This window comes from Oncorhynchus gorbuscha, linkage group LG05, assembly GCF_021184085.1.
Source record: "Oncorhynchus gorbuscha isolate QuinsamMale2020 ecotype Even-year linkage group LG05, OgorEven_v1.0, whole genome shotgun sequence".
NCBI lineage: Eukaryota > Metazoa > Chordata > Actinopteri > Salmoniformes > Salmonidae > Oncorhynchus > Oncorhynchus gorbuscha.
This window is the reverse complement of record NC_060177.1, coordinates 64,425,171-64,534,101: the sequence shown is the minus strand read 5'-3', so window position 1 is coordinate 64,534,101 and position 108,931 is coordinate 64,425,171. Positions and strand designations below refer to the sequence as shown.

The 108,931-nt window shown below is 44.4% G+C and overlaps 3 protein-coding genes across 7 annotated transcripts; 2 read left to right on the top strand and 1 right to left on the bottom strand.

Annotated features, from left to right (window-relative positions):
* The first annotated feature begins 3,136 nt into the window (after positions 1–3,136).
* On the top strand, positions 3,137–60,882 carry adgra2 (adhesion G protein-coupled receptor A2). Of its 4 annotated transcripts, none has more exons than XM_046350693.1 (20): positions 3,137–3,270; positions 3,954–4,260; positions 30,137–30,208; positions 41,955–42,026; positions 44,533–44,604; positions 44,711–44,782; positions 45,051–45,214; positions 47,262–47,475; positions 47,754–47,918; positions 48,025–48,223; positions 48,407–48,556; positions 48,788–48,949; positions 49,043–49,243; positions 49,685–49,874; positions 50,023–50,234; positions 55,439–55,566; positions 55,690–55,813; positions 56,072–56,220; positions 57,124–57,213; positions 57,378–60,882. In XM_046350693.1, the coding sequence occupies exons 2-20, from the start codon at positions 4,016–4,018 to the stop codon at positions 58,795–58,797; spliced, it is 4,101 nt and encodes a 1,366-aa protein (XP_046206649.1). In that variant the 5' UTR covers positions 3,137–3,270; positions 3,954–4,015; the 3' UTR covers positions 58,798–60,882. The 4 variants fall into 4 exon arrangements, with proteins under 4 accessions (XP_046206649.1, XP_046206648.1, XP_046206647.1 ...); XM_046350692.1 differs by lacking the exon at positions 3,137–3,270 and adding an exon at positions 3,279–3,609; XM_046350691.1 differs by lacking the exon at positions 3,137–3,270 and adding an exon at positions 3,279–3,770.
* A 549-nt stretch (positions 60,883–61,431) lies between these two features.
* On the top strand, positions 61,432–79,066 carry rab11fip1a (RAB11 family interacting protein 1 (class I) a). 2 transcript variants are annotated; one of them, XM_046350690.1, is made up of 5 exons: positions 61,432–62,355; positions 67,098–67,537; positions 67,659–68,589; positions 77,021–77,126; positions 77,244–79,066. In XM_046350690.1, exons 1-5 carry the CDS (start codon positions 62,000–62,002, stop codon positions 77,448–77,450), a joined length of 2,040 nt encoding a protein of 679 aa, XP_046206646.1. In that variant the 5' UTR covers positions 61,432–61,999; the 3' UTR covers positions 77,451–79,066. The 2 variants fall into 2 exon arrangements, with proteins under 2 accessions (XP_046206646.1, XP_046206644.1); XM_046350688.1 differs by lacking the exons at positions 61,432–62,355; positions 67,098–67,537; positions 67,659–68,589 and adding exons at positions 68,623–69,845; positions 74,335–76,320.
* Positions 79,067–92,988: 13,922 nt separating this feature from the next.
* LOC124035214 (prolactin-releasing peptide receptor-like) lies at positions 92,989–94,647 on the bottom strand. The gene is made up of 2 exons (XM_046348648.1): positions 94,170–94,647; positions 92,989–93,719 (listed from the first exon to the last, which is right to left on the bottom strand). Exons 1-2 carry the CDS (start codon positions 94,634–94,636, stop codon positions 93,032–93,034), a joined length of 1,155 nt encoding a protein of 384 aa, XP_046204604.1. The 5' UTR covers positions 94,637–94,647; the 3' UTR covers positions 92,989–93,031.
* Positions 94,648–108,931: the final 14,284 nt, after the last annotated feature.

Sequence of the window (108,931 nt, the reverse complement as noted above, 5' to 3'; positions counted from 1 at the left end):
AATGCACTTGTTTCATTACGTCTTTACAAACCTGTGATTGTATTCACCTCTTTGAAGACGGCGGCGCTCATTGTATTGTTGTAATGTGAGGTTGGGAAGTGCCAGTGGAAATGCCCAAGAGGGATCATCACATTCCTCCTCCAACCTGACCTCACTTCCACCCAATCTCTTTCAAAACTGAATCTCTCTTCTTCTCTCCTCAGATCAATAGCTTCTCAGCCAGTCCCTCCACCTTTCCTTTCCTCCATTCCCCCTCTCACCATATTCAACCTGGAATGGAGTCCAGACGTGGAACAGAGAGAGAGATTGCTTGCACCGCTATACGAGCTGGGGAGAAAATAAAGCGAGGGGAAAGAGTTATGCAGAGAGAATGTTGGAACAACATTAAAGTTAGTCTGGATGCCATTAAATACAATTTGATGTAATGTGCAGTTTGGGACGTGACATTTTAAATGGAAACTGTGCTCTCCAGATGAGAGAGATTTGGGGGCTGGGGAGTGGGAGTTGGAAGGGGGGTGTTGTACTTGAAGCCTTATTTAATGGCTTGGATAAACAGCCCTCTGTTTCATCGCTGAGCAGGCGCCCAACCACTCTTTCTGATTTCCTTAAGCAATCATGCTGGCTCTCTGAGCCTGCTCCAGTGTACAGTATCACATACAGGAATAACAAACCAGGGGTCTGAAGGGTGGGTCAGAGCACACTACACCATTGTACGACGGGACATGCTAGCACGACTTGAGGTGCCTGTGTTTTGGATATGTCTGTGAGTACATGTCACCCCCAATTGCACCAAGACCCATTTCAAATAATCTTCTGGTTCACCTTTTCATATTTCAAAATGCACTCCAGATTTGAAACGCTAAGGTTTCATTCTTCCACTGCCTCATATATCAGAAAGTATTTTTAAACATAAATCTGTGGAGTGCAGCACTATTGGGATTATTTCATAGACAAGGACAGACTGGTTGAAAGTGAGGCCTGTACTGTAGGGATTTTACAGTCAAATGTATTTTTTGGAGTGTTCAAAATTGTTTTCGGATGCAAAAAGTCTTACCAGGCGGTATCTAATTTGATTCTTTCTTTCAGGAAAAAATAACATTTTTGAGGAGGCGGAATTGTAATGACACTGCCATGGAATTTTGATGTCAACACATGAGGATCAATACGCATCACTGCACAGCTTGACAGTCAACCTTGAAAGCAACAGGAAAAAATGTACTATCGGCATTTAGCTGTACTTAACTGTACTTCTTCCACCTGCATCAGAGTGATGCATCTGTCTTTAGATAAGCGATTGCTATAGTTGTGCTTACACTGATTTGGACAATGAGCTAAAGCAGGCACTTTCATTAACAATGGGCACAAGCATTACTTGGGGCTGTAAATGTTATGAAAACCATGCCATGAACTAAATCCCAACTACTCACTGAAAGTAAAAGTGTCCATCTATTGCAATGACCAGTGGTGTAGTAAGTATCACTGCTTGTTCGTTGCCTTTCTTTCTTTTTGGTTGTTTACAGCATACAGTGGCCAATGGATAAGGACCCATAATATTGCTTGCTATAGCATCAGGCAATTGGCGGTAGCAGTACAGTCATTAACATGTAGCTTCCTCGTTAAAACTCTCTAAACACATTTCAAAACGATTCACTTAGAGAATATGTGAACAACAGTTTGACATAAAAGCAATGTTATTTCAGTTGCAAAAATGCAGTCATGTATAGACCTCTGAATCAAATTAGACAGTGACCCTGGCCCCTGCACTAAACAGGCCAGGGTCCGGGTGCAACAGTGACCCTGCTGAGCTGACTTATCTAGACAGGCTGATCTAGCCTCCTCTGGTCCTGACCTCAGCTTCTAACATGATAGCTTCAGCGTGGTTCTCTCATAACATTATGGCCTCACTACATTCTTCCTAAAGCTGGGAGAAGTTGATTTATGTGAATCCGATCTCTCATGATGGGTAAATAGTTCAGTAAATCCTCTTGTGATGTTAGAAACAAATCATCTGTCAACAAGAAACTCTCAAAGGTTCACTGAATTTCTTTGCTCTAACAACTGATGTGCTCATTGAAGCCAACACCTTTTCCAGTCTATAACCTGCTTGCATGCAAGATCTTTGGTGGATTGAAGTCAACAGCAAACTTGCCAATGTTTTGTAGTTCCCAAAGTGTGGTCAGTGGAAGATATGAATGGTCAACTTCTTCTAACTGCTTGTGTTACTGCTCCAACTGCTCCAGCAGCAAGGCAAATCCCTGTATGTTGGCCTATACAGTGTATACACTGAGTGGACAAAACATTAGGAACATCTTCTTAATATATATCTTCTTGATACAAGGTGTCAAAAGCGTTCTACAGGGATACTGGCCCATGTTGACGCCAATGCTTACAACATTTGTGTGGTTGGCTGGATGTCCTTTGGGTGGTGGACATTCTTGATACACACTGGAAACTGTTGAGCGTGAAAAACCCAGCAGTGAAAAACCCAGCAGTACTACCCTGTTCAAAGGCACTTAAATATTTTGTCTCAATTGTCTCAGGGCTTAAAAATCATTTAAGCCCCCCCCCCCTTCATCTACATTGATTGAAGTGGATTTAACAAGTTACATCAATAAAGCATCACAGTTTCACCTGGATTCACCTGGTCAGTCTATGTCAGGTGTTTCTAATGTTTTGTACACACAGTGTAGATATGAGATCTACTGGCAAGAATATGCCAGCAACATGCATAATCAAATTCATTTTCATCAAAATGCTGTGGTCAGTCAAGAGCCACTTCTAAGTTTAGGTAATTTGCAAGTTTCTGTTATCGATTCATCCTCTGATGATCTTGATAAACATAACAATACCATACATTTAAAGACCAAATATTGCATTTAAACTGTACTTTAGAGTAGGAAACACTGCAGTATATTAATTAGCTATTTGATGTAACCTAAAAAGTGATGTGTGAATACTGTATTCATTCAAATGAAAATATAAATTGTAATTGTTAAATACAAAGGCTTGTCTATGACTATTGATATAATATTGATGTTTCAGTTCTCATTTAAATCCTAGGACCTTATTTTTTTTTTTTACAAATGGACAGTTTTGGCACCCGAAAATATCATTCAATTGCAGATCCACTTTCAGACAGTCAGCTGGCTGACTTGACTGCCTGTTATTCTAAAAATTGATAGCAACCCAGTGAAACTGCCAAAGTTAAAGCTGCGCTAGGACCCCGAGGATCATCGCATAGCCGGCGACGGAATGGCCGCACTTGCTGTAGTAAGTACATTTGAGTGTGACAGAGTGGCAAGAAAAACCGCTAGATTTTGGGAATTACCAAGGAGCCGACCAGGACGCGCTTTGTCGTTTTCCAAATGAACTAATTTACTTTCAGATAAAGTTTCATTTAAATTGACACATGGAGAACTTAAATCTTGAAGATCCGGAATGGCAAACTTTGTTGAATGCCTTGAGAACATCGTGCCAAACGAATGTCTAAATCTATGAATTAAACTAAAACTGTGGAGGGCAGCAGATTTTATTCAACTGAGCTAAGGATTTGATCAAAACCACTGGAATAACGGAGTTTGGATATAGCCTAGGGTTGGACATGTAAAGGTAGGCTAATCAAATTCTAATTGTGACAATCCGACCCAGAGTTGGAGGAATGCATCAGGAGGGTACAAATTTACGGACAATTGGACAAATACGTAATTTTTTTTTTTATCGCGAAACATCAACTTTCAAGTAGAGTTTTAGTTCAGGACAACTCGATTACAGTGAGTTTTACCGTGATTTCTCAAGCCACATCTACAGTAGGACTGTGAATATTGGGAGTGCAAAATACTGGGAATGCCTTTTTTACCAGTACGTTTCTAGCATCTTTTAATAGGAACAAACGGATATTAGCAACTTGTTACACATTTGTAAAAATACGTTTGTTCTTCCTGTCATCGCCCCAGGAACATTCGTGGTGGAGAAATGGGATGACAAGGGGACAGCTGAGGTGAGACTGATAAGGACAATGGTTGTGCCCGGCGTTGGCATCCCGCTCCTGGGGCGTCTGTTGCTGATGCTGGTCCTGTTGTCTGCCTCTGAGTCGAGGCTCACTCAAGCTTGTTCTGGGCTCATCATTACGGGCTGCAGCTGTACAGATGAACGTTCCAAAGCCCACGCCACTACGCCGTGCCGGAAAAGAGTCAGCTGCGACAGCGAAGAACTTTCTGAAACTCCAGATCCGGGTCTGCTCCCTAACGGGACCGTTACTTTGTAAGTCTTTTTTTTTTAACCTATTAAAATTGAGTTTAAAATACATTAGGCCAGTGGGCAATACAAATGTAGTTCATCAAAACTGTGACCGAGGAGGTAGGGACTGGGCCTCATGATTGTCCAAACACTGTAGACAGATCATGATGAAAATATCAAACAATGTTGATATTCTGCATGTTCATTGAGAAACTATTTTGGTCTTTATTAGATCCCAGAACTGAGTAAGAGAAAAACATATCAATGGACACTCTTCTCTCAATATGTGGAAATCATTCTCGAGGATGACAGAAGGGCGAAGTGCAAATATTTAAATGGGTTATGGGAAACTCTACCTTAGGCTTGGGGTATAGATTAAATTGTGGCACCCAATACATCTTAACGGTTCTATACACTGACTATAATTGAATATAGGAGGCGGGTAGTCTAGCAGTTATGAGCATTGGGCCAGTAACCAAAAGTTTGCTGGTTCGAATCCCAGAGGCAACTATGTGGGGGAAAACTGCCGATGTGCCTTTGAGCAAGGCACTTACCCCTAATTTCTCCTGTAAGTTGCTCTGGATAGGAATGTCCGCTAAATGACTAACATTTAAATATACACATGAAGAAAATACATTACACCTTTGTGTTGTATGCTGATAAACCCTCCAAAACGGACCTTGTATTCTTAGTTCTACTGGTATTTAATGACTGGTTGAGGTAATGGACATGTTTTTGGCCCATGAACGCCAGAAGTTTATACACTGGCATAGTAACAGATTACAATGTGAGCTGAAAGCTCAAACCCAGAGTCAGTTTTGTCTGAAAAGCACAGAGCAGGGAGTCTGGACCTGTGTCGATCCTGACGGCAGACTTTGTGAAGGAAAGCTGTCATCTGCCCCTTTGACACAACTCTGTCGCTTTAAATCTGATTCTGACCCAAGGAAACACACTGGGTTTCAGTGTCCCTCTCCCTCCCCGCTCCCCACACCCACCCCACAATCCAGCTGACTTTGCCTTGCTAAACTAGGATAAACAGAAACACATTTCTACTCTTTTTATCCTCCCTCTCTGTGCTTTAATGGCAGCTTGGCTCCTACCTTTAATACCATAACATTCCAGCAATCTCAGGCAGCCACCTCACTTCTCTTCAGGAAGGAAGGCTGACCGACCGCTGTCCAGCTAATGGTGAGACCTAGCACTGTTGTCTGACATTTCCAACATCCTGTAGCACTCTTAGTCTGATAGACCATTCATGTATGGCTGACAATCTGAATTCATATGATTGATGTGTTTATTCACCAATAAATCAAGGGAAATGTAATCATGGCATACACTACCTCACTCCATTCCAGAGAAGAATGGCTCTTAATAGGAGGTAAAGAGATTGTAGTTGCTGTAAGATAAGATACACCTACACAGTCTTCTGAGCTGCTGTATATATGCACATGTGAAGCTGCTACCAAAAAGCCCAGCCCTTCACAGAACACTCAAAGGTTCAAGCTGATTCAACCATTTTCCAAGGTACCCTGCTTCTCCACAATCCCACAATGCTCCTCCTCTCTGACCCAGTGGGAGCAGCACTCGCCTGCACATGGGCGTAGTAAAACCCCAAACTGGCCCATCGGCGCAATGCAAAGGAGGCACAACCCGAGGGAGCCCAAGGCGGCCCGCCGTCCATTTATAGGCCTTGTGTTTCTGCTTAATAAAGGCAGCATAAACATCTGGAGAACACATTCCTCAGAACAAGAAGAGAGGAAAGAATAACAAAAATAGCCTGGGTGGCAGCGGTGGAGGTGATTGAAGATAATCTCACAACCCTGTACCTACCGTACTTATTTCACTTTATTTGTTTTCCTACACATGTTTAGCATACTGTGACACTTTTATGAGGCCGTGTACTAGGAGTAAACAATTACGTCCCAATCCCCTGTGAAAAACTGTCATAAGCCATCCTTACCATTTCTGTACTGTAATACGATGTGAGTGGTAAGGTCATTTGCCAGAGAGCTTTCAATGAATTGCTCCATACGCTTTATACTCTCATCGTCGCTCATAACATTAGAGCCAGATGTGGAATGTGAGAAGTTGTGTTGTTATTCCTGGCATTCCGAAGTCTTTACAAACTGTATCCCAGGTACAGTAGGGGGGCTCAACTTCAGCTCAGCTTGCTCTGCATCATCCCCTCCCCAGATCGGGTGCCCTGTCACCCAGTTCTGCTGCCCTTCTTACTTACTTACTTACTTACTGACTGACTTTATTGTCCCCATGGGGAAATGTTGTTGCAGTGTCATGTACACGTTTAAAGTGGCGTTTAAATACAAAACAAAATTGACAATACAGCTTTCATAACAGTTACATACCAATAAAACATTTGGAAAAACATTACTGAGTTGATAGGAACATTAGCCCGAGCTATTTAGGAGGGATATCACACCTGGCACAACTGATTGTCTAGTTCTGTTTTTCCTGCTGAGGGGTGCCCTATACCTGCGCCCAGAGGGAAGTAGTTCAAAGTCCGGGTACAGGAGGTGGCTTGGGGCTAAAATGGTTTTGTGAGCCTTAAAGACCTTAAAGATCTCATCCAGGCCTGTCTGTTTGACTCCAAGTACCTTGCTTGCTGTGGTGATAATCCTTCTCAGCATATTTCTCTGGCAGACAGTGGCATTGCCAAACCAACAAACAATGCAAAAGGTTTAAATACTGTCAATGAAGGATTTGTAAAACAGAGCCAGTATAGTACAGTCAACATTAAAAGATTGCAGCTTTTTGAGAAAGTACAGTCTCTGTTTGCTCTTTTTGTAGATCAGGTCTGTACATTTACTCCACTGAAGCTTATTGTCCAAGAGGACACCCTGGTATTTGTATTCCTCTACGATCTCTATGTTCTGACCTCTGATAGATGTTGCAGAGGGAGGTGTTGTACACTTCCTGAAGTCTATGCACATCTCTATGTTCTGACCTCTGATAGATGTTGCAGAGGGAGGTGTTGTACACTTCCTGAAGTCTATGCACATCTTTCTGGACTTGTTGGTATTGAGGACCAAGTGTGATTCCTCACACCACTCTACAAAGTCATGTAGGACCGGGCCATGATGTTCCTCGTCATCATGCAACAGGCTGATCAAGGCAGTGTCATCAGCGAACTTAACGAGGTGTCTGTCAGGATGGGAACTAGTACAACTATTAGTGCACAGGAGTGGCGACAAAACACATCCCTGAGGAGAGCCTGTGTTGGTATTGCGTATGTCCGACACGTGGGGACCTATTTTGACTCGCTGTGAGCGAAGTCCAACAGCCACAAAACCAGCCCCTCATCTAAGGAGAATTCCCAAATGAGTCTCTGTGCCAGAATGTAGGGCTGGATTGCATTGAAGGCAGAGGAAAAGTCAACAAACAGAACCCTAACATGGGATTTGGCACCCTCTAGATGTCTATAGACCATGTTAAGGAGGGTAAGAATGGCATCATCAACTCCTCTGCTTGGCTGATAGGCAAACAGAAATGGGTCGAGAAGCTTCTGGGTGACGTTGAGAATATGACTTTTCACAAGTTTCTCAAGGCATTTGATTACTAAGGATGTCAAGGCGACATCTGACCCTCTCCTGGGTCAGGTTAGATTCATGTTCTCCTCCATGGCTCCATGCAGCCAGTTGTGGGCAGGGCTATGGGTCTTGGGGACACCAGGCCTGGCTGCTACATGTAATACACAACAGCTGGCCCTCATGAACATTCCAGCTGAGGCCCCTCAGCCCATGGGAAATCCCAACAGGGGTTTGTTTATTAAAGGTATTAGTTGGATGTTTGTTGTTCCTGTGGACCATAAAGGAACAAACAGTGAGCCTAACACTGCCACCTCCTCCTCTGACCATACCTTGTGGGCTTTGGATTGGTTTAATAATGTGTAGGCAATTGAGACCAATTTGATTAAAGTATATCTGTCATGCAGGTGAAAGAGGACCCAAAAGCGACTTAACAGAAACAGAGTTTATTTAAGTCCAAAACGGAATAACAGAAATCCTCTAGACTTGTAGAGGGGAAACAACTGGAGAAGCGGCCACAGACTGCAGGTCGCTTCGGGTAGGCGCAGGCCGTAGTCGCCAGAGACACCTGCTCACACGCAGCATCTGATGAAGGCAAAAAACACGACAGGACAGGGCGATACACAATCACGGCAAAAACACGACAGGACAGGGCGAAACGCAATCACAGCATGGTGAATACAATACAAGGAACCGACGGGACAGGAACGGATCACAAAGGAATAAATAGGGACTCTAATCAGGGGAAAGGATCGGGAACAGGTGTGGGAAGACTAAATGATGATTAGGGGAATAGGAACAGCTGGGAGCAGGAACGGAACGATAGAGAGAAGAGAGAGCGAGAGAGTGAGAGAGGGAGGGGGAGAGAGAGGGATAGAAGGAGGGAAAGAACCAAATAAGACCAGCAGAGGGAAACGAATAGCATGGGGAGCACAGGGACAAGACATGATAATAAATGACAAACATGACAGTACCCCCACTCACCGAGCGCCTCCTGGCGCTCTCGAGGAGGAACACTGGCGGCAACGGAGGAAATCATAGATCAAACGGTCCAGCACGTCCCGAGAAAGAACCCAACTCCTCTCCTCAGGACCGTAACGAAAAACGATAAAAAGGAAACTAGGGTACTACTCTAAAAAAAAATTGAGAACTAGGGACAGACTGAGACACAGCAAGGGCAGGGACAAGAACAGGAGAGATGCGATGGCAGGGAACAGACTGAGACCCAGCAAGACCAGGAGCAGAAGCAGAAAAAAATTACCAGACTTCTTCTGCGCGCAGTCTGAACACGCAGCCACGAAACGGCGCGTGTCACGCTCCTGAGTCGGCCACCAAAAGCGCTGGCGAATAGACGCAAGAGTGCCTCGAACACCGGGATGACCAGCTAACTTGGCAGAGTGAGCCCACTGAAGAACAGCCAGACGAGTGGAAACAGGAACGAAAAGGAGGTTACTAGGACAAGCGCGCGGCGACGCAGTGTGCGTGAGTGCTTGCTTAACCTGTCCTTCAATTCCCCAGACTGTCAACCCGACAACACGCCCATAAGGAAGAATCCCCTCGAGATCAGTAGAAGCCACAGAAGAACTAAACAGACGGGATAAGGCTTCAGGCTTGGTGTTCTTGCTACCCGGACGGTAAGAAATCACAAACTCGAAACGAGCGAAAAACAACGCCCAACGAGCTTGACGGGCATTAAGTCGTTTGGCAGAACGGATGTACTCAAGGTTCTTATGGTCTGTCCAAACGACAAAAGGAACGGTCGCCCCCTCCAACCACTGTCGCCATTCGCCTAGGGCTAAGCGGATGGCGAGCAGTTCACGGTTACCCACATCATAGTTGCGCTCAGATGGCGACAGGCGATGAGAAAAATAAGCGCAAGGATGAACCTTATCGTCAGACTGGAAGCGCTGGGATAGGATGGCTCCCACGCCTACCTCTGAAGCGTCAACCTCGACAATGAATTGTCTAGTGACGTCAGGAGTAACGAGGATAGGAGCGGACGTAAAACGTTCTTTTAGAAGATCAAAAGCTCCCTGGGCGGAACCGGACCACTTAAAACACGTCTTGACAGAAGTAAGAGCTGTGAGAGGGGCAGCAACTTGACCGAAATTACGAATGAAACGCCGATAGAAATTAGCGAAACCTAAAAAGCGCTGCAACTCGACACGTGACCTTGGAACGGGCCAATCACTGACAGCTTGGACCTTAGCGGAATCCATCTGAATGCCTTCAGCGGAAATAACGGAACCGAGAAAAGTAACGGAGGAGACATGAAAAGAGCACTTCTCAGCCTTTACGTAGAGACAATTCTCTAAAAGGCGCTGTAGAACACGTCGAACGTGCTGAACATGAATCTCGAGTGACGGAGAAAAAATCAGGATATCGTCAAGATAGACAAAAACAAAAATGTTCAGCATGTCTCTCAGAACATCATTAACTAATGCCTGAAAAACAGCTGGCGCATTGGCGAGACCGAACGGCAGAACCCGGTACTCAAAATGCCCTAACGGAGTGTTAAACGCCGTTTTCCACTCGCCCCCTCTCTGATGCGCACGAGATGGTAAGCGTTACGAAGGTCCAACTTAGTAAAGCACCTGGCTCCCTGCAGAATCTCGAAGGCTGATGACATAAGGGGAAGCGGATAACGATTCTTAACCGTTATGTCATTCAGCCCTCGATAATCCACGCAGGGGCGCAGAGTACCGTCCTTCTTTTTAACAAAAAGAACCCCGCCCCGGCCGGAGAAGAAGAAGGCACTATGGTACCGGCGTCAAGAGACACAGACAAATAATCCTCGAGAGCCTTACGTTCGGGAGCCGACAGAGAGTATAGTCTACCTCGAGGAGGAGTGGTCCCCGGAAGGAGATCAATACTACAATCATACGACCGGTGAGGAGGAAGGGAGTTGGCTCGGGACCGACTGAAGACCGTGCGCAGATCATGATATTCCTCCGGCACTCCTGTCAAATCGCCAGGCTCCTCCTGAGAAGTAGGGACAGAAGAAACGGGAGGGATGGCAGACATTAAACACTTCACATGACAAGAAACGTTCCAGGATAGGATAGAATTACTAGACCAATTAATAGAAGGATTATGACATACTAGCCAGGGATGACCCAAAACAACAGGTGTAAACGGTGAACGGAAAATCAAAAAAGAAATAGTCTCACTGTGGTTACCAGATACTGTGAGAGTTAAAGGTAGTGTCTCAAATTTGATACTGGGAAGATGACTACCATCTAAGGCAAACATGGGCGTAGGCCTGTCTAACGGTCTGAAAGGAATGTTATGTTTCCGAACCCATGCTTCGTCCATGAAACAACCCTCAGCCCCAGAGTCAATCAAAGCACTGCATGTAGCACCCGAACCGGTCCAGCGTAGATGGACCGACATAGTAGTACAAGATCTAGATGAAGGGACCTGAGTAGTAGCGCTCACCAGTAGCCCTCCGCTTACTGATGGGCTCTGGCCTCTTACTGGACATGAATTAACAAAATGTCCAGCAACTCCGCAATAGAGGCACAGGCGGTTGGTGATCCTCCGTTCCCTCTCCTTATTCGAGATGCGAATCCCTCCCAGCTGCATGGGCTCAGTCTCAAAGCCAGAGGAGGGAGATGGTTGCGATGCGGAGCAGGGAAACACCGTTGATGCGAGCTCTCTTCCACGAGCCCGGTGACGAAGATCTACCCGTCGTTCTATGCGGATGGCGAGAGCAATCAAAGAATCCACATCTGATGGAACCTCCCGGGAGAGAATCTCATCCTTAACCACTGCGTGGAGTCCCTCCAGAAAACGAGCGAGCAGCGCCGGCTCGTTCCACTCACTAGAGGCAGCAAGAGTGCGAAACTCAATAGAATAATCCGTTATGGACCGTTCACCTTGGCATAAGGAAGCCAGGGCCCTAGAAGCCTCCCTACCAAAAACTGAACGGTCAAAAACCCGAATCATCTCCTCTTTAAAGTTCTGGAATTTGTTAGAGCAATCAGCCCTTGCCTCCCAGATAGCTGTGCCCCATTCTCGAGCCCGGCCAGTAAGGAGTGAAATGACGTAAGCAACCCGAGCTCTCTCTCTAGAGTATGTGTTGGGTTGGAGAGAGAACACAATCTCACACTGCGTGAGAAAGGAGCGGCACTCAGTGGGCTGCCCGGAGTAGCAAGGTGGGTTATTAACCCTAGGTTCTGGAGGCTCGGCAGGCCAGGAAGTAACAGGTGGCACGAGACGTAGACTCTGGAACTGTCCAGAGAGGTCGGAAACCTGAGCGGCCAGGTTCTCCACGGCATGGCGAGCAGCAGACAATTCCTGCTCGTGTCTGCCGAGCATGGCTCCTTGGATCTTGACGGCAGTGTAACGAGCGTCTGTAGTCGCTGGGTCCATTCCTTGGTCGGTTCCTTCTGTCATGCAGGTGAAAGAGGACCCAAAAGCGACTTAACAGAAACAGAGTTTATTTAAGTCCAAAACGGAATAACAGAAATCCTCTAGACTTGTAGAGGGGAAACAACTGGAGAAGCGGCCACAGACTGCAGGTCGCCCGGGTAGGCGCAGGCCGTAGTCGCCAGAGACACCTGCTCACACGCAGCATCTGATGAAGGCAAAAAACACGACAGGACAGGGCGATACACAATCACGGCAAAAACACGACAGGACAGGGCGAAACGCAATCACAGCATGGTGAATACAATACAAGGAACCGACGGGACAGGAACGGATCACAAAGGAATAAATAGGGACTCTAATCAGGGGAAAGGATCGGGAACAGGTGTGGGAAGACTAAATGATGATTAGGGGAATAGGAACAGCTGGGAGCAGGAACGGAACGATAGAGAGAAGAGAGAGCGAGAGAGTGAGAGAGGGAGGGGGAGAGAGAGGGATAGAAGGAGGGAAAGAACCAAATAAGACCAGCAGAGGGAAACGAATAGCATGGGGAGCACAGGGACAAGACATGATAATAAATGACAAACATGACAATATCAGACAGCGTTGGATATCCTCCATTATGTTAAAAGATTTTAGAAGGCAGCACTTTGGTAGATGTTTTAGTGATTTTCAACTTGTCAGCAGTGCACAGTTACACAATTGTATTCGAAGGCTTTCTCCATGATTTAGTCATCTTTCCCCCTTTTACCTTATTCTATCTATCTATCCCTCCCTCCACACCCCTCTATCTTGAGTTCATCCACACGCAGTAACTCTCAACATAAATATTTAGCTGTATTGGTAGGACACTGCCATGTCTAAAAGCCTTCCAGATGTGGGCCTGCGCAGGGCTGTGTTTATGGCTAATTACGCATGGCTGATAGCAGGGTGAGAGAGAGGGAAAGGGAAAGGGAGAGAAGAGGTAGGACAAAGGGAGAAAATAGAGAGAGGGAGAATAGAGGGAGAGGCTGAGGCTGAGTCTATAGGCTTGGCAGGCTGTTCAGAGGGATGTGGCCGAGGAGGCTGACTGCTCCCCAGTCTCTTTTTCTCTCTCTGCCTACCAGACCTCAGGCACGGTGGGAAGAGCCAGAGAAGAGACTGAATCTATAGTATAGTTTTGATACAGTAGCATTTCATTAAAGGTACTTTGATGTTAACCATCCTCCCCTACACTGTAATAATGTTTAAATGGTATTTTTATTTTTTTGCTAAATAGTAGGACTAAATGTTGAATACATTTTTTGTGTGTATGTGCGTGTGTATGTGCGTGTGTGTGTGTGTGTATGTGCGTGTGTATGTGCGTGTGTGTGTGTGTGTTAGTATTGCTATCTAGTTTAGTACTTTGTAAAGGATACGGAGAAGCTGAGGTTACACATCCCATTTCCTTTAGCAAGGTCTGGAGAACCATGAAGCCTCTGTCTCTAATGGTTAACAACAATGTAGCACTGAGGTGGGGAAACCACTTCTTCAGTGGGAGGGAGTGTGCTGTCTATAAGTCTGGGTGGTTATAATTTATGCTTTCGTAAAAGTCAAAACCTCTCCCCTCTTTTGCCATTTGTTTTCACTGTTGCCTGTTACTGATGACCTTTGTCCAGCAATTGCCAACCCTATCGAGTGGGCGCAGATGCGAGGGGTGGCAGGCTGGGCGGCACCAGTGCCTGTCCTTGGCCGTCAGCAGGCACTGAGAGGAATGTGCAGCAGCAGGACAACCCCTCAGACAGCTGCAGAGTGGCTGCTCTCTGCCTGCGTGGGCGCAGTAGGGCCTGGGTCCTGTCCATACACCACTGTCTATATAGATTCTTATGGGAGTGTTAGAGTGTCTCCCATCCATTCATCAGACAAAAGCTCTGTGGCCTCATCAGCAAAAAGCCCTAGCACAAACAGACAGGTGACCAGTTGGTATATCTTGGATGGCATACTCAACCAATCGTCTTGATGGATCACTGAGAACTCAGATGTATCAGTGAATACATACTGAATGATAAACTATCTAGACATAAGAGTTTTGTTTAATTCATCTGGCTTCTAAGCGGAGACCTTTAATTGACTTTGTCACAGCAGGCCTATATATAGCAATATGATATGCCTGTCTTTTATAGTTTATAGCCATCTTGTCCTCTCCCACATTGGGATCTTGGGAGTGGGGTGGGCCGTGTGTGGTTATCAAAAGGGCTAACAGATGTGCCATTGGTTTGTGTTGGGTCTGTGAGTCAGTATGTGTTGAGATGGGAGTATGTCGATGAAATGTCCCAACAGCCATCTTATCAGCAGTGAGAATTCCAATAGCTTTGAGTTGTGGAGCGCTCGGAGCACACAGGCATTCCTGCTGGGAGAGGGTTTATTTATGTGGGGAAAGGTGTTGAAAGGAGGGGGAGTGGGCTCTCTTCTGTTCGCAGATGTTAGGTGGGGCACTGGTCAGCAATGAGTAAAAAACAAAAACAAAGGCCTGACACTGGATGCCCAGGGCACTATGAACAGCCTCAGCACCTGTCAATGCCACACATACCCAGGACCCCTTGCTTGCCTGAGAGGTCAAGTTAAAAGTCACAGATGAAACAAATATTATTTGATATCTAATGTGTGTCCATTCAACTTTGGTTTTAGAAGTGTGGGGGACATAACCTGGCAGGGGGGTCCTCCCTCAGAAGTTCTTGGGGCATCTAAAGCTCATTTCCTGCATTTCTGCTAGGACTGTTCCCGACTTAAACAAATCTTGGTCCAACATCTTTTCTTCCCACCAATCAAATTTTAAAATGTGTATTTTTCTATATATAGACCCTATGTGTTTTAATAAAATCAACTATATGTACTGAACTTTTCTGATGCTTTAAGCACCCTGTTTTATTAAATAAATAATGGAGACACACAAAGGACTCAAGATTGGGCCTGAGATCAAGATAGCCTAACCAGAAGAGAAACCTGTTTCCAACCCTCCTTCTCCCGCTGCTGTTGGCTTAATGTTCTGCCATTATGCTCCTGAAGTTGCCGGTAATAGGCTACCCCAGCGGTCGGCCACCTTTTCCATTTGGAGTGCCAATTTATCTTACCATTTCTACCCTTACAAAAATGTAACATGGTACTACAATGGTACTTTCATTCATACCATGGTGCCACTATGGTACTTTCACCATGGTTTTAGCTTTGAAGTATGATGGTACTGCCATGCACCTAAATATTACCATGGTATTGCATTATTTATACCATGGCATACATCTGAATCATGGACATGTACCATGGTTTTAGCTTTGAAATATGATGGTACTGCCATGCACCTAAATAATACCATGGTATTGCATAATTTATACCATGGTAAATGTGGATCATGGAAATACCATGGTTTTAACCTGCACTATACATTACATTGCATCCCACTTCTGACACCAGTGTAGTGACACAGGCAGGGAGCAGGTCTCGATCCCTCAACCTTCTAACTCGAAGTCCAGTGCTATATCGACTGTGCCCCAAAAGCATGCTCGAGCGGCGGAGTTGATATCCACGCTTATAAACCCAGGGTCGTTACACTATGTAAGTGACTGGGCATTCAAACACATCTGTATCCATTCATAATCATCAATATTGTGTTGTGCAGTGACTGTGCACCATGACAGTGTAGTCTGTAGAGCTGCTAATACCATATCAGTGTGACATGTAGGGAATTAGCTAGGGAAACTGACAGATCAATAACATTACATTGCTGTACTGACTCTAATAAAAACTAACATTACACTGCCAAAAAATGTCATAATATCGGTCTTCAATTGTTTGGTCACTGGTTTCATAGTTTGATTCAGGTTTAGTGTGATTGAGGTAAAAAAAAATATACCAAAAGTTAGTGAGCTAGCTATCTAACGTTAGCCAGCTCTAATGGTACATCAACTAGCGAAAACTAGTCAATTTACTTCTGTTGAAATGGGACAAAACATTTCCATACACACAAAAGCTGTTAGATACTGCTATCTAACATATAGTAGCTAAAGGCTAGAACTGGACTGGCTGTGGTAGCTATTGCTAGCTAGTTGATTCTCTTCAGTCAGAACTTCAGCGAGAGGAGATAAAACAGCTAACATTACATGTCAGTTACACTACTAGCTCAGCACTGGGAATATATATATTTTTCTGTTAAGTTAAACAGCAGTTACCTTGCCAGCTACAGCAGTCAAATAAAGCGTAGCCAGTTTCTGCTCTGCTTGCTTTTACAAATCTGAGAAAAAGCGCAACACACATAGAGAGCAGCACCATGCTGGTCAGAAGCTTTGCCTTCACACAGCCTGTCTGCACGCTCTGTGGTGTCCGTGGTCCTAAATCCAGCTGGCTGAAACCGCCAAACAGCCTACCCGACCAATCTGAGGCGTCTGCATTGTCCTAAAGCATACTGATGCTGCTTTTTTGTATCACAGTGCAATGATAAAACTGGTGAATACATAGTCCATTTATCATTTTAGATTGTTGCTCAAAATGCCATGACCTTTAAATTTGGCAAAAGCAGAGAAATATGTTGTCATAGCAACATTATACCCCTGAGTGAATTTTTTCTTATTATAGTTTTTCATTTCAGACAGCTCCTTCTAATCTAACTCCAAAAGAATCATAACTTTCTGGTTATTCTTCTCCAGATATACCCCCCACCCTTCTGTCTCTCTTCCTCTTCCCCTCTCTCTTCCCGGTGCTGAACCACATAAATGGCCCCCAGAGTTTCTGCTTTGGGAGCAGACTGCAGACCCACAGAGGGCGGCGGTGTGTCTGTGGTGAGAATGCTTTTGGTCTTTGTGTGTGTTTGTGTGTGTGTCTAATTCTGTGTTTGTGTGATACCGAGTATTGATATCTGAAGATTGTAAGAGTAAATCTACCGTATGTTTAGTGTTGAACATATTTCAGATCTACTTTATCAAATGTCTATAATGTTGCAAAATGGGAACTTGTCTGTGCTGATATACTGCTTGAAATTAATCATTGAATTACTGAAAAATAAAATTATTCATTTGCTCACTTTGTAACTAAAACATAATTATGTTTGATAAATGGGTCAAATGTGTCAGAAACAGATTTTCGACTATAATTATTCAAATTGAGATGTCATCACTGTAAAAGCTTGTGGTTCTATCTCAGTTTAAATGTGTCACTCTAAATGAGATGTATTTAACAGTAGATAAATCTTTCTGGTGAAGTGTATGAGAACCATTTGCATGGTGTGAAGAAACATTCCCACTGGGCAAAAACTGTTTGAATCAACGTTGTTTCCACATCATTTCAACCCCCCAAAATTAATGTGATGATGTTGAATCAATATGGAAAACTGTTTGGATTCACAAAAAGTAATCAACGTAAGGGCATTTAGTCTTTTTTCCACTCACATTTGAACCTAAATCCAATGACATGGTTACATTTTATGTTGATTTCACATTGAATTCACTTTAGTTGAAAACTCTAAACTAAACGTGGAACTGACCTCTGTGTCCAATGGGATGGCTTTCCATTCGCTAGTTACCCACTAATTGGAGTGGAGTTGTTCATTCTATTCCATTTCACTGAGCATTACAGAGCCACTCAATAACACAACGCACATTTCTACTGTACATACATTTGAAGTCGGACGTTTACATACACCTTAGCCAAATACATTTAAACTCAGTTTTTCACAATTCCTGACATTTAATCGTAGTAAAAATTGTCTTAGGTAATTTAGGATCACCATTTTATTTTAAGAATGTGAAATGTCAGAATAATATTAGAGATATTCATATTTTATTTCTTTCATCACATACCCAGTGGGTAAGACATTTACATACACTCAGTTAGTATCGGGAAGATTTGCTTATAAATTGTTTAGCATTGGGTCAAATGTTTCGGGTAGCCTTCCACAAGCTTCCCACAATAAGTTGCGTGAATTTTGGCCCATTCTTCCTGGCAGAGCTGGTGTAACTGAATCAGGTTTGTAGGCCTCCTTGCTCGCACACGCTTTTTCAGTTCTGCCCACACATTTTCTATAGAATTGAGGTCAGGGATTTGTGATGGCCACTTCAATACCATGACTTTGTTGTCCTTAAGCCATTTTGCCACAACTTTGGAGGTATGCTTGGGGTCATTGTCCATTTTGGAAGACCCATTTGCGACCAAGCCTTAACTTCATGACTGATGTCTTGAGATGTTGCTTCAATATATCCAGATAATTTTCCATCCTCGTGATGCCATCTATTTTATGAAGTGCACCAGTCCCTCCTGCAGCAAAGCACCCCCACCACTTGATGCTGCCACCCCTGTGCCTCATGGTTGGGATGGTGTTCTTCAGCTTGCAAGCCTCCACCTTTTTCCTCCAAACATGACAATGGTCATTATGGCCAAACAGTTCTATTTTTGTTTCATCAGACCAGAGGACATTTCTCCAAAAAGTACGATCTTTGTCCCCATGTGCAGTTGCAAACCATAGTCTGGCTTTTTTATGGTGGTTTTGGAGCAGTGGCTTCTTCCTTGCTGAAGGGACGTTCAGGTTACGTTGATATAGGACTCGTTTTACTGTGAATATAGATACTTTTGTACCTGTTTCCTCCAGCATCTTCACAAGGTCCTTTGCTGTTGTTCTGGGATTGATTTGCACTTTTGCACCAAAGTACGTTAATCTCTAGGAGACAGAACGCATCTTCTTCCTGAGCGTGGTCCCCTGGTGTTTATACTTCTGCACTATTTTTTGTACAGATGAACGTGGTACCTTCAGGCATTTGGAAATTGCTCCTAAGGATGAACCAGACTTGTGGAGGTCTACAATTTATTTTTCTGAGGTCTTGGCTGATTTCTTTTGATTTTCCCATGATTTCAAGGAAAGATGCGCTGAGTTTGAAGGTAGACCTTAAAACATTAGCCAATCATTAGCCGATCATTAGCCGGTCATTTAGCCGATCAGAAGCTTCTAAAGCCATGACATAATTTTCAAGCTGTTTAAAGGCACAGTCAACTTAGTGTATGTAAACTTCTGACCCACTGGAATTGTGATACAGTGAATTATAAGTGAAATAATCTGTGAACAATTGTTGGAAAAAATGACTTGTGTCATGCACAGAGTTGATGTCCTAACCAACTTGCCAAAACTATAGTTCGTTTAGAAGAAATTTGTGGAGTGGTTGAAATTTTTTTTTAATGACTCCAACCTAAGTGTATGTAAACTTCCGACTTCAGCTGTATGTAATGCATTTAACTAACAACATCAAACTTCCTACCTAGTCAAACAGCGTTGTTAGTGGAAACACTGCAACTGTCCACCACACGGCCGCTGTTATTGTTTTTGTTTTGTTGACAAAGCGGAGGTGAGGAGCATCCTGCAACATGGTAAAAAAAAATCTGCTTTTCTATCACGTGTGCAATGATATCTGTGGGAGATAGTAGTGTTTGTTGTTTTAAGTAACTTCTTTGTTGTATTAATATCGCGAATGGACGTGGCAGTTTCACCAATTAACAATTCCAGCTTTAAGTTATTTGGGTCAGAATGATTTTGTCCCTATCCTTTGTAAAAGCAAACCAATTTCCCAGCAGTCTTTGCATTGGAGCAGAAAACAGAGCTTAGTTATGAGACAGAACAATGAGACAATGTTAGTCAGGCATGGACCACATTCCACTTGATTGAAAAGGCTAGATTCACTAAATTGCCTCATTAAAATAACAAACTTTAGACACTGATGGAGTTGCTGACTAGGTTGGACTGCCGTTTTGAACCTTTTCTTGTGTTGGTTGGTAAGGATGTTGACAGTGAACTATGGGAATCTTAGTTGTACTTTTAACATTGACTTGCCGTGTTTTACTTTGGTTGTTAGGATTCTAGGCAGCCACTTGCTTACATCTTTCATCTTTCATTCTTTGTTGTTTGCCCAGGTTTAGGAAATTGTGTTGCACAACTAAAAGGAAACCCGGAATAAAAGAGAAGTAGTAGAATAACCCGCATGTCATGGAAGTTGCTTTCTCATGAATTCAATTGTCCTGAGACTGTTTCCATCTCTGCACACAGGAGCACTGTGTGTGTGTGCACAAGTGTGCATGTGCGTGTGTGTGCACACATGTGGGAAGGGCGTGCACGGCCACTGAGCCTAAAATAGGATTCCATCCTCCCCTCTCTAATTAGAGACTGTTTATAAAACCCAGATTTAAATTTTAGACTAAGGAATCACTGAAGGACTGCTTGCCATTTTACACTCAAACATATGCATGTGCTGGTGCATATGGATAGATCTGAATGTCAAACACACACACACACACACACACACACACACACACACACACACACACACACACACACACACACACACACACACACACACACACACACACACACACACACACACACACACACACACACACACACACACACACACACACACACACACACACACACACACACACACACACACACACACACACACGCAACCACAAACCACATAGACTTACTCACTAGCCCAGCCTGGTTACCCAAGCACAATGCAGTATACTCTATAATAAGCAGTTCTATGTATCAGATGCAAGAACTCCCTCCCACATCCAGCTTCAGCTTCAGGGCAGGACACATTGCACTCAGCTGCCAAATGATAGTTTGAATTTGATATTAATCGTATGTAGTTCTTACTTTGAGTTGACCTTCCTTTAGTTTGGTAAACAAATATTGTCCATAGCATCTTACACCCTTTGGAAGTACACTGTATGACTTTCTGGTTTTCACAGCCTTTAACTGCACAGGAAGAATGACCCCTCACAGCTCTGAGAACAAACAAGCTCATCAAGGAGATTCTGCTCACTTTTCCATAATGCTCAAATAACTCCATCAGTGCTTGTGATATGATTTTACTAAACCATTTGATGTGCAATTACATGGATACTCCTTTACATGACGGGAGATAAATAGGACTTGTAGTTTGGCACGGCTCCCTGTTCCCTGCTGGAAGCACACTGGTGGCTCAGGGACAATGGACACATTCATGTCTCGAGACACATTTACTGCTTAAGTGCTCGTTGTGCTCAAGGGCGTTCAGTGGCCGCTGTATTCACTGTGGTGACCCAAGCCTCAGAGGACAGAGCCGGTGTCCCTGTGCCAAACAGAACTGCTGCCTGTCAGAGGTGGCTAACTACCACTGAGTGGCTGTGGAGGCTCCCTGGCTCCACCTGATTCCACCTGTTATGGGTCTGGGACGTGACCAGGGCACTGAATGGTGAGGAAAGGCCCCTCAACTGGCCTTCAGGACAGAGACACCAGTCCAATGCAGAGGCACTGTAAGACCTTCCCTTTTTTATAAATCAGGTCTACCATAAACACACATTCTCTCCATCTTCTTCCTTCTCTCTTTCTCCCTCTTTTTCTGTCTCTTTCTTACCCTCTCTCACACACGCCCGCACGCACGCACGCACGCACGCACGCACGCACGCACGCACGCACGCACTCAAGCACACACACACACACACACACACACACACACACACACACACACACACACACACACACACACACACACACACACACACACACACACACACACACACACACACACACACACACACACATGCTCCTGCTGAGATGGGGCTCCTGTGGCTTGCAGCAGTAATTGGTCTGGGCCTTCATTAGTAGCAGGACTGAGGGCTGTGACATGTCACAATGAAAGTGTGTGTGTTCAAGTGACTAGACTCCCTCCCTCAGTAGCCAGCTAACAAGTGAACACACCCCTTAACCCTATAATAACCAGCTCCATGTGTCTGTGAAGCAGACCTGCTCCTCGTCCACGACTTGTTTACCAACAGTGATATCACAGGATTGTCAATGAAAACCAGGCGCTAAGCTGTTCAAATGCTCACCAGCTATTCAAAAAGTTACACTCACATCCAAAGGCTTCATCTCTCTACCACCCTGTGATCAAACGTTATGTTGAACAGTCTGTGAGCGGCGCCGTACTACTATGGCTGACCCTGTAAAACGACACATTTCACTGCACCTATCCAGTGTATGTGACAATAAAACATATATTTAAAAAATGTACACACACACCTTGCAGTAGTTTTTGTTGAAGTAGTGGAGAGGGGCGGACAGCCTTGAGCTAACTGGCTAACTTTTTGGCTGGGGCTAGTCTGTTAGAGGCCAACTCTAGGCCATTCCATGTGTATGAGGTGAGTGTGAGGAAGGTGCTATGTAATGTGCTGTAGTTTGGAAATTGCTTTTGATGAATTAGACGTGGCACTTCGAAAGACTAAGAGGCCTTGAGAAGCTTGTTAACAGCCAAGTGAAGTAATGGAGCTTTTAATAAAACTGTGGGTTCACCCGCAATATTCACAGACCCAATCTGTCTGTCCTCTTCAGTCCAATTTCCAACCTCGTCATGCCTTTATTGGAAAAGAGTCTGCCATGTCGCTGCTTTACAGTAACTGCTCTCCTACGCACTGCCAGGACACTTCTAAAGATGTCAATAAAAATTGCTCAAACTCAAGGAGATTGTTTTGAATGACTTTAAGCTATGCATGGGATTCTAGTGGAAGTATCCAGACTGAGAAGGTATACAAAGGTGCATGTTGTCTGCTTTAGCATTAAGAGACATGAAGTCACTTCTTCCACGTTTAAAAGCCTCATTCAAGTTCCTCTATAAATCACTTTCAATGGGTTATTGGATTTAAATGGCTATATTTTGCTGTGAAATAATCCAATGCTTTCAGTATAAAATCACAGTGCAGATTAAACTGGATTGAATTGTGATGCACAAACTCTCCTTGAACAGCTTTCTTATTGACGGCTCCTATTAGTCTTTTAATCTCTGAGCCAGGGCTTTATGTCGTGTGCTGAGTTTGTGGCGCGTTACCAAACTCTTTCAAGGGTTCTTGTCTTTCACCTTGTGTGTGGTCCTTTAGCAAAGAGGTCTTTCCAAAGTTAAATGATGTTTACACGGTGGCACATTAGTTGTTTTGACTCTTTATTACATTGAACCTGCACCTCTCTTTGTTTGCTTTGGGGACAGGGCCCATGGTCAGGGCTCATGTTGTTCCATTTGATTGTGTTTCCAGGGTGTTTAGTAGGACGGGCCACAGCCGTGGCTGATCTTTGAACCCCAATCCCCAATCCCCGTCTCCTGCAGCCTTGGGTGTTTGTTTCTGGACGACTCTGTAGATGATCAGTGTTATGATAGAGAGGTAGATTGTTGATGTTGTTGATGTTGTTGTAATGAGATGCTGGGTTGCCAGGATAAAGATGGTTAATGAGCGCGGAGAGCTTAGCCTGCAGAGGGATTCTTATTAAATAGAAATCCCTCCTTAAGACTGTTATCCTACTTGTGGTCGGCTGTAGAAGCCTGCAGCTAAAGTCCCTTCTGGAGTGGAGGCAGGGATAGAGGGGCTCCAAGAAGCCAGGGCATTTGGGAAAGCAGCAGGAAAATGGTAAAATGGGACTCTTCATTCATACAGTCATCTAACTATCATCTAGTTAGTCTTTATTATGTTTTGTTTGTTTCTTTGTAACAACACTTATTTTATTTACTTTTGATTTGATTTCAAGTCATAATGATAAAATGTAAGATTGTTAGCACAGTTATTTTATTTATTGATGTATTTTATTTAACATTTATTTAACTAGGCAAGTCAGTTAAAAACAAATTCTTATTTACAATGACGGCCAACCAAAAGGCAAATGGATGAGAGAGGAGGGCTAGAAACAAGGACATGATTAGAAAGGGAATGAGACCCGTGCTAGAGACACAGTGGAACAGAATGAAAGTTTATTTTTACAACAATGTTTATTGGGAACAGATATGTGCGATTTGAAAGAGAGGATATCCTGTCTTGTTTGAGAATAATTTTATAAAGTGGAGATTTGTCCTAAACCTGTTTTTTCCCCCTCAGCTGTCATTTGAATAGCTGTACATACTGTAGCATGCCTTCAGATTACCACCAGAGGAACACATATTCACACAAAAAATAATACTAGCAGAGGATGACCTGAAACTCAGTGCGGCTGTAGGAAAGCATGCACAAACACACAGAGGCACACAGAGAGGCACACAGAGAGGCACACAGAGAGGCACACATAGAGGCACACAGAGAGGCACACATAGAGGCACACAGAGAGGCACACAGAGAGGCACACAGAGAGGCACACAGAGAGAGAGGCACACAGAGAGGCACACAGAGAGGCACACAGAGAGGCACACAGAGAGGCACACAGAGGCACACAGAGAGAGAGGCACACAGAGAGAGAGGCACACAGAGAGAGAGGCACATAGAGAGGCACACATAGAGAGGCACACAGAGAGAGACACACTGAAAGAGACATGCAGAAAGAGACACACAGAAAGAGACACACAGAAAGAGACAAGCACGTAGAGAGACACCGAGAGAGAGACACAGAGAGACACAGAGGCAAGCACGTACAAACACACAGAGCGACACACAGAGAGACACAGAGAGAGAGACACACAGAGAGAGACACACTGAAAGAGACACACAGAAAGAGACACACAGAAAGAGACACACAGAAAGAGACAAGCACGTAGAGAGACACCGAGAGAGAGACACAGAGAGACACAGAGAGACACACAGAGAAACACAGATGAACAGAGGCAAGCACGTGCATACACACAGAGACACTCACAGACATAGAGCCAGACATAGACACTCCCTCCCACACACAAACTCCATCTACCTAATCCTTCACACCTGTGTGAGTGTGTGGTAACATGGGGCTGATCAGAACGATGATCCACCCAGCTGAGAAGGTTTAGTCTGAGACAAACAGTAGCTTGGAGTCACCATTTCTCCTCTCCTCTTTACAGAGAGGAAGGAGCTAAAATAAATCAGTGAATGAATACAATATCGGACATGGTGACATGCCCTCATGTCTCCCTCAAAGGCATTGCGGGTTAAGGAAGCAAATTGAGCAAACCAACAAATTGAGTGGCACGGCCTAGGGAGGGGTTGCTGTGGTTTGTACTGCTGGGACAGGGCCCTTTGTTTGGCAGTCAGTGTGCATCTCACTGACTTACTGTCTCAGCCATGCACAAGGAGGGAGGGCTAAGGTATAGCATACCAGCAGTTTCTATAGAAACAGAGCTCAAGGATGGGATGTCTTTCTGTTTTTACTGTATGCTCTCCATCTCTCTGAGGTGACTATTTCTGGTTGAGTAATCATGTCATGGTACCGTATCCCCATTAGGAGAGACATGAGAGGAGTATGTGTGCCTGTCTTCAGTGCTGTGACCTGTACACGCTCAACCTCTAGCAACAACAGCAGACCTACTGCTCCAACAGCTGAATCATCTTGGAAGACATGTCTCTTATCATTGGCCCTGCTGGTGTTTGATCTTCACTGAATGGCCTTAGATGAAGTGTCTTTATATGTCCCCCAAGGCTGACCTGCAGCCCAGGGTTTACACACCGATGTTAGATTCAATTACTGACTCTGATCTCTGATAGGCCGCTGGTCTATAAAGGGCCAAATGAATGAGGCTAATGCAGCTCTGCTGTACCTTAGAGAATGTCTGGATTGAGTTAGTGCACTTTTCATATCGCGCACCATAGTGCTGCAATTGCATTTGGAGGCCGACTAACTCAATGTGCCGTCTGTCAAGGGTGCCGTCAGTGTGGAGACGCAGCAGGCCATTCAAAAAACACAGGCCACTCTATCAAGTTCCCCTCCTCCTCCTCACTTCAGTGATGAATAGTGTATGTGACCCATGCTTTTTCAATCAAGCACAGATCTCGCTCATTGCTAGTGCTTCTAAAAATACTCAAATACTCTATACAGCCTTTGTGTATTTCGATGTAGAAGTGAATGTTTCTCATATTCTTCGCTTGTTCTCTGTTCCGGTCACTCCTGTCTTCCACCTGCTCATGGACAGCGCTCTGCCCTGTGCGTCTCCTTGCTGTCCAGGAAGTTCTCTCCACCTGACCTCTAACCTCTGTCTGCCGCGTCCTGAACAAACAGCTAATTGTCTGGTTTCCTGTTTAGCCTAATGGGAGGGAGCAAACAGCCTATTTCAGGCTATTTACAGAGCTCTGTCTCACCCTCGTTCTTTCTTGGTGTCTTACTCACTATTGTTTGTGTTGATCCTGTGGAAGAACAATTTGCACTCTGCTACAGACATCAGAGATACACCGGTGTACTAGACTAGGAAAATGATATGCTAAAATCCTGAATCGCCAGACCCTTTATTTTCCTGGAAATGTACGTCTTATGTTTCCACAATGTGCTTGACGCTACATGTTTGTGTATTTACTTTCAAGTTCTTCTGTGCAACGTAGAAAATACTGTAGGTTTCATTATATTCTATTGAAATTGATGCGCTTAAGGCTAATAGATTTAGATACTGAGCTGATTGGCTCAGATGACCCTATTTTGTCTATCACAAGCACCCACTACACAATCATGGTCAAAAATCATGCAAAAATATGAACATGAACACACACATACATGCACACACACGTGCACGCACTCAAGAACGCAAGCACACATACACACAGCACTCAGACTAATCGACCTCTCTCTGAATAATACGCTTAGTCAAAAAGGAACTCTCAATATCTAAACTTCTGTGTTGAATTAAATGGCTTGTTGCTTTGCCAGATGTGACTGTCTGCTCTGCTATCTGTATTGAATTATTCAGGCCGTTCCGGATCTTCTGTAGCTTTCATCTCAGGCCTGCATCGAGTTATATGAGAGATACTGTGCCTAACTGAAGCGTGAGACCATAGGTCTGGAAGTCACAGGTTCAATTTCAGGCTACGCCCTAGGACGACAACGATACACATGAGTCTGCATTTTCTGCACATTTATTTGCATATGGATTTGAATATATTTTGTTTCAGGGGGAAAAGGGAAGGGAAAGCAGTAGCCTAGTTGAAGTAGACGGATAGATAGCTACACATTTAGACACTGTCAGTATACCAATGTTATAGTTCATTTCTTACGGTGCTGACAAAGTGACTAATGACCAATGTATTCATTATCAACCCCTTAGTTGATGAAGTCACTGGTGCTGCACAAGGGGCGTGGTGATTAAATCTGTTCATTAAGTCAACAAAAAGGCGAGGAGATGAGGGCTGTGTTTTTATTGATGTGGCAGGAAGTTTGGGGACTGCCTGATTCTGCTGCATCTGTAAATCTCACAGGCTGTTCACAGTCAGCTTCCTCTTTTAAAACACACACACACACTCGTGCTCCTCTCTGTTCCTCAGCATCGATTAAAAACACACTTCATCTCACTAACAGCCTATTAAGTGCCCCGGAGAATGAGGAGAGGGCGTAGTGAGTCGGGGGTGGGGGTGTTAATGACGGCGAGCTGTCGCCTGAGCCTGCCCCTGCTTTACTCTGCTTCTCCACTGAGGATCACAGAGACACAGTGTGGCAGACACACAGCCAACCTGACAGGACCCATGACACACAACCAACCTGACAGGACCCATGACACACAGCCAACCTGACAGGACCCATGACACACAGCCAACCTGACAGGACCCATGACACACAGCCAACCTGACAGGACCCATGACACACAACCAACCTGACAGGACCCATGACACACAGCCAACCTGACAGGACCCATGACACACAGCCAACCTGACAGGACCCATGACACACAGCCAACCTGACAGGACCCATGACACACAGCCAACCTGACAGGACCCATGACACACAACCACCCTGACAGGACCCATGACACACAACCACCCTGACAGGACCCATGACACACAACCAACCTGACAGGACCCATGACACACAACCAACCTGACAGGACCCATGACACACAACCAACCTGACAGGACCCATGACACACAACCAACCTGACAGGACCCATGACACACAGCCAACCTGACAGGACCCATGACACACAGCCACCTGACAGGACCCCACACCTGACAGTGGCCACACACAACCACCCTGACAGGCCACCCATGATCACACAGCCACAGCTGACAGGACCCATGACACACAGCCGACCTGATAGACCCATGACCTGACAGGACCCAACCACCAACCTGACAGGACCCATGACACACAGCCAACCTGACAGGACCCATGACACACAGCCAACCTGACAGGACCCATGACACACAGCCAACCTGACAGGACCCATGACACACAGCCAACCTGACAGGACCCATGACACACAGCCAACCTGACAGGACCCATGACACACAGCCAACCTGACAGGACCCATGACACACAGCCAACCTGACAGGACCCATGACACACAGCCACCCTGACAGGACCCATGACACACAGCCAACCTGACAGGACCCATGACACACAACCACCCTGACAGGACCCATGACACACAGCCAACCTGACAGGACCCATGACACACAGCCACCCTGACAGGACCCATGACACACAACCACCCTGACAGGACCCATGACACACAGCCCACCTGACAGGACCCATGACACACAGCCAACCTGACAGGACCCATGACACACAGTCGACCTGACAGGACCCATGACACACAGCCAACCTGACAGGACCCACGACACACAGCCGACCTGACAGGACCCACGACACACAGCCGACCTGACAGGACCCACCTGACCACACACACAGCCGACCGGACAGGCCACCTCACACAGCCATCCTGACAGGGACCATGACACACAGCTGACCGGACGGGACCCACGACAGACAGCCGACCTGACATGACACACAGCCGACCTGACAGGACCCACGACACACAGCCAACCTGACAGGACCCATGACACACAGCCAACCTGACACGGACCATGACACACAGTCGACCTGACAGGACCCACGTCACACAGCCAACCTGACAGGACACACGACACACAGCCGACCTGACAGGACCCACGACACACAGCCGACCTGACAGTGGCCACGACACACAGCCGACCTGACAGGCCACGACACACAGCCGACCGGACAGGCCACCTCACACAGCCATCCTGACAGGGACCATGACAGACAGCCGACCAGACAGGACCCACGACAGACAGCCGACCAGACAGGACCCACGACACACAGCTGACCGGACGGGACCCACGACAGACAGCCGACCTGACACGACACACAGCCGACCTGACAGGACCCACGACACACAGCCACCTGACAGGACCCATGACACACAGCCACCCTGACAGAACCCACAACACACAGGCTTCAGGACCAGAGACTGTGTGTCTCCTGAGCAGTTTACACTGAAAGGGAATGTCACCGTGGACACTGTAGGACCCCGTGGAGGCCTGGCTGTGTCTGGGGCAGGTCAGAGGGTTAGAGCTGGCGGGATTCTGTAGTGGTGTGAAATTTAAAGATAGCCTCTCTGTCAGTCTGAGCTGACTTAGACTGCACTGGGTCCCTATGGGCTGGCATGCCTGATTTACTTTAAATACTGTTTCCCATGATGCCTTCTGAGACAAAGTGGATCGCCTGCTCTGATCAGTGCATGCTGGTCCTAGAAAGCGCCTCACCCTCTTTTCTGATAAGGGCCCTATAAGCCAAATGATTTGCCAATAGGGAGAAGAGTAATTGTCTTGTCGATCGCAGACTTTCCTTTGATGTGGACGCTGTTGGCTTCTGATGTAAAAATGTATCCAGGATGATTATCATGATTACAGCTACCTACCTACCGCCCACTCCCACCCCCTCAATTTCCTATTTAGTCTTTAGGATTAATTGGGAACAGTTTAGTGTAATGTCTCTGGCCAGGGTAATCATGTGTGCGACTGTTGCTCGGGAAATCAACATGCAATTTGTTTATCCTCTCATAAAGATTCGGACCCTCTTAGAGGAATCCTACTTTTATCTGAAACCCTTTCTCTGGGCAATTGAGTTGTTGGTCATCTATTTCTCTGCTTTTGCACTTACTCCTTTCATACCCTAATTAGGGGTCTGACAAATAGATCTCGTAGGCTACTGTATGAGTTGGATGTGTGTCTTTGTGCAACATTTGTGATGAAGCACAACTAATGATATCTTGGTTTTTCATTTTTCTTTGCAGAATTTTGAGCAACAATCGGATCAGGGTTCTGAGAAATGGATCCTTTCTTGGACTAAACGCCTTGGAGAAACTGTGAGTACGCTTGTATTTTCCCATCATCTGATTCTGTCCTGGGGTCTCACTCATAAGTTCAACATTGGCAGGTTTAAAGACAACAGGTTAGCTGCTGTGTGCTTGGAGCTCATATGGCCCCACAGAGACAGGGGGTCAGGGAGATCTATGCATCTCGCAGCTCGGCTATCCAATGGGCCGGCTTCAGCAGGGAAGATGAAATACTGAGAGTGGTTATTTATGTGAAAAGATTGCATAATTACACCACCATCCGTCATTATCAGGGAAGCCCTGCTCTACAGGACAAGATAAGGGGATCCATGGGAGGAGCAGGCTGTTGGCGCTGCCTGCACTGCCTGCTGCTCAGACTGAGGCAGGCAGCTGGCTGGCTGGCTGGTTTATGCTATGGAGGTAGGGTCTCAGTGCCTAGCTAGTTCACTCGCTGTTTATTATCGATCCTTACAGTTTAGGTGACAGTTGAGTCCTCTGAGGATTTGATCTTCAGCAGTGGCACAAAATGTCCCTGCTGTTGTCAACATAAGAAACACAAATATAAAGGCTGAGTGACACTGATGAAGGGAGTTTTACATTGCGTCAACAAAATGAGAGTATACAGTGTTGTAGTGTACAGTATGTATGAAATGGGGCCAACAACTGTGCATGTCTAGGAGGCAGCAGTTTTGGGGGAGGGTCGGGGGGAGGAGGTGCTTAAGCAATATTAGTTCCACATGTCAGTGAGCTGCCACACATGAAGTTAACAAGCTTTTCCAAAATGTTGAAAGAAAGACAAATATGGTAATTCGCTGCAGTTGTTAGCTTGTTAGTACCTACCTACTGGATCTCAAACCAGACATGCCAGGTCTGGAAAAAAGAGCTACATTTGCAGAAACTGTTAGCCTCTCGGTTATTGTCTGCCATGTGAGCCACGCCAGGCAAGAAACCCTGTGACCGTGTTCTTACCTTCTTCTTAGGCTCTCTATTACCCAGAGGAGAAATCCGAGTTAGATCCTCACCCATGTCAAGCTTCGTTTGCTCACCTTTATGACCTGTGTTGTTAGACCCTTTAGCTGAGATTTGATTAGTGGTATGGGGCTTTGGCAAACTAGAGGCTTGAGCAGAATTGTTTGTTTGATGTAAAATGAGATGATATTACTTGTTTTTGCATGTGCAGAAAAGACCCCCCAGAGTGCCCTGGGCTAGTGGGGTGAGTAACCTGAGCTTGCCCTTTAACAGGCCCTTGTACCTGGGACAGTGGTAAAACTAGCAGGGGGTAAGGGACTGAGCAGGCCTGCAGGGCTACAGTACAGCTATGACCCAGTGAGAGAGACACAGAACCCAGAACAAACACACACACACACCATTAATGAAAATTGTACAATTTTCATGTGGAAAAACACACGTGAAAACGTTTTTATTTGGAACACTTCATGTCATCACATGTTTTCACATGTATTTTCATGTTTCACATGTGTAGTGACATGTTGTCACGTTATCACATGAAAACATGTCAAATGTATGTGGTTTTTCTGTAAGGGTGCACACACAACCAGACACACACACTCAGCAGGAGTTTTGGGCGTCTGCCGCAAAAGATGACATGATGTAAATCACACAGGGCTCATTTCACTCCTCTGCTCAGACCTCTGACCTTCACTGGCCCTCTGACACACTGCACTGGAGGTCTGCTCACTCATCTTGAGCTTCACACTCTGTAATTCAGCATTTCATGACTTTCACTTAAAATTGTCTTCATATTAAAATATCCCACCTTGACATAATTCAAAATCCAACCGGGCGCAGATGGACAGGAACGGATTCATGTGAAGTTAAAAAGCAAAATGTATTTAGCTTGTTGCCTACTTACTGTGCTCCTACCCCTGCGAGCTGCTGGGTTGTTTTGTTTTGTCTCTATCTTGGTCACCATTCAGGTCTGCTCGTTATTTCCAGCCTGTTGTCTACATGTGCTTGTCATTTGGTCCAGTGGCTAGCAGTTACTCATATACTGTATGTGGTCAGCGGTGTAATCGGAGGCCAGCCCACGAAGGCCGGGTAACACACACTAGGGAATAACACCACAGCAGTCCTTCACTAAATTCAGGAGGGCAACCAGACAGTCAAATGCACCCAGATTTCCGTGTATCTCAGTCTCAACTTCAGTGTCTGTCTACCTCCTGTGTGTGTGTCCTATTATGGGCATCCCGAACTCCCACATGCATAATTTCCAGAAGTCGATGTCTAAACAGACCTGCTGTCCCTCTCAGCCTACTCAGCCATGTTTGAAACAGAAGTCCAAGCAGAGGCAGAGCTGAGTATAATCAGAGCTGTGCTGTTATGAGTATGAAAGCACAGCTACAGGGCAGGAACCCCTCCTCCATTCAGAGCTGAGCAGGTCTTTCCTAAGGCCAAACATCCTCAAAGCTGCTATTGCCTTCATAAACTTCCAACTTGCCAAGCCACCCAAGTGCAGAGAGCAATTTAGCATTGTTTGTTTGTCCCTTTTACAGGATATCTGTGTGTTGTGCTGTAGTTCTTTTTGAAAGGTTTGTATCCCAATATCTACAGTTGTATCTACTGCATACTTCCGCGTTCTAATGTACGACATAGCTTTCTATTGTACACACACACACACACACACACACACACACACACACACACACACACACACACACACACACACACGCACGCACGCACGCACGCACGCACGCACGCACGCACGCACACGCACACACGCACACGCACACACACATACAATCTCACACACCTTTCCTTGTACCCCCACCTCCTCACAGCACACCCTCTCTGATGGGAGCTGACGCAGGCCCTAACGAGGCGGGTCCACTAACGAGCAGGGACCTTTATGAGTTGTGGACAGATCCCAGCAGCCTGTCCTGCACTGATTTGAGGCGAAGTAATGAGAATAATGAGCAGAGAGGGGGTCTGGCTCGTGTCCAACAGGCCCCCACTGCACCATGGGACACAGGACAGCCAGGGCACAAGGGGCCCTCATTACCAGCCTGCTCACCCTACAGGGAGAGATGGAGCACAAAGGGAGAGGGAGAACAGAGGGGAGAGGTAAAGTGGAGAGGTAGAGAGTGGATAGGTGAAGGAGCAGGAGCACTGTGGTGGACAGGAAAGGAAGAGCTAAGTTAGCTGCATGGGATTGGGTCTGCCAAGCAGGATGAAGCCAGTTCACAGCCACTGTTGGACGTGATCCTTCCGACCTATACATTTCCTTCATAGCCAATAACAGCCATTCATAGTTATTCTAACCATGGTTTGTCTGTAAGAAATGTTTGGTTTGCAGTGTGCTGTTTTTTACATCTCTTTTTACCCTCACTTCCTGCCTAGTTGAAGCCACTTCAGCTAAGAACAGGAAATACACACTTGTTTGTGATTTATATAGAAGGCTAAGAATGAGGGGATGTTTGCATTGAAACTACTGGTCATCATAAGTCAAGAAGGGCATGGGAATTTGTAGATGTGGAGAGGGAGACAGTATAGCAGAGGGTTAATGTCCTTGATATGATTGAAATAAATCTACTGTGTCTCTGAAATACTGTGTCCTATTCATTCATATTTGTCCTGATAACATCAGTTATATAAAGTAGAGGCAGGAGCCTCTCAAGCTGTGCTTGAGCCCTGCTGAAGCAGACCTTGAAATCGTCTCTGCCATTCTGAGAAGTCAGGGTTAGGAACTAGGCCAAGTTAAACAACTTTACCATCCAACGCAGGGGAAGTGGAGACGAAATGGCTAAAGATGGTATGAAGGCTGTTGGTTAAAGAGAGTGAGTGCACCAGCAGTTTCCCTTATATAAAGTCTTGTTGTTTTCTTTGGTGGGGGAGATTAACATTATTTCCACAGAGGCTAAGCAAATTATACCTTGATGAGTGGGAGTAGTGCAGAGGTGGGCACTGCTTTGCCCTGTAAATCCAGAGGTGGCTGTGGCTAGGAGCCCTGCTGTCTAGACCCTCTGGGCACAGCAGAGCAGAGCCCAGATCCAGGCTGCAGGAATGCTCTGATTTTAGCCATCCTCCCAAAAACAACCTGAACTGACTGGAGGCTGGCTGGAAACAGGAGTCTCATTTCTCACTAACCAAACAAATGAGCTTTTGTGTTGTACCTTTTCCTGCATACACTTTTGAATGGCCCCTGTGAGGCAACAGCCACTTAATGAATGTGCGTGACATGAGAAGGTCGAGTGAGGAAGGGGTTAAGCGTGCTAGAGAGTGGAAACAAAAAGAGGGGGGGTACTGTTGGAGTTGATAGACTCCAGATGTGTCTGGAAGATAAACTGAAGGAACGGGGAGTGTTTGTATTGTAAGCTTAACTCAATCGTGGCTCTAGGGGTTTATTGAAACGGCGAGCAAGTCCTCTCCTAAGCTCATTACTAAACAGAATTCTTCATATGCCAGTGGTTCTTAAACGCACATGCAGCAAATTTGATATGATTTCAATGGCTTTTTCCTTCATAAGTTCTTGAGCCCCCCCCCCCCCCACTTCCGTTCTCACTCCTTTTCTGCTTTCCTCTTTGCATCTCCCCCTCTCCCAGTCCTCTCTGTCTCTCTACCGGACGGTTCCACCACCCCTCTCTATCTCTCACTACTCCTCTCTACTCGCTGTAGTCCGCCCACTGGATGCATTTTCTCACATCGCCTGTGATTGTGCTCCTTTTCATTGATATTTTCTATGAACGGCATTGTTTACTAGTTCGTTCCCAATGGTAGAGTTGGCCCACTCCTAACTCTGAATGAAGTATTTCCGGACTACTGTCTGCAAGCTCATTGGCAGAGCGGTGGAGGAGGTGGCCTATTTCTGCTTTTGTTTTTGTCTGCTTTTCAAATAATGTTATGGATTTACTACATTTTCATATTTTCACTGCCTGTTTTATTAGAACCCTTCTGTTCATTTACTGCTGAAAACTGTAGAATATAAGAGCTGGCTGGTTTTCAGGACTAATATCTCCACACTGTTATGATAGTCCTACACAGGGGGACAGTTGTTCATATACAAACAGGGAAAAGTAGCCAACAAGGAATATAAAAAATAAATCACCTTGTGCATTATAAATGAATGACCTCTATACTATACTGTCTATACTGTTGACATAAAGTGAATTGTGGTCAATTCACCCAATTTCGTGGGTGAAGTTGTGTATAACAGTGTTGCTAACAGGACCTCATGCATACTAATGGGAATCAAGAGAAGAGCCAAAGTGGGTATTGCCTCCCTTTTGTCATCTAGCCCTGTTCCTTCCAGAACCCAGAGTTGGAGTCAGTAAATCCACAGAGTTTTCCTTGGCAGAATAATCTCCAGTACCCCTAGCAGCAGACTGTGGAAACCTATAATCAACCTAGGAAATGTTACACTTCAAATAAAAGTATACACGGCTATTTCAGTACATCCTTTCCCCAACTAGCGTGCAGTTTGTACCACAGTTGAAATGAATGCCAGTCATGGCCAGAGCTGCGGCCAGATTCCTTCAGGACAGTTAACTCTAAAGCTCTGTGACATGGCAGGGTTGATATTACCCAGTGTTAGAACAGGCTCCTTTTTAGTTGCACCCAACATCAGATGTAACCGTATGTACCTTCAGGTGAAACATTATTTACAGCATGATTTTAAATCACCTGGATGTTTTTTTTAATGGTATTTCCAACTGAGGATTGTATGTATGTGCCAGTAGTCTCTTTTGATTGTGTTTTCAAGGGTAATGACTGGGCTTGTTTATTATTTGTTATTAGCAGGTCATTATTGCTATGACAGAAAAGGCGGCATGCAGTGGGGTAGAACTGCAACTCTGGACTGAAGGACAAACCGACATGGCTAAAGCAACTGTTTTCCATATGCACACCAGCTAATGTTGATTAGGGATCTAATCTGAGGGGAACCAGACAAAGAAAATAAAGAAAATAATCTGTGGAAGGGGCAGGAAAGCAGGAAATTAGTAGAAAAACAAGAGCTCGGCAGATCGTGGTTTCCTGTTTTGGGGGAAGGCAGGAGTAGGTTTGGGGGCTGTGTTACAGAGCCCCCATTGTGAGCAAGTGTGTTGAGGAGTGGGGGGGGGGACCATTACACAGGGCCACCCCCCATCCCCACCTGCCCCTCCTTACAGGGGAAAAGCAGCTAGTAAAAAAAATGAGAAATAGGAAACTGTAAAAAAGAAAATCAACGAGCAAGGGCCTCTGTGCTGGAGACACCAACGAGACAGGAAATGACACGCGGCACAAAAATGGTTTCCACTGACCTCTGTCGGGACCAAGGTGCCAGTTAACATTTAAGTCCCTCTTTCTTTCTCTGTCTCATTATGAACACCCAAACAAACACTTGTTTCATAGCTCGGAAGGTTGATAGTGTGACCTGGTTGTGCATCTGCAGATAGGTACAGTATAGAAAATGGGGAATGAAATACCTTTTCTCTCTACTTATAAAAACCTTATCCCCAATTGAGTGAATTCCAGTCTGGGTGATAATGAATGGCTGTTCCGTGGCTTCAGTCATTCTCCCATTGCTCACCAGGGCTATGGCCTGAACAATGTCACTGGAGCACTCCATCCCCTGCCACAGTGGGCCTGATAATGGAACACCCCATCCCCTGCCACAGTGGGCCTGATAATGGAACACCCCATCCCCTGCCACAGTGGGCCTGATAATGGAACACCACATCCCCTGCCACAGTGGGCCTGATAATGGAACACCCCATCCCCTGCCACAGTGGGCCTGATAATGGAACACCCCATCCCCTGCCACAGTGGGCCTGATAATGGAACACCCCATCCCCTGCCACAGTGGGCCTGATAATGGAACACCCCATCCCCTGCCACAGTAGGCCTGATAATGGAACACTCCATCCCCTGCCACAGTGGGCCTGATAATGGAACACCCCATCCCCTGCCACAGTGGGCCTGATAATGGAACACCCCATCCCCTGCCACAGTGGGCCTGATAATGGAACACCCCATCCCCTGCCATAGTAGGCCTGATAATGGAACACCCCATCCCCTGCCACAGTGGGCCTGATAATGGAACACCCCATCCCCTGCCACAGTGGGCCTGATAATGGAACACCCCATCCCCTGCCACAGTGGGCCTGATAATGGAACACCCCATCCCCTGCCACAGTAGGCCTGATAATGGAACACTCCATCCCCTGCCACAGTGGGCCTGATAATGGAACACTCCATCCCCTGCCACAGTGGGCCTGATAATGGAACACTCTACAGCCTGGAGCGCTATACAGCAGTCGTCTTAATTATGACCCACTTGCTGCCCTGCGAGCACGTCCGGTCCCGTCCCAGACAGGAAGGACTCTTCAGAGCAGCACAGGATCAGCCCCATTGATTGGGAGAAGACTTGAAGGAAAAAAATACAGTCTTTAATGGCAGCCTCTGGTGTTAGGCCCAGTTGAAGAACACAATGGCTCTTTTTAGACTGGCTGTGGGTTGGATGCTGTCAAAGCCCAATCATATGGGCCACATGTGGTGTAGGGGATAAAGCACTGGGCTCAAAGGGATGTTGGTTACAAATCCATTTGGGAATCAGTTATTTTTCCTTTCAAATTTTTTGTTGTTGTTGACATTTTGATGCAGATTGTCAGGTTATCAGTCTTTCGCCTCCATGTCCTATAGTCACAGGCACACAGGAGAGCTTGACCTGTTTTTGCTCTGGCCATGGTATTACTACTGCCGTAAGTCAGAAGTTTGATTTCATATTTATTTCAAGTATGTTTGTTCTACACCTATAAGGGACGATAAGTGAAAGTGGGAGATGGTGGATAAGAGTCAATATAAGGGAGGGAAAAGTACACTTCAACATTTATTGTGTTTGTTATTGGGACCCCAATGATAAGAACATACCCAACATCACATTCCAGATCCACAGAAGACCTACGACTGCAAATCCATGCTAGTATGTTTCAAGGTGAAATACATTGAGCATTTGCATTTTACATTTCTTCAGACATTGTTTGTGCTGCTCCTCTTTGCTGGTGACAGCTGCTGTCATCAGTGTGAGGGCCAGTGAGCTGTGAAGTCGATGTCTGGGAGGGTGCTGCCTCAGAGGGCAGAAGGAAGTCATTGCCTGGGTGTGTGGCCTGCTGGGCCTGCATTGGGTCTGCATGGATCTGTTGACTCTGGTGCTCTCCTCCACATTCTCCAGCTCGGTGATAAGAGAGTGTATTGGAGTGCCCGACTGTTGATACTCATAGGCCTAAAGCACACACTGCTCTGCCCCTTCTAAGGCTGTGTATTAAAGGGCAGATTGTTGAGAGCATAGATGTGTGGTTGCACATGGGACTTGATTTACTATCTGAAGACTGCTGTTGACACATTGGGCATCAGGTCCACCTCCTGTGAAGGAACATGTGCAGGGGGCTTAAGAAGACCAGAGTGCCAGTGTGTCTCTGTGGTAGAGAGTGTGTGTGTCTCTAGCACAGTAGCGTAGTACACGCCAGTATGTGTATACCCAGCAAACCTAAAAAGCTAAGATTCCCATTTATAAGGGTTGTATCTAACATTCAAATGAAAACATCCTAAAAACACAAATGTTTTTAACATAAAATATATTTGGAATGTTCTCCTAACATTCACCTTAAATGTGGTGCACAACATCTGTAACAACCACACAGAACATTCCACAGAAGTTCTAATTAGGTTTCCGGGTAATGTAACAACAATGTAGCAGTAATGTTTTCCCAGCAAACCAAAATTGGTTCTGGAAAATTCCCAGAACATACATTAGGTTGCAGCAAATGTTCTCATAATACAAAAACTGTCTAAAAACATTCATTTAGAATAATGATCCCAGAACACATTTAGTCTATTCTTTAAAGGTACCCAGATGTTGTTTTTTTAGGTTTTTGGGAACATTGTGCAGTTATGACAAGATATAGGTTCCCAAAACACTAAAACTGTCCAGTTGTGCTGACATTCAGATAATGTCTGTATCAGGGTGAGTCTGTATCTGTCTGTATCATTTCAAGAACATTTAGAACATTTTATATTTAAGTTTTACCTAATATTCCCACAACCTTCTCAGCATGCAAATGTTTTGACCTTTAAAGGATATTGTAATACATCCCCATTGTGTTTCTATCCAGATAAAAATAGCCATTCACATTTGAGGACTGTCTTGCAGGTGATATGGAACACATGGTATTTTCATTTCATTCAAGGACATTTGAACAGCATTTAATCATACAGACACAACCATATTTTTTACACGTCATATGTTGACAAGCTGAAAATGTGGGGTTTGAAACTGCAATGTTTGGTTCCCAAGCCAGGTCTTTTATCCCAAGCCAGCATTCAATCATACATCCCAGACATCCACACGACTGGACAGTTTTTGTCTTATGAGAACATTTGCCACGACCTAACGAATGTTCTGGGAACTTTCACAGAACCAATTTTGGTTTGCTGGGTATATTCTGTGGTTCTTGGTGTATCTCTATGGCACAATGTAAGAATGTGTGTGTGTCTACGAGGAAAAGTGTAGGCTATGTCTATGTCACAGGAGGTTGGGGGGATCTTAATTGGGGAGGACGCGCTTGGGGTAATGTCTGTAGCGGAATAAGTGGAATGGTATCAAATATATCAAATGCATCGTTTTCATGTGTTTGATGCCTTTCCATTCGCACCATTTAATCCGTCATTATGAGCCGTCCTCCACTCAGCACCCTCCTGTGGAGATTGTGTGTGCGTGCGGTACAGTAAGTGTGTGTCTGAGACTCAGTAGTCACCATGAGGGAGGAAGTGGTGGGCAGTGCCCCGCCTTTCATCACGGTGCTAACGAGCCCCGGGACACGCCAGGCTGGAAACAGTAGCATTGTTCTCCCCTCCCTGGGCAACAGCTCCAACGCGACTTCTGACTCTCTCTCATACACACACACACACACACACACACACACACACACACACACACACACACACACACACACACACACACACACACACACACACACACACACACACACACACACACACACACACACACACACACACACACACACACACACACACACACACACACACACACACACACACACACACACACACACACACACACACACACACACACACACACACACACATAAACAGACAAACACATTGTAATTTGCACTCTCACACACTCAGGCATTTTGTTAATGCAAGGGATTTCTTGCCCTCTCTCCCTCTCTCTCTCTTCAGAAATGTGAAGACTATGGTTTGCAGGTCAGCATTGAAGCACATACCAAACAGATATGGCAAAGTAGCGCAGTTCTGTTAGCACTCTGGTCAGGGTAAACTTTCACCTCTGTAAAAAGCTGTGAAGTTGTTGCAAAGTGTTTTGTCAGTGGGTCTGTCTTACTGCTCTCAGATAGACACATCTGTCTCTGGTCCACCCAGTCTCAGCCAGGACAATACTACACTGGACCAGCTCTACCATTATGTTACTGTATATACTGTCATTCTGATATGAGTGATGATGGCCCTGGATAGTCCTGTCCAAAACAGATCTTGACCAATAAAAGCCCTGCCTGTATCTCAAGGTATCGTAGCCATACTTCTCTCTCTCTCTCTCTCTCTCTCTCTCTCTCTCTCTCTCTCTCTCTCTCTCTCTCTCTCTCTCTCTCTCTCTCTCTCTCTCTCTCTCTCTCTCTCTCTCTCTCTCTCTCTCTCTCGTAAATACTGGAAACTATTCTCAGAATGAATCTGTCCTGAATTGATAAAAATAGCTCATCTCTTGGACAGAGGACAAGAGTGGGCGAGGAGATGTTTGGGGGGCTAACATTTTAAATGGTGTGTGATGCGATGTGGTTAGGAAAATAGATCTGAGATAATGCATTGTGGGATAGTAGAGCAGAAAGTCCCTGAAGGTTCTGGCTACCACAATGGCATGCTGGGAAGGATTGGAATGGGGGGGGGGACTGCTTCCTCCCTAAACGTTGGTGTTGATGTCTGGGAGCTTCTGTAAGGAAATCCTTCTCTGAGACTGTTCCTTTGGGAGCAGGCGTTTTTCATGCTGTAGGAACAAGGAACACATTGCCTTCACACATCAGCCTTGTCCTGCCTACAACCCTTTGTCTGATGACCTCTTCCAACCTTGCTATTCCCACCTGGCCAAAGAGCTTCCCTGAGTTTCAGAGGTTAATTCTCCGGCAGGTCTGACTGTGAATGGAGAAGGGTATGTGGTTGAGTTGTTTAACACATGGGCATGGCTCGGCATGGCAGGGCAAGAAGGTGGGGTGAAATGTGACGGGTAGTATGAAATTAGATCTTCAAAGGTAGAAATTCATATTTATGGTTTGGCAATAGCCAGAGTAACTTTATCTTGGGAAGAGTCATTTTCAAAAGAGTACTGAAAGAGTAGCCCTCCTCTTGGATTCCAGCGATATTTTCTTTGGTCAACTATTGGCATCCTTGCGAGACCCAAGTCCAGGTGGCTGTTGGGGTAAGATTTCCAAACCATCCGAATACAGAAATATCCTGCTGTGTCCCACTGGGGGGGCTATATTTGGGGCATATGTATCCACTCCCAGTCATTTTAAAGAAACCTCAGTATTGCTGATCCTGGCTGAATATTGTATCCAGCTATTCACTGTTCATACTGTATTTACTCAGATATCAACACATTTTAATGAACCCCTGGTGATTGCCCTCAAGCTTTAGTTTGGAGATGTTATGGGCCAATGTTTCAACTAGCTATGTGCAAGCCTGTAGGTCTCCTCATTGACATGCAGTCTAATGTCTTATGTTATTTGAATTTCTCTTTCTCTCTCTCTCTCCCCAGGGACCTCAGGAGCAACCTCATCAGCACCATCATGCCTGGAGCCTTCCAAAGTTTATCTGAACTTCGGAAGCTGTAAGTGCATACAGAATCAGCTCTGTTTTCAATATATCTTGTGCACTGTAAACAGTCATATTGCGTATATAAAGAGTTGGTTTAGTTGCCAGTCTCCATGCATGTCACAGTATTGAGTATTTTCAAAACCAGCACACAGTCATAACTTTTTCTGACACATAAAACTATATGTAAAGATATATATCCTCAGTTTTAGCGTCCATCATAAAAACCCGGCTGGTTCAGAAATGTGTTGTGGATGGCTGGGCTAAGTGTATGTGCTGGTCTGTGCTGATCTCAGTGGGGCCTGGAATGACATGCCTGGTGCTCTGCTCTGCCGCCATGGGAAACCTCAGGGCCACGCAGAGGCTCCTCACACGTCATTGGATGTGACAGGGAAGCAGTTTGCGGCCGCTTGTAGCTCACTCATTGTGTGTTTGGACAGTCGGCTCCGGTCCTCTGCCCTGCGCTGCGTGACTCTTTTCCCCTCCCTGTACTGCTTGTGTTTTCCCTGCAAGGTCTGGGGCTTTTCAAAACAAACAGGGAGAGATAAAGACACACTCTCGACAGATCTCTGCTGGGTTGTGTCAGGGGGACAGTGGAAGAAGGCTCACTCTGACACTGTCCTTATACCATGCAGACACAGCATGCAGGGGCTGCAGAGTGCATTTGCTCCTTCTTTGGTGATATGGCTTTAGTAGAGGTTCTACGGTCTATATCGATAAGGAACATTCACAGGTCACGAGAGTATTGCAAAATTCCAATTCCTTATCCTGCTGTGTTACATGCTGGCTAGTTGTATGAATGGGAATTGTGAAAGATGTGCCTACTAGCCAAGAAAGCCACTTTGGATAAGACTTTGTTATTGTAAACAAATACAATGTGCTGGAGAAGCCAGTTGTTCCCAATGAGATCACAAAAACAACATGCAGAGTGTCAAGATTAGGGTTGCAAATGTATCGGTAATTTCCCAAAGTTACCGGAATCTTAAGTAATTTTGGATATTTATTTTAAAAATGATTAATATATAGTATTATTTTTTTATACAGTACCAGTCCAAAGTTTGGACACACCTACTCATTCAAGGGTTTTTCTTTATTTTTACTATTTGCTACATTGTAGAATAAAGTGAAGATGTCAAAACTATGAAATATGGAATAATGTAGTAACCAATGAAAAATAAAAATAAAATACATTTTATATTTGAGATTCTTCAAAGTAGCCACCCTTTGCCTTGATGACAGCTTTGCACACTCTCAACCAGCTTCATGAGGAATGCTTTTCCAACAGTCTTGAAGGAATTCCCACATATGCTGAGCACTTGTTGGCTACTTTTCCTTCACTCTGCGGTCCAACTCATCCCAAACCATCTCAATTGGGTTAAGGTTGGGTGATTGTGGAGGCCATGTCATCTGATGCAGCACTCCATCACTCTCCTTCTTGGTCAAATAGCCCTTACACAGCCTGGAGAGTGTGTTTTGGGTCATTGTCCTGTAGAAAGCGCAAACCAGATGGGATGACGTATCGCTGCAGAATGATGTGGTAGCCGTGCTGGTTAAGTGTGCCTTGAATTCTAAATAAATCACTGAAAGTGTCACTGGCAAAGCACCCCCACACCATCACACCTCCTCCTCCATACTTCACAGTGGGAACTACACATGCAGAGATCACCCATTCACCTACTCTGCGTCTCACAAAGACACGGCTGTTGGAACCAAAAATCTCAAGTTTGGACTCATTAGACCAAAGGACAGATTTCCACCGGTCTGTCATTTCTCTTTGCTTATTTGAGCTGTTCTTGCCATAATATGGACTTGTTTTTTTACCAAATAGGGCTATCTTTTGTATACCCCCCAGAAATACACACAAATTAACTTTTAACAAGGCACACCTGTTCATTGAAATGCATTCAAAGGTGACTACCTCATGAAGCTGATTGAGAGAATGCCAAGTGTGCAATGTTGTCATCAAGGAGACGGGTGGCTACTTTGAAGAATCTCAAATATAAAATAGATTTTGATTTGTTTAACACTTTATTGGTTACTACATTAATCCATATTTGTTATTTCATAGTGTTGATGTCTTCACTATTATTCTACAATGTAGAAAATAGTACAAATAAAGAAAACCCCTTGAATGAGCAAGTTTGTCCAAACTTTTGACGGGTACTCTATCTGTGTCCATATTGTCCATGAGTTTCTAGTAGATAGACCATATGTTTTAATAGAAAATAGACTAATTAATGAAAAAAGTACCTAACGTGCAATGGCATCATTTCCATTTAACTCTTTAACTCTTCCAACTATTGACCTTTTTCACAAATGCCATCAGTTTGACAACATATACATATGGACACAGAAAAATGTAATAAAAATATATATGAAGGATATTTCATACTTTAACCCTCATTTAAACACCAATGGAATTCATTAAGTTGAGGGTTTTAAGGCTTTGTCATTCTATTTTGTATTTAAGAAATGACCATTATTCACCGCTGTGCCCTCACTGTCCCTGTTATCGCTCCTAGCGACCTGTCCAACAACCGCATTGGCTGCTTGACTCCAGACATGTTCCAGGGACTCACCCAACTCACCAAACTGTAAGCAGACTAAATGACTGACCATATAGCAACACATTCCAGTGTAGTATTGTGGGTACGTAGTACAGTGATAGTGATTAAACATCTGTCTGGTTTCTCCTGTTAGGAACCTCTCTGGGAACATCTTATCTACCTTGGACCCAGGGGTCTTCAAGGAGCTCGCCTATCTTAAACTTGTGTGAGTACTGTTCCTTGCTCCTAACTGCCAATCTTCGGAAGCGATATAAATGCAATCTTGGCAATCTGATCACATTTTTCTCCCTATAGGCTTAGTTTAAGCAATGGGCAGACTTTTGTCACATCTGACATGTTGATCCTATAATGGACCACCAGAGAATAGATCTGAACTGTTGGGCAACATGCCGTTAGAGGGAAAGTGCACCCGCTCCTCAGTGTAATCTCCCCGGATGAATGCTGTTGTAAAACTCCCTGCTTTTTCTCACCAGGAACTTTAACTCTGACTTTCTGTCATGTGACTGTGGGCTGCGCTGGGTGCCGGGTTACTTTCGCACCAGGACAGCCCGGCTGGGGGACGAGACAATCTGTGCTTATCCCAGGAACCTCCATGGAAAGCCCCTGCGTGGACTGAGCGAAAGTCAGCTGAGCTGTGGTGAGTGTCAGGAAATTGAATGCATATGAATGCGGTGGTTCACCACTCTCCCCCTCAAATAGTATGAAAACGTCACTATATGAATGCGGTGGTTCACCACTCTCCCCCTCAAATAGTATGAAAACGTCACTATATGAATGCGGTGGTTCACCACTCTCCCCCTCAAATAGTATGAAAACGTCACTATATGAATGCGGTGGTTCACCACTCTCCCCCTCAAATAGTATGAAAACGTCACTATATGAATGCGGTGGTTCACCACTCTCCCCCTCAAATAGTATGAAAACGTCACTATATGAATGCGGTGGTTCACCACTCTCCCCTCAAATAGTATGAAAACGTCACTATATGAATGCGGTGGTTCACCACTCTCCCCTCAAATAGTATGAAAACGTCACTATATGAATGCGGTGGTTCACCACTCTCCCCTCAAATAGTATGAAAACGTCACTATATGAATGCGGTGGTTCACCACTCTCCCCCTCAAATAGTATGAAAACGTCACTATATGAATGCGGTGGTTCACCACTCTCCCCCTCAAATAGTATGAAAACGTCACTATATGAATGCGGTGGTTCACCACTCTCCCCCTCAAATAGTATGAAAACGTCACTATATGAATGCGGTGGTTCACCACTCTCCCCCTCAAATAGTATGAAAACGTCACTATATGAATGCGGTGGTTCACCACTCTCCCCCTCAAATAGTATGAAAACGTCACTATATGAATGCGGTGGTTCACCACTCTCCCCTCAAATAGTATGAAAAAACGTCACTATATGAATGCGGTGGTTCACCACTCTCCCCTCAAATAGTATGAAAACGTCACTATAAATGAATGCGGTGGTTCACCACTCTCCCCTCAAATAGTATGAAAACGTCACTATATGAATGCGGTGGTTCACCACTCTCCCCTCAAATAGTATGAAAACGTCACTATATGAATGCGGTGGTTCACCACTCTCCCCTCAAATAGTATGAAAACGTCACTATATGAATGCGGTGGTTCACCACTCTCCCCCTCAAATAGTATGAAAACGTCACTATATGAATGCGGTGGTTCACCACTCTCCCCCTCAAATAGTATGAAAACGTCACTATATGAATGCGGTGGTTCACCACTCTCCCCCTCAAATAGTATGAAAACGTCACTATATGAATGCGGTGGTTCACCACTCTCCCCCTCAAATAGTATGAAAACGTCACTATATGAATGCGGTGGTTCACCACTCTCCCCTCAAATAGTATGAAAACGTCACTATATGAATGCGGTGGTTCACCACTCTCCCCTCAAATAGTATGAAAACGTCACTATATGAATGCACTCTCCCCCTCAAATAGTATGAAAACGTCACTATATGAATGGTGGTTCACCACTCTCCCCCTCAAATAGTATGAAAACGTCACTATATGAATGCGGTGGTTCACCACTCTCCCCCTCAAATAGTATGAAAACGTCACTATATGAATGCGGTGGTTCACCACTCTCCCCCTCAAATAGTATGAAAACGTCACTATATGAATGCGGTGGTTCACCACTCTCCCCCTCAAATAGTATGAAAACGTCACTATATGAATGCGGTGGTTCACCACTCTCCCCCTCAAATAGTATGAAAACGTCACTATATGAATGACAGAGTCATTGTTTTCTCATGGTAATATTGTGAGATGAGGTAAGTGTTTGTGAAAAGTAATAAGCTGTGAGTGAGCAAGTGGAAACATGTAAGAAGTGCAATAAAAATGCAAAATACCAATGTTTTGCTGTCTCCAATAGCGTGTTTTCTATTGTATTTCCTCTTCCACTCAGTAGTCTGTCTTTCCAAGTGCACCAGTTAGCTGTGTTGTGCCTCCTCTGTGGTCGGCCTTTATGATTTGGGGCTGTCTGCATCCAATATTCCTAAACAAGCAGGCTCATAATGGCTTCATCTGAAATATTTAGCTGAGGTTGTGTAATGAAAGAGCAGCAGAAGTAACCCAGAGTGATTTGTTATGGTCTCATCTGCCTTCCCTTCTCCTGGCTGTGCTGTGTGTTCCTCTCCTCACTCAGATGGGCCTCTGGAGCTGCACACCCTGTCTCTCCTACCCTCCCAGCGCCAGGTGGTCTTCAAGGGGGACCGGCTGCCCTTCCACTGCACTGCCGCCCTGGTGGACAAAATCACTGCGCTGCACTGGCGCCACAACGGCCAGCTGGTGACTTCTGACCCTGAGCAGGGCATCAGTCTAGAGACTAGCGTGGTGCATGACTGCACCTTCATCACCAGGTAATGTTACAGTACTGAGGGGTCCGTTGGTATATCTGTCGATCCCAGCACTCTTTTCTTACCTTTCATTGCGCTCCTCCATTGTCATATTTTCATGTTTTTATCATAAAGTTCAATATGTTTTTGATTTAGTAATGGTTTATGAGGCCAGTGTTTGGTTCTCATAAATTGATGAAAAAAAAACTGTTTGTTTAGTTTCTGCTGATAGGACATGAGGTGTAGTGTGCTGTCTGGGTATGTGTGATGGCAGTGACTGATGTACTGTCTCCTCGGTGCAGTGAGCTCATCTTGTCCAACGTGCATGTTGAGGCCAGTGGAGAGTGGAAGTGTGTGGTGGCCACTGGGCGGGGCAACACCTCCCGCAGCGTGGAAATAGTGGTGCTGGAGAACAGCGCCTCCTTCTGTCCGGAGGAGAGAGTCACTAACAACCGGGGAGAGTTCAAGTAAGGAAGAAAACAATAATTTGCCTCTCCAGAAACTAAATCCACAATAATAACAGTCCTTCTGTTTAAAACATGCTGCATCCTCCTCCCTTGGTGTTTTTTCTAGGTGGCCCAGAACCCTGGCAGGTATTACCTCCTACCAGTACTGTCTGCAGCTGCGCTACCCCTCCCTGTCCATGGGGGGTACTGTAGAGCAGAAGCAGGCATCACGATACTGTGACCGCTCAGGGAGCTGGGAGGAGGGAGACTACGACAACTGTCTCTACACCAACGACATCACACGGGTCCTACACACCTTCATCCTGGTCAGTACCAGGGGTGTGCTTGGGCTGTCCCAAGTTCATTTAGCCCAGTACCTATGAAATCAAAATATTGATACATATATTATGGTAGTAATATTTAGTTGTTGCCTGAAAGGTAAATGTGTCAAAGTAACAAAACATTTGAGTTATTTGTTTTAAAATAATCATACTTCTCTCTTTTTCCAGATGCCCATCAATACCTCTAATGCAGTCACTCTGGCACGTCAGGTGCGCACGTACACCGTGGATGCATCCAGTTTCACTGACACTATGGACGTGATGTATGTGGCCCAGATGATGGAGAAATTCATGGAATATGTCCGACCATTGCGAGAGGTGGGACGATGAGATCTTTAATCCCTCAATGCATGTTTTAAATTTTTTTCTTTTGTATCTGCGTTGTCTTTAATTGGAAAGAGTTGATAGGGACTTTTTCACTTGAATATTCATGATATATTCATTACCTTATGTCCATGATTAAGTTTCTTTCTGCCCCCTGTGTTTATGTAAATGCATGTTTTTTTGCTTGCTTTTTCATATTTTTACCTGTGTGTATGTATGTGTCAGCTGTCAGAGATGCTGGTGGATATGGGCAGTAACCTGATGCAGGTGGATAATCAGATCCTGGCCCATGCCCAGAGAGAGAAGAAAGCCTGCAGCTCCATAGTCCACTCTCTGGAGACTCTGGCCTGGCCCCAGCTCCACAGCCATGCTCAGGACCTCTCCACGGTACAACAACCTGCATTCCAACATGTTTTAAGGTTCTATATTATTTTTTATCTAACAGTCCTAAATGTAATCAACGTTGTTAACCCCCTATAGCTCTCCAAGAACATTGTAATGGAGGCCCATCTTATCCGTCCGGCCCACTTCACTGGCATGAGCTGCACAGCTTACCAACGCCGGGAGACCTTGTTAGGCAACCTGGGCATGGAGGGGGCAGAGCCCACCCACGAACAGCAGCTCCGCTTCCGCTGCACCACAGGCACCCACAACACCTCCATAAACAACTTCCCCATGAAGGTAAGCACTGTCTCCGTCTCCCACACCCAGACCTGAACCCAACCTTACCCATAAACAGGACTGTAGTTGTGTGTCTGTGGTACAATGGCAGACAGTGCATATGGTTGTCATTAGAGGGAACACACCTCAGAGCTTGACCTACTGGAGATGGCATGGATCTGCATTTAGCACAGTCATTTACAACAGCTGACATGAAAGAGGGAGAAAATCCTGAGGTTTTAGATTTTGTCCTTTGGTGTTTGAAATTTCTGTTCCGTATTCCATTGGGTTAACAGAGTCAAATATAGGTGAATGTAGGACAGTAAAGAATGAATGGTATGATTCTCTCTCTCTCTCTCTCTCTCTCTCTCTCTCTCTCTCTCTCTCTCTCTCTCTCTCTCTCTCTCTCTCTCTCTCTCTCTCTCTCTCTCTCTCTCTTTCTATGTTTCTCCCTCCCTCTAGAATGCTGTAGCCCTCGCATCTGTGGTTCTCCCTGCCTCTCTGTTCCCCCCGGACGCCCCGTCAGACTGTAAACTTCAGTTTGTGGCGTTCCGTACAGGGAGGTTCTTCCCTTTCTCAGGGAACTTCAGTGGTCCTGGAGAGAACGCCCGCAGACGCAGTGTCAACAGCCCTGTCATCTACGTAGGCCTAGGTGAGGGAGCAGCTATAACACTTTTATTACACAATTCAACAAATTTACAGAGATAGGTCAAACCTGGTTATTTTAAGACAATTACAAAATACAAATGTATGCGCTGGTGACAGTGATAGTGATGGTCATCTCCTCCTTTGTGTGGCAGACGGGTGCAGTATGTGGAACCACTCGGAGCCCATCTTGGTGTCCCTGCGCCACTCAATCCCGGGAAGTGACCCAGTGGCGGCCCACTGGAGCCTGCAGGCTCTGCAGCAGCAGCAGGGGGGATGGAGCCAGGAGGGCTGCCTACTGGCCCACACGGACTCTGCCACCTCGACCCTGCGCTGCTCTGTACTCAGCAACTACGCCGTGCTGCAGGTAGGGCGGGAGCACATTCTAGGATCACTCACTTATTCCCAGAGACACATGCTGGATGTAATGTAATGATGACTCTGCACAACACGCACTGCACAACACGTCAATTGCCGTTGGATGTGGAATGAGGGAAAGCTCAGTTTGTTGTTTTGGAAAGTTCTGAAAGTCTATTGAAAAAGTTTGGTTACTAGCTAGCTACCTTTTGAGTTTGGATCCTGCGACGTGGTTGGCTTCAGTTGCTGGGACCTCTACTACCTGTCCAGTGATCCTGCTGAACAAGGCTGGGTCTGAGGAGCTGCTTGGCATAGCAGATAGCCTAGCTGTTAGCTAGCTGCCTATAGGGCGAGTGGGGTTTTCTTGAGGGCTTGAGTGTAGCCTGCGATGTGGATAGCCATTGTGGCTGGGACCGTGGATTGTGGCTGTCTAGATCCCTGCTGTTTGTTGTTGTTGTTTCCAATCCTCCCTGCGACCTGCTCTGTCTGGAACTGCGTGGGAGTAACAGCTTAACCTACGTACCGGTGAGGACAGTGGTTTCTCTATCACAGGTGAAGAATCTTTTAATTAAACCAAAAAAGTTATACAAGCAGTTGTTACAACAACAAGAAAAAAACTTCAAGTATTGTGTCCAAATACTGGTGGAGTCAATTAATAAAATAACGCATGACCTGAACATAGATGTCCAGGACCCGAAGAACAGTTTGCAGTTCTCCCAGGGTCAGCTCGATGAGTTTAAACAGGAGAATGGCAAGGTGACAAAAATCTGTAAGTCATTGTGAGAGGACATCAGTTCTGTATGTGAATCCATGATAACAATGACGGAGAAATCAGATTATCTCGATGACAATCAAGGCGAAACAACATTGTTGTGGACAGAATTTCAGAATCTCACATAAAAACACCTAGACTAGTCGTGGGAGGTTCCGGACTGTGGCCCGTCGTTGGAGGTTCCGGTCTGTGGCCCGTTGCCGGATGCTCTGGACTGGGTACTGTCGCCGGACACTCTGGACTGGCTAATGTCGCCAGACGCTCTGGACTGGGTATTGTCGCCGGACGCTCTGGACTGGCTAATGTCGCCGGACGCTCTGGACTGGCGAGGCGCACTGTAGGCATGGTGCGTGGTGCCGGAACTGGTGGTACCGGGCTGGTGACACACACCTCAGGGCGAGTGTGGGGAGGAGGAATAGGACATACTGGGCTCTGGAGGTGCACAGGAAGCCTGGTGTGTGGTGTTGGCACTGGTGGTACTGGGCTGGTGACACACACCTCAGGGCGAGTGCGGGGAGCAGGCACAGGACGTACTGGACTGTGGAGGCGTACTGGAGCTCGGGGATTTGAACTTGCAACCTTTCAGTTACTAGCCCAATGCTCTAACCACTAGGCTACCCTGCCACCCCAATGAGGCAATGATCACTGAGATCCTGATTGAAAACAGCAGCGATGTATTTGGAAGGCAAGTTGGTCAGGATAATATCTATGAGGGTGCCCATGGTTATGGATTTAGGGTTGTACCTGGTGGGTTCGTTGATAATTTGTGTGAGATTGTAGGACTGTCGGGGTCCCAGTTTGGGTCACCTAACAGAACAATTTCTGAAGATAGATGGGGGGCAATCAATTCACATATGGTGTCCAGAGCACAGCTGGGAGCTGAAGGGGGTCTATAACAGGTGGCAACAGTGAGAGACCTATTTCTAGAGAATTTAAGTTTTAAAATAAGAAGCTCAAATTGTTTGGGAATAGACCTGGAAAGTATGACAGAACTTTGCAGGCTATCTCTGCAGTTTATTGCAACTCCTCCCCCTTCGACAGTTCTTTCTTGACGGAAAATGTTGTAGTTGGGGATGGAAATCTCTATTTTTGGTGGCCTTCCTAAGCCAGGATTCAGACACGGCATGGACATCAGGGTTGGCGGAGTGTGCTAAAGCAGTGAATAAAACAAATTTAGGGAAAGCTGTATCGGTACCCGTTGGATGCAGTGATCACAATATAGTGTCTATTTCCAGGAAAGCCAAAGTTTTAAAGGCTGGGCTTAAAATAGCGTATAAGAGATCGTACAAAAGATTTAGCTGTAGACGATGTTAAAAATATTTGTTGGTCTGATGTGATTAATAAGTAACATCCAGACGCTGCACTTGATGTATTTATGAAATTGCTTCTTCCAATTATTGATAAACATGCACCTGTTAAGAAATGAACTGTTAGACCTGTTAAGGCTCCATGGACTGATGAGGAATTGAAAAACTGTATGGTTGAAAGAGATGGGGCAAAAGGAGTGGCTGCACATCAAATTGAGAAGTGATGTGACTAAACTCAACAAAAAGAAGAAACTGTATTATGAAGTCAAAATCAGTGATGTAAAGAATGATGAAAAAAGTCATCGTACTCATGGATAACAAGAACTAACAATTAAAGAAAAGCACTGTATGTTTCAATTGTGTAAAGTAGTGTGGGAGAGGTGGAAAAATGATTGGTAATGACAAACATCCTGGCATTGACTGTCACGATCGTCGTCAGGGAAAGGACCGGACCAAGGTGCAGCGTGGTGAGCGTACATTTCTCTTTATTTTAAATGTCACCAACAAAACAAGAAGAAAAAAACGACAGTGACGCTTACTAGGGCTATACAGGCCACTAACAAAGACAACTACCCACAACTAAGGTGGCAAAACAGGCTGCCTAAGTATGATTCCCAATCAAAGACAACGATAGACAGTTGTCCCTGATTGAAACCCATACCCGGCCAAACATCGAAACAGAAAACATAGAAATAAAGAAACTAGAATGCCCACCCTAGTCACACCCTGGCCTAACCAAAATAGAGAATAAAAGCTATGGCCAGGGCGTGACATTGACAATTTATATGGAAAGCTACTGTAGCTGACTCTACAGCCACTCCTATCTGTCATGACTTTAATCTGAGCCTAGAGGAATGTATTTGTCCTCGGGCCTGGAAGGTAGCAAAAGTCATTCTGCTATCAATAGTGGTAAAATGGCCTTTACCGGATCAAACAGCAGACGAATCAGCTTGTTGCCAGCTCTAAACAAACTGTTGGACAAAAAATTGTTTGACCAAATACAATGCTATTTCTCTGTAAACAAACGAACAACAGACTTTCAGCGTGCTTATAGAGAAGGGCACTCAACAAATGACTGATGATTGGTTGAAAGAAATTGGTAATAAGAAGATTGTGGGAGCTATACTGTTAGATTTCAGTGCAGTCTTTGATATTATTAACCAAATCAAATCAAACTTTATTTGTCTTATGCACCAAATACAACAAGTGTAGACCTTACAGTCAAATGTTTACTTACAAGCCCTTAACCAACAGTGCAGTTCAAGAAGAGTTAAGAAAATATTTACCAAATAAACTAAAGTAAAAAATAATTAAAAAAATATGCACAATAACATAACAATAACTAGGCTATATACAGGGGGTACCGGTACCGAGTCAGTGTGCGCTGGTACAGGTTAGAGGTAATTTGTACGGCAGGGGTGAAGTGACTATGCGTAGATAATAAACATTGAGTAGCAACAGTGTACAAAACAAATGGGGGGGGGGGGTCAATGTAATAGTCTGGTGGCCATTAATTATTCAGCAGTCTAATGGCTTGGGGGTAGAAGCTGTTAATTAATGAGCCGTTTGGTCCTAGACTTGGCGCTCTGGTACCGCTTGCCGAGTGGTAGCAGAGAAAACAGTCTATGACTTGGGTGACTGGAGTCTCTGACAGTTTTATGGGCTTTCCTCTGACACTACCTATTATATAGGTCCTGAATTGCAGGAAGCTTGGCCCCAGTGATGTACTGGGCCGTATGCACTACACTCTGTAGCGCCTTATGGTCAGATGCCAAGCAGTTGCTCGACCATAACCTATTGTTGAGAAAACGTATGTGATGGCTTTTCAACCTCTGCCATATTATGGATTCAGAGCTATATATCTACAATAACTCAGAGGGTTTTCTTTACTGGAAGCTTTCTCTAATGTTAACTATGTAAAGTGTGGTGTACCACAGGGCAGCTCTCAAGGCCCTCTACTATTTTCTATATTTACCAATGACCTGCTACTGGCATTAAACAAAGCATGTGAGTCGATATATGCTGATGATTCAACCATATACACATCAGCAACCACAGCTAAAGGAAGTCACTGAAAGCCTTAACAAAGAGTTGCAGACTTTTTTGGAATGGCTGGCCAGTAATAAACTGGTCCTGAACATCTCTAAAACAAAGAGAATTGTATTTAGTGAAAATCATTCCCTAGGTTCTAGACCTCAGCTGAATCTGGTCATGAATGGTGTGGCTGTTGAACAAGTTGAGAAGATTAAATTACTTGTTGTTAACTTAGACTGTAAACTGTCATAGTCAAAACATATATATTCGATGTTTGTAAAGATGAGGAGAGGTCTGTCTGTAATAAAGGGATGATCTACTTTTTTGACACCACACTCCATAAAGCAAGTCCTGCAGGCTCTAGTTTAATCTCATCTTGATTATTGTCCAGTCATATGGTCAAGTGCTGCAAAGAAATACCTATTTAAGCTGCAGCTGGCCCAGAACAGAGCGGCACGTCTTGCTCTTCATTGTAATCAGAGAGCAAATATTAATACTATGCATGCCAATCTCTCTTGGCTAAGAGTTGAGGAAAGACTGACTGTGTCAACTTCCTGTTTTTATTAGAAACATTAATTCAAAATTGTTTGCCTAGTGAACTTACACATAGCACTGATACACACAAACACTTACCTCACCAGACATGCTACCAGGGGTCTTTTAACAGTCCCCAGGTCCAGAACAAATTCAAGGAAACATACATTATTATACATAGCCATGAGAGCATGGAATGCCCCTCCATCTGTTTAGCGCAAGTGAACAGGAAACCTGGTTTCAGAAAACAAATAAAGCAACACCTCACGACACAAATCATCTCCCCCATGTGACCTACTTGTTGCATGTACACACACACTACATGCGAATGTTTTTAAATGTATGTAAATTGTAAAGTATTTTGTCTGTAATGTCTTTTTCATTATGCCGGACCCTATGAAGACTAGCTGTAACTACTGGCGTCAGCTAATGGGGATCCTAATAGATCTAAATCAAAAATCACTTCACTGGATGAATGTTCATGTGCTTTTCTCGAGGTCTGGAGATTTTATATTAAGGCCCGCAGTGTGGTCATTGCAAAGATATTAATAGTTCCCTTTTTCCTAGGAGGTTCCTGACTTCCCCCACTCCCCACCCATGTCAGTGAGGGTACTCCACCCTGTGGTCTATAGCTGTACTGCAATCCTCCTCCTCTGCCTCTTCACCATCATCATCACACACATACTACACCACAGGTACCGTGTGTGCGTGTGCATATGCGTGTGTGTGTGTGTGTGCGTGTGTCTGCTATCTGACCTACCCCACAGTGTCTTTATGTCCATCTAATGGTTCTCTTTGTTTTCTTCTTCCTCCTGCAGTTCTATAAACATATCTAGAAAGAGCTGGCACACGTTACTCAATACCTGCTTCCACATCGCTATGACCACAGCTGTCTATGCAGGAGGCATCACCCTGACCAGCTATCCAATGGTGTGCCAGGCAGTAAGTCCTTCTGGTCCTTCTGTAGCTCAGTTGGTAGAGCATGGCGCTTGTAACACCAGGGTAGTGGGTTCGATCCCCGGGACCACCCATACGTAGAATGTATGCACACATGACTGTAAGTCGCTTTGGATAAAAGCGTCTGCTAAATGGCATACATTATTATTATTAAGTCCCTCTCCTCTCCTCCCAGACCCAGCTAATGCTCTCTACATCTGGTGTGTTTAGGCTGTGTGTTTGACCCTGTGTGATTTGTGTCAGGTGGGCATCGCTCTCCACTACTCCTCCTTGTCTACACTGCTGTGGATCGGGGTCAGTGCTAGAGTCCTCTACAAAGAGGCGGTCTGGAGGATGCCACGGCAATCAGAGGGAGAGTCTCCTGTTCCAGCTACTCAGCGGCCTATGCTCAGGTAAGTGATGTCATCAGGGTGAGACAGAGTTTACTTTTATATGAGAAGGTTGTGAGTCATTGTCAAACAGGTCAACGGTTGAGTTGTGAGCTCATTGTGGGGCGGTATTTGAAATGACTGTATTCATGTGAACGGACACACAAACTGTGTCATATCAAAGACCACCATTGTGTTTAGAACCAAGGATCTTCTGTTTTAGAAAGCCTTGGAGGGAAAAACAGTAGACTACTGCTAAGGCACAAAAGAGTAGCAGTGACAGATGCAGAGTGCTGAGCCCAGAGCGGGGGAGGTGTGGAATGTACAAGCCAGGGATAACAGAGGTTAAGGAGAATGTCGTAAATCTGGCAAGGGTGACGGAGGGGGCGCACTGTCCCCTCATTACTGCCCCCCTCCCCTCTTCCTCCCCTTTTCTCCCTCTACCCTGGTGCTCCCTGGCTGTGATCATGCACTGTACTGTTGACCTCTGTGGCTTTCCCAAACCCTTCTGTTGCCCACCGCCGCATGGGGTCAGCCCTCCAATGACGCCTATCCCTGTGATAAATCACAACCCCCCCAGCTGCCTGTTGCCCTTTGTTACACTTTATCAGCTAGCTCAGAGAGGCTGCCCAACTTACAGCTCAGTTCAGCTCAGGAGATCACTGACAGCTAGTCTAGGGATCACTACAGCTGTGAAATGTATGCTTGCTGAGAGAAAACAACAAAGGAGCAAAGCCCCTAAATCTCATACAAAATAAACATAAACTGAAATGTAATTTGTCATGCAGTCCCTGGGTTTAAGTTGTTGTTTCCAATATTTTGGCTGGGACATGATACTTCACATCTAAATGAGTTGTCATTCCCTCTTGCTTTCTTTTTCATCTAATTTTCTTTGATCCCTGTAATTTGTGTGTTTTCTGAATACAGGTTCTATCTAATAGCTGGTGGTGTTCCTCTCATCATATGTGGCATCACTGCGGCTGTCAATGTCAACAACTATGGGGCCAACAGCCCTTAGTGAGTGCTTCTCATTTTACCATTGAGCAATTGGCCCTTGACACAGTATATTTTGGTTTAGTGCTTATTTAAGAGCTGAATTTGCCATTTTTTATGAGATTTTGAATACACAGAGGTATCCTTCTTTGCTATGACCTTACTGACTTTTGTATTGTATTTTCCAGCTGCTGGTTGGTGTGGCAGCCCAGTTTGGGGGCCTTCTTTGTCCCTGCAGGTTTGGCGGTATTGGTCACCTGGATCTATTTCCTGTGCACTGTGTTTCGCCTGAAGCAGCGGGTGGCCAAAGAGTGCCCAGGATCCTCCCTGTCCTCTCCTGTGCCTGAGAGCCAGCCAGCCCTGGGTGGAAGCATTAGTCTCCTGTCAACAGACTCTGTGGTGGGGACCATGCATGCTGCATTGACCCCAGAGGACCAGTACTCCCTGAAAGTGCAGTTCCTGGTGCTAGTGGCCACCCACTTCCTGTTCCTGGCCGTGTGGGGCTGTGGAGCCATGGCCATGTGGCTGACAGGGCACAGCAGCCTGTTGTTTAGCTCTCTTTATGGGGTAGCTGCCACCGTGTCGGGAGTGTTCCTGGTGGTGCACCACTGCTTCCGACGCCTGGATGTGCAGGCCTCCTGGCTGGGCTGCTGCCCAGGGTATCGCCTCTCCCAGCCTATGCCAGTCTACACGCACACCTGCACCACTGTTAGTGGGATGCAGACCACCTCTGAACAGGGATCCCAGATCTTCATTGGCTGCCATCCTCCAGAGGATCCCCAGAACTCCTCATCAGCCAGGTCCTCCTCCATCCCCAGTGGGATCAGCAGTGTAGGCCCTGGGCCCTGCAAGCTTACGAACCTGCTGCAGGTGGCACAAGACAATACCAACAATGCCACTCATGCCCCAGCAGGCACCAACACCAGCACCAGTACGGACAATAACAACAAGCAAGCTAACAACCTGCTGCCCACCATAGGCTCTGTAGCCCCTGTCCAGCCTCAGAGGAGGAAGGTCAGTGGCAGAACTAAACAAGGGAGCAGTCAGTATCACCACCGAGGTGAAGGCAGAGGTCACTACCGTCTCAAAGCCTTGAGGGCTGGTGGTGGAGGGGGCAGTATGGGAGCACTGGGGCCTACAGGTATAGAGCAGCACAACGCTGCCCATCCAGCCCACAAACAGGCCACTAGTGAGAACGGCAGCCTACATCACAGCCACTCTGAGAGCCATGCCAGCCCGCTAACCAACGGTAATGGTAGGAGAGTGGGGGAGACAGTTGCTACCAGCCCCTCAGAGGGTAGTGACGGGGGCAGCAGTGGCAGCCGTAAGCCCTTCCCTCTGCTCCCCTCTGTGGCCAGCAGGGTGGCTATGCAAGGTAATAGGCGGAGCGCCAGCCGAGACAATCTGAAACTGGCAGCGGCTGCAGAGCGTGAAGCTAAGCGCAGCTCCTACCCTCTGAACAACATCACTACCACTGTGCCAGTGGTTGCCCCTAACGGCACCCTCAAGAGCTCTGTGATAGAGCTGGAGTTGGACACAAGTGGCACGGACCATTCCCAGAGCTCTGTGGGCATGAAAAGTATGTGGAAGAGTGAAACTACAGTGTGACTGTAGCTCTTTCCCAGCACATGTCCACAGTGGACCCTGACAAAATTTGATATGATTGGACAGTTGTTATAGTCTCCTATGTCTATTCAGATTAATCCTGATATGAGATCCATGTGTGTAACTCAGACTTTCGTGTAAATGACATTAAAATAATTGAACAATTCTTCTAATTTCAGATGTGGATCTCAAGTTAGGATTCAGATCATGATGAGTCTTTTCTTTTGAATGTGTAAAAGAGCTAGATTATGGGGTTGTGTCGCTTGCTACTTTTGTGTCCAGCCATTTAGCTTTCCATTCCAATGATGGTATGGGGTGTGTATGAAGACAACCATGTCCTGTACTCGCAGCTCTGTCACAGACATAACAACTGTTTGTTGGGTTTGCCATGAATTCAAGACCTGTTTTTTGTGTACTTTTGTTTTTCATATTTCAAACCTAAATTACTCATTTATTCTACATGTCACAGGAATTTTTACTAGCTATATCTAAAATCAACATAAGATGTTGATTTTGGATTCCTTAAGTAAAGCTTTATTGTTTTGTTTGTATTCTTATTCTATGCACATCGACTATGGCATGAAATGGAATCTAAGATTGGCCATTTCCACAGTACGGCTGTGCATTTCCTCTGTGAAGAATCTTTTTGCTTTTATTATATTTTCTTGTAGTATTGTGGGTATGTGGGCATGTGTGTGTGCGTGTGTTTGTGTGTGTGATTCTCAATCTAGGATGAGAGAATGCAGTTTCTAAAACTTTTTTTACTAAATCGTATTGACTTCGATTCAAATACGCATCAGCACTGAGAGGGAACTCCTCCCCTAATAAACAGGATTGAACAAGTATCAGTATTTGGACAAATTAACTAGAGTGACCTTTCTTGACCCTGGCATGTACTCTGTAATGTCCATGGTGATTTCTTTATATGAACTTCCCCATCCTTCTTCATTTGTCCCCTTTCCCCTTACTGTGCTCTCTCCCCCTTGGAGTTTCAAAGCTCTGGATTTACAGTTATTTCAACATGGATGTAGACTGCCCCCTCCAGGATTTCAAACATCATTGTTCATGCACTGACATAAAGGGACGCATCAGTTAAAACCATGTTGAGTTTGCCATCTGTATCAGGAGGAAGGAGAATATGGTAATGAATGTTTTATTATGCAGGAAATAGCTCTGGTTTATATCACATGAACCAAGATAAGTGCTTACTGAAATACCCCCCCACACACACACATTCACCTCATAATCCAATGGCTTCAAAGCTTGTTACAGTAATCATCAAATACTTCTACACTATTTGTTTATGTTTATGTACAAAGCTCAGAGTAAAGGCAAAAAAATGAATGACAGAATTCTGGTTCATTTATGCTACTTGGTTTTCTGATGTTGCTTCACACACATTATCATACAATATTGTGTAAAACCATATTATGCAATTTTGATCTTCAGTATTCTTTTAGTTTGTAAGAATGCAACAGCTCAGTTCATCTTAGATACGCTCTGCTAAACAACTCCAATGTATTCAGGGAAATGATTGTGCCAAAGAATTGTATAGACTAGCAGAGCGTACCTCAATGTCAGTGTTTAGCAAATGGGATACAATTCATAGATTGTATCCTTATTCTAGGTCCTGAAATCTCCCTTTTGGTCAATGATAATAACATGAGGAAGAACTCACAATCTCACAAAGCTCAGAGTTGTGTTAAGTACAAAGTAGTGGTTGCACTTACCTTCCTCATTATTGTCTGTAGACAAAACACCATGCTTGTTACACTCTTTTCCATTAGGTGTAAAATGTCAACACGTGCAAGAACACAATGGCAGAATGTGTCCTCTTTTTCACTAATGGTTACTCAGATTGTTAACATTTCATCCATTTACTAACATTCATCCCATTTGTCCTGAAATGATTTCCAAGTGTTGTGTCCACTCTCATCTCGAAATGAAAAAGGGAGATTTCTAAATGTTTTATGTATATTTATATGTCATTTGTCATAATGACATCAGTATGAAATAACTGTTTTTAATTCAATAATATATTGTTCAAGAAATTCAGACTGTGCCTTGTAAAATAAACTCTGATGCAAAGTAAATACAACTTTAGTATTTTGTCATTTATTCTCACACTGACGGGGCAATAGCCTTCTCTGATATGAACAGGAGGTGAATGCGAATAAAGGAGTTTGAGAAACTCAGTGACTGGATGTCTGAGCACCAGCTGCTCCTGAAGCCTCTGTTCATATTAGCCTTTCTTTATGTTGTGGTCTAATTTGTGAAATCTTGCTCTCTATTAAACAAAGCTGAAACCTTTGTCACGAAACCGTTTTTATGACAATTAGTTATATTTGTGTAGACCTTTTTTGTTAAAATAAATGTAAAATTACAATACAATAACAAAACAACATTAAAGTAAAATAATAAAACCACTACACTTTAATTGAGTTTCAAAAGTTAAAGTACCTCAAATAAATAAAATAAGATCAGGGGTTACAAATGTACAAACCTGATCCTAGACCAGTGCCACTGTCCAATCACCGTAGGTCGTCAACTTATTGACGCAAATGTTAACCAATCAGATAGGAATGTAGGAGAGTATGGGAAGGAAGAATGGTTTATGAGGAAGTTTATCGTCCAACAAAGAAAAAAGTCAAGAGAGGCAATGAAAAGTAATTATTACAGACAGTCGTTGTGTTAGTGTTTGACCTCTTTGTATAACAACGCAGAGTACAATTTGCTTATAGAAGAACATGTTATACGATGGTCCTTGTCGAACGTCTGAATTTGGGCAAGTTAAAGTAGCTAGTAAGGTAGCTACTGCAGATAACGTTAGCGAGTTCTTGATATTTCATCTTTACTTCGCCATTAAGTTAGCTAGTAGTAAGGACCAACACCTGGGTTGCATTAGCTAATTGAGACTGATATATAGGTTAGTTACATTACTCCGACTCCACTTGTCATAGCCACTGCGTCCGTAGAATTTTAGAGTGAAGTGGGAGTGTCAAGTGTGTCGACATCATCATCATCATCAGATACTCGGCCGAGAGTCGACAATCGTCATTATACATTACCGAGGACAACGACCTTTCGGTAGTAACGTTTGGTCTGTCAGTCTCTGGAAGTGAAGACAAAGTCGTTAGGATATCCTAAAACCTGCCAAAGTATATATTTTTTTGTGCAAGCTTAGCTAGCTAGCTAAAGCTTTGAAATGGCTTTGGCTGACCAAAGGCAAAGCCATCAGTGGTATCCCACAAGCGTACAGGTAACGGTGTTCCAAGCCAGGAATTTGAGGATCAAAGGCAAGAATGGAACCAACGATGCCTATGCCATCATGCAGGTGGCCAAAGACAAGTTTTCTACCTCGGTTGCCGAAAAATGTGTCGCACCAGTATGGAAGGAAGAGGCAACGTTTGACCTGCCATTGTTCCACCATGGAAATGCTGAACGCTGCACACTGTATATCATTGTAATGCACAGAGCTCTGGTGGGACTGGACAAGCTCCTGGGAAAAGCTGTGATCAACCTACTGGATCTACACGATAACAGTGCCCGGAAAAAGACTGAGTAAGTAGCTCATGTTGAATAAAGATAAAGGATCTGTGTGGATATTATTATTTTATTTATATATATTTAAAACTAATTCTCCACTGAGAGGGGGGGTTCTTTGTGTAGCCAGAATGGTATTAGTGATAGTAATGTCTGCTCTGTTACGTGTCACCATTGACTTGATGAATTTCACTGACATCGCAGAGCTGAAATTCCATTACGTTTATCAGGAGGCTGATAAATGTATATTATACTTTACATCCATCGACTTCTGCACATTTGAACAGTCATGTTTACACACCTAAAGCAAAGCCAGAGAAGGCCATTCCAGATCCCTTATCAGTAGTTAAGTGGGAGAACCGAAACCATGGAGCTGGTTGGGGAAACGATCTGATTATGTTGGGTGAGGTCACTATTCCTCTGCCTTCTTGTCAAACTGTAGCTTTAGGCTGTGAATACTTGAGTTGATACCCTAACCATGTCTCCCCCTTTAGTTGTTTGAAATGTTCCATCTGAACAGTAGTTGGAGAATTCCAGCTCGTTTAGTTTGAGCCTATCTCTGGCCTTCACAGCTGGATGGGGTCGTGCTGCATGCCATGTTATATCTCATTGTGAGGAATGTTGTCCAGTGAATACGTTCCTGCCATTTCCCCATGTTTCTTCAAGGTTATTTAACTGAGGGCTAGTCAAACCATCATACTGACATGTGAAATGACATGGGTTGGGGCAATGATGTCATTCACAACAATGGTGGGATGGGCTCTGTCATGGGTGTAGCAAGCATTAAAACAAAACATTAGGCTTGCTGCCTTTCCATGATTTGAGGCAAAATGTACACACCCACATCTTTATGTAATAGTGTTTTTAAGACTGTTCGCTGACTTAAACATGGACAGAAGACTGAAGGACATTTCAATATTGAAGACTGCAGACTATCTAACTTTGACTTGTAGGCTATTTGTTGCAATTGAGGGCAGTGAGTGACTGTCATGGTTGTATCCTCCTGTGTAGAATACTCTCTGTGTAGGCTGTCCCAAGGGCAGCCTTTGTACAGTGATTAGGCTAAACTTCACTTGTTTACTGTACACTCATATCTGGAACCTTATCTAGTGTTTACTCAGTTGGGTTTGTACAGCTTTTTATGACTCATCTTGCTCCTTCTCTCTCATACAAGGGTGTTGGGAGGTTGCTCTTTGTTCCCTCTTGCAGCGTATAGTGTTAGATTACTGTCCTACATCAGTTGATGTGTTGGTTTGACATTGTCCTCTCCCGATGTAGCAGAATATGTTCTCAGCATGAAACAAAGGGATATGATGCCAAATAATGCACCATGTTACTGACCATATTCCACAGTTCACACTTACCCTTTCACCTAATAGGCCTAAGTTGCACAACTTGGATTTTGAAATATTAATCAAATCAAATCAAATTTATTTATATAGCCCTTCGTACATCAGCTGATATCTCAAAGTGCTGTACAGAAACCCAGCCTAAAACCCCAAACAGCAAACAATGCAGGTGTAAAAGCACGGTGGCTAGGAAAAACTCCCTAGAAAGGCCAAAACCTAGGAAGAAACCTAGAGAGGAACCGGGCTATGTGGGGTGGCCAGTCCTCTTCTGGCTGTGCCGGGTAGAGATTATAACAGAACATGACCAAGATGTTCAAATGTTCATAAATGACCAGCATGGTCAAATAATAATAAGGCAGAACAGTTGAAACTGGAGCAGGAGCATGGCCAGGTGGACTGGGGACAGCAAGGAGTCCTCATGTCAGGTAGTCCTGGGACATGGTCCTAGGGCCCAGGCCAGTTGAAACTGGAGCAGCAGCATGGCCAGGTGGACTGGGGACAGCAAGGAGTCATCATGTCAGATATTAAGGCACTACTGACCACAATATAGGCCTATGTTAAGTGTGCTCTTTTGGTATTCCTGTTTCCACATTAAAATGGACTTGGCTATAGACCCGTTTCATCTTCATGGTTCTTCTATCAAACAAATTAATACTGTTTAGTCTGTCATGTTAGGCATTAGCTGGATGTGACATGTTAATCATTATGCTTCAGAGGGAAATCGGGGCCTCTACTACTTTCTCTCAGAGAGAACTCGTCCAACAGCAGACCACCACTCCTCTATCAGGGCCAGGGTTTTCTATTTATCTGTAAACACTATCACATGTGCCATGTCAACACACAGTTCCTTTTAACTCCTATAATCCCTTCACTGAACCATTGTTCAGAGTCTGACCTGTATTACAGAAAATACATTGAAATATTGTCTTATGTTCTCAATTGTATCCCATTGTACTGTGCTCTGGTAGTAGTTGCTGTTTTGCTTGGCATGGCCCAGTTTGAGTAGGTAATTAGGAATGCTTGGACAAGGCATATCACATATTTCATTAGCCTACACCTCCTAGGAAGACTCCCTACTGTTCTGCTAGGCTTTATGGAATGTAGACTAGGTTTACTCCCATGCATGTTTCCCCACAGGTTCCTGTCTGGATATTTGTTTTATTACACCAGTAAGGGCAGGGAAATGATGCACTGAACTTCACATGAACTACATAGAATGTCTGATCACTGCCCAGCAGAGTACAGCGCATTTCAGCTGAACGCATCCTAAATATAGACCCATCGGCTAACTACCGGCAATGAGTAAAAAGTGACCAGTTTCTTTTAAGGCCTATGGAAGTATGATGTCCTCCGGGAAGAATGTTTGTAGTGCTCAGTAGAACCACAGCTTATTGATCAGAACTCTGACCCCCCTGAATGCTTTCCTTGTCCCAGCTGACCCTGAAACACGGAGGTTCAGGGACGACACTGAATTTAGCCATGGATTTCTGCCCTCTACTGGCTTTCCTTTTGTAGGCCTGTCTAAATGTTTTTTTTTTTAAGCTTCCATTATGATAACTCAAGTGAAGATGCAAAAATATTAAGCTCCTAGGCCTACTGCGAGTGACTGAATATGCAAAATCGGCACACTGCAAGGGGCTTCCACTTAACCTGCTCCAGCATGGGTTGTTGCTCTGGTCTTGGGAAGGTGAGAGTTAACCTGGGAGACAGTCTGAGCTGCACTTTGTATTACTGGGATTAGCCTACCGGTCTGCTTATTGACGAAATCTAGCAGTGCTCTTATTGTGTGAGGTCTCTGTAATCACAGAGGCTGTTATGGAAAGGGCTCTCCAGAACTCTTACTTTTCCTTTTGTGCAGAGTGGGCCTAAACTGCATTGAGTTTACAGCCCATTTATGTCAGCACTGGAGGAGCTGGATCTATTCTAGGTCAAAACTAGTGCAGAAGTTCAGTAATAGTTTTATCAAGTAATGTTTGACCCCATTTCCTGGCATCATGACGTTGAAAAAGGTTTCGTAGCTCATTTGTCACATTTGACCTTCAGTACTTTGGTTCTGCGTCATTTGGCCATATGATTCGTTTTTTTAATTGAACGGGCGGCCCTACACTGAAACAAAATATAAACTCATCATTTGTTGGTTTAATGAGCTGAAATAAAAGCCCAGAAATGTTCCATATGCACAAAAAGCTTATTTCTCAAGGTTTGTGTGTACATTTGTTTATATCCCTGTTAGTGAGCATTTTTCCTTTGCCAAGATAATCTATTTACCTGACAGGTGTGGCATATCAAGAAGCTGATTAAACAGCATGATCATTACACAGGTGCACCTTGTGCTGGGGACAATAAAAGGCCACTCAAGTTTTGATGGAGCATGCATTTGGCATGCTAACTGCAGGAATGTCCACCAGAGCTGTTGCCAGAATGTAATATTAATTTCTCTACCATAAGCCGACTCAAGTCATTTCAGAATTTGGTAGTGCAACCAGCCGCACAACCACATACCACGTCTGAGACCAGACACCTGGATAGCTGATGAAACTGTTTGCATAACCAAATAATTTCTGCCCAAACGGTCAGAAACCTTCTCAGGGAAGCTCATCTGCGTGCTCGTCGTCCTCAGCAGGGTCTTGACCTGACTGCAGTTCGGCGTCGTAACTAACCGAGTTCAGTGGGCAAATGCTCTTCACATAGGAATCCCAGTTTCAACTGTACCGGGAAGATGGCAGACTGCATGCATGGCGTTGTGTGGGCAAGCGGTTTGCCGATGGCAATGTTTTGCACAAAATGCCCCATTGTGGGTTTATGGTATGGGCAGGCATAAGCAATGGACAACGAACGCGGCTACGTTTTATTTATGGCAATTTGAATGCACAGAGATACCGTGACGATCCTGAGGCCCATTGTCGTGTAATTAATCCGCAGACCATTTCATGTTAATGTACCACCCCATGTCGCAAGGCTCTGTACACAATTCCTGGAAGCTGAAAATGTCCCAGTTCTTCCATTGCCTGAATACTCACCCGACATGTCACCCATTGAGTATGTTTGGGATACTCTGGATTGATGTGTACGACCGCATGTTCCAGTTCCCACCAATATCCAGGAACTTCACATAGCCATTGAACGGGAGTGGGACAACAGCCTGATCAACTCTGTGAAGTCGATGTCGCACCAGATTCTAATTGGTTTTCTGATCACTCGTCTTTAAATTATTATTATTTTTTAAAATGTTGATGCATCTGTGACTAACAGATGCATATCTATATTCCCAGTCATATGAAATCCATAGTTTAGGTCCTAATGCGTTCATTTCAATTGACTGATTCCCTTATGAACTAACTCAGTAAAATCTTTGACATTTTTGCATTTTATTTTCGTTGAGTGTAATATCTTTCTCCCACTCATTTTCAGTTGGTACAAACTGCTGGATAAGAATGGGAAGGAGGACAAAGTCAAAGGGGAGGTGATGTTGGACATTCAGTTTATGAGAAACAACTTGACAGCCAGCATGTTTGACCTTTCCATGCAAGACAAACCACGCTCTCGCATCGGAAAGCTCAAGGACATAGTGCGTGGGAAGAAAAAGGACAGCTTCTCGGACTCAGCCTCTGCAATAGTTCCCTCTGTCAGCCAGGTACTGACTGACAGCGAGGGAGAGGGTGACTCTCACTCAGTGTACTCAGAGTTCCCCGAGGCCAAGAAGAAATCCAAGCTCAAGTCCCTCTTTGCTCCTAAATCCAACTTGCAGCGCAACGTCTCCCAGTCCATGTCCACACTGGGTACTCTTCCGGAGAAGAATGCATCCCTCTGTGGCAGTCGCTCTTCTGGACTCAATGTGGATTCTCCTGATGGTGAGCTCTTTTCATTCAGCTTAAACATTTTGACTTCTGACTGCAGACCTAGTTTATATTTGATTAATGATGATGATTGTCATAAGCAATAAACTCCTTCACTATTGCTTTCTATCTACAGTTAAAAAGAAGTTCATGTTCCTGGGCCACAAGCGGACAGGCAGCAATGACAGCAAGGTATCTACAGGACCTTTTTCTCTTCTGGGCAGATCCAAGCAGAAGGATGACCCAAATGGCACGTGCATCAACGGCAACCATGTGTATGCAGAGGAGGTAGAGACCAAGTCTGGGTCCACCCTCAGCCTCAACAGCTCTGGTCAGGGCTCAGTGGAGGATGTACGCAGCCGCAGGCAACCATCTGACGTCTCGCTAGAGTCCCTCAAGAGCCTCTCTGTCCCCAACTACAGAATGGAGTCTGCCGATGGGGCTCTGCTGGAGCAACGGCGCCTTCAGGAGGAGGAAAAAAGACTGGCCGAGGAGCAGAGACGGAATGAGGAGAAACACAGAGCGCAGCTCAAGATACTGCAGGAGGAGGAGGAACGCAAGCAACAGGAGGAGCAGGAGAGGAGGAGAAAGTTCCAGGAGGATGAGGAGAGGAGGAATAAGCAGCAGGAAGAGGAGCTGAAGCGCCTAGCGGAAGAAAGGATACGGCTGGAGGCTGAGGAGCTTCAGAGGCTGAGGGAGGACCAGAGGCAGCAGGAGGAGGCCAAGAAAGCAGAGGAGCAGAAACAACAGGAGGAGGCCTCTGTGGCTGAGAGGCTGTCCTCTCTGTTTGGTATGATCAGGAAGAAGGAGGAGAAAAAGGAAGAGCAGCAGACTAGCACCAAGGAGGAGAGGCCCAACCCAGCTCCCAGACGCTTCACCAGAGATTTGGAGGGCCCTCCACACACCGCCAACCCATTTGAGGAGATCCCCCTCAGTCCAGACCCTCCAAACCTGTCTGAGGAGAGCCCGGTGGACTCCCAGAAGGCTGTTTGCAGCCCCAACACCATGAGCGCTGCGGTCTTCCTCAACTCCAACCGCACTGCCAAGGTGTCTGCAGTCAAGCCGAGGTAGGTGTCAGTCTTGTTCTTATGCACTTACAGCTCTATTATAACTTGAGATCTGCGTAGCTAAGACCAAACTTTGTGCGACTCTCCCATAAATGCATGGTTTTAATAGTGCAGTTAGGATTTGTCCTTTTCTCTGCTGTAACTCTTGTCAGAACATCAGGTAGGCCTACATGACATTAGTAGGCTGACAAAGCTTACATCTACAATGGTAAGTGGAGCTACTATATACACAATGTACTTCACTGCTGATCAGGTAACACTAACCAATAAACATTTTCTGTCTCAGTATTTTGCTCATGGGGTGCTAGACGGTTTTCATGTTATTTCCAGTTAACTAGTTTTATAGCATATGCAACACATCACGGTGACTGCCTTGGCAGCCTTTCATCTAACCATACATGTAGCTCTCCAATTATTATTATTTTAAATAAACCACTTTATCTTACTGCATTCTTAGAACTCTCCTAAAATCCTTATTTTCACTCAAATTGCTGTATGTTGTCCTGATTGAATAGCTGTGGTGATGAGTGTTTTCCTTGCTTGCTATCCAACGGAACTTTAAGTGGTTTTAATATTCCCAGTTGCTTATGGTGGTTTGGGGATTAGTGATCAGATGGTGGTATGGTTTAGGTTGAATTATCTGTACACTAGATCATGTCTCCAATCTACACTGGCTGCAATTAGCCTAGTATTCTGAGTTTCATCTTCGTTCCTCTTGATCGTCTTTTTAAAGATGGAATCCGCAGTAGGAGAAATGGTGCCACTCCACTTCACAGCCGTAGTTATTATTTTGTTGACGAAGCGTAGGTGAGGCGTAGTTAAAAATAAGTTTTAAAAACTTTTAAAAACACTGTACATATTCTGCTGTTCTATTGTGCATGCAGTGATGGGTGAGGGGGGGGGCGTGTTTGCAGTAACTTATTTGTTGTAATATCGCAAATGGACGTTGCAGTTTCACCATTAAGAATTCCAGCTTTAAGGCTCTTATAAAAGCCTTGACAAACATGAGCGTGGATCACCATTGTGAATTCCATCTGGCGCGTGATGGACCTGTTTGGCCACTGTGCTGATTGGTCTGCAGTGTGGAATCTAGGTGTGTCTGAGACTGGGTGATATAGTGCAGAACAGGTTGGGAGGGCTGAAGTGAGCTAACACTGGGTGACTAAGTACATTGGGACTATCTTCTGGTGCAAACAAGGCTGTTTTTTTTCTCTCTCATCTACTTCTGGATTTATTTTAATCTTTCTTTCCTAATGGTGAGTTGTCCACTCAATATAGTCCGAGCCCTTTTAAAGGAGGACATACTTTTTTAGTTTTGCCATAGCCTGATCTTATTTTACTACTGAATTTCTGACATTCTAAATCTAGATTTGTTTATTAGCTTTTTGCAAGAATGATATATGTAAATGTAAATTGGGTATGTTTTTATAACAATCCTTAAGTGTTAAGAGCAAGGCAGTTGTGGTTATTTCCAAATTGTTTAATTCCATCAAGACATTATCAGGTGTGATGATCTGCTTACAAAAAAATAATGTTTGATGTTTTTGCGTGTTTGGCGTAGAGCGTGTTTGATGGGACCGGACGTAGGGCTGGGCAGTATGGCCCAAGTATCATATCCCAGTATTATTTTTATATGCCGGTATTTTGTTTTTAAATAATAAAAGTTCTACATTAGGTTTGAGTAGTGTGTGACCGTAGGGTGGCAACATATACACTCTCTAAAGTGATTTCAATGGGTCTTTCTCCATTGTGATTGTTTTATACTGTTTAATTCAACTTTAATCAAAATAAATTTGATCATTTCCATTCTGACACGTAGGGTTGCACGAAATGTGCAAACAATCTTGACCATATTTTAAACAATGTGTTGCAATTGCGATTTGACTTTGATTTTGGAGCAAAACACTTGGGTGAACTGTTGGACTCATGGAAATAGTTTGAGTATAATAGTGGGAACTTTAAATGGTGTTTTACATGATGACAAATTTAAGTATTTCCTAGGGGTCCCTTTAATCTTTGGCTACATTGAATGTTTTCTCTTAGCTACTTCATGTAGCTAACATTTTTGCGTTGTGAATTCCTCTTTGAAGAAACTGTTGCACAAAAACATGCAATATAGGTCTGTATAGCTAGATAAGTTTGTTGGCTCGGTACATTTATTAGCTAAAAAATTAGCATTAATGGCTAACAAGAATTAGGCTCAACTTACTAAGAATAGGCAAACTCAGTGTAATTACAGAACACTTAATATTAAGAAGGAAAATGAAAACCGCATTGTCATCAACATTGTTGCATGTGCTGCGTTTACTATGCAGAGACTGAATGCAATTGTCATGCTTGAGGAACAACAAATGTTCTCCTTGAGTGATTGGGCAGGGTAGGTCTGTGGAAAGCTGCATGGGGAAAGCCGAGAGAAATAGATATACTACAGATCAAAAAATTGGGGTCACTTAGCAATGTCCTTGTCTTTGAAAGATAACATCAAATTGATCACAAATACCAGTGTAGACATTGTTAATGTTGTAAATGACTACTGTAGCTGGAAACAGATTTTTTTTAAATGGAATATCTAGAGGCACATTATCAGCAACCATCACTCCTGTGTTCCAATAGCACGTTGTGTTAGCTAATCCAAGTTTATCATTTGAAAAGGCTAATTCATCATTAGAAAACCCTTTTGCGATTACGTTAGCACAGCTGGAAACTGTTGTTCTGATTAAAGAAGCAATAAAACTAGTCTTCAGACTAGATGAGAACCTGTACTCCGGGATGCTGGCCTTCTAGGCAGTTCCAGTGTCTGTTCTTTTGACCATCTTAATATTTTATTTTTATTGGCCAGTCTGAGATATGCCGTTTGCTTTGCAACTCTGCCTAGAAGGCCAGCATCCTGGAGTCGCCTCTTCACTATTGATGTTGAGGCTGGTGTTTTGTGGGTACTATTTAATGAAGCTGCCAGTTGGGGACTTGAGAGGTGTCGGTTTCTCAAACTAGACACTCTAATGTACTTGTTCTCTTGCTCAGTCGTGCACCGGGGTCTCCCAATCTTTCTATTCTGTATAGAGCCAGTTTGCGCAATTTCTTGGCAATTTCTCGCATGGAATAGCCTTCATTTCACAGAACAAGAATAGACTGACGAGTTTCAGAAGAAATGTATTTGTTTATATCCAGTTTGAGCCTGTAAACGAACCCACAAAGGCTGATGATACTCAACTAGTCTAAAGAAGTCCAGTTCCCTTTTTCTTCTTCAATCAGAACAACAGTTTTCAGCTGTGCTAACATGATTGCAAAAGGGTTTTCGAATGATCAATTAGCCTTTTTTTAATTATAAATTTGTATTAGCTAATACAATGTGCCTTTGGAACACAGGAGTGATGGTTGCTGATAATGGGCCTCTGTACACCTATGTAGATATTCCATAAAAAATCAGCCGTTTCCAGCTACAATAGTCATTTACAACATTAGCAATGTCTGCACTGTATTTCTGATCAATTTTGTAATTTTAATGGACAGAATGTACATGTAATTTAAAACCAAGGACATTTCTAAGTGACCCCAAACTTTTTTATTTATTTATAAATATATATATATTTAAAACTAGGCAAGTCTGTTAAGAACATTCTTATTTACAATGACTGCCTTCATCGGCCAAACCCGGACGCCGCTGGGCCGATTGTGGGACTCCCAATCACAGCCGGTTGTTATAAAGCCTAGATTCAAACCAGGGTGTCTAGTGACTCCTCAAGCACGGAGATGCAGTGTCTTAGATCGCTGCGCCACTCGGCAGCCCAGCGTCGACTCAAGTAGTGAAGCAAAGTATAAAAATGGACGTTACATTTTAACAAACAAAACATTCAAAAAAACGTTATAGAATGTAAAGTAAAAACCCAAACAGGTCTGTGCATCAATACCACATATCGTAAAATACGGAATACCACCCAGCACTAACCAGACGGCATATACACTACTGGTCAAAAGTTTTTAACACCTACTCATTCAAGTATTTTTTAAACATTTTTACTAGAATTGAAGTGAAGACATTAAAACTGAAATAACACATGGAAACATGTAACCAAAAAAGTGTTAAACAAATATTTTAGATTATTCAAGTACCCTCCCTTTGCCTTGATGACAGCTTTGCACACTTGGCATTCTCTCAACCTTGTGCCTTGTTCAAAGTAAATTTGTGGAATTTCCTTCCTGCTTAATCCGTTTGAGAGAATCAGTGGTGGTGTGAAAAGGTAGGGGGTATACAGAAGATGGACCAAGTCCAAATTATGGAAAGAACAGCTCAAATAAGCAAAGAGAAATGACAGTTCATCTTTACTTTAAGATCTGAAGGTCAGTCAATACGTAACATTTCAAGAACTTTGAAAGTTTCTTCAAGTGAAATCACAAAAACCATCAAGCTATGATGAAACTTACTCTCATGAGGACCACCACAGGAATGGAAGACACAGAGTTTCCTCTGCTGCAGAGAATAAGTTCATTGAAGTTACTAGCCCCAGAAATTGCAGCCCAAATAAATGCTTCAGAGTTCAAGTAACAGACGCATCAACTGTTCAGATGAGACTGTGTGAATCAGGTCTTCATTGTCGAATTGCTGCAAAGAAACCACTACTAAAGGACGCCAACAAGAAGGGACTTGCTTGGGCCAAGAAACATAAGCAATGGACATTAGACCGGTGTAAATTTGTCCGTTGGTCTGGAGTCCAAATTGAAGATTTTTTTCCAACCGCCGTGTCTTTGTGAGAGACTGTGTGGGTGAACGGATGATCTCTGCATGTGTATTTCCAACCATAAAGCATGGAGGATGAGCTGTGGGGGTACTTTGCAGGTGACACTGTCAGTGTTTTATTTAGAATTCAAGGCACACTTAACCAGCATGGCTACCACAGCATTCTGCAGCGATATGCCATCACATCTGTTTTGCGCTTGTTTTTCAATAGGACAATAACCCAACACACCTCCAGGCTGTAAGGGCTATTTTACCAAGAAGCAGAGTGATGATGTGCTGCATCAGATGACCTGGCCTCCACAATCCACTGACCTCAACCCAATTGAGATGGTTTGGGATGAGTTGGACGACAGAGTGACGTAAAAACAAGTGCTCAGCATATGTGTGAAATCCTTTGATTTCTTGAGGAAAAGCATTCCTCATGAAGCTGGTTGAGAGAATGGCAAGACTGTGCAAAGCTGTCATCAAAGCAGGGTGGCTTCTTTAAAGAATCTCAAATATGAAATATATTTTGGTTTAACACTTTTTTTTATTCTTTACATGATTCCATATGTGTTATTTCATAGTTTTAATGTCTTCACTATTATTCTACAATGTAGAAATTTGTAAAAATATAGTCTCGAATGAGTAGGTGTTCTAAAACTTTTGACCGGTAGTTTATATTTATCATTACTGCAACTGGAAAATAATTTTGAAACAAACATTTTAAATATCATACAGAAAATGCTCTAGGTTCACAAGATTTATCATCATCCATATGATGAACAAAGAATAGAAAAGAGCGGAGACTGATTTTTATTTTTTTGAGCAGACTTTAAAGAACACTAGTTTCTGAAATTTTCTTGTACGCATTCAGGGTGCATCATCACATGTGAATATAAGATCTTGATGGAATGAAGCACCACTGTAAGATGAGGCAAACTCCTGAGTTTTTGGTTATTTCAGCTGTCATGGGCATGCTCAGCTCTGGTGTGACTGTCCACCACTGACCTCCAGGTTTTCACTCCTAGGCAGATTAGTGGAGTCCCTGAAGCAGCCTGAAACCCCCGACAGACTCCCATAGGCTGCAAACGCCCTCCCTGCGCTGAATCCTTTCTCTCTAGCGTCCCCTCTGAGTCTCCTGATATGTTCTCCAACCTCCACTCCTCCCTTGCTCCCACTAAGGTGCGGATGAGCCCCTCCAAGTATCCCTACAGCAGCACTGAGAACCTGGCTGCCATAGGATCTTCCCCCAATGGATCTGACAAGAAGCGGCGAGATCCTCTGTCCCCCAGCCCAATGGAACCGCAAAGCCATGGAAAATCCAATGCAGGCTTCAGAATTGTCTCTGCCAAATCTGCTGTTGCAAGTGGCGATCCTGTGCCAATTAAGGCGGTTGAGGGCAAAATACCTCCTCTACCTCTTCCTGACTACAATAGCCTGTTCCCACAGAAGAGACATGGAGTACAAGGGCAGACTCGATGGGACCATATAATTGCAGAGGTGAATCAGAGACAGCAAGAATATGTGCCTCAGCTCATTGGTAAAGAGATGAGTGTGGATGGCCCAGACCTCGACTCACCAGGACCTCCACGCAATGATAAATATTCCTACTTGCAGGAGCGGGCAGCAGAGCACTTATACCAGCAACAGACACAAGTTCAGAAAGTTCAATCTACCTCTTTGAGGAGCATAGGGCCCAGCAGTTTGCCAGCACTCACTCCCCCTTCCAAACCAGTAGCTGCAGTCCCCCTTAGACTAGTGGTCGACTCTAACACAAACCAAGACCAGAGCACTATACAGGCTAATCCACCTGAGGCGCCCAATACCTTTGTCTCCAAAGTCTTGGTCTCTACAAAACCCATGGTTCAGAAAAGAGACTTACCCTCCATGACACCTCGGGAGGATGCAAAGAAGGTGATAAACACATATTTTGCTACAGCCAGTGATGGCAAACCTGTTTTCTCAACAGAAAAACATAGACCTCCATCACAAGTGGTTTTGGTGTCAAGTTCTACAGATGAACCTAAAGGACTGCCAAACACTCCCAAAGAGATCCCCACAGCCAAACCCAGGCAAAGGTTAGTCCGCAAAGAGCCATTGAGACCTGCAGATCATGAGCAGACATTCGCAGGGTCTACCACTGTAGAGCAGGAGAACAGATTGGAGAGGAGAGCCTTCAACCTCGATATCATGAGAAGGAGTAGTCCAGTGACTGCAAAGAACACTGAGGTGACTGCTTACAATGAAAAGCAACTCTTGTTTGACTCTGCAGAAAGCGACATTGATAAAAAAACACAGTTGGAACACATTATGAAAGCGAAGTTTGCTGAACTTGACCCCTTCCCCATTGCCGATATCCTGCCTAAAGACCCATGGGCCCAACCAAAGCCAAGCCACAGTGGAGATTACTTGTTCACTGGAGAACCACAGAGAAACCGCAAGCTTAAAGAACAGGCAATGACAACTGATGACTTGGATAAACTTTTCGCGCCAAACAATCCAACGGATCCCTTTGCCAGTTTTAGTGATGGTGACTCGGATGAACCTCAAGAGCAGGAAAAAACGGAAGAGCACAGTCCTGCTTTTCAAAGGAGATTTTCCCAAATTAAAAAGAAACAAGGAGCACCCCAGCCTTCAGTTAATTCAAGTAATAAAACTGTTATTGGAAAAAATGAGCTAGTTAAACAAAACCCTTCACCCAGAGAAGACCAGCTGATCATCTCAGCCGCTACAACAGGATGTGTAAAACTGGCGCCTCAAAATACTAGACAAAGTAAACTCTATGGCAGAGATGGGGTGGAATCTCAAGACAAGTGGGCAGCAGACCCTTTTACTTCCTCCTCCCATGTACCTTCTGTCCTGACTTCTCCTGAGCCCCCCCAGTCTGTAGTGCGAGAGCTTACCTCACAGACCGGGGAAAAGACCCTGCTACGGGCCTTTGTCTCACCCTCTGAGGTGCTGCCACTCACTGTGCTGAGTAGCAATGGTGGTGGGCCAGCCTCAACTCCATGCAGGTGAGCCTAAACCCCTCTAGATATAACCAGCCTTCAATAATTGCATGTATAAACACAAGGGATTTTTTTTTTTTACGTGTCAATTTGCCCAAGTCTAACAGGCAAACAAACACTGGCCTCAACTATAATTTCAATTATATGGATGGTCAGTCCTTGCATCCATTGCTATCTCTATGAATTTGAGTCGTTCCATTTCTCCAGGCACATCCCTCAGCTTTTGTTTTAAAAGACTAACTCTAGATTTATGCTTAGTCTCACTTCTTTTTGGTAATTGGCGTGTCAGTCTTAATCAAATTCCTCAGTTAGTATGAAACGGGGATATAATAATAATAAATGCCATTTAGCAGACGCTTTTATCCAAAGCGACTTACAGTCATGTGTGCATACATTCTACGTATGGGTGGTCCCGGGAAATTAAAAAGAAACAAGGAGCACCCCAGCCTTCAGTTAATTCAAGTAATAAAACTTGATGCTGTGGCGTTTCTGTTTTGTTCAACTTGGGAAAAGTATTGTTCTCTCTGTGTAGCCTTAATTCATAATTGCTGTGCTTATCTCACAGGGGGAGGATTTGTGGTCGTTTTCTATACCTGCAGCCTAACTGAAATGGACCTCTGTTAATTCAGTTAATCGTTTGACCTCTATGACATTGTTATGCTCCTCCGTTTTAGTATTTTTTGTTGTAGTAATTTTCTCTTTCCAGGCCTCACCCAGTGAAGCCCATGAGCTCCATAGAGAGCCAAGCTCCCATTAGTACCCCGGTAGTTGGAGAGATGTTGACTTATGACCGCACCCTGGGGAAGATGAAGGTACTGCATGTTGATATGTTTAATACTAATAAAACCAATACCTTTTTATTTAGCTATTAAAACCAAAAAGTGATTACTGCTGATGTCTGCTGTGACACTGTTTTGTACCATCCTCAGGCGCCAGGCATGGTGGAGAGTGGGCCCTACACCCAGCTGACCCAGGAGGAGTTGATTACCCTAGTGGTGAAGCAGCAGACGGAGCTCTCCAAGAAAGACTCAAAGATCGTTGAGCTGGAGGAGTACATAGACAACCTGCTGGTGCGTGTAATCGAGGAGAAGCCCAGCATCCTGTTGGGCCTCAACTCTGTCAAGCAGGCCCTGTAAGTTATGAGGAGTGGACCAGGGAACTGCAAGATCGAGGGAGATATTTAGGCTTCCACTCCAACATCCCCTGTAGTTTGTGTGCGTGTTTATTTTATTTTATTGCTGTCACTATGTATTGGATCGAGCAATCTCTTATTTCCTTTGAGCATATGCACTTTTTTTTTGTCTCCATGAGGAGTTGGACTAGGACAATCTCGAGGTTTCTTTTCAGAATGCTGGAATGTATGCTGAATAGTTTTTAAATGTTTTTTTTCTAGAACGATCACTCGATGCTACATCGCATCAAATTATTTGACAAGGTTTTGAAAATGAATGGCTTGTTGTAACACTATGGTACTGGAATTTCTTTTTTATACTCATTTACCATATGCAAACATCTCTTGTCATTGCGTTGGTACTTTATATGCTGTATAAACCATAATTGGCCCTCATTAGGCAAAATGGAACTGGAAGCTCTAGGTATGTTGATGTCCATGTCACTGATGAAATATCTCTGGCCATGCCTTTGCACAGTGGTTCCATGTTGCCTACAATTTAGTGGATTTTAATTAGGCCATCTAGCTACTTTGGTGTCCCAAAGCCTTAACACATCTAATAATATGCTGGTTAGTGTTTGTTTTGTTGCATTCTTAAACCTTGAACTTTCCTTGTTTTTCTAGGGTTATGTTTGATCCTTTTCTTTAAATGATCATGACGTGCCTTGGCGCTACCCCTTCTTGGTGTATTCAATCAAACACAAGTGTTAATCTAAGACCAAATCGCATTATTGCGGGGTATGGTACAAGTACGTTAACCCTCAAAGTAAATGTAGCCTCATAGTGACATTTCAGATACACAGTGGTCTTACCTTATTAGCCTAGTTTGTTGAAGCGTTATTGGACCTGTGATTTTAGGCTAGTTCACACAGGGTTTGATTGGAAATGCATATATGTCAACATTGCTTATTTTAGCTTTTTAGTTGCCTTTTTCCTTATTTTAGTTGTTTACACTGCCATCTTTTTAATGTGTCTAAAGGCGGAAAACATCATTTACAAAACCAGCGATGGATAGAGAACCAGGAATTTATTCCATGTTTGAGGCAGTAGTGTGGATTTGGTCACGCTAACTATAGATGGAGAGAGACCTGCTGTTCACTGTTTTCTTTCTTTTATGTCTGTAGTATCTACTCACTTGACTGTGCAGAGCACAATCTTTTCTATTTATGCAAAATAATGTAAGTGCACAACATGTCAAATATTTTATGCAAGATTAATGACTAAGTTCAAATCGTTACACTTTGAGAAAGATCTTCCAATATATTTAGGCATTATGAATGTAGTTTCAAAATTAATCTTGTCCTTGTTAGATTGAATGCCTTTTTATTAAGCAGTAGGCTTACAACTTGTGTAAATCTCTGTCTCTGAATGTAATCTACTCTATGTTTCTTCGGTGCCTATGCCTTTGTGAAATGTCATAGCAATAAGAAACAATATAAATTATAAACATTTCTGATTGTGCCTTCAGGGATTTTACTCATAAGACTTTGATTACTGTAAAATCTGGATTCCTTAATAGTTACACTGAATTTAAACAAAAAAGGTGTGATATTTTCAATTGAAATAAAGTATAGTAAATCATGAAATGTTTTGTGTATGCTATTAGAGGCAGCTTGAAGATTTAATACTAGCTGTAGGCCTATGATACACCGAGAAACTGTGACATTAATGGAAACCACTTTCCTGCGTTCAATAGATTAACTACAGTTGAAGTCGGAAGTTTACATGCACCTTAGCCAAAGACCTTAAACTCAGTTTTTCACAATTCCATTTAATCCTAGTAAAAATTCCCTGTCTTAGGTCAGTTAGGATCACAACTTTTATTTTAAGAATGTGAAATGTCAGAATAATAGAATTATTTCAGCTTTTATTTATTTCATCACATTCCCAGTGGGTCAGAAGTTTACATGCACTCAATTAGTATTTGGTAGCATTGCCTTTAAATTGTTTAACTTTGGTCAAGTGTTTCCGGTAGCCTTCCACAAGCTTCCCACTAAGTTGTGTGAATTTTGGCCCATTCCTCCTGACAGAGCTGGTGTAACTGATTTCAGGTTTGTAGGCCTCCTTGTTCGCGCACACTTTTTCAGTTCTGCCCACACATTTTCTATAGGCTTGAGGTCAGGGCTGTCATGTCGTTGCCCTCTGAGTACAGCGAGCACCATCCCCCGCTCTCTGCTTCTACAACCAGATTGCTGTGGTCAGAGGTCGTAAATTCCTGAGAAGACCTCATGGACACACAGTTATAGAGTAGTTTTTCAGGAAGACAAAGGAAATCCTTCCACCTCACAGAACTTGAGGTACAAATGTCATGTTCCAGAGAAAGTGTAAAATATCAGTGAAGAATCCAGCTACGAACTGGTCTGTTGGGCACAACTTGGGAAGCTCGAGAGACTGTGTGGCTACATTACCATAACGCTGTTTATATAATAGGTTTACACCTAATTGTTGTATAAGATGAATGAGTGAGTATGATACTGTTTGTATAATATGGTTGTGAACTGTTTAATGACGACAAATACAATTCCCTTTTGATTTGAACTAAATCAGAGGACCGCCTCTGAGCCCAGTTGGGGTCAGACATCCTGGGACAGCCTTTTCTGCCATTCTGAATAAAACCCAACTTTGAGAAATAATCACCAGACCATGTTGCTCTCAATCACGGGAGTACAAAGGTTGCAGACCATAGCTGAATATTTTAACCATCCCACGTGGTTAAACTCTTAGACTCTTAGATACCGACAGAATAAGAACAAGTATTTGATATTGATTACTAGTCTGTAGCTAGGAATTCGGTATCATTGAACGCGAAGAACGACAACCGCCGAAACATCCATTCTATAACGAATGTCACTTTGAACTATCTCCTCTAACCAAGAACTAGAGAGAGACTGACGATCCTACAAAAGAAAGACTTTTCACCAGCGATCAAGACGACACATTGAGCGTAAATACACTGCTCTAAAAAATAACACTTAAACAACACAATGTAACTCCAAGTCAATTACACTTCTGTGAAATCAAACTGTCCACTTAGGAAGCAACACTGATTGACAATACATTTCACATGCTGTTGTGCAAATGGAATAGACAACAGGTGGAAATTATAGGCAATTAGCAAGACACCCCCAATAAAGGAGTGGTTCTGCAGGTGGTGACCACAGACCACTTCTCAGTGCCTATGCTTCCTGGCTGATGTTTTGGTCACTTTTGAATGCTGGTGGTACTTTCACTCTAATGGTAGCATGAGACGGAGTCTACAATCCACACAAGTGGCTCAGGTAGTGCAGCTCATCCAGGATGGCACATCAATGTGAGGTGTGGCAAGAAGGTTTGCTGTGTCTGTCAGCGTAGTGTCCAGAGCATGGAGGCGCTACCAGGAGACAGGCCAGTACATCAGGAGACGTGGAGGAGGCCGTAGGAGGGCAACAACCCAGCAGCAGGACCGCTACCTCCGCCTTTGTGCAAGGAGGAGCAGGAGGAGCCCTGCAAAATGACCTCCAGCATGCCACAAATGTGCATGTGTCTGCTCAAACGGTCAGAAACACTCCATGGGGGTGGTATGAGGGCCCGACGTCCACAGGTGGGGGTTGTGCTTACAGCCCAACACCGTGCAGGACGTTTGGCATTTGCCAGAGAAGACCAAGATTGGAAAATTCGCCACTGGCGTCCTATGCTCTTCACAGATGAAAGCAGGTTCACACTGAGCACACGTGACAGTCTGGAGACGCCATGGAGAACGTTCTGCTGCCTGCAACATCCTCCAGCATGACCGGTTTGGCGGTGGGTCAGTCATGGTGTGCCTCCATGTGCTCGCCAGAGGTAGCCTGGACTGCCATTAGGTACCGAGATGAGATCCTCAGACCCCTTGTGAGACCATATGCTGGTGCGGTTGGCCCTGGGTTCCTCCTAATGCAAGACCATGCAAGACCTCATGTGGCTGGAGTGTGTCAGCAGTTCCTGCAAGAGGAAGGCATTGATGCTATGGACTGGCCCGCCCGTTCCCCAGACCTGAATCCAATTGAGCACATCTGGGACATCATGTCTCGCTCCATCCACCAACGGCACGTTGCACCACAGACTGTCCAGGAGTTGGCGGATGCTTTAGTCCAGGTCTGGGAGGAGATCCCTCAGGAGACCATCCGCCACCTCATCAGGAGCATGCCCAGGCGTTGTAGGGAGGTCATATAGGCACGTGGAGGCCACACACACTACTGAGCCTCATTTTGACTTGTTTTAAGGACATTTCATCAAAGTTGGATCAGCCTGTGGTGTGGTTTTCCACTTTAATTTTGAGTGTGACTCCAAATCCAGACCGTGGGTGGATAAATTTGATTTCCATTGATCATTTTTGTGTGATTTTGTTGTCAGCACATTCAACTATGTAAAGATAAAAGTATTTAATAAGAATATTTCATTCATTCAGATCTAGGATGTGTTATTTTTGTGGTCTCTTTATTTTTTTGAGCAATGTATGTTGATTGCAATTGTTCCCGAATGAGTGAGCATTCATGTGTAAAGGATTAGCATTTTAATTGTTAGAATTAACTCTGTCGTGACTTCTTTGTCGACCCCCCATTGCTCCTTTGTCTAACAAGCCGCCATGCCGGTTCAGCCCACTAGGGCACATTCTATAATTTCATGTAACCATATTTGTTTGTTTATGCATTTCTCTGAATTACTTACAACTAACTAAATAACTGATTTAAGACGATTGATGTATGGATGACCCATAGTGAAGACTGGTTTCGTGCAGGTAACCAACAATTTACGACGTTTGGAATGAGAATAATGTGAGGTAAAATAAATAAATCATTAATCAGAAGACTTTTGATCAGATGTGAAAATATCTGAAAGGTTATAGCTTTGTAATCTGAATATTTTCCTTGGTGCCCCAACTTCCTAGTTAATTACAGTTACATGATTATTCAGTTTAATCATGTAACTAATTACAGAGAATCTTTTATAAAAACAAAGTTTTCAGTTTAATGATAGTAAAGACACGACAGGGCTTTGTGATGGCCACTCCAATACCATGACTTTGTTGTCCTTAAGCCATTTTTCCACAACTTTGGAAGTATGCTTGGGGTCATTGGCCATTTTGGAAGACCCATTTGCTTCAATATATACACATGATTGTCCATCGTCATGAAGCCATCTATTTTGTAAAGTGCACCAGTCCCTCCAGCAGCAGAGCACTCCCACATCATGATGCTGCCACCCCGTGCTTCACGGTTGGGATGGTGTTCTTCGGCTTGCAAGCCTCCCCTTTTTTCCTATAAACATAACGATGGTCATTATGGCCAAACAGTTCTATTTTTGTTTCATCAGACCAGAGGATATTTCTCCAAAAAGTACCATCTTTGTCCCCGTGTGCAATTGCAAACCATAGTCTGGCTTTTTTACGGTGGTTTTGGAGCAGTGGCTTCTTCCTTGCTGATCGGCCTTTCAGGTTATGTCGATATAGGACTGGTTTTACTGTGGATGTAGGTACTGTTGTACCTGTTTCCTCCAGCATCTTCACAAGGTCAAGAACATAATAAATGGCTCTCGATCCACCGGATGTGTACCAAACTCACTAAAAGTGGCAGTAATAAAGCCTCTCTTGAAAAAGCCAAACCTTAGTTAATATTTAATATAGTTAATATATCGGCCTATATCGAATCTCCCATTCCTCTCAAAAAATGTTGAATAAGCTGTTGCTTATTAAGCACTGCCTTCCTGAAGACAAACAATGTATACGAAACACTTCAGTCTGTTTTTAGACCCCATCATAACACTAAGACTGCACTTGTGAAATGGTAAATTACCTTTTAATGGCGTCAGACCGAGGCTCTGCATCTGTCCTCGTGCTCCTAGACCTTAGTGCTGCTTTTGATATCATAGATCATCACATTCTTTTGGAGAGATTGGAAACCCAAATTGGTCTACATGGACAAGTTCTGGCCTGGTTTAGATCTTATCTGTCCTTTGACAAATCAACTGTAAATTTCGGTGTTCCTCAAGGTCCCGTTTTAGGACCACTATTGTTTTCACGATGTATTTTACCTCTTGGTGATTTAATTCGGAAACAATGTTAACTTACACTGCTATGCAGATGACACACAGCTGTACATTTCGATAAAACATGGTGAAGCCCCAAAATTGCCCTCGCTAGAAGTCTGTGTTTCAGACATAAGGAAGTGGATGTCTGCAAATGTTCTGCTTTTGAACTCAGACAAAACAGATATGCTTGTTCTAGGTCCCAAGAAACAAAGATATCTTCTGTTGAATCTGACAATTAATCTTGATGGTTGTACGGTCGTCTCAAATAAAACTGTGAAGTACCTCGGCGTTACTCTGGACCCTGATTTCTCTTTTGACGAACATATCAAGACTGTTTCAAGGACTGCTTTTTTCCATCTACATAACACAAACTTTCTGTCCAAAAATGATGCAGAAAAATGAATCCATGCTTTTGTTACTTCTAGGTTAGACTACTGCAATGCTCTACTTTCCGCCTACCCGGATAAAGCACTAAATAAACTTCAGTTAGTGCTAAATACGGCTGCTAGAATCGTGACTAGAACCCCAAAAAATTATAATTTTACTCCAGTGCTAGTCTCCCTACACTGGCTTCCTGTTAAGGTAAGAGCTTATTTCAAGGTTTTACTGCTAACCTACGAAGCATTACATGGGCTTGCTCCTACCTATCTTTCTGATTTGGTCCTGCCATACATACCTACACCTACGCTACGGTCACAAGACGCAGGCTTCCTAATTGTCCCTAGAATTTCTAAGCAAACAGCTGGAGGCAGGGCTTTCTCCTATAGAGCTCAATTTTTATGGAATGGTCTGCCTACCCATGTGAGAGACGCAGACTCGGCCCCATTTTTAAGTCTTTCCTGAAGACTCATCTCTTCAGTAGGTCCTATGATTGAGTGTAGTCTGGCCCAGGTGTGTGAAGGTGAACGGAAAGGCTCTGGAGCAACGAACCGCCCTTGCTGTCTCTGCCTGGCCGGTTCCCCTCTCTCCACTGGGATTCTCTGCCTCTAACCCTATGTCATAGTTAACAGAAACAGAGTTTAGAGGGAAACAACTGGAGAAGCGGCCACAGACTACAGGGGCTGAGTCACTGGCTTACTGGTGCTCTTCCATGCCGTCCCTAGGAGGGGTGCGTCACTTGAGTGGGTTGAGCCACTGACGTGATCTTCCTGTCTGGGTTGGCTCCCCCCCTTGGGTTGTGCCATGGTGGAGATCTTTGTGGGCTATACTCGACCTTGTCTCTGGATGATAAGTTGGTGGTTGAAGATATCCCTCTAGTGGTGTGGGGGCTGTGCTTTGGCAAAGTGGGTGGGGTTATATCCTGCCTGTTTGGCCCTGTCCGGGGGTATCATCGGATGGGGCCACAGTGTCTCCTGACCCCTCCTGTCTCAGTATTTATGCTGCAGTAGTTTATGTGTTGGGGGGCTAGGGTCAGTCAAACATTAGCTTTTTTGTGTGGAACATATTGCACTGTTTTTGCATTATTTAAACCAAATTGAGCATGTTTGTCACGATCGTCGTATTGCGGAGACCAAGGCGCAGCGTAATGTGAATACATTAATCTTTTAATAAAGACACACTAAATAAACTACACAAAATAACAAAATGAACATGAAGCTATGATACAAAAGTGCAAACACGTGCAACTAGACAGACAATAACCTTATGAAATACCCAAAGAAGATGGCTGCCTAAATATGGTATGGCTCTGGCGGCTCCTGGCTGGCTGGCGGCTCCGGAGACTCTGGCGGCTCTGGACTAGAGGGAGGCTCTGGCGGCTCCCGACTGGAGGGAGGCTCTGGCGGCTCCGGGCTGCGACCCGTCGTGGTAGGTTCCGGACTGCGACCCGTCGTAGGAGGTTCCGGTCTGCGGCCCGTCGTAAGAGGTTCCCTGTCTGTAGACTGTTGCCAGACGCTCTGGACTGGGTACTGTTGCCGGACGCTCTGGATTGGGTACTGTTGCCGGACGCTCTGGACTGAGTACTGTAGCCGGACGCTCTGGACTGGGTACTGTAGCCGGACGCTCTGGGCTGGGTTAAGTAGCTGGACGCTCCGGACTGGGTACTGTTGCCGGACGCTCTGGACTAGGTACTGTTGCCGGACGCTCTGGACTGGCGAGGCGCACTGTAGGCCTGGTGCCGGCACTGGTGGTACCGGGCTGGAGACACGCACCTCGGGGCGAGTGCGGGGAGGAGGAACAGGGAGTACAGGGCTCTGGAGACGCACAGGAAGCCTGGTGCGTGGTGTTGGCACTGGTGGTACTGGGCTGGGGGCACGCACCTCAGGGCGAGTGCGGGGAGCAGGCACAGGAGGTACTGGGCTGTGGAGGTGTATTGGAGGTCTTGAGTGTAATGCTGACACAACCCGTCCTGGCTGGATGCTCATTCTAGCCCGGCCAATGCGAGGAGCTGGAATATAGTGCACAGGGCTAGAAATGCGCACTGGAGACACCGTGTGCATCTCTGCATAACACGGTGCCTGACCAGTTACACGCTCCCCACGGTAAGCACAAGGAGTTGGCTCAGGTCTCCTACCTGACTTAGCCAATCTCCTTGTGTGCCTCCTCCCCAAAACAATTATTGGGGCTGCCTCTCGGGCTTCCGTGCTAGCCGTGTATCTCCTGTATCCCTCCTCGCACTGTTCTAAAGAATCCCATGCAGGCTCTGGCACTCTCCCTGGATCGATCGACCAACTCTCAATCTCCTCCCAGGTTGTTACCCATTCGTTCTTCTCCCGGGTCCATTTCTCCATTAAGCGATGTTCCTCCCAATCACGCTGCTTCATCCTTTTAAGGTAGGTTATTCTGTCACGATCGTCATACGGAGGAGACCAAGGCGCAGCGTAATGTGAATACATGATACTTTTAATAAAGATTGACACTAAATAAACTATACAAAATAACAAACCGAACGTGAAGCTATGATACAAAAGTGCAAACACAGGCAACTAGACATAGACAATAACCCACGAAATACCCAAAGAAGATGGCTGCCTAAATATGGTTCCAAATCAGAGACAACGATAAACACCTGCCTCTAATTGAGAGCCAATCTAGGCAAACATAGACATATATAAACACCTAGATGACAAACAACCCCATAAACCTACAAAACCCCTAGGCAGTACAAAAACACATACATCACCCATGTCACCCCCTGACCTAACCAAACAATAAAGAAAACAAAGAATACTCAGGACAGGGCGTGACAATGTTTAATTTATTTGAGACTAAATACATTTTATTTCTGTATTATATTAAGTTAAAGTAAGTGTTCATTGTACATTCAGTTTTGTTGTAATTGTCATTATTACAAATATATATATATTACATAATTTGCATTAAATTCATAAAAAATCCTACAATGTGATTTTCTCTGTCATCTTTTTAAGTGGGAGAACTTGCACAATTGGTGGCTGACTAAATACTTTTTTTGCCCCACTGTATGAGATGAGTAAGGCAAGATACGGAGACATTATTAAATTGGCTAGTGTTTCATTTCTTTAAAGTGGCCAATGATTCCTATTGGCAGCCGTGTGGCTATTTAACAGTCAGTGGTGTAGTGTACAGCCGTGGCCAAAAGTTTTGAGAATGACACAAATATTAATTTTCACCAAGTCTGCTGCCTCAGTTTGTATGATGGCAATTTGCATATACTCCAGAATGTTATGAAGAGTGATCAGATGAATTGCAATTCATTGCAAAGTCTCTCTTTGCCATGCAAATTAACTGAATCCCCCCAAAAAACATTCCACTGCATTTCAGCCCTGCCACAAAAGGACCAGCTGACATCATGTCAGTGATTCTCTCGTTAACACAGGTGTGAGTGTTGACGAGGACATTGCTGGAGATCACTCTGTCATGCTGATTGAGTTCGAATAACAGACTGGAAGCTTCAAAAGGAGGTTGGTGCTTGGAATCATTGTTCTTCCTATGTCAACCATGGTTACCTGCAAGGAAACACGTGCCGTCATCATTGCTTTGCACAAAAAAGGCTTCACAGGCAAGGATATTGCTGCCAGGAAGATTGCACCTGAATCAACCATTTACTGGATCATCAAGAACTTACAATGTTGTGAAGAAGGCTTCAGGGCGCCCAAGAAAGTCCAGCAAGCACCAGGACCGTCTCCTAAAGTTGATTCAGCTGCGGGATCGGGGCACCACCAGTACAGAGCTTGCTCAGGAATGGTAGCAGGCAGGTGTGAGTGCATCTGCACGCACAGTGAGGCAAAGACTTTTGGAGGATGGCCTGGTGTCAAGAAGGGCAGCAAAGAAGCCACTTTTCTCCAGAAAAAACATCAGGGACAGGCTGATATTCTGTGAAAGGTACAGAGATTAGACTGCTGAGGACTGGGGTAAAGTCATTTTCTCTGATGAATCCCCTTTCCGATTGTTTAGGGCATCTGGAAAAAAGCTTGTCCGGAGAAGATAAGGTGAGCGCTACCATCAGTCCTGTGTCATGCCAAAAGTAAAGCATCCTGAGACCATTCATGTGTGGGGTTGCTTCTCAGCAAAGGGAGTGGGCTCACTCACAATTTTGCAAAAGAACACAGCCATGAATAAAGAATGGTACCAACACATCCTCCGAGAGCAACTTCTCCCAACAATCCAGGAACAGATTGGTGACGAACAACGCCTTTTCCAGCATGATGGAGCACCTTGCCATGAGGCAAAGGTGATAACTAAGTGACTCGGGGAACAAAACAACAATATTTTGGGTCCATGGCCAGGAAACTCCCCAGACCTTAATCCCAATGAGAACTTGTGGTCAATCCTCAAGAGGCGGATGGACAAACAAAACCCCACAAATTCTGACAAACTCCATGCATTGATTATGCAAGAATGAGCTGACATCAGTCAGGATGTGGCCCAGAAGTTAATTGACAGCATACCAAGGCGGATTGCAGAGATCTTGAAAAAGAAGGGTCAACACTGCAAATATTGACTCTGCATCAACTTCATGTAATTGTCAATTAAAGCCTTTGACATTTATGAAATGCCTGTAATTATACATCAGTATTCCATAGTAACATCTGACAAAAATATTGAAAGACATTGAAGCAGCAAACTTGGTGGAAATTAATATTTGTGTCATTCTCAAAACGTTTGGCCATGACTGTAGAATACAATACAGTATATACATATGAATTGGGTGATACAATATGTAAATACAATTTAAAAGTGCCTAATATACTGTATGATAGTGGGGTGGACAGACAGTGGCAAGGGTGGTTGATGTCCTTGATGATCTTTTTGGCCTTCCTATGGCATCGGGTGTTGTAGGAGTCCGGAGGGCGGGAAGTTTGCCCCCGTTAATGCGTTAGGCAGACCGCACCACCCTCTTGAGAGCTTTGCGGTTGTGGGCGGTGCAGTTGCCTTACCAGGCATTCATACAGCCCGATAGGATACTCTCAATTGTGCATCTGTAAAAGTTTGTGATGGTTTTAGGTGTTAAGCCAAATTTCTTTAGCCTCCTAAGCTTGAAGAGGCACTGTTGCACCTTCTTCACCACGCTGTCTGTGTGGGACGACCATTTCAGTTTGTCAATAATTTGTATGCCAAGGAACTTGAAGCTTTCCACCTTCTCCACTGTGGTCCCAACGATGTGGATAGGGGGTTCTCCCTCTGCTGTTTCCTGAAGTCCATGATCATCTCCTTAGTTTTGTTGAAATAGAGTGAGAGGTTATTTTCCTGGCACCACACTACGAGCCCTCACCACCTCCCTGTAGGCTGTCTCATCATTGTTTGTAATCAAGCCTACTACTGTTGTGTTGTCTGCAAACTTGATGATTGAGTTGTAGGCGTGCATAGCCACGCAGTCATGGGTGAACAGGGAGTACAGGAGGGGGCTGAGCACACCCCCTTGTGGGGCCCCAGTGTTGAGGATCAGCGAAGAGGTGTTTTTTCTTACCTTCACCACATGGGGGCGAACCGTCAGGAAGTCTTCAGGGTGCTTCCTGTTTGAGTTTGAGTAACAGTGCGATTTGCCAAGGCAGGATACTCTGAGCACAGCCCAATCAAGAAATCTGACAGTGGCTTCTGATTAAATTCAATTTTCACAGAACTTCTTGTTGCAATTTCGATGCGGCTCTCTTGTTCAGATATCGGTAAGTGAACTGGAGGCAGGGCATGAAGGGATAACGAATCCAGTTGCTTGTGTCATCCGTTTCGGAAAAGTACCTGCGTAATTGCACGCCCAACTCACTCAGGTGCTTCGCTACATCACATTTGACATTGTCCGTAAGCTTGAGTTCATTTGCACACAAAAAAATCTTACAATGATGGAAAGATCTGTGTTGTCCTTGTTAATGCAGACAGAGAAGAGCTCCAACTTCTTACTCATAGCCTCAATTTTGTCCCAAACATTGAATATAGTTGCGGAGAGTCCCTGTAATCCTAGATTCAGATCATTCAGGCGAGAAAAAACATCACCCAGATAGGCCAGTTGTGTGAGAAACTCAGCATCATGCAAGTGATCAGACAAGTGAAAATGATGGTCAGTAAAGAAAACTTTAAGCTTGTCTCTCAATTAAAAAAGTGTCAATACTTTGCCCCTTGATAACCAGCGAACTTCTGTATGTTGTAAAAGCGTTACATTGTCGCTGCCCATATCATTGCATAGCGCAGAAAATGCACGAGAGTGCAGGGGCCTTGCTTTAGCAAAGTTAACCATTTTCACTGTAGTGTCCAAAACGTTTTTCAAGCTGTCAGGCATTCCTTTGGCAACAAGAGCCTCTCGGTGGAAGCTGCAGTGTACCCAAGTGGCGTCGGGAGCAACTGCTTGCACACGTGTTACCCCTCCACTGTCTCCCTGTCATGTCTTTTGCGCCATCAGTATAGATACCAACATCAGCAGCAGCTACGTTTGGCTACATACGGACCATTTGTGGAATTCCCGCAAAAGAGTAACAGTTAATGTGACTGGATGTTAATTATTTGACTAGGCTACCTGTATTTGACATTGTGTTGTTATTTCGCTGAACACTAGATGGTTTGATTTTATTTTGGGCAGTGAAAAGAAGCTACTCAGGCGAGAGAAAAAACTCACCCAAATGTATAGCCCCGTTGGAAAATATAAATGGACTGTTTGGAATACCTGGTTTAGACCTTTGCTCTCAAGATATTGAGGAACTATCTCAATTCACAGGTTTGTGGTTGGTCAAGGCTTATTTATTGTGAGTGATTGTCAGTTTCATCTGGGTCACAGAACTCATTACCATGGTTTCTCACTTATTTGGTCTTATTAGAAGTGTATGAAAATTAATCACTAAAAATATCAACCACCCTGACAAGGATAAGGTGTTGAATGTGTATGTGACCATGACAACAAGTATTCTCTTGAATTCTTTACAAATGTTCTTCTGCAGTCAACTCACAGCCCTTTCCTTATTGATACAAATGAGATGTGTAGATGAGCAGAGATTTGATAATGGCATTCAAATCGTAATCAATCAATTCTGTTGGACTGCTCTTTCATACCACCTGTGGACTTGCTTTGCCAGACAAACATTTACATGTTTTAATTTGATTGAATATTAAAACATACAATCTACTTGCAGTGTAGCCGCTCAACATTTACATTAGTCAGTCATCTAACAGACTACCACCCAGAGTGACCCACAGAAGCAACCAGGGTCAACGGCCTGCTTAATGGCACATCAACAGATTTCCCACAAGGTAAAAAACATGGAGATCCATCAGTCACTGGCCCAAGCTTGTCTAGCAGCCATATCAGCTATGTTTTTTTTAAAGGCAGTAAATGAGGCTGAATGAACTGTTTCGCTGCTAGACAAGGCTCCGCTGAGAGCCAGATGTCCCAGTGGTAAGGATTCACTCCACGGTGTTGAAAAGAAAGCTCTACTGTTGGGACAGCTTTATGTAAGCCCTTACATTTTGTGGGCATCGTTTGTCACCGTTAAAGTGTGGTTAATGTGTTGTGTAGTGGCTTTGCTGGCATGCATAAAAAATAAATAAAGTGACTTTGCCCCACCAAGATGTACATGCTAAAATCACAACTGCATTATCATTACACAGGTGCACCTTGTGCTCGGGACAATAAAAGCCCACTCTAAAATGTGCAGTTTTGTCACAGAACACAATGCCACAAGTTTTAAGGGAGCATGCACTGCCCCATTTTGCAACAATATGTATTTTTCTGTATAACCTGTATTTAACTAGACAAGTCAGTTAAGAATAGATTCTTATTTACAATGACGGCCTACCCCTGCCAAATCTGGACGACGCTGGGCCAATTGTGCTCCACCCTATGGGACTCTCAATCATGGCCAGATGTGATACAGCCTGGATTTGAACCAGGTACTGTAGTGATGCCTCTTGCACTGACATGCACTTAGGCCGCTGCGCCACTCGGGAGCCCCCGATCTGTATATAATTCCTGGAAGCTGAAAATGTCCCAGCTCTTCCATGGCCTGCATACTCACCAGACATGTCACCCGTTGAGCATGTTTGGCATGCTCTGGATCAACGTGTACGACAGTGTTCTAGTACCCGCCAATATCTAGCAACTTTGCACATTTATTGAAAAGGAGTGGGACAACATTTAACAGGACACAATCAATAGCCTGATCAACTCTATGTGAAGAAGATGTGTCGGACCAGGTCACACCAGATACGGACTAGTTTTCTGATCCACACCCCTACTTTTTTTAAAAGGAAACAGATGCATATCTTTATTCCCAGTCATGTGAAATCCATAGATTAGGGCCTAATGCATTTATTTCAATTGACTGATTTCCTTATGTGAACTGTAAAGTTAAAATATTGGAAATTGTTGCATGTTGCGTTTGTTTTTGTTCAGTATACTTCATTACGTTTACAAAGATGTAACATGCATGATGCAACCATTTCCGTCACAGAAAGTAAAACTGTGTTTTAACGTGCAACTTGCCAAAAATGGAAAACAGGTTAAATGGAACCAATTTCAATCTTTTTTGACATGACCAAATGTGTTTAATTTTTGTTAGTTGTTGAGAGACTGAAGCTATCATCTTTGTCACCAAGCCAGGACCCTCTTCTGTGAGGTTGGAAGCTGCGTTCCCATCTGGTAACGTGCATCACCTGTCAGTCACAACCTTGAGGTTGTAGAGACTTTTGAAATCAAGCAAAAACTAAACCCAAAGCATCTATTATTAAACCATCACTTTGTATGCATCATATGGGAATGCACTGTACAATAAAGATAATGCTTATATAAACAGCATAATGTACACCGAAGATGTCCTTCATGATCAATCAACTCCTGATGTTTCAACATGTCTAAGAACACTTCAAATGCAGTATACTTTTTTTTGCAGCACTCTTGTTTGTGGCACAGTTTATTGCACTTGTGCAACCACTTAATAATATTGTGCAGAAATGTACATTACTTTTCACAAAATATGTATTAATTGGGCATGAGAAACAGTGGGAGTGGGGTCAGAAGAATCAACTATTTGAAAAACAAAAGTAATAATTTTACCATCTTATCTTACAGTACAAAAACCCTGACCAAAAATATTTCAGCTGGTTTCAAGACCATTCTCTGAACAAATCCTGTGCGGGTGGGTGGGAGGGTGGGATGAAGGGGTTCACGCTGTTTGTGGCACAGTGGTTAGCAGGGATGCCGATGCGGCGGTGGCAGGTGAACATCTTGCGCAGCTCGGCACGAAAGCGGTTATGCAGCCAGGCATACAGGAAAGGGTTACAGCAGGACGAGCTCATGGCACACAAGTGGCACAGCAGCTGGATGAGCAGGAAGTAGCGCTTGTCGATCAGGTCAATGTCAATGTCCCGCAGCACGTTGAACACACTGATGGGCATCCAGCACACGCCGAAAGCCGCCACCACCAGGGTGATCAGACGGAAGGTCTTGCGCTTGCGGGTGCGCTGGGCCTCGGCCTGGCTCTGGGTGCGGTGGCCAGGCACCACACAGTTACGGAGCTTGACAGAGATGCAGAGGTAAGAGATGCAGAGGGCAGACAGAGGCAGGACGTAGGTCATGAAAAGTGTGCTGTATGCGTAGGCCAACCTCTCTCTCTTCTTGCCCATCCAGAACTCCTCACAGATGGTAAAGCCATCATTCTTGAACTCCACATGGTAGGTGTGGGCCACGGCCGGGGCCACAAGCCCACAGGAGAGCAGCCAAATCCCAGATAGGAGGTAGGTACACCCCAGCACTGAGATCCGCTTCTTCAGAGGGTGAACTGTGGCATAGTACCTGGGGATAGGATCAATTTACCATGTCAAGTGTGGGAATCGTTTTTCTTTTTGATCTGACAATTGTGTAAAGACATCACATCATGCTTCTACTCATCCCTCTCCATAATTTGATGTGAATGTCCCTGCAGATGATTTTATTTCCTGTTATTGATGTAAAGTATGAATCATCTCTCTGAGTTGAACTTTTAGAAAAGTCTTAAGGGTGCTGAATAGAGCTGTTAAGAATTCTTTATGTGACAGAGTTCAATCTATACCTAATCATCGTTCCGGTCCAGCCACAAATACTGAAACACCATGGAGGAAATCTCAATAAAGGATAAATAATAAAAACTGTAAATGAAATGTAGTTATGCAATGTGATAGAGAAGCTTACATAGAAATGTGATAATGTGCTCATTCACTCCAAGTCTAAAAAAGTGTATTTAATGCAACCTCGACCAAGGCTTACCTGTCAACACCAATAGCAGTGAGAGTGAAGACAGACACGTAGACGGTCACTGGTTGGATGAGGTAAACCAGGTAGCACATGAACCTCCCAAAAATCCAGCCGCGGGGGTTGAAGGCATAGGCCAAGGTGAAGGGGACACAGGTGGCACACATCAGCATGTCGGAGAAGGCCAGGTTTCCAATGAAGAAGTTAGTGATGTTGTGCATCTTACGGGTGTGGCAGATGACGTAGAGCAGAAGGTAGTTGCCGAACACCCCGATCAGCACCACCAGGATGTAGCAGGGGATGATGAGCAGCTTGAAGGACTTCAGCAGCTCCACCCCCACAAACTGAGGGCTACGTTTGGACGAGGAGCTGTTCTGCAGCGCCACCTCAAACACCTGCCCACTGGTGTTCCCCTCCATGCCAGCCACACAAGGTCCAGGGGAGGCCAGCTCTACAGTCAATCCACTGCCACTGCCTTCCATCACAGAACTGGAGAAAGGGCAAGAGGTGCCTAGAGAGAAAAAAGAAAGCGGAAGCATAGCTTATCAGTCCTCTTGTTTCTGATGTGGCCAGGTCTACTTGCATTCCTCATAACCAAACTAAATATTTTAACCCAAATGCCTGTTTTTAGCATTGTGGTGATGGTGATCAGATCTCCGAGAGGTCTGTGTTGCCTGCAATACAGACCCATATTAAGTTGTTCTGGATGAGATTAACATCCACTGTCATGTATTTATTTTACCAGCCACCCATTATATAAACCCTTCAGGAAACTCTTAATTTAGATTTACAAAACAGTTGGGTTGAACCACAAAAACGTTGCCCTTCAGAGTCTAGAGGGAATAAAATGCATTAAGTACATTTACACATCGTATGAATGTCTCTGGTCACTGAAATTATATTAATAATTGTGATGCAAATTAGCAGCACTCAGACACTGACACATGAGTGGGCCAGAGAGAAGCTCTTTATTTCAACAAGCCTCTAAATGTGTAATCATGCTTTCCTTGACATCAAATCGTGACCTACTCAGTCTAGAACAAAATCATTTTGCTGAAATAGTCACCAGATAATTAGGGTATGACAATAGAATCTATAGATGACTACATACAGTGCCTTCAGAAAGTATTCTCACCCCTTGACTTTTTCCAAATGTATTGTGTTAGAGCCTGAATTTAGACTTGTCAGTGGCCTACAAACAATACCCCATAATGTCAAAGTGGAATAATGTTTATAGATTTTTTTTTTTAAACAAATTAATTAACGTTGAAAACCTGAAATGTTTTGAGTCAAGGAGTATTCAACCCCTTTATTATGGCAAGCCTAAATAAGTTCAGGAGTAAAAACGTGCTTAACATGTCACATAACAAGTTGCATGGACTAATAGTGTTTAACATCATTTTTGAATGACTACCTCATCTCTGTACCCCCACAAATGCAATTATCTGTTAGGTCCCTCAATCAAGCAGTGAATTTCAAACAGATTCAACCATGAAGACCAGGGAGGTTTTCCAATGCAGGTACCAATTTGTTGTTCTGCCCCTGAACAAGGCAGTTAACCCACTGTTCCTAGGCCATCATTGAAAATAAGAAATTATTCTTAACTGACTTGCCTAGTTAAATAAAGGTCAAATAAATACCCTTCAAGACTTGAGGCTGTAATCACTGCCAAAGGTGCTACAACAAAGTACTGTGTAAAGTGTAAAATAATCAAAAAACTTGATTTTTATTTTCGGGTATTGTGTGTAGATCGGTGAGGCAAAATTCGGTGAGGCATAATTAATTCAATTTTAGAATAAGGCTGTAACATAACAAAATATTGAAAAGGTCAAGGGGTCTGAATACTTTCCGAATGCACTATTGCAGTTGTTTTTTAAGTTATTGTCCTGCTGGAAGGTGAATTAGCTCCATTTCTTTTCTTTATATACACTGCTCAAAAAATAAAGTGAACACTTAAACAACACAATGTAACTCCAATTCAATCACACTTCTGTGAAATCAAACTGTCCACTTAGGAAGCAACACTGATTGACAATACATTTCACATAATGTTGTGCAAATGGAATAGACAACAGGTGGAAATTATAGGCAATTAGCAAGACACCCCCAATAAAGGAGTGGTTCTGCAGGTGATAACCACAGACCACTTCTCAGTTCCTATGCTTCCTGGCTGATGTTTTGGTCACTTTTGAATGCTGGCGGTGCTTTCACTCTAGTGGTGGCATGAGACTGAGTCTACAACCCACACAAGTGGCTCAGGTAGTGCAGCTCATCCAGGATGGAACATCAATGCGAGCTGTGGCAAGAAGGTTTGCTGTGTCTGTCAGCGTAGTGTCCAGAGCATGGAGGCGCTACCAGGAGACAGGCCAGTACATCAGGAGATGTGGAGGAGGCCATAGGACGGCAACAACCCAGCAGCAGGACCGCTGCCTCCACCTTTGTGCAAGGAGGAGCAGGAGGAGCACTGCCAGAGCCCTGCAAAATGACCTCCAGCAGGCCACAAATGTGCATGTGTCTGCTCAAACGGTCAGAAACAGGCTCCATGAGGGTGGTATGAGGGTCCGACGTCCACAGGTGGGGGTTGTGCTTACAGCCCAACACCGTGCAGGACGTTTGGCATTTGCCAGAGAACACCAAGATTGGCAAATTCGCCACTGGCGCCCTGTGCTCTTCCCAGATGAAAGCAGGTTCACACTGAGCACATGTGACAGACGTAACAGTCTGGAGACGCCGTGGAGAACGTTCTGCTGCCTGCAACATCCTCCAGCATGACCGGTTTGGTGGTGGGTCAGTCATGGTGTGGGGTGGCATTTCTTTGGGGGGCCGCACATCCCTCCATGTGCTCGCCAGAGGTAGCCTGACTGTCATTAGGTACCGAGATGAGTCCAGGTCTGGGAGGAGATCCCTCGGTAGACCATCCGCCACCTCATCAGTAGCATGCCCAGGCATTGTAGGGAGGTCATACAGGCACGTGGAGGCCACACACACTACTGAGCCTCATTTTGACTTGTTTTACGGACATTACATCAAAGTTGGATCAGCCTGTAGTGTGGTTTTCCACTTTAATTTTGAGTGTGACTCCAAATCCGGCCCCCCATGGGTTGATAAATTCATGGGTTGATAAAATTTCCACTTTATTTTAAGAATGTGAAATGATTTACTTCATATTTTATTTATTTAGTCACATTCCCAATGGGTCAGAAGTTTACATGCACTCAATTAGTATTTGGTAGCATTGCCTTTAAATTGTTTAACTTGGGTCAAACGTTTCGGGTAGGTTTCCACAAGGTTCCCACAATAAGTTGGTTCCATGATCTCGCCATCATGGTTGACAACTCCATTGTGTCCTCCTCCCAGAGTGCTAAGAACCTTGGCGTGATCCTGGACAACACCCTGTCGTTCTCAACTAACATCAAGGCGGTGGCCCGTTCCTGTAGGTTCATGCTCTACAACATCCGCAGAGTACGACCCTGCCTCACACAGGAAGCGGCGCAGGTCCTAATCCAGGCACTTGTCATCTCCCGTCTGGATTACTGCAACTCGCTGTTGGCTGGGCTCCCTGCCTGTGCCATTAAACCCCTACAACTCATCCAGAACGCCGCAGCCCGTCTAGTGTTCAACCTTCCCAAGTTCTCTCACGTCACCCCGCTCCTCCGCTCTCTCCACTGGCTTCCAGTTGAAGCTCGCATCCGCTACAAGACCATGGTGCTTGCCTACGGAGCTGTGAGGGGAACGGCACCTCAGTACCTCCAGGCTCTGATCAGGCCCTACACCCAAATAAGGGCACTACGTTCATCCACCTCTGGCCTGCTCGCCTCCCTACCACTGAGGAAGTACAGTTCCCGCTCAGCCCAGTCAAAACTGTTCGCTGCTCTGGCTCCCCAATGGTGGAACAAACTCCCTCACGACGCCAGGACAGCGGAGTCAATCACCACCTTCCGGAGACACCTGAAACCCCACCTCTTTAAGAAATACCTAGGATAGGATAAAGTAATCCTTCTCACCCCCCTTAAAATATTTAGATGCACTATTGTAAAGTGGCTGTTCCACTGGATGTCATAAGGTGAATGCACCAATTTGTAAGTCGCTCTGGATAAGAGTGTCTGCTAAATGACTTAAATGTAAATGATGTAATGAATTTTGGCCCATTCTTCCAGACAGAGCTGGTGTAACTCAGTCAGGTGTGTAGGCCTCTTTGCTTGAACACGCTTTTTCCATGCTGCCACACATTTTCTATGGGATTGAGGTCAGAGTTTTGTGAGAGCTACTCCAATACCTTGACATTGTTGTCCTTAAGCCATTTTGCCACAATTTTGGAAGTATGCTTGGGGTCATTGACCATTTGGAAGAGCCATTTGCGACCAAGCTTTAACTTCCTGACCGATGTCTTGAGATGTTGCTTCAATATATCCACGTCATTTTCCTCCTCATGATGCCATCTATTTTGTGACGTGCACCAGTCCCTCCTGCAGCAAAGCACCCCCACAACATGATGCTGCCACCCCTGTGCTTCACGGTTGGGATGGTGTTCTTTGACTTGCAAGCCTTTTTCCTCCAAACATGATGATGGTTATTATGGCCAAACAGTTCTCTTTTTGTTTCATCAGACCAGAGGACATTTCTCCAAGAAGTACGATCTTTGTCCCCATGTGCAGTTGCAAACCGTAGTCTTGCTTTTTTATGGCGGTTTTGGAGCAGAGGCATCTTCCTTGCTGAGCCGCCTTTCAGGTTATGTCGATATAGGACTCGTTTTACTGTCCTGTTTCCTCCAGCATTTTCATAAGGTCCTTTGCTGTTGTTCTGGGATTGATTTGCACTTTTCACACCAAAGTATGTTAATCTCTAGGACACAGAACGTGTCTCCTTCCTGAGCGGTATGACGACTGCGTGGTCTCATGGTGTTCATACTTGCATACTATTGTTTGTACAGATGAACGTGGTACCTTTAGGCGTTTGGAAATTGCTCCCATGCATGAACAACACTCGTGGGTGTCTACAAAAACATTTCTGAGGTCTTGGGTGATTTAGTTTGATTTTCCCATGATGTCAAGCAAAGATTCACTGAGTCTGAAGGTAGACCTTGAAAGACATCCACAGGTACACCTCCAATTGACTCAAATTATGTAAATTACTCTATCCGAAGCTTCTAAAGCCATGATATAATTTTCTGGAATTTTCCAAGCAGTTTATAGGCATAGTCAACTTAGTGTATGTAAACGTCTGACTAACTGGAATTGTGATACAGTGAATTATAAGTGAAATAATCTGCCTGTACACAAATGTTGGAAAAATGACTGGTGTCATACACAAAGTAGATGTCCTTGCCGACTTGCCAAAACATTAGTTTGTTTACAAGAAATGTATGGAGTGGTTGAAAAACAAGTTTTAATGACTCCAACCTAAGTGTATGTAAACTTCCAACTTCAACTGTTTTTTCAGGTCTCTCCAGAGATGTTTGATCAGGTTCAACTCCGGGCTCTGGCTGGGCCACTCAAGGACATTCATAGACTTGTCCCAAAGTCACTCCTGCATTTCAACCTTTGCCTCAGTCTGAGGTCCTGAGCACTCTGGAGCACGTTTTCATCAATGAGGTCTCTGTTCTTTGCTCCCTTAATCTATCCCATCAATGATGTTGCTCTTGCTGCGGGCGATTCCCTCATCCACCTCTACGCAGACGACCCCATTCTGTATACTTCTGGCCCTTCCTTGGACACTGTGCTATCTAACCTCCAAACGAGCTTCAATGACATACAACATTCCTTCTGTGGCTTCCAACTGCTCTTAAACGCTGGTAAAACCAAATGCATGCTTTTCAACCGTTCGCTGCCTGCACCCGCACGCCCGACTAGCATCACCACCCTGGATGGTGCCGACCTAGAATATGTGGACATCTATAAGTACCTAGGTGTCTGGCTAGACTGTAAACTCTCATTCAAGACTCATATCAAACATCTCCAATCTAAAATCAAATCTAGAGTCTGCTTTCTATTCCGCAACAAAGCCTCCTTCACTCACGCCGCCAAACTTACCCTAGTAAAACTAACTATCCTACCGATCCTCGACTTTGGCGATGCCATCTACAAAATAGCTTCCAATACTCTACTCAGCAAACTGGATGCAGTTTATCACAATGTCATCAGTTTTGTTACTAAAGCACCTTAAACCACCCACCACTGTGACCTGTATGCTCTAGTCGGCTGGTCCTCGCTACATATTCGTCGCCAGACCCACTGGCTCCAGGTCATCTACAAGTCCATACTAGGTAAAGCTCCACCTTATCTAGTTCACTGGTCACGATGGCAACACCCATCCGTAGCACGCGCTCCAGCAGGTGTATCTCACTGACCATCCCTAAAGCCAACACCTAATTTGGCCGCCTTTCCTTCCAGTTCTCTGCTGCCTGTGACTGGAACGAATTGCAAAAATCGCTGAAGTTGGAGACTTTTATCTCCCTCACCAACTCTAAACATCTGTTATCTGAGCAGCTAACCGATCGCTGCAGCTGTACATAGTCCATCAGTAAATAGCCCACCCAATTTACCTACCTCATCCCCATACTGCTTTTATTTATTTACTTTTCTGCTCTTTTGCACACCATATCTCTACCTGCACATGACCATTTGATAATTTCACTCCAGTGTTAATCTGCTAAATTGTAATTATTCACCTACCTCCTCATGCCTTTTGCACACAATGTATATAGACTCTTCTTTTCTTTTTCTACTGTGTTATTGACTTATTTATTGTTTACTCCATGTGTAACACTGTGTTGTTGTCTGTTCACACTGCTATGCTTTATCTTGGCCAGGTCGCAGTTGTAAATGAGAACTTGTTCTCAACTAGCCTACCTGGTTAAATAAAACATTTAAAAAATCTTTGGATAACTATTGAGAATTAATCAATAAATTGACCAACGTGGAAAACTAAAGGCCAAAAAAATCATAAATGATGTGGTAATAGGAAATACAATTATTCCCATGACAGAATTAAAAAGCAATTTTGGACTGACCGATGTACGTAGTCATTTTCAAACATATGCAACATAAAAGCTGTATACCTTGAAAGTTTGACCTGAACGCTTTTGAACATCAGAGCAATGTGAGGGAATCCTATTTGAGTGAGAAAAGTATACTCATATCATGGGTAAGCTATACAAAACCTTTCAGAGAGCCTAACCAACTGACAATCTCATTGAAAAAAATATAAAGTATTGGAACAAAGACTTTAAAATATTAATATTGGCACAAGCATTTACATTTACATTTAAGTCATTTAGCAGACGCTCTTATCCAGAGCGACTTACAAATTGGTGCATTCACCTTATGACATCCAGTGGAACAGCCACTTTACAATAGTGCATCTAAATCTTTTAAGGGGGGTGAGAAGGATTACTTTATCCTATCCTAGGTATTCCTTAAAGAGGTGGGGTTTCAGGTGTCTCCCCGGAAGGTTGGTGATTGACTCCGCTGTCCTGGCGTCGTGAGGGAGTTTGTTCCACCATTGGGGGCCAGAGCAGCGAACAGTTTTGACTGGGCTGAGCGGGAACTGTACTTCCTCAGTGGTAGGGAGGCGAGCAGGCCAGAGGTGGATGAACGCAGTGCCCTTGTTTGGGTGTAGGGCCTGATCAGAGCTTGGAGGTACTGAGGTGCCGTTCCCCTCACAGCTCCGTAGGCAAGCACCATGGTCTTGTAGCGGATGCGAGCTTCAACTGGAAGCCAGTGGAGAGTGCGGAGGAGCGGGGTGACGTGAGAGAACTTGGGAAGGTTGAACACCAGATGGGCTGCGGCGTTCTGGATGAGTTGTAGGGGTTTAATGGCACAGGCAGGGAGCCCAGCCAACAGCGAGTTGCAGTAATCCAGACGGGAGATGACAAGTGCCTGGATTAGGACCTGCGCCGCTTCCTGTGTGAGGCAGGGTCGTACTCTGCGGATGTTGTAGAGCATGAACCTACAGGAACAGGCCACCGCCTTGATGTTAGTTGAGAACGATAGGGTGTTGACCAGGATCACGCCAAGGTTCTTAGCGCTCTGGGAGGAGGACACAATGGAGTTGTCAACCGTGATGGCGAGATCATGGAACGGGCAGTCCTTCCCCGGGAGGAAGAGCAGCTCCGTCAGAGCCAAGTGACTTGGTGTATAGCGAGAATAGGAGAGGGCCTAGAACAGAGCCCTGGGGGACACCAGTGGTGAGAGCGCGTAGTGAGGAGACAGATTCTCGCCACGCCACCTGGTAGGAGCGACCTGTCAGGTAGGACGCAATCCAAGCGTGGGCCGCGCCGGAGATGCCCAACTCGGAGAGGGTGGAGAGGAGGATCTGATGGTTCACAGTATCGAAGGCAGCCGATAGGTCTAGAAGGATGAGAGCAGAGGAGAGAGAGTTAGCTTTAGCAGTGCGGAGCGCCTCTGTGATACAGAGAAGAGCAGTCTCAGTTGAATGACTAGTCTTGAAACCTGACTGATTTGGATCAAGAAGGTCATTCTGAGAGAGATAGCGGGAGAGCTGGCCAAGGACGGCACGTTCAAGAGTTTTGGAGAGAAAAGAAAGAAGGGATACTGGTCTGTAGTTGTTGACATCGGAGGGATCGAGAGTTGGTTTTTTCAGAAGGGGTGCAACTCTCGCTCTCTTGAAGACGGAAGGGACGTAGCCAGCGGTCAGGGATGAATTGATGAGCGAGGTGAGGTAAGCGAGAAGGTCTCCGGAAATGGTCTGGAGAAGAGAGGAGGGGATAGGGTCAAGCGGGCAGGTTGTTGGGCGGCCGGCCGTCACAAGACGCGAGATTTCATCTGGAGAGAGAGGGGAGAAAGAGGTCAGAGCACAGGGTAGGGCAGTGTGAGCAGAACCAGCGGTGTCGTTTGACTTAGCAAACGAGGATCGGATGTCGTCGACCTTCTTTTCAAAATGGTTGACGAAGTCATCTGCAGAGAGGGAGGAGGGGGGGGAGGGGGAGGAGGATTCAGGAGGGAGGAGAAGGTGGCAAAGAGCTTCCTAGGGTTAGAGGCAGATGCTTGGAATTTAGAGTGGTAGAAAGTGGCTTTAGCAGCAGAGACAGAAGAGGAAAATGTAGAGAGGAGGGAGTGAAAGGATGCCAGGTCCGCAGGGAGGCGAGTTTTCCTCCATTTCCGCTCGGCTGCCCGGAGCCCTGTTCTATGAGCTCGCAATGAGTCGTCGAGCCACGGAGCGGGAGAGGAGGACCGAGCCGGCCTGGAGGATAGGGGGCATAGAGAGTCAAAGGATGCAGAAAGGGAGGAGAGGAGGGTTGAGGAGGCAGAATCAGGAGATAGGTTGGAGAAGGTTTGAGCAGAGGGAAGAGATGATAGGATGGAAGAGGAGAGAGTAGCGGGGGAGAGAGAGCGAAGGTTGGGACGGCGCGATACCATCCGAGTAGGGGCAGTGTGGGAAGTGTTGGATGAGAGCGAGAGGGAAAAGGATACAAGGTAGTGGTCGGAGACTTGGAGGGGAGTTGCAATGAGGTTAGTGGAAGAACAGCATCTAGTAAAGATGAGGTCGAGCGTATTGCCTGCCTTGTGAGTAGGGGGAAGGTGAGAGGGTGAGGTCAAAAGAGGAGAGGAGTGGAAAGAAGGAGGCAGAGAGGAATGAGTCAAAGGTAGACGTGGGGAGGTTAAAGTCGCCCAGAACTGTGAGAGGTGAGCCGTCCTCAGTAAAGGAGCTTATCAAGGCATCAAGCTCATTGATGAACTCTCCGAGGGAACCTGGAGGGCGATAAATGATAAGGATGTTAAGCTTGAAAGGGCTGGTAACTGTGACAGCATGGAATTCAAAGGAGGCGATAGACAGATGGGTAAGGGGAGAAAGAGAGAATGACCACTTGGGAGAGATGAGGATCCCGGTGCCACCACCCCGCTGACCAGAAGCTCTCGGGGTGTGCGAGAACACGTGGGCGGACGAAGAGAGAGCAGTGGGAGTAGCAGTGTTATCTGTGGTGATCCATGTTTCCGTCAGTGCCAAGAAGTCGAGGGACTGGAGGGAGGCATAGGCTGAGATGAACTCTGCCTTGTTGGCCGCAGATCGGCAGTTCCAGAGGCTACCGGAGACCTGGAACTCCACGTGGGTCGTGCGCGCTGGGACCACCAGAATAGGGTGGCCGCGGCCACGCGGTGTGGAGCATTTGTATGGTCTGTGCAGAGAGGAGAGAACAGGGATAGACAGACACATAGTTGACAGGCTACAGAAGAGGCTACGCTAATGCAAAGGAGATTGGAATGACAAGTGGACTACACGTCTCGAATGTTCAGAAAGTTAAGCTGACGTAGCAAGAATCTTATTGACTAAAATGATTAAAATGATACAGTACTGCTGAAGTAGGCTAGCTGGCAGTGGCTGCGTTGTTGACTTTGTAGGCTAGCTGGCAGTGGCTGCGTTGTTGACACTACACTAATCAAGTCGTTCCAAGCACAACTGATATTGGCACAAGCACAACTGATATTGGCACAAGATAGACGGAGGATTGGAATTTAACAAACAAAATGACAGTTAACCAAAATGCCTGCTCAATCCAGTGTAACTAATGTATAGAATGTATTATAAAATTAACAATATTCACAAATTCTACAGCACAACGGCAGAGTCATGTCTTAAGTGTAAAACTAACAGTGACTGAATAATTCATGCCTTCTATGAGTGTTACAGAGTACAACATTTAGAGGCAATCCGTCTATCGGCATACTACAAGACATGCATATGAGGATGTGGTGAGATACCCCAATAGTCTGGACAATATTATTTTGGTCACATATTTTTTTTTTAACTATTGCTTAAATACTGGAAGTCAAATGACACTCCAACATTAAGAGAATGGAAGAATCAAATGCTTCATTATTTAAATATTTCAGAAAAATCTGGCTACAGACAGAAACAACATAACACAATCTGAAGTCTTATGGGGCACAGTTTTACAAGCATTAAAAACAATATTGTCTGTTGTTACGATGGGAACACGTGAGTCTGAGCAAGTGAGATGTCAATTAATGTTTGTTGAAATGTATGTAAATGTCAAGTTGTCTATTGTTTTTGTCTATATATGTTTTTTGCTTATTCAAAAAAAGCATACAAATAAAGTCAAATGAAATATGACCAGAAAATAGAACAGGTACACAGATGGTGTGTTGGGAAGTCATCAGTATGAGTTTGATCAACTGGTCAGATCGCCTTGTGCATTATAATACTGAAGGCAATCATGCACTGAGGCATAAACTGTAATCACTCTCTTTCCAATTAATGTTGGGTTGAATGAGGGAGGATATTGTCTCATCTTTTCAATCTGCCGTGTTCATGGGAGACACTGTGTCTGTGAGGGAGGGCAAACCACCAGAGCCAAAACGGATCATTTACATAGCTGAATGTCTCTCAAATGTTTGAAACATGGATTCATCAGGATGCACCCATTGCAGGTGATGGACAGACATCATATTTTATCACGTAGTTGGTGTCTTTCTCTATTTTGTATTCAGCTACATTGTGGAGTAAAATAGGGTAATGGACTTGTTGAGGTCGTTCTCAGATTGCATAGTGCTGGCTGTGCACCAACAGAAGAAAATATACTCATGATCAGGTGGAATAGATCTATGAATGTGACTGTGAATGTTTTATCTTTATGTCTCCTCGTCACATCAGAGAACCCACAGGTTGTCTAAAAACTCACCCACTCTACTGGGAGACAGACAGGGCTGGAACACTAGACAATCTATATCCCTCAGTCAGGCAATATCTGTTCTGCTAGTTGCTAGTCTCATAACTCAACTCAGGACAGAACACATTAACAAAGGGGATATCTGATTCAATATGATACTGTATCTCAATCGCTGAAAAACACAGGATTCAGCACAATAAATGCACATTGTGCACATGGGTTTCACTCTCTCTGCAATGTGCTGGAACAGGTATTAGCTTGGAACATTTTGGTTTAATAATGTTGGTGCTTCAAAACCTGCATTGCTTGCTGTTTGGGGTTTTAGGCTGGGTTTCTGTACAGCACTTTGAGATATCAGCTGATGTAGGAGGGCTATATAAATACATTTGATTTGATGCCTCCAGGCACTCAAACCTTCTATTTCTAATGCGAGTGGCAACACGTTAGAATGGTTCTGAATGGCAACTAATGCAGGTCTATCTCTTGGTAGTGCTGATGGATGTCAACCTGTTAAATACCCTGTAGGTAGAACCCGGTTATTAAAGACAATATAAATACATTATACTATGAAGCCTATTTCCATTTCCCGCATAACCCATCCACATCTGATACAGCATGTATAGAAAAATGATGTGCTCATTAAAAGAGATGTCTAAAAGCAAACATTATTTGACTGAGAGCTAATTTGTTTTAATTTGTAAACATACTGCTGTACGCACCCTAAACCTATATGTGCTGACATAATGTCCCTTGTTGCATTATTTGGAAAACATTGGAAGGTAAGATTTTCTACCCTAGAAATTGTGATGTTGTTAATTCTGTTCTTTGAGAAAAATGATTGTAACATTATTTCCTATTAAGGCTAGAAAACAGGAACATTCATAGTTTAAAGCTTACCTATTCGTCGAGAGGAGCAGGTGTCCAAATTTCAATTCCTACAATATCAGCGGAGACTGTCACAGTGAATCTGTCTGTGACTGTCAACTTTACCACACTTGGAGAAAGCGAAGTGTGCGAATCAACGATCTCCACCGTAGTTTCCCGCTCCACTTAAGAGGAGCAAAGTTAAATAAATACCTTTCGAACTTCCTCAAATATATTCTTCTTCTTCTGTTTTACATCATAGATTTGATACGTTTCCCATCACAACGTTCATAACGGTACTTTGTGAAAATGATCACCAAAGCTTCTGTGGGCTGCAGAACGCACAACTTATTCCGAAGACCAAACCTGATTGCTAGTAGCTTGTAAGCAACAGGTATTCGACAGCGTCTGTTGCAGGCTTGTAGCCTATTTGACCAATACAGTTGGCTGTTTGTGATGATGTTATCAAATAGGTAGACAGCAGTATCATAGGCTACATTTTCTATACAGTCATCAGACCTAAAATAATTTTATTTTTAGAAGTGGATATTGGACTGACAAAACAACCTGGACTCAGTGGTAGACGTAACATAGTAAATGTAATCTTAGACACTCCAATAACTGTTATATGAGACACTCCAATTAGTATTATATGTAGTATTATACATGTTGTATGGTAGGCTATGTATTAATTTGTGGATGTCCATCATCCATTTCGTATGATATGTTACAAATTACAATGTCTGATATGTTACAAATGGTTATGAATTGCAATTCATACAATACGCTAAGAATTTGCTAAATGTATAATATGTTTCGTATTCCAATTTGTTGAGGCTCACATTATCTAGGTGGCTACGTGTTTAACGCTAACATTAGCTTTGTGGCTAATGTTAGCTAGGTTAAGGTTAGGGTTAGGGGAAGGGTTAGCTAATATGTTAAGTAGTTGCAAAATAGCTTATTGGATAAAATTATAAAGTTGTCCATGCATTATACGCCTATACATTCCCGACCAACCACACTACTTTCTTTTTTCCTTAAGTAAACGTAAACTATCATACTAATTTGAGTGTCCTGGATTTATATTTACTTTGTTATGTCTAGTCTATGAGACCAGGCTGGGCAGAAAGGTTAAGGTAAAACATAGAGATCAAACTTAGTAAGTTTAGTAAAGTTGCACACTCACTAATAGTAAGGGGAGACCGGTGAAATTATAACCGTTTTTATATCTATTAGAGACATGTTTGTGCAGTGGTGAACCTATTGTACCAAGACTAGGCCTTATGTGTGTGACAGGCTCATGATGATGAAGGACAGCAACCGTAATCCAAACGCAATGATGTAGGAGTGCACTTTTTGTAAAACACAAAGGGACAGAGGTGTAGTGAAGGCTATACGTATAACGTGAATGTCTAGCAACCCAATGGTTGCGAGATCAATTCTTATAAGCAATGACAACTTTAGCATTTTAGCTAATTAGCACTTTTCAACTATTTACCACTTTTTAGCTTCTTGGCAACTCCTTAGCATGCAGAGTTGGGGAGTAACAGATTACATGTCATTCGTAACATGTAAGGGTTTACAAGAAAAACTGTAACTGTAATCCATTACATTACCAGCATTTAAAAAAATCAGATTACATATACTTTTGAAAAACTAAATGATTACTTGGAGCATTACTTTCAAATTCAGAAAGTATGTTTGCGAAAAAAAATCATTGACACTTCTCTGTTTTCTCAATCACATTGAAATCATAATTGAAAAAGGCTCAAGGTTAAATTTGTTCAACGTAAGCGAGTCTGACCATAAATCAGATACCACTATGATGACACACAAAATGTGTTTGATGGATCGCGGAAAAAGAGCAGGAATAGGCTTTTGTAGGCTACAGTCATAGCTATGTCTTCCAATGGTGCGACTGCTGTCGGCATCCAAAGATGATCCAATTTGAATAAACGTTTGGAGGGAAGGATGACAGCAGTGGTGTAGTCTACGGCGATACAGATATCGCGTATCTACATAGCGCATTGATGTGAATCACACTCCTGCTTTCTCGTTTAGCTATTTGCGCCTTACGGATTGTGGTTTTTATGGATGGCTGTTCACAAATCTAAATGTGTATTTGAACCCAATAATGGTTGAATTGAAGAAGTTTAAGTTGCCTATCAATCATTCTTTTATAAACCAGTGGGTAGCCAGTGAAAAATGCGCTCTTGAAACAGGTGCTTAGTGCGCATCCCAGCCTATGGAATAAAAGTGAGGCTTA

Coding starts and splice junctions, on each gene's coding strand:
- adgra2 (XM_046350693.1), top strand. CDS start 4,016: ATGGTTGTGCCCGGCGTTGGCATCCCGCTCCTGGGGCGTCTGTTGCTG. Junction 4,261..30,136: donor CCTAACGGGACCGTTACTTT/GTAAGTCTTTTT, acceptor TTTTCTTTGCAG/AATTTTGAGCAACAATCGGA. Junction 42,027..44,532: donor TTATCTGAACTTCGGAAGCT/GTAAGTGCATAC, acceptor TATCGCTCCTAG/CGACCTGTCCAACAACCGCA.
- rab11fip1a (XM_046350688.1), top strand. CDS start 74,450: ATGTTCTCCAACCTCCACTCCTCCCTTGCTCCCACTAAGGTGCGGATG. Junction 76,321..77,020: donor CCAGCCTCAACTCCATGCAG/GTGAGCCTAAAC, acceptor TTCTCTTTCCAG/GCCTCACCCAGTGAAGCCCA. Junction 77,127..77,243: donor GCACCCTGGGGAAGATGAAG/GTACTGCATGTT, acceptor TACCATCCTCAG/GCGCCAGGCATGGTGGAGAG.
- LOC124035214 (XM_046348648.1), bottom strand. CDS start 94,636: ATGGAAGGCAGTGGCAGTGGATTGACTGTAGAGCTGGCCTCCCCTGGA. Junction 93,720..94,169: donor ACTGCTATTGGTGTTGACAG/GTAAGCCTTGGT, acceptor TCCTATCCCCAG/GTACTATGCCACAGTTCACC.